Source organism: Neovison vison, chromosome 10 (assembly GCF_020171115.1).
Source record: "Neovison vison isolate M4711 chromosome 10, ASM_NN_V1, whole genome shotgun sequence".
Lineage (NCBI taxonomy): Eukaryota > Metazoa > Chordata > Mammalia > Carnivora > Mustelidae > Neogale > Neogale vison.
In genome coordinates this window covers 3126718-3266443 of record NC_058100.1, presented here as the reverse complement: position 1 = coordinate 3266443, position 139726 = coordinate 3126718, and the positions used below count along the sequence as shown (strand labels likewise).

The following is a 139726-nucleotide window of genomic DNA, read 5'->3' as shown; positions in this document are numbered from 1 at the left end:
CCGTTTGCCAAATATGCTGGTAAAGAAATTACTGTGTGGAATAAGGTCTTTGATTCTACGATTCTTCAGTTTCATAACAAAGTCTAATACTGTGCACTCTCCTGTTATGGTCTGTGGCTCCAGGAACCAACCTAAGCATATTAACCACCAATGAAATAGAACACAGTTCACAGGTTCACCAAAAGATGGAGGGAACATGTTGTAACAGCTGCCTTCTCGCAGCCTAGGGCTCTGACTTCCAGGAGAGGAACTGGGTCTACAACTCCATGACGCACACTTCACAAACCAAATGCCTTTGAAGAGTAAACCTTTTGTAACAAACACATAGCTGCACTTGCCAGGGGTTCTGTCTAAAGGGATCTCGCGGATCTTGGATCTCAGGGATCTCTCAGTCTTCTTGTCCCCCGCCCTGCCCCCGTCTTTCCCCTCCCCTCCTTCCTGACCACCCTGTATCCCCGTTTCCTCCTCTGTCCTACCTCCTCCTCCCTCTTCACCCTGCTCTGTCTCCGGCTCATCCCAGATGGCCGTATGCCTGCCAAGCTCTGCCCAGCGAAAGTGGAAGTTATTTAAACAAAATGGGGTTGACACTGTGGCTGCTCTGGCAGAGACTGGGCCTGACCCTTTGGGGTGGTTTCTGTTCCACCTACAGCCTCGACCCATCATGGGGGATGACAGGTCAACCAAAGTTCAAACCAGTGAGGGAAAGGAGCTTAAGGAAGTGAGCCTGCCTTCTGTGGTGTAAGCCGTTCACCCCTAGGGTCTGCCGAACGGGTACTTGTCCAGGACCCCACGAACCTCTGGATGCTCATTTTTCTATTTTGGTTCTCACAACAGCCTGGTAAGGTTGTTACCCAGATTCACAGATGAGAAAACCAACTCATGGGGAAGCATGGGGACCCGCCCGAGGTTAACGGTTCTAAGTGTAAACTTCACACCAGATCACAAAGTCTTCCGCATATAAAGTAACATGAGATACCACGTGAATAATTTTAAAAGTACTGGTCGCGTGCTGAAACGTCCATATTTGGGGTGTACTGGGCTGAATATACTACAATAAATCGTATCTGTTGTTTTGTTTTGTTTTGTTTTGTTTTGTTTTGTTTACCTTTTCTGACATGACTACCAGGCACTTTTCATTTACATATGTTGCTTCCGTTCTATTTTTACCAGACATGGCTCTTGTAGGCCCATTCTAACTCAGGCACGCGCGGTGAGTCCTGCTGTGGCCAGCCATGCTCACCCACCAGGCCTGACTCACCGAGTCTCCCTGGTTTCCGTGTGTGCTGCTGCCCATCCCGTGTCTGATGCACAGGAACGGCCCAGCCCTATGCCACGCCGCGCCGGGTCCAGAAAACCACACCAGGGCCACAGTGCTGCGGGCAGGCACCGACGTTCCACGTGCCCGGGCTCCCCCGGAGTCCGCGTGGCCCCGCAGTTCAGCAGCCTCGCGCTGTTCACCGTTCCACCTGCTGTTCTCTAAGAATCCAGGGACAGAAAAAAATACTCACAAAAGATGCTACTAATTTGCTGACTCTACAGACACTTTGGTCCTCTGCCATAGCTTTAACTTATTTGCTTATAATTAAAAATACATTAAAGATAGTTGGGTATTTGAACTTTTTATACATGTGCAGATAAAGCTACCAGAAGAGAAATCTCCACAATGTTCCCGGGGCTTTCTCTGAATAAGGATGTAAATAGGGGACTTTTGTTTCAGTTTTATGAGTTTCTGAAATGCGTACAATATACAAATGTTGCTTTCATAATCAACGGGAGGGAGGAAAACTTCAATTTATAATCAAATGGCCAAGCCTGATAAAGCACAGGAAGCGAAGTCTCTTTCCTGAGCCTATAAAGAGAAAGGACGAGTTTTCTGTGAGTTTTGCTAACCCCAAGAACATAAACAAGATGCTGGCTGATTCTCTAGAAGCTTCTGCAGAGGTCCATCTGCAGAGACCTCCTGGTGGCAAGAGGAGGAGGTGACCCAGAAGCGTTGAGCAAGAAGCAACAGATGATGAATAAACAGAGGAGGGTTTCCCGGTTAGGTCGGCCTCCAGCAGGACCAGATGAGGTCGCAGAGCCCAGAACACGTGTTCCTTCTCTTGAAGTACCAGCCACTCCATCCCAGACACATACATGACCAGACCACAGACATGGGACATTTGAGGAAAAGCAGCAGTATCCCCCAAAGACACCTGAGGACCAACATGGTCTCCTACTCTGCCCCGAATGTGCCTCCCTTGCCTGGAGATCTCTCCTTGCAGTCAAGCTGCTAGTGCGTGTGTCAGCACCGAGTGTGTCTGAGTCTTCAGGGGCCAGGATGTCAGGCCGAGGGGCAGGAGACAGGAGCACAAGCCATCCCCACTCAGTAGGCACCTCCTCCACGTCCATGTCCCAGAAGCCCTTCCCAACAGCATCCCACTGGGGTAGGATCAAGGGGAGGTACCAATCACTGCCAATCACTCCACTGCCCCGCATTCCCACTCCACTCCTTAGCAGAGAGTGCACAGGAATTGTAAGAAAGACCCTGGTTCTCTCATCTGCTCTGTCACTTGAAGCAGTGAGTTAGGACATGCTGCTGTTTCACTCGTGGTCAACGTGCCTCACATGGGAAGGTCAGCACCACCGACTGAAGAGGTGACCTCACAGAATCCGGGAACGCTCCCTCGGTTCAGGACCAGGTGACATGGGCCTCCGAGGTCCTGGTTACTTCAGCCCTGTCCTAAAATTCCCCACTACCAGTCACCATGATCAGGAAGAGGAGGAAGGCCTAGCTTACGACAGGCACTCTCCTCACCTACAGCCTCTCCAAACACACGCCTGCCTCCCCCCCCTCAACAAGACTTGCTCCTTGCAGTCCTAATCATGCCCTTGCACCTTCTCGGGGTTCTTCTGTGCGTTTCAAATGCACATGTGGCCCAGGAGCCTAGCAGGAACCCTCAGGCTTAAAAGAGGATAAATGAATCCATTGTAGGACCTCTCCCAAACAGAGTTCAAGAAGTAGCGTCTCTCCTTTTAAGTAAACTGTTCTTCCCCTTCCTGCTTCCCCTTCCTCTGCCGTTTCTCTTCCCAGCAGCTCGGGTCTCCAGTCGGGTTGACGAGTCACCTGGGAAGACATGGTGTGCAGCCCCAGGGAAGCCCCAGCACCAGGACAGCAGCGAGCCTGACTCCCGCTGACAGAGAGGGCTAGACTGATTTCAGTATCCAACTAATCCGATCCTTTCATTTTTCAAGTGAAAGCGAAATGCCTCCAGGAAAACTGTTTTGTGAGAAGAATTTAAATCCCAGCTCCTGAATCCCAGAGAAGTCTTTTATTTTCTTAAAGATGTTGCCCATTATTATGAGAGAGAGCTAGAAAGAGTCCAAGCAGGGGAAGGCGCAGAGGGAGAAGTAGGCTCCTCACTGAGCAGGGAGCCCGGTGTAGGGCTCGATCCTAGGACCTGGGACCTGACTCGAGCTGAAGGCAGGTGCCCCACCAGAGCAGTCTTTTCGACAACAGTGTGAGAAGGGTAGAGAAACACTGACAACAGAGGCGGTGGCAGAGAACACAGTTTTGCAAGGAATCAGGCAGGTGGATGAGGGACAGTCTCTGGGATGCCTACATCTCTGGGGAGACACATCACAGTCAATATAGCCAGGACAGAAAATGAGTAGAGGGCACAACAAAGGGTCCTTCCAGAACCCCGAATGGGGACTCTGAACTCCAGCTTTGGGAAGTGTGGGAAGCCGTAAGACTTCCCAGTATTAAATATGGTCACGTGAGAACACGGCCCCCAAACTGGAGATAGGGGCCTCCTCTCAAACCTCGCTTCTTCGCAAGGCCATGACTCAGTGCTGATCGTTGCCAGGAAAGCTGCTTGCATTTCAATGCAACCAACAAGAAACAATTCTATCAGGGAAATTCTACCAGGGAAATTCTATCTTCAAGTCATACTGACTCAAGAGCTACAGAGTCCTAACATTTACTTTAAAAGAAGGAAACTAAGACTGGAAGAAAAACACGCAGGCACTTTTCACAGATCCTGCTGCTACACTACGGAAGACCGACGGGGAAAAGGAAGCAAAAAGGCTTCCCAGGACTTAGCAGAGGTGGGCTTCACGCTCCCTCAGCTCTTCCCTCAACAAGCGTTTATTGAGCACCGACGACACCAGGAGTGTAGACTGGAGGCTCAGGAAAGGCTTCCGCGGGTAAAGAAGACACGCAAGTGGATGTGAAGGTGAAAGGCATCGTGGATAGATGCCCTTTCTTGTCGGCTACTGTCTCATCTGCGTTCATTTGTGGCTGAGACAAAGGGCAAAGGAACGGTTCAGAGGTGGTGGGAAGAAACCGGCGGTCAAGGCCAGTGGAGGCCGTGACACCATAAGCACCCACGTGAGACACTGAGCCACAAGGACACGGGAGGGACAGCTTAACCCTGAGAGTGACAGAGTGACGGGGCCACGCCACAGAGGCTGGGGGAAAACAGCGGAGAGGCGACGTGGGGAGCAGATGCCGTCAGAGGCATGGCTGTGGCTGACCAGCTTCCTCAGCTCAAACAGGACTGCCTCCCAGAGCCCGCTGCTTTCCCTGGTAGACCAGCAGGGGTCTGCAGAGCGTGTGCAGTTATTCCCGCTCGACCGCAGAATCAAGTACTTTCTCTCTTCAGTATCTTCTTTGAGGATTCTGCAGGAAGCAGGGCGCATGGGTGGTTCCGTCCTTAAGCACAGTCTTGGATCAGCTCAGGTCGTGATCTCTCAGGGCGGTGGGATCGCGCCCTGCATGGGGCTCAGCGGGGAAATGCTTGAGATTCTTTCCCTGCCCCTCCCCCTACTCAGGCACTCGCACTCTCTCCTCTAAAATAAATAAAAATATTTTAAAAAGTAAAACCAAGCGTTTTTCTGAAAGTGAGGCTGAAGTAAGACTTTAGTATGAGATAGGATTAACTCATTCTCTGAAGCAGACCTAACTGGACTTCAAATGACCCCTTTTGAACTTCTGAAACCTCTTGTTTCCATGGTTTCATTTGAGACAAAAGTCATGACTGAGTTACAGTACAAACTGCGAATCAAAATAAATCCACCCTTAAGGCAGCAATGTCAGAAATGACACTCAAATTTGGTTGTCCAAATGCAAGTACAAATATTTCAAAGTTTCATCTTCTCTCGTCCGATTCTGCTCCACGTGGCTGACGCTTAACCCCACTGCCGCCAACTGACCCTAAGGAGACACACACTGGGCACATTTAACAGTCAATGGCAGCACTGAGGGGGCGGGCGGGGGGGGGGGGGAGACTCACACTATTCCCACGTCCATCCTCTCTCTGACACAGACCCCCTCACCCGTCACTCCCTCGCATCAGCCTGTTAGGACCTGCATGAATACAAGGGCAGAGAAGGTACATTCCCAGAGAAAATAAAACCGATGGCACTGAACATGGTGCCAGAAACCAAGGGTACAAAGATGAGTAAAATTACTCAGGAGACAAGCTCTGAGTCAGGTGACATACAGCCTCCAAGTGGCTGAGCTGGAATTGAACCCTGAGCCTGATGGACTGAGGCCTGTGCCCTGAAATGCCATGAAGACAGCCCTTCATGTGACCACCCTCAAAGGACCCACGATCTAACAGGTTAGAGAGGTGTGAAAGTACAGCAGTGGTGGACACAGGAGGAAACTTGTCCCTCGTGGGCAGGAGAAGAGAGCTGTCACAGAGCTTCTTGGAAGACGTTGGCTTCCAGCTTCATTGTGGACCAGCCCCTTTGCAGGCAAGGCAAACACTAGGAACATACTCTTCACGATGCTTGTTTCCTACTTGGGAAGCAGGCAATAAACAAGGAACCTGTGTGTGTGCTTGTGTATTTGTTTTCAAGTACAAACAATACTAGAGGGAAATTGGGGAAGATCTGGGGATAGCGTGATAAGGGCGCCCTTTTAGGTAAGGCTGTTGGAGAGCGCCTCTCTGATGAGATGAGTATCTAAGTAAAGACCCAACAGTCACCCAGAAAAAAAATAAAAAAGAGTGTTCCAGGGCGGGTAGCCAGAGCGGAGGGGCCACACGAGGAGAGCAGGAGGGAGATGTGAGCGTGAAGTGGGGACCAAATCAAGTAGGGGCTTGGAGAGCAATCACTTTAACATCATTTTGGGTGAAGTTTCACTTCTCTTTCGGGAGCAAGGAAGGCAAATACCGCCCACAGGCATGCGAAGCATTCCTAAAGTGAAGAATTCCAGTTGTAAGAGTGTTTACTCTGGGAACCCACCACCCGGCCCCCACTACACGGCCTCCAGGAAGACCATTTAGAGTAGGATGGAAACAAGACTGATCAACAGCAGAAAGAAAGAAAGACAGGAAGGAAGGACGGACGGACGGAAGGAAGGAAGAAAGAAAGAAAGAAAAAAGAAATCTTCCGAAAGGGCCGTTCTTCCGGTCCAGCTGAGTCGATCCACTGAGGCAGGCTTTAAAAAGCAGAAACGCTGAGGCTCATCTTCGTCCTCACGCAGGGTCGGCCGTACTGGTCACCGCACGCGGACGGGTCCCCCCGCGTCCCCGAGCTCCGAGCCTCCCCGCACCGCGCGGACAGCAGCTCCGCGGGCGGCCCGGGACGCCGGAGCACCGGGCGCTGCAGCGACTCCGCGACCGGCCGGGGAGGATCGCGGGCGCCTCTCGCACAGGAGCGAGGCCCGACGTGGCGCACCGCGTGTCCCTGCGAGCGCGGCCGCCCGGCAGCACCTTCGGCGTGCGAGGGCCGAGCCGGCGCGGGCCGGAGCGCGGAGGACAGGCCGGTGCGCGGAGGAAGCGCGCGGAGCCAAGGGCGGTGCGAAGAGAACGGACCCCGCGGAGCGAGTCGGGGTCACGCAAGGCGCTCGGAGGCCGGGGGGGGGGGCGTCCCGCTCCCCCGTGCCGCCCGCCGCCAGCCCGCCCGCTCCGGCCCGCGCTCCGGCCCCGCGCACAGCCCGCGCCACCGGCCGCGGAGGAGCAGGAGAGGCGCCTCCTCCCGCGCCCTCGCCGCGGCCCCCGACGTCCCCCGGCCTCGCCCGGCGGGTCCTCCCGCGTCTCCCGTCGCCCCCGGTCTGTCCTCCAGGTCTGCCCGGTCACGGAGAGACGCGCTCTGCCCGCGAGCGAGGACGCGGAGGACCCGGGACCGGGCGCGAGGACGACGGCCAAGAGGAGAGCCCGAGGCCGGGCGCAGCCAGCCGGGGGGCACCGAGGTCTGCAGGGACACGCGCTTCTGCAGGCGGAAGCCCGGAGCGGGACGAAGCGCAGGCCCCCGCAGGCAAACAGGAAACGCCGCGCCACCGGAACACAATCGGCGGCACGACGCCGCAGCCAGGCCGCGCCGCCCCCCAGGCTCTCCCGTGCGGAGAGCTCCGCCGCGCCGCTGCAGAGACCCACCTCCGAAACCCCGCAGCCCTCCCTTGAACTACAACACCCAACATGCCCCACGCAGAGGAAGAGCGACCCAACCTCTTCCGCCCCCGTCAGCCAATGGGCTTCTTCAACCTCCTTGCCCCAGAAACACCACCGGAAGGGAGGGCTCTTTCTGTCACGTGACCCGTTCAGCTTCTCCCTCGGGGATTCCAAAAGTGCGGTACTGGACAAGAAACGAAAGGCCTAGGTCCTAGGTCCAAGTATGGGATCTTTGGTAGCTTGGGTTTCACTAACGAAACGCGGGTTACTTGAGCGAAGGACCCGTACCACGCCCCTCATTTGACATCCGTCCGCTCTTCATCCGGGGCGGAGCTTGGAACAGTAGCACACGTGCACTTCCCCACCTCTTGGGGCGGGCCTTGGATTGCAGCACATGCGCACTGGCTCACATACGCCATTCTCCTCCTGGCGGGGCGGGTGGTGCTAGGACCTGTTGCACATGCGCACTTTCTATCTTCCCTGTGGAGGGCCCCGGACGTGAGGCACATGCGCACTTTCTACCTTCCCTGTGGCTGGCCTAGATACTGAAGCACATGCGCACTTTCCCTATACTCCGTGGCGGGCCTCGGACCTGACGCACATGCGCACTTTCCCGTCTTCCCCGGGCGGGCCGCGGACCTGTGGCACATGCGCAGTTCCGTGTCTTCCCTTGGCCGCACGTCCATAAAGGCCGCACCGCTCTGATTTTTTCCAGAGCCAGTCTAAAGATCGTGTTTGGGGAAATGCAGTCCTCCTCCCCCCAACCCCCCACCTTCATGCTTCACTTCAGGATGCAGCAATGAGATGTTCTTTATTTATTTATTTCTTAAGCCCTAAAGCAGGGTTTGCAATCTGCCCTATGTAGCAGACCGGCCCTGGGGTTGCTGGTCACCTACAGCCGCCCTGGGCCGGTGGTCAGTGCTGTGCACCCAGGCGGGCCGCCCGGAGCCGCCGGGCCCCTGTGCCCAGTGCCGGAGAAGCCCGAAGAGCAGGCAGGTGCAGCGCCGGCCCCGGGAGCAGCAACCGCAGGCGGGGCAGCTGGGAGGGAGAAGACAGGCTGCTCGGGCCGTCCCTCCGCTGCACGTCCTGATGATTCTCTGCTACGTCCCTTCCCTTCTGGCCACTCTTCCATCCCTGCTGCTGCTCACAGATCATCGTGGTCTCTTGCTTAAGTGATTTCCCTGGGTCTGGCCCCCACCCCAGCCCGGTGGGAATCCCTCTAAAATGCAAATATGATCATTAAAACATGCCATGGCTCCCCCTTACCGCAGAATAATGGCCCGCCGCCTCCTACAGCAGAGCTCTCCCACTCTGTGTTCCAATCATCTTCAAACATTGGCAGTCCCTTTAACGCACCAGGCTCTCTCTTCCCCAAGGGCTTCTTTCCTATAGAAGCAATTTAATGAGCATCCCGAGCTCTGTGGAGCGCCGTCCTGAGGGGGTTTCTTCCAGAGCCTTCCACCACACTCTGGCTCAGACAGATTCTATAGCTTTCTGCTCCCTTGGCTATCAGAAGTCCAGTCGAGTGAATCCGCTTTAAAACTCCAATCTCATCCCACCCCGAGCTCCAGCCAGGCTTCCTGTAGGGCTTGGTTTGGAGAACTGGTGCATTGGGTCCTTCAGTAGAACTCTCACTAATTTAAACATCTTGTTGCGTTGGGAGCTGGAGGACTCATTAGGGAGGAAGGACAAGGGGTTCCTTTACCTGACTGGGCACGTAATTACAATCATCTGTTGGTTCTCTGCCTCTCAGGGTAAGGCTGACTGGTCATGGACACCTTCCATTGGAAAGATGCCCAAATGCCAGCTCTTATGGGCACATGGGTGAGTTTTCTGGAAGCTCTCTCCATTGCGTCATCCCAGATGGGGAATCCGCTGCAGCTTAACTGCTTCCGCAAGCCCTCAGGCTCTCCTTTGGTGGTGAACAAGGCTCCCCGGGCTACTGGTTTTCTTGGGAGGAGAACCAGCCAGACGGCGCAGGCCCTGCTGATTTCCATACTGTTGACGTGACTTTCAGGAAACTCCTAGATCCTTCTGCACCAGAGGATCTTATTCCCACTTTGTGACTGCAGTGGAAGGGAAGCCCCAGCGTCTCCTGTCCTCCACCACAGCCTCTGGATATGACATCCTTCCTTCCTTTGTCCAACGAGCCACTGTTAACTGACCTGGAAGGAGTGAGGGAGCTGTGATGCGGGTCTGGCTGGGGCCCTTCACGCCGGCAAGGACAGGATGATGGGTGGACAGCTTCCTGGAGCACATATGCCTATGCTGAGACACCAGGTAGAGTTCTCGGGAGCCACAGCCTCCTTCCTATGTCCTCCCCCTCTCTACACTCCCACGATAGAGCAGAAAGGACAGGTTTGTCCCACAGGCTAACAGAAAAGTGCTGCTTGGCTTTTGGAGCCTTAGGATAAAGTTGAATATTGTTCCCAGGAGGCAGTTCCAGACGAAAGACCCTCCCATATCTCTGACCCTGAATTGTCTGTTCTCTCCTTTACAACGGGGACGGCAGTTTTGTCTGAAGAGCCAAGTTTCTGGGTTAACTAAAACTTGAGCTTACCCAGAGCATCACATTCTGCTGTTCACTCAACAAACGTATATGAGCATTATTTACATGCTAGTTTTCAGGGAAACTACGGCAAAGACAGTTCCTGCTCTCAAGTCACTGAGCACCAAGTACTCTGATGGGGCTATGCATGTACGGCTTGCAGGTGCAGGTCCGGGTCCCAGGGAAAATAACTGTAGCCTTAAAGCAGGAGCTGAGTCCACAGAGAAGCAGAGGGGAGAGATGCAGAGCGGCAGGCGGAAGTGCAGAGGCCAGGCGGTGGCAGAAGCAGATCGCCTTGCTGCTGGAGGCCTCCTGGGAACGGGGCAAGTATTGCTTTGTTTGATTCTTACAGCTCTTTGGGATCAGCACTGTGATGAACCCCATTTTACGGAGGCAGGGAAGTCAAGAAAACACTTGAACACGATCTCAGTTTGCACAGTAAGTGCTGAAGCCAGGCCTCAAACCAGGAGTGTGAGTGCCAGCAGCAGCCATTCGCCCCTTGGCCACCTGGCTCTAGAGGCTGGTGAAAATGCTCTTTGGAGAAAGAGGACGAGATGAGTGGGGAAGGGGGACAGGAGACTTATCGAGGCAGGTAGGCTCAGCAGGACGTGAATGCAGTTTATACACCATGTGGGGCACTTGGACTTTATCTCAAGGTAACAGGAATGCAAATGACAGGTTTTGAAGAAGAAAGTGGTCTGCCTTGTATGGCTAATACTCTGCTAACTCGAGGAGGGGGATGATCCTGGAATAAGGCTGCTGGAGAGGGCATGAGGGCCAACCGGCCAGCCGTGCAGGAGGAGCCAGGACCGGGAGATGAACGCTTCAACGGAGGTGGAAGCAGGGGGGTCAGGAGGAGGGGTGGGTGTGGAGGGCCCTTCAGAAGTGGGGTTGAGGGGGTATCGAAACTGAGTGAGGACAGGAGTCAGGGAGGACGCGCAGGCCGGCTAGACTGCTGGGCTTCTTACTTTGGAGTGAGGACAGGGGAGAGGCAGACGGGAAAGGGAAGACCTAGGATGGGGTGGAGGGGACGGCTTGTGGTGCTCATGGTGCCCTGCAGGGGTGAGCAGGACAGGACCATGCAGTTGAACCTAGAGCCTGGGGTAGGGGGTGCCATCTGGACGCAGGCACAGGACCACAGACATGCAGGCTGACACCAAAACCAGGAGAATGGATGGGACAAGCAGAGGAGACTCCAGAAGGCAAAGCCTGGAGCTGGGCCGGAGGGACCATGCCGCATGCAAAAGGGCAGTGGATGAGGGGGGGGAGGGGCACTGAGGGAGGAGCAGAGTGCAGGGGTGCTGCTTCCAGAGCTGCCGGGCACAGAGCAGCTCAGCAAAGGGGCTGGGCAGTCCCGACGCGCCCAGATAAATGGGGAGAGGCTCGTACACTTGGGAGGACGAGACGGTTGTTGGCTGTGGAGAACACGGGCTGGGGGGTGGGCTTGGGCACTGGATCAGAGTGGGTTTAGGAGCAGGGGTGCAGGGAAACAGACGAAGATGGCTCTTATCACTCAGCTGGCTCTGAAGGAAAGGAGGGACAACACAGCATCCGGGGAGGGTTTTCTGGTGGTCGTTTTGGTTTTTATAAGGTAAGAGAGACTTGGCTTGGCGTATTTGTTTCCCGTGACTACGACACACTGCCACAAACCTGGTGACTTAAAACTAAACGGATTTCTTCTCTTATGGCTCTGGAGATCATAGGTCTTAAACCAGGCTGGCAGGACCGCATCCTTTGGAGAGGCTGTAGGCAAGAATCTGTTTATTTGTCTTTTCTAGCTTCCAGACGCAGCCTGGACTCTCCGGCCCATGGCCCCTTCCTCTGTCTCCAAAGCCAGCAACGCTGCACCTTCCACTCCTTCCACTCTCTCCCTTCCTCCCTCCCTCTCCCTCTCTCTGTCTCTCTGCTTTTGTTATCTCTCTAACTCTTAAAAGGACTCCTGTGATTACATCCAGTCCACTCAGATAATCTGGGACAATTCTCTCGTTTCAAAACCTTCAACTCAATCGTATCTGTAAAGTCCTTTCACTGTAGAAAGTAACACAGCCACATGTTCTGGGGATCTGGATGGGACATAAAGTTGGGTAACCGTCACACAGCCGACTACATGCAGTATCTGCCTGGTGCAGAGTAGGTGCCCAGCAATATTATCACGAATGGTAATATGAATATTCCTGTGCTGTGCTGAGGAAGAGCCATCGGAGACATGACGAATGAGCGTGAGAGACTCAGAGGCAGAAAGCAAGAGCCCTCGGGCCAGAAGGGTGTGCCCACACTGGAGGAGGACCGTGGATGGCATCGTCATGGCTTCAGCCTGGCATGATGGTCGTGTGAACATGCCAGCTTCCCCAGATCTCCCCTCTGATTTATTACTGTTTCCCCCAGCCCCAGCCCAGAGCTCCTGGCTCGGCCTCTTCTGCAAGTCCGCATTCGATACATGTTTGGGATGAATAAATGAATTGGTGGAAGGACAAATGTGCACACTTAGCGGGCCGGGGGGCCAGGGGGGCTGTGGGTTTAGGGGATGAGGACAGAGCAGCTTCTAGCCATGACGGCTTCCTGCGGGAAGGCCCGTGTCCCCTGGGTCAAGGGCCGAGAGCTGGAGGAGCAGGAAGGGACTGCTGCAGGTGGACACAAGAGGTGGCACTTGGGAGTCAAGTGAGTGCCGGCCGGACTGAGGGAGCCGGGGGCGAGCAGAGGCCATCAGCAGCCCTGCGGGCGAACGTGCACGGATACCAGGTACGTTAAGGACCATCCGGGCTTCCGAGAGATGTAAGAACAGAACCACAGTACAAAGAGCATTGGAGTAAGAAGAGCCCCAGGTTGGATTTTTTGTTTCTCTCAAATTAAATGTCTGGTTCTGAGCTGATTCCTGCGTGACTCGGAGCAAAGACTCACGCACTTGAGCCTCAGGTGCCCGAGAGGACTGAGCAGGTGCAGCCCTTCGCCCCGCAGCCGGGTAAGGAGAGACAGAGGCGCTAAGGGGTTGCTGCTGCTGTCTCTGAGTTACCGCTTTAGATAAAACGATGTCGAAACACTAAGGATGTGTCTTCATGGAGGCTCCGTGAACGTTCTTTGCTCTCTTCCCTTTCAGAAGTTTAAAGTGCTCTACACATACACAACAACAACAGTGACAAAAACCTGAAGGCTCTCGGTCAGCAGGGCTTGGGACAGGCCGGAAGCTGGGAGGTGAGAAGGCTCAGGGGTCGTCAGGCTTTGCCGGAGAAGAACGTGTAGGGGTGTGTGTGTGTGTGTGTGCGCGCGCGCACGCATGGATTGTGGGAACTGCCTACCGCGATCAAGGAGGCAGTAACGTCTCCCGATCTGCCCTCTGCAGTGGGAGACCCAGGAGAGCTGCTGCTGTCATTCAGTCCAAGTCCACAGGCCTGAGAACCGGCGTCATGAATGCCCAAGGGCAGGAGATGATGGACGCCCCGGCTCCTGCAGACACCACAGAGATGGAGGCAGGTGGAAGGAGTCTCCTCTGTAGCAGATAACGCTCCATGTGCAGCCACAATGGGCTTCCTCACGGGAAGACTGGGATCAACTGACTCATCACCCCATCCTGTTGGTCGGTGGAGAACCACGGGCCTCTCCTTCATGGGCTGAGCTTCCATAAAAGTCACGGGAAGGAGCAGACCCGGTGGGTGCTCTCTCACCGGGGAGAGGGAGTGAAAGCCGGATGCCTAGAGCCTACGAGTATTGGGAACAGGGTTTCTGCTCCGAGACAGAAGACCCCAGGAGTGCGGAAAAAGTGTCCCTCAGTACCGTGTCTGAGGTCTTGTTCTCTCCTCGGGCATCCCGGGCCATCCAGAGATGCTGACCCAGCCAATGGGAAGCCCATGTGCTGCGCGTCAGCGGCGTTTCCCCTGGGGATGCTGGGGGCCTTCACCACAACTCGGGGACTGAAGGGCCATTTGGTCTGCACATCTCTGATGGTCGGTTCAGGGAGTGGCGAGTGGCTTGGCCATTTCCTGCAGGCCGGCTCCCAGCCAGGGAGGTGAGGGAAACCAGCAGGCCCAGCGCTCCACCGAAGCCTCTCAGGACCCGTCTAACAGGAGGTCCGGGCAGCCGCTTAAACCACCGCCCTGAATGAAGCCACGGACTGGGAAATGAGAGAAGAGTATGAGAAGTAACAGACGGCGCAGCCCAGTCTGGCTGAGGAGCGGAGATGAGCCCAGAGCCTCTGAAATGAGGCAGAAAAGACAGACGAGAGTGCCCACGGGCAGGGCCTTCTTTTGCGGGGCACGAAGATACCCTCGTATTGGACCGCGATGACATTTGGACAGTCCTGTGAATGTACATAAAAACATAGAGCTGTGCACTACGTGGGTGACTTGTAGTGAGTCACACCTCATTGAGGATGTCTAAAAAAAAAACAACACAACAGAGATGGTGTGCTTTAGTGGGTGGACTAGCAGAGGAGAGGCAGGGTCCCAGGCCTTCCCTTGTTGGCCCAGTGGGTGTGCGCCCTTGGTCACTCCCCTTTCTCATGCCTCGGTTAGCTCCTCCGGTAGGGGAAGGACGTGGACAGATGGTCTGCAAGGTTCCTGTATCCGTTTCCAGAGGCTGCTGTAGTAAGCGACCACGAGTGTAGTGACTGAAAACAACAGAACTTTATTTTGTCCCGGTCCTGGAGGTCAGATGCCTGAAATCAGGGGCTGTGGTCCCTCCAGACACTCGGTGGCGGGGGCGGGGGGGGAATCCCTTCCTGGCCTTTCCACACTCAGTGGCTGTGGTTGTTCCTTGGCCTGTGGCTGCCTCTTTCACTCTGTCTTCCCATCCCCTTCTCGTCTGTGTGTCTGTCTCTCCCACAACTCCTTCCTCCTCTTTCTTACAGGAGTGCATGTGGTGCTTGGGACCCACTACTATAACCTGGGCAGAGTGCCTCCTCTCGAGATGCTCAGCACCGTCACGTCCTCTGTGCATAAGGTAACATCCGCACGTTCCAGGGAGCTGGCACAGATCTCCCGGGGCTGGGGATCCATTCACAGCACTTTGAAAGTTCACAGTGACTGGGCAGAACCAACCTGCCCTGCGTTGTCCCTCTTCCCTTCCCTCCCATTCACCCTAGCTCTTATTTAAAAGAACCTTTTAACTGTAACATTGTAACATTTGTATACAGTTCCACGGCTTGGAAGGTTATTAGGCATTTATAAGCTTGTTTCAGTCCCATGGAAACCTATAATTTTGCCTTATCACTATCATCGCATCCCTGAAGAGTAGATGGAGGCTCAGAGACATGACCTGACTGAGGTCACAAGCCTTGGAGAGCGAGGCCTGGGCTCCACCCTGCTCCTCAAGCCACGACTCGTGTGGCTCCCACTGCCCTCACCTGTCTGAATCCTGATGGGGCGTCAAGGTGTTCTGAGGCCCGGAGGGAGGAGATGCGTCAGGAGTGCGTTCAGTTCTTCCAGTTCCTCCCGTGAAGCACAAACCCTGGATGTTTTATATGAAAACAACACAAGAAGTTTCTGGAAGGTGGGAAGGAGAAGGCAGACTGACTGGGACCTTGGAACCCGAGGATGGACGTGGCAGTGAGTTCCCTGAGTTTGCTTTTTGACTCCTACGTGCTAGATTGGGTGTTGGAGGAACGACCCAGAAATGCCCATGGGCACAAACAAAATAAAGTTTTGGAAAAAGCCTGCTTGTCTTTCTGTAGCCAAAAAACTAGGGGGAAGGCAACCCAACAAGACATAAAACTTTTAGACAATAGTTGCCAATAGTTACTCTAGCCAAACACCATGGAAAACCTTATGGCCCCACCCCCACCTCTAAGCAAAACCCAAGGGGAATCCCAGGGTCCCACCCTTGCCCAGCTGGAATGAAATACCCTTCCCCATGCTCCACCCCAGGCTAGGGTAGTATCAGAGAAGACAGAGTGGGGATCCAGGACTTCCATTCCTACCCAGAGACAATGAGCTCCCCATCCAGAGATAGCAAAGTGGCCTTCCCTGTCTTTGCCAAAGTGTCAGAGGAGGCCACCTTGGGGGTCTGAGATACCGTATCCACCCAGCAGGGAGGCTTTACCTCTCTAACTCTGGGTTCATAAAGGAGGCTAAGCAGAGAACCCAGACCTTCACCACTGCCCGGCCTAGTTAGGTGACCCCTCCCCACAACGGGCATGATGTCAGAGGAATCCTGCTAAAATAGAAGATTTAAATAAGATCCAGAGTCCCATAACACCTAAATGTCCAGCACACAATCAGAATCATCCATCACACCAACAACCAGGAAAATCTCAAATTTAAAATAAAAAAAAAAAAAGATGCTAACACCAAGATGGGCAGATGTTCGAATTACCTGACAAGGATATTAAAGAATCATAAAAATGCTTCAACAAGCAATTATGAATACACTTGAAACAAATAAAAAGTAGAAAATCTCAGTGAGGAAATTGATGATATAGAGGAGAACCAAAAGGAAATTTTAGAACTGCAAAATAGAATTACCAAAGTAAAACACTGGGGACAGAGGAAAAGAATCTGTGAACTCAAAGACGTAATAAGCTGAACAACAGTAAGTGGGGTCAACGCAACAGACCTTCCTTCTCCTCTTGTGTTCTGTAAATCATGTCTGTTGAAGCAAAGAGCATAACATGGCTGGAGGTAAACTTCAACATATATAGAGGAAATATTTAATAAAATTGTACTGCAAGAGGAGAAGGGTGGAAGGAGCTTGATGAAGGTAGGTTTTCTGCAGCTGTCTCCAACTGCTAGGATATGGACACCATTAGTCTTTCTAGTGACAGAGTAATTCTGTGTCATGATTTCAGTGGTGGCTACAGGAACCTGTGTGTACGATAAAGGACCATAGAACTACCCTCATGTTTGTTCCAATGTCTGTTCACTGGTTTTGATTTTGTGCTATAGGTACACATGATTAGCCATTGGGATACATGGGTTTTCTGTTATCTCTGCAACTTCCCAAATGCCCCCAATTATTTCAGAACGAATAGGTCATGATAAAAAGGGGTTGAAAAGGCATCTTCACAAGCAATTGGGGAGCCCTTTCCAATCTAGAGGTCAGACATGAAGGGAAGTGGGGCTCAGAGGATGGAGGTCTCTGGACTAGAACCTTCAGTCCAGACCCTAACCTCACCCTCAAGTGACATCACAAAGCCTCAGACGCCCCACCCCGCACTTGGAAGTCTTACCAATCAAGGCATCATCTGAGCACTGTATTTGTACTGGAAGCAGTTGTTCAACATCGCTGAGCAAACTTCCTTGCCCACTCAGTTGACATCCAAGGAAAATGGTGCCACGTGAGCAACAGGGTTGAATAGATGTACGACCGTAGCTCCACACCCAGTTCGAGGACATAACAGAGAGCCGCCTGGTTCTCTTGGTGTGTAGCCACTGGGGCAGTCTGCACAGACCACATAGCCCAGCTGTCTTCAAAAAGCCTATGTCTTCCTCACAACTCCCAACCTTCCTATGGGACAAGGGCACGCTCACCACCACCATATCTGATCCTGCTTACCTGGTAAAGGTTCTCTTCTTCTTTGCACTCCTGATGACGCTCGTCACTCTGCTCATCCTGGTCTGGAAAGTAACCAAGGACAAAGGCAACACATTCAGAGGGCCAGACCCAAGAAAGGAGGAAACTCTGCTGGCATGAACATGGACAGCCCCTGGTGAGGACTCCATTGAGGTTAAGACCTGGAGACTCAGGAGGCAGGGCCGTCCGGGAGCCTTCTCAGAGCCAGAGACTGAGGAAGAAGAGCTGCTCTGCCCCCCCCAGGTCCCTCCGCCCCATGCCGGAGCTCCCCCCTGCCTTCCTCCCTCCTCCTCCACTTCAGCTATAATTCATGCTCATCTTGCTGTTCTCTGGCTGGTCCCCGAGGCCGGGGTTGCACGTCTTCTCTCTGTGGATCTTCTCGACTGAAATTATAAATGGCTGTTGATTTCTGCATTAACAGAGGAAAGAAACCAACACGTGGAGGATGAAAAATTGATTACAAAGCCCAAGTTTTCGTTTCTGAATCGGGCATGTGTTGACTCTGGGATGTAGAAATCACTGGGAGCTCACAGCATCTCCGACACAAAACGATGCTATACCAGCAGTTCAGTTCCAAAAGATCCTTGACATAGGACAGCTCACCTACCCCCAAGTTCTAGGTAAAATGCTCCCTCCTTTTCACCTAATTCTGCAAATAAAAAAAGTATTGCCTCTCAAAAAGTGATCTGAAGCATCAAATACTTTTCTCTCCTATCTCCCATCCTCCAATTTTGTGAGTCGGCAAACTTTAAAAATATCATATTCTAAAATAATGATTTCATTTCAAAATATCTTTTCTGAGGTTGGAATGAATTAACTCCCTTTTCAAGTCAAATCCAGATTAAAGAGGCGGTATTTTGAGAACCCGTAGTCTCACTCAGGCTTGGGTTACCCTAACGAGCATTTGACGGTTTGCTGGGAAGGAGTTAGTAAATTTTTGGAGAAACACATCTACGTCCAACCCCACTGTTAACCCTTCCTCCTAGAAGCACCCCGTCATGTGTCCCCTTGTCTCCCTCCACAGGCGCTTGACCCCAGGCAGTTGCAAGCCAAGAGCTCCTTCCTCAAAAGCTTTGCATTTTGCTTATGGGACTGTGTTAGTTGGGACCGTGTTCAGTCTCCTTGGAATCTGGGCTGTGTATTCTGCATCTCAACCATGGGTACCCATAGACTCCCACTGCAGCCGCAGAGGTTGAGGAGTTTGGTCATTCGGTGCTGAGGAGAGGCCAGCATTGCTGCGAGACCCACGGGGAGCCCCTCCTGCTCAGGGAGGGTTCCCACCTGCCTCCTCCAGTGGCTGATGGGGGTGTGGCGTTTGTCTCGTGGTTGATCAGCTCCAGCGGAGACCCATCACAGCTGGCCAGCAATGGGACTGAAAGCTTCATGGCCAAGGAAGATGTGCCCCTCTCTCCTCGGCAGCATGGGCCCCTTTCTCCAAGGCCAGCTGGCCTGCCTCTCCATCTGGCGACACACCCCTTCTCCATCCGACACGTCAGCTTGGGAGGGAGAGGACGGGGTGGGGTGTTGCCCCGAGTGTGCATGTTTTCCACACGTTGCTCGCGGAGAAGGAGCTCAGAGTCGGCAGCACGGTCGTCAGCACCCCAACACCAGCAGATCTTCCTCTCCTATCCTGCAGGCGCCTGAGTTCATCCATCGGATGTTTACTGAGCTCTTGCCACCAATCAGGCTCGGTCCTGGGTGCCGGGGCTACAAGAGGACGGGGCCCTGTCTTCTCTCTTCTGGACCCTGTACAGCACAGTGAGAGATGGATGCCCATGAAGGGGTCACGTAGATTAAGTGTAAACTGAGAGAGTGCTCTGGAAAAGAATTGGGTGTTAGGGGGCAGGTACAGAGGCAGAGCTGGAGAAGGCGGGCAGGGAGAGCGCGGGCAGGCTGAGGCTGCGGGACAGGCGGACGGTCCACAGGGCACAGGTACAGGCAGGCAGCCCTGCATCCCAGAGGGAGACCAGCATGGGTAAAGACCCACAACGGGAGGGGTTTGTTGTGTCCGTGAGACGGGAAGGCAGAGAGACAGCAAGCTCGAGAATCCTGAAGGAGAGTGCGTCAGAGGTGGGAGTGGAATTCACAAAACCCCGGAGGGCAGGGCTCTGAGCCCTCTGAGGTTCCTTTGGTCAAAACCCATGTGTGTGTGTGTGACAGGCCACTTCCTGGGGCCCTAAGTCACCCTCCTCCCCACTCTTCATGTTCCCCAAATCTGTTTTACTGACCAACCAGCTGGGCTGCATTGCAAGCTTACGGCCACCCGATGGCAGCAAAGGGCCAGCAAACCCAGTCCGCGGGTCACACTGGGCCCAGGGACCCTCCCTCCCCCGCTCAGAGCAGCATAGACCCTAAGGGACTGCGACCATGTTCTCCACCACAGTGGGAATCTCTTTCCCTCAAGATCTCCTGGCTGGAGATTTCATCCTTTTTTAAAACATGCTGTATAACAAGGATCAGTTATATGCTGGCTCTTAGCATACGGTGTATCTGTTCTGCCTAAGTACGCAGAGGACAGGACTCTGCCCCGCATACAGACCAGAGGCCGAGGCGCTGAGCTCAGAGAGGCTGCTCCTGCCCAAAGTCTCACAGCAGGGCCGGATTACCGCCCCCTCGGTGCACTCATCCGGGAGTAAGACACCGGGCCTGGAGGCAGCCCTTCTTTCCCTATCAGACGCTCCTGCTCTGAAATGTCACCAGCATGACAATGTGTGGTCCCTCGTGATGGGGGCAACTGTGTCTTCCTCGGCCTCTTCCACCTGCAGAGAGGTCTGTCTGCTGCCCCAGGCCCTGTGCCTGCAGGGACCAAACCTATAGATACCACAAACCCCATAGAGCGTTCAGAGGGTCATGGGGACCGGAGGGAGGCAGCCATCAACGGGTCTAGGATGCTGCTTCCTCCTCTAAGGAGCTGCCAATGCCCATGTGGTTGAGGACCGCCCTCGGGACAGTAACCATCTGGGCTGATTTCTGAGAAAGGCCAAGGATGGGTGCTAATGGGTTGCTCTAGGCATTCTGAAGCCTGAGGGACCCCTGTGGGCTGCATCAATCAGGGAGGGCTTCCTGAAGCAGGTGACATGTTAGGGTACCAGACAGGACTTAGAAGCAGAAGGAAGCACGTGACATGCATGACAAGGGACAAGTAGGAGCTGCATGATACATGTAGGGACTCTGGGCAGTCAGGTCGAGAGAGAGCACCAGTGGTGTTAAAGGTCTTGAATGCCAGACGAGGGTTTCCACGCTGGACCCCGAGGAGCCAGGGAAGATGGTCCACAAGGGGACGACAGCGCAGCTGCGGTGCAGTGACAGGAGCAGGAAGGGGTTGGGGAGAGGGTCCTCGAAATGCCCACTGGACACTGGACACTGACTCTTCCGCTCCCGGGTCTCCCCTCTTCCATGACGTCACGAGTCCCGCTCCTTCCACCTGAAATGCCCTTCTGGAGAGGCTCTGCTCAGCGGTGTGTGAGCTGGGAGGGGGGGATTCCCAGCTTCACAGGGTCTGGGACCTCCGATCGCAGCCTGGTCCCCAGCCCCCCCACCCTCCTGCCCTGGGGGCGGGAGGCTGAGTCCACGGTTGAACCTGGTGACAGCATGGGTGGGGGTGGGCCTCTTTCCTAGAAAAAGTATAGAACCCCGAGCTCTCTTCCCAAGAGAAGGAGGGTCGCCGTTCCAGCCTCGTGGCCGGCCCAGGAGCTGCCCCAAGCTGGGTGAGGGAGGCTCAGAGCCAGAGGGCTCTGCGCTGTGGAAAAGTCCACCCTCATCTTACAGAGGAGCCCCTGATGTCCCGAGGGGTGAGTGGGGGGCCGGGATGTGGGGCGGGGGCCACTGCGGCAAGCCCGGGTGCCTCCCAGCTCCACCACCTCAAACAGGCTGGGCAGCCACATGCACATTAGTTAAGCGAGTGACTCTCAGAGTTCCATCCGGGGTGCCTGGGGGTGGGGGTCCCCCAAGACCCTTTCAGGACATCCACAAGGTTGAAAATGACTTCCATACAAACATTACGATGTTATTTGGCTCTTTGTATTTTTATATTTTTGTTTTGTTAAGGAAGCACTACACCTGACACAAGGCTAGAACTCCAGACCCTGAGATGGAGAGTCCCGGGCTCGTCCAGCGGAGCCAGCCCGGTGCCCCTGGGTCTCCTTTCTTACTCCCCTTCTTACTCCCCTTCTTTCCTGGGCGCAGTGGTTTGTCCAACGCACCAAGTGTTACAGAGATTTACAAAAGCGATACTGTTCTTCTCTCAAAACGTTTTTCATGTTAACATATAATAAGTTTAGTAATGTTATTTTTAAATGAATTAAGTGGTTTTTGAAGTTTGTTGTTACTTGGTAATACGGCAGATGTGGGTACATACAACCCAGGAAATGAAATCTCCTCCCGGGGGTTTCATAATTTTTCAGTGTCCAGGGATAACGACCGCGAAGTCTAAGAACCACAGATTTAAACTCTGCCTCTGTTTCCTTATCTGCAAAATGAACATTGCACTTACCTCGTGGGATGGCGTGACCCCTCAGGTCAAGTGTAGAGTGTCTGCTCCGGGCGAGGACAGGTGTTGGGTTGCTTGAGCCAGCACTGGCCCAGCATCCCCTCAGGGCTGCCGGAGGCTGGCTGAGGTCTGGGGATGTAGCGTTGGGGGCTGGGAAGGTGGTGAGCGGCTGGAAGCCGAGGCCACAGGCACAACATCCTGTCTGTGCCTGGGGCGGAACCCTCAGGCAAGGTCACCGTGCACTGAATGACAATCCTACCAGACCGCCTGCTGGGACCCATGAGACCCAGACGGTGGGCCACCTGTCAGTCACGCGCTCACCACCTGAGGGCAGCATCCCCTCGAGGAGGACCGCGGAGGGGGCCCAGGACACGGAACCAGCTCTTGGGGCTTCTCTGGAACAAGAAGTCACTTCAGTTTCCCCCAAAGCCTGCTTTAGGAGCTGTGACATTTCCCAACCTAAGGAAGTAAAGGCGGCCGACTCAGCAGCAGGATGATAAACCAAGGATAAGGAAAACACCGCCAAGGAGTTCCAGTGACCAGTTTTGCTTCAAGTAAGAAGGACTTCGATGTTGTCTTACCTCCCCAGGCCCTTTGCATCACTGCACCCTTCGTGAGCCTGTCTTCATTGAGACGGAAGTGAGTCCCAGGAAGAGTCAGAAGGGTTCCTGCGCCCAAGCGATCACTAATGTTCTTAGTTTCCTTATCTGTGCCCGTTTCAGAGGATTCCGAGACTTTAAGTAGGGAGATACGAAGGATATTTGTAAAGTCCAAGGTGCTGTGGGCCCTTTAAGAATTAAACATCTTTGTGAGGAAACGCCAATTAGGTCAACCCCTTCATACCGGAGAGGGAGCTTCTCCAGGGTCTGCAGAAGACGGCGCCTGCTGGCTTGGGTCTGAGAGGTGAGCCACGGAGGAGGGGCAGGTTCCGTGGACTCTGCGGGTCTCGTGGACTGAGAGCTCCGTCCAAGACGGCTGCCGAGGACAGCCACACACACGTGACCCGGGAAAACCTGTATTTTCCTGTTAAAAAGAACGAACAGCTGTACCCCACCTTAGTGCTTACAGATGACCCTTGAGAACAGAAGGGAAGGAGCTCATTCTTGGTGCAGGAAAGAGGCTAGACGCAGGGAAGGAGCGCTCCAGGCCCCACAGCAAGTCAGGGGTGCAGGCAGACGCTGGGGCCCCTCTGTGGGGTCCCGAAGATGGGGGTGAGGGAGCCCCTCCACCTCAGCTCCCGTTAGCCAGCCTGTGCATGGAAAGCCAACGGCTTCTGGCTCCCACTTCCACCCCCCTTGTAAGAGCAGTGGCTTTTCCACATCCCGCTTGACAGGAAGCCACCCTCTCTCTCCAACTTGAAGGAGCCGCCCCCACGCCTCTGAGCCCAGTGCCCGCTGGCCATCAAGCCCAAGCCCTCGCGAGCAGAGCCGTGTGCACCCATGAGCCACGTGGAGCCACACAGAACCGTGCAGGTAAAGCAGACACGCGCACGTGCAGGACAGAGGGGGCCGTGTTCTCCGCAAAGGAGGAGGGCGGAGGGCGGGGTGGGGTCCCAACAAGGTGGAGATCGCCTGGGAGCAGGGCCAGGGGCACCAGGAGCCGGAGCCCTGCTTCTGTTGCCCTTTCCTTCCGGTGCTCAGGCGGCTTGTTCAATCACCATGGTTCTTGGCTGCCATGCTCAGAGGGACGCCCGTATGTTCCAGAAGGCCCTCGTGGGCAGACCCTCTGTGTCTCCATCTCTCCCTAAATTGCTCTTCATAATGCACACAGATGTGGTTTTCAGCCAATTGCATCTCCTCTTAACCCGAGATGCCTGGGTAGGTTTTGGGGGCGGTGGTCTGGGGACTTGGGTGATGGGACGTATTTCACCAGCTCTGAACGCATCCAGGATTTCTCCACCGCAAGCCCCGTACTGCCAACAATACCTGGGGTTCTGTCACTAGTAGACACCCAGGTGCATTCATATTCTACCTGCGGCTGCAGTCTCCGGAAACGTCCTTCACCTCCTCCCGTCTCGCAAATTACAGCAGTTATGAGATCTGCTGCTAGATCTGGTCATTGAATGCGTCGTTGAAGAGGGTGGTTGATTACTGTGTCGTGCATTTGTTTGTTTTGATTCTCCCAGTAGTGGCTTGTCAGTAGAATTGGGTTCCTTTGCAAGCCCACATATCTCCGTTCACACATTTGGCAACACTGTGATGCGGGAGGCAAGGGCAGGCGGCCTCGAGACGGGCCGCTTTGGCGGACGGACTGTTCTGCGCTGCAGCTGTGACCCTGTGGGGTCAAGAGAAAGTTTCACCCCTCCCTGAACTACACAGAAGAATCTGAACTGGGGGTCTTTCCCAGAATAAGGGTTATTAGCAGAGATGAATTTTATCCGAGTGACCCTTCTGCACGGTAGGGCAAACCTCTAATTTCCGTGCGTCTGCTCTTCTCCGCATTACCCTGTGAACTACCCTCCTTCCCTCAGAGGTCCCAGACCCCTGCCGCCTTCTCCTTAGTCTGGGATGACATAGATACCTCATTTTGCACCATGGTTTTTGGAATTTCCGTGTCTGTGTGGATTCCTCATATACCTGCTATTAAATTTGATTTTCTCCCGTTAATCTGCCCCATGTCAGTTGGATTCTGAGTCTGGCTAGAAGGTCCTTGAAGGGGATGGGACAGTCTTGCTTCCCAACAGTGTGAAGGAATCTGTAGACTTCAGTGGACTGCCAAAAGGCTCTGGCTCTAAGCCCCATGTGCACAGAGGGGCGCGGCGGGGAGGCCGAAGGGGGAGGCGCCTCTCTTCTTGAGCTCCTACATGTCCCAAGACTTGCTTTCTCATTACACCCCCATGAGGATTTGGAGAGGAGCAGACCATGCACACTTTAAAGAAGGAGGCACCAAAGCTCACCCAGGAAGTGTCCACCCCCTGCCCCTCCAGGGCTTCTCGGCCTCCCCACAGAGCCCGGTCTCAGGACGTGCAGAGCTGGGCTCTGGCGGGACACAACCAGCTGTGCCCTCCTCTCCACGGTGAGCGGAAACGCCGATTCCATGGGCTGTCTCATGCACACATGTGCAGGGCCTCCCAGCGTCCTAGACCTGCTGGCTGGATCCTGGAAAGTGGCCCTCCTCGCTGTGGCAGACATGCACCCCACACCCAGCCTCTGGGGCTACGTTGCCATCCATGCAGGGAGGCGAGTCCTAACGCCTCCCCCCACCAGCAACCAGGAGCTCAGGCTGGAAGGAGGCAGTAGAGGTCCGGCGGGGACGTCTGGCGGATGCAGGCAGGTGGGCCGTCCAGTGTGGCCTGGCTGAGCGCCTGGGGCGGAGGGCGAGAGCGCAGCCCCGTGTCTGTGTGCGGGATTCATTTTCCTGCGTGGTGGGGGGTGGCCGAGGCCTCCCCGCCGTACCTGACAGATAATTACGCCAAGATAAATGTCTGCCTTACCCTCTCCCGCTGTGTGTGCTGGGAGGGGTGCAGGCAGAGAGCTCAGGAGGGGAGGCCTGGCTGGTGGCCCCTTCCTCACCTACAAGCCTGGGGGTGGGGGAGGATACAAAGGGGTCCTGACTGAGCACAGCCAAGCTCCTGGACCCGGGAGCAGCCCTCCTACAGGGTGACAGACAGGGACAGCCTCTCCCACGCAGGCCCCAACCTGGTGGCTCTGTGGGAGGCCAGAAGCCAGCCCCCACACCCAGGCTGTGGGGGCCAGACTCGAGGTTCTATGCTGCACCCCTGAGCCTGGAGGAGCCCAGTGGTGCTTGGCCCGGCTCCGGGAGCTGGTGGGAATCCCAGTCCCTCCTGGGGCTTCTCCCAGGCTCTACCCCATGCCCCCGCCTCGTACCTCTTTGCCTCTTTCCTTCTCTTTCCGATTAAAACCTTTTCTATTGCGTGACAGGATTTTTTTAATGTTCCCAGGAGAAATATGGGAGGCAGTATATATAGGCTATGAACCTCCTACACTGTTTTTTTAAATTAAAATGGTAGTGGTTTTCCCTGTAATCTTGAATTTATAATTATTTTATGTTGACCAGCATGGAAGCTAATAACAATAAATCAAACCAATAAACATATTAAGCTAGTTTCTTTTTTCTTTCTTTTTTTTTTTTTTTTAAGAGAGAAACCGACTGTTCCGGCTGAGGGATGGTCCAGCCTCAGTTTTACATCCTCCTGGAGCTGGAGGAGAGCTTGATGGGAAAGGACCACAGTATGGTGGGAAAGGACCACACTCCCCAGAGGGTCTTCCCGGAGCCGGACGTGCTGCTACCTCCGGGGACTTGTCTGTGGGGCGTCCACAGGGCCCCTGGCGTGTCTGGCCCCAGACATGACCTGGTCTGGCCCATATCCTCAGAGAGCCTGACAGGAAGGTGCTGCGGCCCCACCAAGGCAGAGGGCATCCCCGCCTCCACCAAGGGGCCCGGGGAGCTGTGGTGAGGGGCTTCTGGGGTCCACAGCTCTGTCCTGGGCCGAGCCCTTCCTGGCCCCTCTCACAGCTGCTGTGTGGTGCACCTCAGCCTCCAGCGGGTTCTTCCCTCAGCGTCCTCTGACCCAGGGAGAGGAGCGGCTCCCCTCAGAGCCACCGTGGAAACACCTGCGGGGGGTGGTGTCCGCTCCCCTCCCCGGGCTGGTCTCACAGGGGCACCAAGCAGGTCCCCTCCTGCACTCAGGCCACTGGCCTCTGCTTTTTAGAGCCATCTCCCTGGGCTCTGTCATTCTCCAACCTGCCCTCCCCTTCCGCCCTCCTTCCCCCATGGCTGGCTTCTGCTCACCCTCCTCTCTGCCTCTGTCTTTGGCTTGCTCCTTTGTTCTCTTTCCTGAGATCTGGAGCTGAGGAAAGGTTCCTCCTCCTTGTCAGGCCCATTCATCCTCCTGCTGCCTCCCGCCTGGCTGGCTCTGTGGGTATCACTCACCTCCCCCGGGTTTCCTGCCTTCCCTTGGCTCCTACCTCTTTTTCGGAGCAGTGGCTGGGCCCTGGCAGGTGCACCTAAGACCCCCTGGGCCTCAGCACCAACCCCGGTGCCCATCCTCGTACCATGGCCCCTGCGTGTCCCCACCGTGATACAGACCTCTTGGGGCACACATGCTCCACAAAGACTGCAGGGGCTCCAGCCTGTCCATGAGGAGCCCCCTTCCCGTCCCAAGAAGAAGTGGGGCTGTCTTGACCATGGGCTCATCCATTCTTGGGAGGAGGTGGCCCTATGTCATCGGGAATTTCCGCAAACCTCAGGAGACAGGGCTCTCCAATGTCAGAGGCTCAGAGGAGATGCAGGCAGGTCCAGGTCCCCACAACACACTGCCAGCTCATATCCTTGGGGGCCCCAGGCCACGGTCCCAGGTCAGGTCCTGGCCCAGGCACTTCTCTGGCTCTCCTTGCCCCCCCTACTGGGCCCTTTTGGCTCCTCTCTTGCATCCCTTACTCCCCAAGGACATTGCCTGAGGATTTCAGGGTCCCCGACCCTTCACCACCCCACCCTCACACTCCTGCCGGCAGCTGCATTTGTCCCCAGCCCCCGTCTGCCCGCTGCTGTTGAGCACAGGACCCGAATCTCTCCCACCGCCTCCCGCTCTCCCTGGCCACTCCTCGCTCCGTTCTGCTACTCACCGGCCACCTTGGATGGGGAGCCTTCCCGGATCCATGGGCACAGAGGACACGCCCCTGCCGGGGGCATTTTGGGATCGTGCCTACCCACACACGGTAACGCGTGTAGGACCTCTGAGTCCACCCAGGGGAACCCCGTTACTTGACAGCAGGGAGAAGGAAGGCTCCAGCGGGGAGGACAGGCAACCCGAGCCCACAGCTGACTTCCCGGAACAGAAGCAGCCTCAGCCCACACTGCTACCCTCACACTGGGCTGGGCTGTGCGGACAGACACCTGGACGCAAGTGCCACAGCCGTTGGCACAGGGCAGGGCAGGGGGGACCCCTGGGGATGCATGTGCATGGGGACCGCGGGGACAGACGCCTGCCTATCAGTTTCCCCCTGAATGTGTGCAGAAACTCCCCCGCCCAGCCACAGTCCTCACCCCAAGGCGCTCACCCCAGGAGACCCCCGCCCGGCAGGGTCTGGACTTCACCAGGGATGCGCCTCTGGTGAACGAGAGGGCTCTGGCAAGCCCTCCGCAGCGGCAGGTACCCACCTGGAAATGAGGGCAGGATCCCGGGGGTGTCTTCCCACGGGCATCGGGATGAAGGTTAAGGTCAGCGAAGAAACGGATCACGAGGGAGAAGGAGGGACAGAGATGGCCTAGGGTGGGAAGGAGTGAGCCAAAGTCCCCAGAGGCTGAGCCCCTGCAGTGAGGGGATGGTTGCTGCCCTCCCTCCAGCCCTCCCACCCCACCCCGTCCCAGCACTAAAAGGAGCGTGGTGGGAGAAGGAACCACTAGGCTCAGGAACGAGGGGCAGGGGGACAGAGCACGGTGGGGGAAAGGAAGCCGCAGGAGAGGAAGAATAAAGGCCACAGAGGCCCCGGCCCCCTCCGTGCAGCCCCAGCCCTCACGCCCGCCCTGCCTGACGCCACACTCCAGCACAAGCCATTACAGAGAACAAACTACCTTCTTGTCTCCGAGATGGGTCCCCGGGGCGGGAGGCAAATTGCCTGCCTCGTGCATAATAAACCAGGCGTGGAGAGGAGGCCGCAGCCCTGTGCCTGGAGCCCCTGCCGGAGCCTGGGTGCCCACGGGGGCGGGGGCGGGGGCGGGGGCGGGAGCACCTCTGCCAGCCCGGGACACCGGGCGGCCCGTCCCCGTCCCCACACCCAGGCCCCCCCACTAGAAGCTGGGTGACTGCAGCTTATTCCAGGAACACCACAGCAAGCACTGGGAACCTGCCTGGAAAGCCTTCCTTCCCCAGGAGAAAGTGGGCAGAGCCTTTCTCATCCTTCACGTCCCTGCTCAGAGGTTACCTTGTCCTCGCTTTGAACCCTCAACAGTTTACGGCTTTCTCTCCCTGCTAAAGCAGCTCTGTGTTCAGAGTCCCAGGGTCTAGAGCCCACCCCGCAGGTCCGAGGGTTTGCAGACAGGTACGTCTCTGCTCTTGGATGGCACCTCCCCGAAGGACAGAAACCGTCGCGTACGGGTCTCCACACCTCCAGAGACGTGGCAGAGAGTCCCGGGCTGAAGGGCTGAGTGTTGAAACCATGAAACCGGATGCCTGGGTCGCTAGTCCGTCACACGTCCTTCCCCTCCACTTCCCACCTCTCCTGCTCTCCTGGGGCCGAGGGGCTACCTGGGGGGAGGGGCTACGCTCAGGTGCTCTCCCTTGGGAGGGAGGCTGGCCACCCTCAGATGCTGTGCAGGAAGGGGACCTTGACGGGGGAAAGGAGGGTGTACCGAGCCCAATGCCTGCCCGCAATGGGCTTCCAGTCTCCTGACAGAGAGAGAAAGAGAAAGAGAGACAGCAGCCAGCACGCCAAGTGCACAGAAAGAGAAAAGCAGGGAGCCCCAAGCTTTTCTCGCGCTAAGGCAGTGGCCACGAGAGTGCCTGGGACCCTGAGCACAGGGAAGGATCAGCTGCGCAGAGCCCGTAATTAGACGGAGCAGGTGGGGACAAGCTCTTCGGGGAGGAGGCCAAGCCCAGGACGGGACTTTCACGACGAGGAGGAGTCAGCGAGGGAAAGATAAAGGGAGAGGGACACTGTTTTGAGGAGGAACCACCTGTTCCAAGGAGGCAAGAAATGGTGCGTGCCTCGTCCCCAGGAACCGAGAGCAGACTCACAGGTGACATCCTTAAACCCCGGAAAGGGACTCGGGAAGCCGTGGGACTGGACAGAGCGGGGTCAGGTCAGGGAGGCCCTTCACCCAGTTGCTAAAGGGCTTAATTTTGTCCCGACCTTGACGGGGAGCTGTGGAATGACTTCAGGGACGAACGTATCGCATCAGATCTGCATTTTGGAAGGATTATTCCCACAGAATGGTCAAGTACAGTTTAGACGGGGTCAGGCCGGAGACAGGAAGATTGCGTCGGAGGCTGTCACGCTGATACAGGCAGGAGTGGAGAAAGCCAAAAACCCGTGCAGAGTCATGGAAGGGAGAGGAGAAGCCGGCTGGAGCGTGCACGGGGAGGGCAGAGTCAGCAGGTCCGGGTGGCGGATCCGGGAGGGTGAGGAAGGGCAGGGAGCCCGACACGGGGCTCGATCCCAGGACCCTGAGATCACGACCTGAGCCGAAGGCAGACGCTTCACCGACTGAGCCCCCCAGGAGCCCCGATATTCATTTCTCACAGATGAAAGAGGTGAAGGTGTCCTTGGGGCACGTCAGCACTGCCGGCAGACCTCAGGTCCCGGACTCAGACCCTGCAAGCAGCCCCGGGCCTGAGCTCAAGCACGAGACTTTTCTCCTCCATCCTCCAGAACGCCAGTGTTTCCACACACGCCTTCAGGTGCTTCCACCTGCAAGATTTCAAATCTGGGAGGCACCTGTGCCCCGGGGCCAGGGTCCATGTCCTCCCGTGAGAACAGGGCCGTACCTGAGCAATGAGGTCTCAGCCTCTTTCTCTAGCCTGCGGAAAGGCCGCCCTCTCAAAGGGGCATCTGGGATGCCAGCTACTTCTCATGGCATGGAGCCAGGACCAAAGGGACAGGCATCAAAAAAATGGTTTTAATAACTGAAGAGACTGCTAATAGCCTTTAGGTTATTAGAAGGGGAGCTGGAGCCCCAGGGGCTCTGAGGCCAGAGCTTCCGGGGCTCGTGTGCGAGGCTCGTGCCTGGGCGTCCTCCGGGTGTTGCGTGAAGGACGGGTGTCCCCCTAAAGCTGTGGCTCCAGGGGCCCATTCCTCTGAACGCTGCGCGCAATCACACGTATGAGATGCCTGGCATTTTCCTCAATATACAGTAACTTCTTCCCTCCTGAAGCATCCCCAGACTCTCGGAGGTGTCTCTGAAGGAAGGGGTCCAGCATTTCACTCGGAGACAGGACATCCCTGAGAGCAAGGAGGTCAGTCATGGGAAGGGACAAAGCCTGGCAAGAGGTAGGCGGGCGGCCAAGGTGGGGCCCCGGGGACTCGAGGAGTGTGGACTGTATCCTGCACATCGTGAAGCCGTGAGGTCCGAAGCAAGGGAGTGACGGGGGGTCATTTACACTTCGAGAGGCTTCCTTCGGTTGTGTGATTTTGGTGGGAGTCCAGATTTCTGGCCTTGGTGGTAGAATGAAGATCGGGGGCCTTTTCAGGCCGTAACAACTCTTCAGAGAATGGGTGCTGCGGAGGACAGTTTCTGGGGCACAAAGTAGGGAAGCAGGGAAACCGCTTAGCCACTGCAGGGGTTGGGCCGCCCTGAGGGGCCTCTGGGCGAGGAAGGGGGTGGAGGCGGTGGTGGGATTTGGGACACATCCTCATTTAATGCTGTGCTAGCTCTCCCTTCAGCGAAGGAAGGAGGTCGTTAGCCCCCTTTCAGGGATAAGAACACGGAGTTTCAGGGCGCCTGGGTGGCTCTGTTGGTGAAGTATCTGCCTTTGTCTCAGGTCGTGATCCCAGGGTCCTGGGATGGAGCCCCACATCTGGGCTCTCTGCTCGGCAGGGAGCCTGCTTCCTCCTCTCTCTCTGCCTCTTCTTCCCTGCTCGCTCTTTCTTCCTCTCAAATAAATAAATAAAATCTTGGAAGGCAGGAAAGAAGGAAGGAAGGGAGGCAGGAAGGAAAAGAAAACGGAGACTCAGGAAGTTCGGTAACTTGTCCAAGATTGCATGACTAGGCGGCGGAGGTTGCTCTAGAATCCTTGATTCCTGAAGCTCAGAGCAGGGAGCACAGACGGGATCCCGGCAGCCGGGTCTGGGACCGTGTGATGCCAGCACCCTACTAAAACGTTCCAAGGAGACCCACAGCCCAGAGCACTCCAGGTCTCTGGACAGCCCGGAGAACCCAGGCTGCGGTGCTGGGCTCGGCTGCGGCAGCCCTCTTACTGCGTGTCCCAGGGGTTTCTGTCTGAGAATCTGGAACGTCCTCCTGCTGCAGTGGGCAGCGGCTCTCAGGGCGCTGCGGAGGGGAAGCGGCCCCCTTCCCTCCTGGGGAAGAGCCGGAAGACAGCATATTCACTGCAAGTGAGCAAGTGAAGGAACCAGAGAACCTTGGCGGGGCTGGGGGGGCCCTCCTTGATTAGTGGGGTGCAACGGGAAACACTGCCTTCCTGCAATTGTTCAGAGCGCACTCTGCGGGCAGGGCGTGGGAGAGGAGGGGAGACGGGGAACCCTGTGGCAAGAGAGAGGTTTGCAGAATCCAAAATATTGAACTCCGGGAAGAGACATGACGTCATGGCAACAGCTACGGCTCCGTATCAAACGGCCGGTGGTGAAGGGGGCTGGGCCCCCAGACAGCGGCGCCCTGAAGGCTGGACTGTGGCCACCGTGTAAACTGCAAGGAGGCGCGTCCGCACAGAAAGAAGGACCGTCTTCCAATTGATCCTGCCAAAATAACAGAAAAGCCTGTTTTTATAGTGGTGATAATAAATTAGCAATATTGCACATTTACATCTATTAGGCTGAACCGTATAAAATGCTGATGTTCAACCATTCCTGACCTAGAAAAACAGTCGTTTCTTATGGCTTGACTTACTACATCTTCCCATCTCGGAATAATTCCCCAAGTCCTGTTTCATGGCCTGCGAGTCCGCCAAGATCTGTCCCGGCCGCCTTTCCAATAGGATTTGCTGCCATTCTCAGGACAGCCACAGCAGGCTCCTGGCTGGGTCTTGAACCCCCAAATCTCCTTTCTGTTCCAGGGCCTTTGCAAATGCTGTTCCCTCTGCCCAGCCTATTCTTTCCCCAAGCTTACTCTTCCTCTTCTCTCATTGGCCACGTCCCTCCTCCCAGCGTCCCTGCCACCTACTCGAGGACCTTTCTCTGCCTCCCCTCCACCTGCCGCTGTCCATCCCTGTCCTGTGAGGGCAGGCACCCTGTTGCCCCACAGCACCCCCAGGGTCTGGAGTAATACCAGACACGTGGTAAATGTTCAATAAATGTTTTCGGCATGAATGATGGAATGACTTCTTAACCAATGAGGAAACCGAGGCCTGGAAGGGTCAAATGATCTTTCCCAAAGGCTCAGAGCCCGTGTCTGGAGAAGCCAGAGGGAAGTCTCAGCGTTCGGGTCCCCAAGTCCAGACTCTGTAAAAAGTCAACCCGTTTTCCAGGCTCAATGGTCTTGATGCAGAGCCTTTCTCTGAGACCAAGTAGGGGCTCCTGCTTCAGGTCCCTAGTGGGACCAGGTGCCCCAGAGGTACCCTCGACTCCTGAGTGTGTGACCCATGGGACACATGCTTCAGAGAAGGCTCTGAGAAGGACAAAGTGTTGACCATCTCCCGGAGTCGCGCGGCTGGGGTCCCGGACCACGATGCTGCCTGAAAAGAAGAAGTCCCAACCGGTGTCTCTTTTGGGAAGCTGGAGCATTTATCTGAGCCTCCAAATACGAAATATTCCTCACTTTGCAAATGAATGCAGGATGTGTTTACATAGCGACCACCAGGAGAGCAGTATTATGTGGAGAGGAACAAAAAGACAAAGCTGCCCGTTCAATTCTGGGAGCTGATGGCTCTGCTCTCCCCGGGAGGCTGCCTCTGTGCAGCTAATTACAGTGAGTAAGGAAATGGAAAAGTGAGGAAGTGATCCTTTCCTCCCCCAGGTTCCGGCTTTGCAAAGAGCTGGTCTTTTGGTTTCAGAACCCGGGGGGCTGGCCGGATGGGCTCTGCCAGGCACGTTCCCTGCCATCAGGACACTGCGAGAGACGTCAGTATCCAACACGCGTGGGGAGGAGGGCTGAGGGACGTTGGCGGCAGCAAGGTGTGTGGCCGGATGTTCCTGAGCGGGGGTGGGGTGGGGGTGGGACCCCGCTGTGTCAGGACCAAGGCAATCGAGGTGCAGAGGGTGTTGTGCATCTCGCCACACTTGACTGCTCACAACATTTTGCAAAGAAAAGGAGTTCAGAAAGTGTGCTGGCCTGCAGGGGGACGGGGACAGCACTGCTGGGGGGCAACTGGTGACCGCTCACGATGTCCCTAAGGAAAGGGGCACAGACAGCTCCTGGGGCAGCTGCCCACTGCTCCCCTCTCTCTAGGCTAACAAAAGCTACTGTTTGCTTAATAGTCAGGTGCTAGGAACGCTGCTAGGCACTCTGTGGTGGATGGGAGCCGTTGTCTGTTCGTGTCACAGAGCAGAAGAGCGGGATGTAGGGACCTGAGGTCAGGCAGGAGGAAGCAGAGAAGGTCTGCATTAATCAGGATGGGCCATGTCGTGTCCTACTAACAAGCAGCTCCACACTTTCCTGATCTTAACACAACAAAGACACATTTCCCCTGCAAACTCCACGTTCATCATGGCCTCGGGGAGTCACCCAGGGACCCAGGCGGAGAGGGACCCACCATCAAGAAGCCGCACCATCTGGAATAAATGAGCTCTTGTTGCCAGACAGGCAGAGGAAGAGCCGGAGGGTCTCACACTAGCAATTAAGTGCTTTGGTCTGGAAGTGACATGTCACTTCTGTTTGTAGCGCACTGGCCCGAATGAGTCGGGCTGGCCTCGTCCAGCAGTCGGGAGCTCAGGGAGACTCAATGTCCGTAGCTGTTGTCAACGTCCAGCCTTGGACAGGACGTGAGCGCCCCTGCGTGGAGTCCCCACACTGTCCTGCTTCATGAGACACTGCGTCCTCGAGGTGCTGTCCCCACTCAGTGCCTGTGTGCACAGGGCTGCTGGCTTTCCCCTCCTGCTCCCCATCCACGTCCCTCCAGCCCACACGGAGCCACAGAATGCCAGGCCCTCTGTCGGCCGCTGAGGGTACTGAAATAGAGCATACATGGTCCCTGTGTTCGAGCAGCTTTACTTTAAGAGGACAGTGCGAACGTGTCCCACACATAACCCTGCCATCGGAGCAGACAGCTGGGAGTGAGTCAGCCCCATACAGCCCACCTGTCCCAGGACCTCCCAGACGGAGCGAAAGGGAATCAGTAATGAGTCCGGCAAGGCTTCTAGGAGGAGAGGGCCTTTGGGCTGGGTCCCCAAGATGAGTACGATCTGGAAGTGAGGAGGGTAAAGGACAGGCTGGCGCATTCCAGGCAGACAAGGAGACCAGGGGCCTCAGCGCAGAGGCGGGGGGAGCAGGGTACGTCCCCAGGGCAGCACTCCATCTAATGGCAAGAACACTGGGGGAGTCACAGGGAGAGCTGAGCGAGCCCGTCCTCTGGGAAGATGTCTTGTCGTAGATCCGTGGGGACCCTGAACTTGACACACGGGTGAGGAAGGGCAGACAGGAGGCTGTTTGTGCCTCGGGCCAGAGCTCGCCAAGGCAGAGGACTTCACAAGGAGGGGGCAGCTTTCCAAACTCGGCAGAGCTTGGCGATTACCACTTGTGCTCAAGCTGGAGGTGACTTCAGGGAGTGGCTGGGGTCCCCCGTCACAGGCAGAGGCCTCGCACGTGAGACAAGCTCCCGTGGCCTTTCTTGTGTCAGGAGCAGAGTGGAGCCCTCTACAGCTCACAGGCTTGTCCCCAGGACCCTGCTGGGCCCGTGCTGGGCTCCGAGGATGCACAGAGGCGGCGGGTGTGCGGACCCAGCCCACAGCAAGCAGCCCCCACGCAGGGCTCCAGCCTCTCTGGGCGGGGCCTCTGCCTGGGACCTCCCACCGTCTCGGAAACGGTAGCATTACCTCTCAAGTATTTTCAGCTCCCCCATCCCTACCTCTGTCTCTGGCTGTGTCCTGTGTCCCTTGCACACAGAATGGCTCCCGTGGACCAGCTTCCGTTTGCTCGGTGGTCACATAGGTGATGCAAACAAGAAAACCTTGTATCTCTCTGATGATTTATAGCTTTCAAAAAACAGGATCTGAAAACAGCCATTTCCCCCACCCCCCACCCCCGGTGATCCTCAAACGCTCCTGGGACATGACCAAAGAGAAATCCTTGCGGAGGCCACTACCCTCCAGGACTCCCAGGTTCTCAGCGGGATGGCCCATGCGGGCCTCCGCGGCACGGGCTCCCTTCTCCTCCCTCAGAGCCAGAAGGCCACGGGCTTGGGAAATCTGCTGTTGACCCAAACCTCTACCTCTTAATAAATGGAACCCATCTGGCTCCCACCCTCTCCCAGTTCCTTCGGGATCTGGACCCCGGGTTCAGTCGCCCCCTGACCTGCCCCCTCATCAGTTTTGGCCCCAGAGTTCCGGGTGCGTGTTCCCGTGGCGGGCCTCCTGCTGTTTGTCTGTCCTCTCCCAGGTGCCGGCTTCTGTCCCTCAGGGCCCCGGAAAGCCACAGATATAAGTAACTGCCCGAAGGACCACATAGATCCTCTCTTCAATGTCTGCCCAAAAGTCCAATTTTCTTCCCCAAATGTGACCATTTCACCCCAAATCAGGCAATCTTTTAAGCAAGAACTACTCATGCCTTCAATAACACAAAACATGGTACTTTTTAAAACATTTATATTTATATATATAAAAAAATTAAATATATATAATATATAGTGTGTTTGAGACTAAAAATATAGTACATAATATTTAAAAAAAAGGAAAATGAAAACAGGCAGAATAGGAAAAGGCGTGAGGACACACAGACACACATTGCTAAAAACCTACAACGGTTGTTCTAACAAAAATAATATTTTTTTCTCTTAATTGTCATCATGGACCCATTTATTATTGGGGTTTGGGAGCAGAAAACTCAACCGCAGCTCAGAGTGGAGGCTGTGACCCCAAGGGTGGTCGGGGCAGAGAGCGTGACCACCGGGCCGGGAGCTGGGGGTGTTCCCGGGGCAGCATCTGGTCTCCAGAAACAGGTAGAAGGCCCCGCGGCCTGCCAACCCTCGAAAAGGCCCGTGGCTGTGGCCCGAGAACAGCCAGGGGCAGGACAGGAGGCCGGCAGGAGCGGGACAATTCTACGATTATTATTATTATTATTATTCCTGTTATTATTTGTAAGGGCAGCTCGTACCAGAGCCGCCCATATGGCCTGTGACTTCTGCGCAGCCTTCTCCAGGGACGGGGCCTGGAGCTCCCTCACAGTGACGCAAGGAAACGGGAACCTCCCCTAGCGCCCCCGTTCCGGACTCTCCCCGGGCCGCCTGGAGGCAGGAGGAGGCCAGGCGGATGGAGGCTGGCCTCCAGGAGAGGCAGATACTGGGGGGCAGGGAAGGCAGGGACAAAGGAGGGGGGTATTTAAATACTAGTTTCCTAGCCTCTTCACAAAAACAGATGCCTTTCCAAATCACATCCCTCGGGCTGTGGGGTGTCTGCTGACCACCTCTTCACTGGTCCTGCCAGAGTCAGGGACTTCTCGAACACCTTCCGGGGACTCCCTAACATGAGGCACAGGGCAGCAACCCGCCAGGGATGCCCAGCACTGGAGTGGTAGGGAAGCCTGGGTTTCCGAGGTCGTGGCGGCCCAGGAGAGCAGCCATGTGGACGGAAGGGTCCACCCAGCCAAGTGAGGCCGCGACTGAGCCGTTTCAGTCCAAGTGGGGTCTTGACTTTGATGTGTTTTTCTTCCGACCTGAATGGCCCAACACGGCTGCCTGCACGGGTCAGGTGGGCTGAGGGACCATTCGGTTCCATTCTACGGAGCCCAGAGCCTGTGGTGCCCCACAGAGCGTGGGAGGAAAAGGGGCTCCGGGGCAGGGCCCTCCCTCAGAGCGATGGGCTTGCAGGTGGGGGGTCAAGCTGACCCTGTCCACCCCGGGCATGGCGTTCTGGGGAGCACCGCCGTCCCTGGTGACCCCACAAGGACTCTGGGGCTGGGCTTCGAGGGATCCAGGAATCAGGACGCAGTCTGCGCCCCCAGGAGCTCACCCACAATCACCAGAGTCAACTGCTCTCCCCTCTCCCCTCTCCCAGCGGCCTCACAGAAGGGTCAGCCTTGCTCACGCTCACTACCTGGCTCGAGACACCCTGGCCGGCAGGTTCGCCTCCTCAGCGAGAGGACAGGGCGGAAGGTGGCTGCCCCGACTCCCCACCCCCCCCAACCCCAGCTCGACCCGGAACCTGGGCAACCTGGAGGACTCCCCACGCCCCGCCCGGGCCACAGACGCCTTTGCCAACCCCGCAGAATTCTGAGAGGGCTTCCGCCGAGAGCGACTACTCCCAATGGTCAGAGGACAAGCCCACAGCAATCTCACGGAGGCCGAGGGTGAGCTCCGTCGCCGTTCCGCATCCAGCAGACCCTGCGGGAAACCCGCTTGCTACACCTGCGACCAGAGGCCCACAGCGCAAGCTTTCCTCAAGAGAGACCCTTCCACCGCTCCTCCCTGTCCCTGCTCACGTTCCGCTCCCAGCTCCTCCCTAGGGCTGGCTGGGCCGCCGCCTCACCAAATGAATATAGCAAGAGCAGAATCATCCTAGGGCTGTGCAGCCCTCCCCCCGTTTGAAGACCAGAACATCGGGGGTGGCAAACATGAAGAGGTTAGGCCCAGGTTAGTCAGCCAATGGCAGCTTCGGGATGTGGCCCCTGATCTCCTGACCCCCTCGTGCCTCACTCTTCCCACTAAGATGAGTGTATCAAAGGCGCTCGGGGTCACCGAGATGACCACACCACGCACTCGGGCACCTTGCTGGAGGGGCCCCGCCTCCAACGGCAAAGCTCTCCTGTGTTCAAGGGCGCCTTCCCCTCCCTGGAAAAACAATTCCGTCCGGCCGGACAGGCAGGCTCCAGTTCTGGGGCTGATCAGACGAGCGGTGTGCAAATTGCAGAGGGTAGAGAGGGCCTGGGGCGCTGGTGTCTCTCTGTGCCTTGCCCTGGGCACGCTCCATAGCCAGGAACGGCCAGTTATGGCGTCCAAGAGCAGAGAGCAGAAAAGTAAGCTCTGTTCACAGGCTTCTGAAAACTAACCGTCCCCGTAGCGTCAGCGGAGCTGGCTAGTGACCTCGGGCCCTCCTCTTCATCATCTCAACAGAATGGGCCCCGCACGAAAACAAAGCCAAACAAAAGGAAACAGAATGTGGCCAAACCCCAAATACAAATGAATATTTTTTTGAATACTCTTGTTTAAAAAGCCATTGCCATCTTTAGACTTTAACTGTTCGATTACCCGTGGCTTCTGTTTCTGCGAAGAGAATCAAAATATGCGTGAATTCATCTGCATGGGAACCTGCATCCTTACCAGACCTTCTCCCGGGACTCACATAAAGGACTCGGTACGGAGGGGTCTGCTCCCAGGGGTAGGGGTAGAATGCAGCTGGAACCTGGATGATGTCCCCCCACCCCCAAGAGACACCCAGGATTTGCCCCTGATGCCGCAGAAGGGGATGTAGAGGCAGCCTGCCTGGCTGCAACGGAGCTGCCTGCTTCCTGGGCATCCGCTGGACCTTACCAGCAAAGACGGGGAGGAATGTCACCCCACAGAGCCATCCGCAGGGGTGGTGATGGCCCGTGGCTGATGAGCATGTAACTCATTAAAGCAAACACGACTAATGAGTGGTGACCAGGAGAGAGGGCAAAGCGCGTTCCGGGGATCGCCCCAGAGACCCCGCCTGCCGGGAGAAGGGGGCGGGGGCACAGTTCTCTTTGGTCAGAGGTGGCGGCTGAGAATGGCCATGTGGAATGTGTGTGTGGGGACAGCATGGGCAGGAGTGCCTGCAGTGTCCTCCCGGGCCACCTTCCTTCCTCTCCAGGCCCCTCACCCGCCGTCCCGAAAGTCTGCAACACCTAGCGGCGTGTGTCTGGGGCTCGCGATACCAGTCCCCCGGGGCCCCCTCCCACAGAGCCGGTCAACCAAAGCTGGACACTCAAGGCACTGAAAGTGGAAGGAATCTGATTGGTCCAAGAAAAAAAAGACACTTAACAAACCAAAACCTGTCTGCAGAGACTATCTCCCATGCCCCCGGAAGGGGGCCTCCCCGACCCACTGGGGGGCAGGACAAGCAGTCTGAGAGCGAGGCACCCTCCCTAAGCCTGTCAGAGCCCGTGGGGGACAGGTCTTACCACCTGAATGTTTAAAAATGGATTCAAAGTGCTTGGAAATTCAGAGTAATGGATGGTGCTAGGAATCTGGTGAACAGGTGTCCCCTTCCCTTCCCATTGGGACTTTGGGTGGGGGATCCCCTACAGCTTTTGTTTTTTCCTCCCCAAGTGAGGTTTTCATTGTTTTTTGCTGTCTTTGAAAAATAGCCTGAGGCATCCCACCCTCTCACCACCACGCCCCAGAGGGGCTCAAGAGTGAAAGCCAGGATGCGGACCGGCTGGGTAAGGAAGGGGCTCCCCTAGACGGGGTTCTGGAAACTGCTTTGTAGCGCACAGCCTTCCTGCTGGTGTGTCAGGGCAGGGTTCCCCCACCTTCTTTTCTCCATGGGGACCCTGATCTAACCTGCTGGCCCTGCACAGAGGACAGAGAAGCTGGGTCCTCTGCCCACAGGTGTCCACAATGAGCAGCCAGGACAGCTGGCCCTCTGATCCCAGCTGAATGAGGGCTGGATCTGAACTCAGTGCCAGGGCTGCTCCGTGGACAGCTAAAATCAATCCGAGGTCCCTTCTGCAGTCCCGGAAGGAGTAGGAACGCAGAGGATGGAGGGGGGGCCGGGCAAAGGCGTCTCCGCATATCTGCGCCTGAGCCCCCCCATCCCCCCACTGCGTGTCCCCCTAGGCCAACGCCTGTCCATCGTCACACACCCCTGCCCACTTAGGGGAGACCAGAGGGGTGGGGCAGAATGGGAATGCTAAAAAGTGTCCCCTCCGCTCTCCACAACCTTCGCTTCCCTGTCCGCGTGCTGGGGCCAGGAGAGAGCCCAGGTCAGAAGAGACACGTCCTCCCGAAGAAGAGGGAAGGGCAGGCCCAGGAGGCTGGGGCATGCACAGAGCACCATCCTCGGGACGGGGTGTTTCCGGGAGACCTGCTCCCCACCTGCCGCGCCGGCGGAGGAGGACGAAGGCTGGGCCGGGCCGGGAGCGACGCGCAACGCCCCTGAATATCAGGGAACGGCTGTGACAGCCTCGTCCTCTGCCCCGCAGAGGCGCCCGGCCGGCCCCGGGCCTACACGTGAGTCTGCATGCGCTGCTGGAACCGCTGCCCGTAGTCCGAGTGCTGCGAGGTGTAGGAGAAGCGGGTGGCCGTGGCGTACTTGCCGATCGGGTCGTACGCCTCGAACGGGGTCCGCTCCAGGCCCGACGGCGGCGCCTGCGGGTAGCCCAGGCGGTAGGTGGGGTAGCCCGCCGCCGCGGGGAAGGGGTGCGGGTTGAACTTGTCGTAGTTCTCGTAGGACAGCGTGCTGGCCGAGTCGGCGCCGGCCGGGGCGGCGGGCCCGGGGGCGGCGGGCTCGGGGCCGAAGTCGGACGCGGGGGCGCGGCTGTAGGAGCTGAGCTGCGCGTAGCCGCTCGAGTGCGAGAGGCGGGAGGCCGGGCGCCCGTCGAAGCGCGCGGGCCCGGGGGCGCGGTAGTCGGCGTAGAGCACGGCCCGCGACGCCGGCCGGTCCTCGTGGGCGCGCACGTTGTAGTAGCCGTTGGTGGGGTCCTGGGGACGAGGGGCGAGGGGCGCGGTGGGGGCGCGGCCGGCTGCACCTGCCGGGCCCGCGGGGAGCCCGCGCCCCTCCTCCCCAGCCCGCCCGCGCCCACCCCGCGCGCACCTTCATCTCGTACTCCTCCCGCGTGTCCAGGGCCTCGCAGCGCAGGTCCTGCTTCAGGTCCACGTCGTCCTTGAAAGACTGCGGAGCCGCAGGGTGGGCGTCAGGGCCCGGCGGTTCTCATCCCACGCCGGCCCCGCCCCAAGCCCAGGGCCGCCGGAGGGGTCTGGGGCCCCGGGTACACTCGGGTTCTGAGTGTGCGCCCAGCCCGGGAGAGGCTCTGGGGCGCGGGGCATTGGAAGAGGTCGGAGATACGACCTGGCAGCGGTTTTATGGCTGACACACAGTGTGACCTTGGGTGTGTCACAGCCCCTCCCTGGGACGGTCTCCTCCTCCCCCTCTGAGCTACGTGGCAGTTGGATCAGAAAACTAGGGGTTTCCAAGTCTGACTGTACGGGAAGGACCGGGCCAAGCCCCGGCCTATGGAAGGTCCCATTTGCCTGTCCTTTGCGGCACGGAAATTAGCCTGGAGAGGACGTGTGCGTGCCCGCGTGTGCGTTTGTGCACGAGCATGTGTGCATGGCAGGATCAGAGCCCGTCATCAGAGGGAAGACAGACGGTCTTAGTAGAGCGGGGGCGGGCCAGGAGGAGGGGGAGCCTCACCGAGTAGATGGCCTTCATGACCCGAGTCGCTGTGGACACGCTGGCGGTGTCCTCCTCCCGGTCTGAATGCATCGTGAGTGGCTCCCGGTTCACAGTCTCCACCTTGATGTCCAGCTTCCTAAGGGTCACGTCCTTGCGGCCTGCACAGGGAAGAGCAAGTGGATGCACTGTGCTAGCCTCTGCTGGCCAGCCCTGAGGGCTGGGGGCACCGGGGGGCTTGTCTGCTCAGGCAGGGGAGGGGGGAGCTGCATGCGGGTGGGAGGCCCGGACTCACTGCCTTTGCGGCGTCGGTAGAGGAAGAACACCAAAGCGATGAAGAAGAAGGTGAGCAGCGCGCCCGCGCCGATGGTGGCCCCGGCGATGATGCCCACGGGCAGCACCTCTTCAGAGAGAAGGGAAGGCTGGGGTGAGGCCGGCGGCTCACGCAGACCCGAACGCCAGCACCAGGGTCCCGCCGGCACCCATGGATGGGAACGGCATTTGCCTCAAGTTAGGGGGAGTTGGAGAGGAAGCTCTGTATTGGGTCTGGGGTTAGGCCTGAGCTTCAGCTTAATCCAAGTTGGGAGCATGGCCATGTCCCCTCCCTGCAGCTGTGACACAGCATGACTCTGGCCCTGGGTGTCCGTCCACCCCTCTGCAGCCCACCTGCCTGCGAGGCTTGGCCTTGGCTTCCTGGGCTGGGATGGTCTGAGCTCAGCCGTCTCCACAAACTCAGACCCGCCACCCGTGTCCCCCCGCATCTCTCCACCACGCCACCTCCTCACCCTGGCCAGGGCGGCCCCGGCACCTGCCCTCCCAGGGCTCCAACAGTTCTCCTTGGCTGCCCTGCTCCCCTGAGCTAAGCAGGACCCAGGGAACCTCCTCCAGCGAACTCTCCCTCCCTGGCAGTCCTGGATGGATCAGATCTGCGGGACGTCCTTACCCTCCGTGCTGAGTCCTGCCGTACTCCCTCCACTTCGTTCTTCCCCACCACCCCTTCGCTGGCACTCTCAGCTAAGACCCACCGGACGGGAGCCCCCACTTGTCTCTCCCTCCTCAGAGCATCCAGCAAAGTCAAAGGCAATGCCTCCTTCCACACGCACTGTCTTCCGGGAGGAAGCGCGTGCCTCCTAGCAGAGGAAGGATTCTCGAAGAGGCGGGAACCACTCGCTGCGGGGCGCCCGCCACGTGCCTCCTCTCTGCACCCTCATGCCAACCCAGGGAGGTCACCCGTCCACGAAGCATCTGATTTTTCCCCAGCTGAAGTCCTTCGCTTCCCCACTCTGTTCTGACCCAACAGCCCCTCAAGGGCTGGCACGGCGTCTTGTGCACAGCCGTCCCTGCGGACCCGAGCGTGCAGCAGACCCAGAGGGGCCGCTAGTGCACTTTGGGAAAAGGGGGTGGGTATCCCCAGCGGAGCACAAGCGCAGGCTCTGGAGGGCAGGCCCCCGAGAGGGTCATCTCCCCATGAGGACTGCCGGGGAGAGAGGAGGGAGCAGAGTCCCCAGCGGCCGGCACCCAGCCACAGTCACCTCGCTCCTCTAGCTGGATGATGGCCGTGCCGGGCCCGAAGCTGTTCCAGGCCGTGCAGTTGTAGTGCGTCTGAAAGTCTGCTTCCATGACGTTGTTGATGGTGAGCGTGGACAGCACGCCGCTGCCCGAGTTGGTCCTCTCCACCGTGTAGCGCTCCAGGGTGCCCGCCTCCAGGAAGTTCTCCTTCCAGGCCCAGGCCTGGGTGGAGAGAGTGGGGAGGGGGGAGGCAGGGGGGCGTAAGGAAGGGCTGGTGGCAGAAACACCTGGCCGACCCTCCAGGCATTCCTGTCCCATGCGTCCCGTGTGTCCCTCAGCCCAGCCCAGTACTCACCCTGCAACAAACCCAAGTCACCCTCTTGCCTCAAACCTTGGCATGGGATCTCCAGTCTAAGGGAAACAGCGGCTCCCAGCGTGATGGAGATAGGAACGTGCCAATATGCTGAGGGACATTCTTTAAAATGCAGATTCTTGGAGCTTAAGTCTTAAATGTGCATCTCCAGGGGAGAGCTCCAAGATTCTCTATTTTTATAAGAATCCCACCAGTGTAGACATGGTTGGGCTGGTGAACCAGCGTTTGGTGGCCCCTGATGTCCCGGATAGGGAGTCAACACTGGGCCCTGAGCCTGGCTGTCCCTTGAGCCCCTGTGTGGCCTCCCTCCCCCTCTCTGGGCCTCCAGGTCCTCATCTGTGAAAGCAGAGGACCAGGTTGGAGTTGGACGCCCAAGGTTTGTCCCGCTCATGACTCAGACTTTAGCCCCACCTTTAGCCAACCCACAGGCAGCCCCACCTGAACCCACCTGGAGGGTTCTGGAGACCCATCCCCAGACTCTTAAAACAGGGACGATCCTTCACAGAAAAGGGGTATCCCCATCCTTCTGCATCCCTGACCCCCCAGTCGGGACACCCCTTTCATGTCCCCTCCCTGAGTGGAGCCCGAGGGAGGGGGAGTGGCTGAGCACTGGCTCCTTCCCAGGGATCAATCCTCCTAGCTCTGCACGGAAAGCCCCCCGGGAGCCGAGCCGCCCGCTGCCCAGGCGGCCGTGGTAATGAAGTGTCCCTGGGCAGCCCTGGAGTTAGCCAAATGGTCATTAAATGTGATGAGGGGTTTGACGGTTAATGGTCACAGGAGGAATTAATGGCGCATGGTGTGGGGAAGAGGAGAAAGGAGGGGGCAGGGGGAGCGCGTCGGAGGAGGAAGACAGAAGGGGGCAGAGGGCCAGGGAGCCCAGGGGCAGGGTGGAGGCCAGGGAGGGGGAGCAGGGAGGCTGGGAGAGGGAAGGAGATGAGGCAGACAGAGCAACCCCGGCCTCTCGCACCTGTCGCGACGGCCGCCCCACAGCCACCCGGCCAGGCGGGGACACCGACCCCATTTTGTGGGTGACAAAACGGAGGTTTGAAACACTAAGTAATTGGCTCAGGGCCATGTGACAGGTGAGGGAGGAGGGGCTGTCCTGTGAGCAGGGATGGGGGCAGAGGGACGCAGCCCCCGGGGCACTGGCCGGGACGCAGGCGGCACTCACGATGCGGTCCGGGGGTGGCGTGCTCCCGATGAAACACTCCACCTTGCCCCCGTCGCCCCTGACAGCATACTGCACCGCTTCGCTGGAGATAATGGGGGGCCCTGTGAGCAAGAAGACGCAGTCAGGGCTGGCGGGACGCGGCAGCACCTGCCCGCCCAGGCCCAGCCCCGCAGGCTGCTCACCGTTCACATAGAGGGGCACCTCCCTCTCGGCCACGCCGATCCGAGGCACGATGGCCCGGCAGGTGTACGTGCCCGCATCGGCCTGGGTCACTGACTTCAGCAGCAACTGGTTGCTGTTACTCAGGACCTGGGCAGAGAGAGCAGCCTCGGGTGGGGAGCCAGGAGGCCTGGGCCCCTGGGTCCAAGCGGGGCCCCGCATCGGAGGCATTGGGAAGAAAGCAGGAAGGGCCACAAGTGAATTCCCGGAAGGGCAAAGGCTGCATCCCCTGACTCTAAAAAGGGTTTCACTGGGGCCCTCGATCTCCACTAGAGTGGGCTGTGAAGGGCAGAGGCCAGCGAGGGCAGCCGGAGCTGCGGTGACTTCAGAGAACGCAGCCTCTCGGTCTGTTCTAGAACGTTCCCTGCCAAGCAAGACAGGGAGTCTCATCCTAACATCCCTCTTCCTGTATTGCAGCCCAAACTATCTAATGCAGGGGTCTACAGAGCTGCAGAAGCCCCTCCCTCCACACACACCTACGTCCCCATGCCCCTCCCACAGGCACTGAGTCGCCCGCTGTTCCACGGCAAGAAGAGGGTTTGATCCCAAGCACTGGCCTCCTGCTTCAAATCCCAAGACCCTAGACACACCGCGGCTCCGACCGGAAAAGCCACGGTGCACCTGCCCCGCCCCACCCCCGCTCTCCCACCTGGGACCGACTCCTTCCTCCCGGCGCTCGAGACGGGCCGCAAGCGTCTTACCATGTTTGAGTCCTTTTTGGTCCAGGTGAGGGTGAGGGGGGGGTTCCCCACCCAGACGCAGGTGAGGGTCACGTCAGAGCCAATGTCTGTGGTCGTGGGCTTGGGGTCAACTACGATCCGGGGGGCAACTGCGTGGAGAAGAGCCCTGGCTAGGGCCTCGGTCTCGTCGGGGCTCAGCGCCGGCCGCCCTGCCCTTCCTTCCGCCGCCCGGCCACCTTCCCAGCCTGTCGCCTGTCCTGAGCTTCACGGAGCCCCCGCCCCTACCCCTGACCCTTCAGGGGTCCCTGCCCGGGCAGCACTCACAGTGGACGTTGACTAAGGTGCTGACGTTGGTGCTCCCCACTTTGTTGTGCACTTCACAGGACACGGGCTCCGTGAAGAAGGAATAGTCGACGTTCGTCTCATAGCGACTCTCGTGCGCGTCTTCAATCAAGAAGCCGCCCTTGGCCCACCTGGGGTGGAGGCGGCGCGGCGGGGATCAGGCCCTGGACAACTCTCACCCCCGGCCGGGGGCGCAATGCCCCCGGCAGCCCCCACGCCAGGCCCAGGCTGACCCCAGCCCCCACCCCTTGCACCTGTAGCCCAGAATCTCAGGGTTCGCTGTGGCCTGGCAGGTGAAGACGACGCGCTCCCCCTCCTGTACCGTCTGCGGCTCAATAGACAGGGTCACTGTGGGAGGGTCTGCAAGGCAGGGGACACGAAGGGTCTTTTCTGTCCCTCAAGTGTCTTTCTCTTCCTAACCCACACACCCAGCCCTCTCCCTGTGCAGAGATCTGGGAATTGGAGTGAAGAGAGAACCAGGGCCAGTAAGAAGGCGTCTTCCTCACCTTTACCCCAGGGAGCCTCCAGGGGGCCGGGCTAGGGGACTGGCTAGGGGGCCGGGACCCAGGCTGCCGCCTAAGGGACACTTAGGGGATGTAAAGTGCACATTGGCTGCGAGGAGTCAGGGCAGCCTAGCAGGGCCCACTGAAAGGGGTGCAGGTGGGGCATCTCCGGCCCCTGCCCATTCCCTCCCTTTCCTGGGTGGAGGGGCTGTACCCCCCCCACACACACACAGCAGTAGGCTCCATGCTGGCTGCTTTGACACTGTCCTGTCCAAGTGCTCTCCCAGCCCCAACAGACGGCAACGGGTCCCCAGTCCCTTCTCTGAGCCCCGGGGGATTAGATGTATTTCAGAATTTGGAGTTTTCCCCATTTTAGAAAGGTGCTGGTGTGCACAGGCCATTTGCTACGTAAGACCCCCAGCGGGGTCTGGGCAGCACCTCATAGTGAGATACGGGTTAGGTAAGAGACTGTGGAGAACCTTAGTCCATGGTTTGCCAGCAAACTGGGTTTAGTTTGGAATTTCAGAGAAGACCCTGAAGGCCCGCGTCTTCTCTTCCTCACGTACACAGAGTTGGGAGCTGAGGCTCAGAGAGGTGAAGTCACAGCCCAAGTCTCACGCTGGGTCCGACCCAAGAGCTGCCTGACTCCCAGCCCGCGCCTCCCCCAAGCCCCCGGCCCCTGCAGGATCGGCATTCGGGGCTTCTCCGAGGTCGCCCCACGCTCCCTCCCTCAGCCCGGTCCTCCCCCCGGCGCCGCGGCAGGACCCCCGCTCACGGTGCACGTCAAGCTCGATGGACGTCTCCTTGCCGGTGGGGGTGGCCTCGTTCACGCTGCGGCAGGTGAAGACGCGCCCGATGTCCAGGTCTGTGGGGTTGATGAGCAGCTGGCTGACGGTGGTCTCCCTCTTCCCGTCCTTCAGCAGCTCCTGGGGTGGGACAGTGGGAGAGCGGGTCAGGCTACACCCCCCTCACCGCGACCAGGAGGACCCCGCAGAGACGGGCTTGCGCTGGAGGGGCAAGGGGACTTTAAGCGGAGCTGCAGCCCTCCCCACCCCTGCCCCAGCCCCAGCCTCTCAAAATACATAGACGCTAATAAAATAAATAGACTTTATTTTTTAGAGACGTTTTAAGCGTACGGAAAAACGGAACAGAAAATGCAGTGAGCTCCCATCTGCCCTCCAGGACCCACAGTCCCCGCTCGTGAGCACGACACACAAGGGCCGAGCACACGACTGACAGGCCCGTGTCGGGCCACGGCTGCTAAGTGCCGCACCGTTTCTGCCAGAGCCCACGCTGCATGGCCTGCCTTCCCCGTGGTTCGGAGCCTCATTCCGGGGACTCAGGGCGGCACAAGTCCCTCCTCTTCTGCACTGTCTCTGCGACCCTCCCGCCCCCAAGACCCTCCAGCTCGGTCTGTCCTGCTCTGGGCACAGCAGCTTCCCCAGGGGGGCTGTGCGTGAGCTGGGTGCTGGGGTTCTCCTGCCAGACTGCGGGCCCCTGGAGAGCGGGAAGGCCCACGGGCTGTCTCCCCGGCTCCGCGAGGGCCGACCTGAGGCCCCCGCACGTGGTCACCAGAACCTGTGAGCTGTTTGGTGCAAGGCAAACCACATCGCAGCTCTCCGGCAGCAGCACGCAGGCCTCCGCTGGGCAGAGCAGGGCTGGCGCCGTGCAGGGCGCAGGCTCCCCCCTCCCCCCGCTGCTCGCCCAGGATCTGCGTCTTTAGAAAACCGGAGAAGGGACGTGAACGACAAACGGCTGTTAACAAATCAGCTCCTTTCGTTGCCAGAACATTTCAAAATATGTAGCCCTAACGGAGAAAAATTACAGATGTCTTGTGCTAAAAGGTTAAGCACCACTGAAGCCGGAGTGTCCTGAGTCAAATAGGGAAACCAAGGCCAGAGAGCAGGGAGCTGTCCAAGGTCACCCAGCCTGTCAAGGGCAGGGCTAACCCGGTTCTGCCTGGCGTTGCTCTCCGAGGCACACAGGTGAGCGGGTCTCCCACGGGCCCAGCAAAGGGCTGGGCACACCTGTGTGTTTGCCCGCAGCTGGCAGAAGCACCTCACACTGGAGAGGTGGATGTTCACTCCAGCCAGCGCCGCCCAGAACGTCCCCTGGGGACTCTGCCACAGCCTGCTCACTCAGTCGTGCCAACCAGAGGCTGAAGGAAGAAGGCCGAGGGGCTCAGTAGGGTGCAGCCTGAGCCACCTGCAGACCCCAGCTCCGCTGCACACCAGCCCTGTGACCCCGGGCAAGGCATCAGCCTCTCTGACCATCGGTGTCCCTCTTTGGTGAGTTGGACAGAACACCAGCCTTATGAAACTCCCTTGAGGATCCAGAGGGACTGTCCATTAGGAGCTCAGCATACACTGTGCCCAGCACACAGTAGGTGTTTAATCAGTGTATCTGGCATTAGCATTATTCTTCATCTCTGCTAGCCACTGAATGCACCAGCGCACCATGAACTTAGGTGCCCCTCCTTTCCTCTGGATCCCAGCTACACAATGAGGGTTTTACCAGATGACGTACAAGCTCCCCCGTCACATCTGTGCCCCCCGATTCTGGGTCAGGCCCACCTGGGATGGGGCTGAGGGGTCTGGGGGAGCAGCAGGGTCTCACCGTGCTGGCCACAGCGCCCTCTTGCTGTGTCCCATCCCGGAACCAGATGATGGTGGCGGCCGGCTTGGCGTTGAAGGCTCGGCATGTGAGATTGTGGGGGGTGCCAGCTTGCAGCAGAATCACAGGGCCGCCATCGATCCTGGTGTCCTCTGGGGGGACTGCGGGGTGATTAGAGCCATCAGTCAGGGTGCGACTAAGTCCCTGACCCTGCCGGCGTCCCTCCCGCTGCACGTCTGCTCCGTGGACGGCCGCTGCTGCTTGAACTTGCAATCTGTACACCTGTTGCCACCAGCGCAGCCTCCAACCCCAGCAGGTTCCTTCCCAGCCCGTCTGGTGGATGAGGGGTACTCATCCGCAAACTGGGGAAGAGCTAGGCTCTCCAGGACCGGGGTGCAGCTCACACTCCGGGGGCCGCACGGGGGCGGGGGCTCACCCTGGGCCAGCCGGGTGAGCAGGTCTATCACAGCCACCTCCCGCACGGGCTCCCTGCCTCCAGTCCCCCGGCAGACACATCCATCACTGCTGGCAGGTTATTTTCTCCCGCGCAGCTAAGACGGTGCCCCCTCCTTGCCCAGACACTTCGGAGGGCTATGAAGTGCCGTGGGTGTGCTCACTAGCGTCTCAGCCTGCCGCTCCGGGTTCCCCCAGGCAGCCCCGCACTTTCTCGCGTCCTCACCTCTGCTGTCCCTCCCGCAGCCTGCTGCACGGGCCCTCCCGCCACAGCCGGCCCAGCGGTGGCACCAGGCAGGGGCTCTGAGCTCCTAACTGACCTCATACTTAGGATGACTGTTCGGGCCCCGTTCACAACCAAAGCTCTTATCCCCTGCTCCCTGGTTTTCTACCAACTCCAGGCCTAGAGGCGGCCACCGTCCGCTCCTGCTAACTGCTTGAGGGATTGAATGGGTCGGATTTCTGATGCCAAGAAATAGGCCTCTTCTTGTCCTATCCCCACAGGCTCCAAAAAGCTCAGACGGTGAGATGACACGTTCCCTGAAGGCAGGGCTGCTTCTTTCTCTGAAAGCCCGAGGTTTAGCCGAACTCGGCTGACAGCAGGTCCACGGGGAGCGCAGCTGTATGAGTAAATAAGGGACTAAAGCGGCAAAGGCAGGATTTCGGGATTTCGGTGACCATCCTTCTGGTGCCCCCACTGTCGTCAGGCCAGCAGTGGGAAAGGGCTTGGTTTGCCTTCTGCTGGGAAGACCCAGGGAGGGCTCGGTGAGGAAACCGTTGAGAGCAGGTGCTGGAGGCCCACAGAGCCTCACGGGGGGCAGGGCTGCCCCGGGTGTAGGAAAGGCCGGTCCTGTGCTGAGTTTCTGCTAGAAAGGAACCACCTGCACCGTCTCTTTTCCGCTCGCAGAGGAGCAGCGTTTCCGAGCAGGCTGCCCTGATGCTACACCCCTGTGTACGGCTGGTCACCTGTCGTGGGATCTTGGGTGAGGCCCTCGGGGGAGAGTCCCTCTTCAGCAGGGATGCAGCACTGCCTAACCCGGGGGCCCTCGTGAAGGTCAGCAGGGGTGCTGGGTACGGACTGCGGTGTGCAGGCCTGGGTGACCGTGTGCTGCGTTCCTGCTGCTGCTCGGACGAGAGCCAGCAGTGCCCCCGGCTCCGGGCCAACAGATGAGCCGAGTCCCTGTCGCCTCCTCTTTGCTTAGGGCTCTGCCCTGTTCCCCTGTGCACATGTGGAAGTGGGGTGCGAAGGACAGATGCGGATATAGAGCCCCCACTCGGGGTCTCCTGGTCTGCGTGGGCCCCTCCGAGGTCAAACCTGCGGTCTCACCCAGGAAGGACATCCTGGATGGGCAGAGATCCTGTCCATCTGCGGGGTCAGTACGCCCTGGGTCAGACGGAAAGCGTCGCCTCCCTTCGGCTCTCCCCTCCCTGGAACGCTGGCCCTTTCCCCTCCTTCGAGCAAGACATTCCATCTGTCGCTGACCCGTCTTTCTCTCCGTTTCTGGGGCAAAGGAGAATTGTCTGCTCTGCTGTCAGAGGGCGTGCATCCATGTGGCTGCTTGTTTACAAACACATTTTCATAATTTGTGGCAAATCTGTAGGTAGGTCTGTGGCCTCAGTTTCCTCGTTTGTAAAGTTTTAAAAATAACATAGACTCCTCTTCCCCAGCGGCATCGTCAACTGGAGATCCCAGACGTGCAGCCGGTGAGCTGTGATGCGATCCAGTGTTTCCGCCGCTCGTGGGAAGCCGACCAAAGTGCCCAGTTCCACGTGTATGTGACCGCGTCTGACACTCTCCACAAAGCATACTTCATTAATCCTTTCGTGGTAAATACCATGGACCCCAAATGCCAGATGAGGTCCCTGAGGCTCGGAGAGGTTACGGAGTGTGCCCTGAGGCAGGAGAGGGAGTTAAGCGGCACAGCTGGTGGGGGCCGGCCCACCGACCCTGGGACCCTGGAGCCCTGCCGCGATCCCCACGGGGCAGGGGGTGGGAGGGGAATGTGGGCGCCGTGTCTGCAGGGGAGTGGGAGGCCGCTGCTCAGCCCTGCTGCAGGGAGAAGGAAAGGCTGGGTGGAGCGGGGCGCGCAGACAAGGGCTGTGGCCGCAGATGGGGAGGGTCTGCCGGGCACTGGGGGGAGGGTCTGCCGGGCACTGGACGCAGCCACTGTCCACTCCGCTCAGTCTCCAGGACTGGTACCCTGAGCACCGACGTACAGAACCGGGTGAGCAGGGAGCGTGCGAGACGAGGCCTGTCTTCTTAGCCTGCACACGGCTGCCGGTGGCAGGGGTCTGAGAGAGCGGAGCGAGCACGAACCTCTCACTCTTCTTCTTCTTGGGGACTGTGCCTGCCCCCCAGGCCCCCCAACCCCCCCAGATAGCCTGGGAAGTTCCACACACTGCACACAGACCATGCCCTCCAAACGAGCCACCCAGCGTCCCCACCGCAGGCTCTCCCTCTGTGGCTTGCAAGCTCTTCAACAAGGCGCTCTTCCATCCGTAGTCTGGGCTCCTCATTCATATTCCTCTTCCAGGAAGCCTTTCTTTTTTTTTTTTTTTCCAATTTATTTATTTTCAGAAAAACAGTATTCATTATTTTTTCACCACACCCAGTGCTCCATGCAAGCCATGCCCTCTATAATACCCACCACCTGGTACCCCAACCTCCCACCCCCCCACCACTTCAAACCCCTCAGATTGTTTTTCAGAGTCCATAGTCTCTCATGGTTCACCTCCCCTTCCAATTTCCCCAAAAGCACATACCCTCCCCAATGTCCATAACCCCACCCGCTTCTCCCAACCCCCCTCCCCCCAGCAACCCACAGTTTGTTTCGTGAGATTAAGAGTCACTTATGGTTTGTCTCCTTCCCTATCCCATCTTGTTTCATGGATTCTTCTCCTACCCACTTAAGCCCCCATGTTGCATCACCACTTCCTCATATCAGGGAGATCATATGATAGTTGTCTTTCTCCGCTTGACTTATTTCACTAAGCATGATACGCTCTAGTTCCATCCATGTTGTCGCAAATGGCAAGATTTCGTTTCTTTTGATGGCTGCATAGTATTCCATTGTGTATATATACCACATCTTCTTGATCCATTCATCTGTTGATGGACATCTAGGTTCTTTCCATAGTTTGGCTATTGTGGACATTGCTGCTATAAACATTCGGGTGCACGTGCCCCTTTGGATCACTACGTTTGTATCTTTAGGGTAAATACCCAGTAGTGCAATTGCTGGGTCATAGGGCAGTTCTATTTTCAACATTTTGAGGAACCTCCATGCTGTTTTCCAGAGTGGTTGCACCAGCTTGCATTCCCACCAACAGTGTAGGAGGGTTCCCCTTTCTCCGCATCCTCGCCAGCATCTGTCATTTCCTGACTTGTTGATTTTAGCCATTCTGACTGGTGTGAGGTGATATCTCATTGTGGTTTTGATTTGTATTTCCCTGATGCCGAGTGATACGGAGCACTTTTTCATATGTCTGTTGGCCATCTGGATGTCTTCTTTGCAGAAATGTCTGTTCATGTCCTCTGCCCATTTCTTGATTGGATTATTTGTTCTTTGGGTGTTGAGTTTGTTAAGTTCTTTATAGATTTTGTACACTAGTCCTTTATCTGATATGTCGTTTGCAAATATCTTCTCCCATTCTGTCAGTTGTCTTTTGATTTTGTTAACTGTTTCCTTTGCTGTGCAAAAGCTTTTGATCTTGATGAAATCCCAACAGTTCATTTTTGCCTTTGCTTCCCTTGCTTTTGGCGATGTTCCTAGGAAGATGTTGCTGCGGCTGAGGTCAAAGAGGTTGCTGCCTCCAGGAAGCCTTTCTTGAACAAAACAAGCCACTGGATGCCATTATAAGCCCCATTCCTGCCATACCTAGGGGCTTAGCTGGCTTTTTCTCATCTTTGCTGCTCTGTCTCTGGGGGTCTGGCGCAGGAGAGGGGAGTGGGGACCAGGGGCTCCTTGTTGGGATGGGAGTCCCCTGGGTGAGAAGGAGGACCTCCAGGATCCACAACAGAGGCAGTTAGGGAGGGAAAAGAAGACAGACGGGCTGCCGAGAATCTCGTGGTTCCCTTGGATGGCCTGGGCTGGCGCAGGCTCACACACACCCAGGAGGGATGGGAGGTGCTGTCGCGGTGCCCCATGCCCATCCCCGCCGGCCACCCGCCTCTCTCCCTGACCTCAGGCTTGCACCTTGCTCACGAGCGAGGAAGTGCGAGCCCCCTCCCCCCAGGCTAGAGTCCTTGCTGCCTGGACACCTCCCTGCCCAAGCCCCAGTGGTTCACAGCTACCTGGGCAGAGCGGCTAAGAGAAGGCTGATGTCACCATGCTGCCTTACGGATGAGCAAACTGAGACCCAGGGTTCGTGACCCCTCAGGGTCCCAGTGCCAGAATGGGCCAGGGCTCCTGACCTCCAGCTCCCAGTTCAGCCCTTCCAGACACATGGACGACTTCCTGCGCCCTCCTGACCCCCACTCTCCCGCCAGGTAAAACCTTCCTGTGTCCGAGCTTGTGGTCTCAGTCCGCTCTCCCCCAGCCCTTCCAGGGGCTTCTCCCACGTTGCCGGTTTCAGGCAATGAGATGGAAAAGAGGGAGCCCAACAGAGCACATGAAGGCAGCAGAAGGGAACGGGCCAGCATGGAGGACAAAAGGGAAGAGGGAGGTCCCGGGCAGAGGAAGCCCAGCAGAGGCAGAGGGAGAGCAGCAGGCTGGAGGGAGCCAGAGGGGGTGTCCCAGCCTGCCTCCTGCAGGGGCCAGTCCCCGCGTTATGCAAATGGCTTGGGGGTTCTCACAGAGGGACCTCTGCTCTGCTCCAGCAGGACCCAGTTCTCAACCCTCCAGCCCATTCCTTCTGGTCTTGCTCCCCGGCTCCCAGAAGGGCCTCCAGGGGACTCTCAGTGGCCAGGGAGGAAGAGTGGTGAAGGGGAGTATGGGCTGAGTGAGGACGAAAGGGAACCCTGGGGCAGCTGCTGGGGCCGGAGGCAGCCGTGGGGAGGGCGGGAGAAGCTCTTCACCGACAAGCCTGGGCCAGGAGCAGGTGCATCTCCACCCCAACTCTTCTGCCCTGGGGGAGCCCTATGTCCAACTGATAGAGCCCAACCCACTGGGCACTGAGGATGCCAGGCCTCACGCGCCCTCGGTCCCACCGTGGGGGCCCACAGCCCGCTTTACCCTCTTCTGCTGGACCTGGCTTTGCACAAAGTTTAGAGAAGGATGCGGGAGGGCAGTGGGGACAGACAAGAGGCCAGGAAGAAGGGAGGGGACACGGGGATAGGAGGGAAAGAGCGGGAGGAGGGCAGAGCTTTACTGAGCACGGTGAGCTTGGCCCGCCGCGAGCGCAGGGCGGCCTCTGTGGCCTGGCACTCGTAGGAGGCGTCGTCAGACAGCTCGGCGTCCGTGATCTCCAGGTTGTACTGCCCGGCATCCGCGGAGCCCACGACCCGGTACCGTGGCCAGGCTGCAGGGACACAAAGGGCGAATGAGGTGAGCCCTGCCCCAGCCTGGGACCCGGCCTGCCAGGGGCCCCTCTCTCCCCACGGCTGCACCCCTCCCGCCACCCTGGCCTGGGACCCCGTCCACAGAGCCCCAGGTGTCACAGTCCCATGTCACAGCCTCCTGCAGACAGGCTGGGGGCCCTGGAGCAGGAGCGATGGGGGACACAGAAGGGGCAGATGATAGAATTTCTGGAGCTGTTTCCAGACCAGCGTCCCTTGTAATAACAGGAAAGGAGCAGGAAAAAAGTTGAGAGAAGGGGAGAGGGGGAGGGCATGTGGGCACTGGAAATATAGGGCATCGCAGCACAGACGGGGCTCCCTGGGGCCGGGGGGCAGGGGAGCCGAGGCAGGCCAAGGCCTTGCCCGCACTGGCCATGCCGGGGATGGACGCAGCAGGGTCTTCCCCTGAAGGAGGCCGGACCCACACAGGCCCTGGAGGAGCCACGGCTGCTGCGGCAGGTGGGCCTGGGAGCCGCTGGCCCCCTCCGGCTCTGCCCTCCCCTGCAGGCTCGCATGCCCTCCCCGTCCCTCCCCCGGGCTCCCACCGGCTCGCTCCCATTATCTCCTTCTGTCCAGGGCTTATCGATCCTTCTCACTCCATATCCATTGATCTCTCGCCCAGGTTCTCTTTCTTTCTATCGTCGATAGAGCCACTAGCCCATCTCCCTCCTCTGCACGGACAGACTTCCCTCACCTGTGCTAATGTGCAGACCCCTCAGCAAATAATCTCAACTCCTAGACAACAAAAAGAATAAGAATGTGCAGCCCTTCCTGGCTTCCGGCATGATGCCGCTTCCCGGCGGTCTCTCATTTGGCTCAGAACTCACGAATGCCGCACCGGATCCTGAGTTCTACGGCTGTTTTCCACGGTGGTAAACCGAGACCCAGAGAAGTGCCCCGACTTTCCTAAGGTCGCCCAGCTCACCAGCAGCAGAGGCGGCCCCAGAGCCCAGGGGACGTCCTCCTCTGCCGCGGCCAGGAGGCCTTCCCCAAACTGCCCTTCCTTGCTCTGGAATAAAGGAGGTCAGTGGTTCGTTCTGTCTCCCTGAATCGCCTCGCAGCTTGGGCACAGGCTGCCCAGCACCCGATAAAGGCTTCTCACACAAACACGGACATCGGCGCCCAGGCTGACGCTACCATGGGGTTTTTGGCCTCAGAGCAGACGTGACCTGGGCAGGGGCAGGAGGGAGTCGGGAGCAAAGCCAGCCTGGCAGGAGAGACAGAGGGTCCCTGCGCTCTCTCCGCAGGACACTCTGCGGTCTCCTGCCCCTCCGGCCTCGCGTCTTTCTGCCTGGAGCACCTCTCCCGGCGTCTGTCTGTCTGTCTTGAGCTCTCTTACGGAAAGGTCTCTCGTTTCCCCTCAATCTCTCAGGTTCCTGTTGCCTTCCTTGAGCCAGTCGGCAGCCGGAGGAAACGCAGAGCTTCAGGGTTGGGAGAGCAGGGGAGGCAGAGCTTAGGAGGGGAGGGCAAAGCTGGCCTCACAGAGATGGGGGAGGAGAGGCTGGAGCTCGGAGAGGTAAGGGCCACGGCCCCAGAGGCCTATGCTGGGGAAGGGTACAAAGACAGGATGTCCGAGTGCCGGGCTGGTGGGCCACCCACTCACCTTTGAGGCCCTGGCCCATGCCCAGTGCCAGCCCGTCCTTGGTCCATTGCACGATGCCGGAGTAGTTGAGCAGCACACAGGGGAGCACGGCCCGCTGTCCTGCCACCACCGTCTGGTCAGCCGGCTCCTGGCTGAAGCGGGTCTGGGTCCCTGGCAAAGCCAAGCCGGCACAGAGTAAGGACGTGCGGGAGGGAAGGGCTCCACAAGGGGCCACCCTCCCTGGGCCCCATCCCTGCCCTCCTGTCCCTGCCCCACTCCAGCCCAGCCCCTTCCCGCCACGATGCCCTATGCTGGCCCCGGATTCCTCCTCCTCACCCCCACCCTGCCCCCGAGGGACGGGTTTCAGGGAGGAGGCGCTCAGCAGCGCAGTGTTACGGAGGGCTTGAGATGAGGCTAGTCCCCTCCTTCCGTGCCACAGACAGGACACTGAGGACTGGGGGTGGGGACAGGTGAGGGGGAGTGAGGGGCAGAGTGCGGAGTCGAACCTGAGCCTCGGCCCTCCGGGTCCTGGTCTTGCCCCGCCACCTGCCGCCTCACCCCCAGCCCTGTTCCCAGGTGCTGCACCCAGGAGCAGAGCCGCTGGCCCTGCACCACCTCTGCAATCCCAGAGTGGGGCTAGGGCACAGTACCCCTGCCCGCACGTGTCCTGTGAGCCATCGCGGGCAGCACATGTGTGCTTCGGGGACGGCGCACCCAGTGGACACACGAGGGCAGACTCTCCAGGCGGGCATCACACAAGGGTGAACACCGGCGTCCTGGGGTCAGAGCGTCCACAGCAAACCTCTGAGCCCACTTCTTGGCACTCCCACCCCGCCCCGCGCATCTGCCCCTTGCCCCCGAGCTCCAGGGCACGTGTGCATACACGCGGACACACGGACCGCACTGTGCCGCCCGCGCGGTGGGAGCCAGGCGCGCGTGTGACTTTGTTCCTCCCACCCCCCCCACCCCCTCCGCGGCTGTGGAGCCACACATGGCTGCCCGGCTGGCAGCCCGGCCCGGAGCGTTTGATTAGAGAGCTGCAGAGTAATTGCCTTTAATTGTGGGGCCTAAATGGAGCAGGGAATTGGATTGTGGCAGCTCCTCCCCCCTGGGCTCCCACCCCCTGCGAGCCAGAGCTGGTCTGCTGCTGGGGCAGGCTGTGGGAAGAGGGGAGATGGCAAAGGGAGAGGTCTGGGGCTTCCGAGCTTCGTCCCCAATCTGTCACACGGCTGCGACCAAAATCAGCTTTGTCCCAGCTCAGGGGACTCTGCTCTCATGTTTCCCTCCCCAGCTCCCGAGGCTCTGCGGAGACCACAATCCCCAAATCCAACCCTTTCCACAATTTCTCTGAACCTCCATCACTCCAGTGTGTAGGCGGAGGGAACTTGCCATGTGCCATCTGAGACCTCCCTCTAAGTCACCAGCCACAGGACCCAGGTCTTATCCCCTCCCTTCTGTTTCCTAGTCCAGCTCCATACCCCCCCATCTTTCCAAATTGGCCCCACATTCCCTTCTTCCAGGAAGCCCTCCTGGATTGATCCCTTAGCTCCTTGGACAAACAGCTTTTCCCATCTCCCAGCCCTGCTGTCACAGCTCTATCCATGCATTTCCTATCCTAGGCTCTAAGAGCCTGTGCTCATGTTTTCACTGCGAGGTAGAACGCAGCAGGCAGGCGAGCGTGTTGGTCCTCTCCATCTACCAGAAGAGGAACCTGTCCTCTAAAGCCAAGGCCCACATCTCCTCCCTCTGAATCCCCCTGGAATCCCCTGACATCCACATTGTCTGCTGCGCACAAAGGGGACCGAGAGAGGGGGCAGGGCCAGGAATGATGGCCAGCGTATGATTTAATACAACGAGGCAGCCTCTCTACTCTCCGCGAAGCGCACAAATCCAGTTCCTTGGGTCTGCAGGGGCCGGGAAGTTAGCAAGAGGGTCCCTCCCCACACTCCATGGGCTGCTGACTCTGGCCGACAAGACAAACTTCCGTGGCTCCTGAAGAAGCCAAGGATAAGGCTCGCCCACATCCCCAGGGATTCCGGGGCAGGTGTTGAGATCCTGGGGGAGGGGCGGGTCAGGTGAGCAGGCAGCATTATTAATTCAGGCATTGCCCTCATTATTATTCAAATTTATTCATATCCTTGCGCATTCGCTAGTGCAGCTCCATGCTGCAAGGTCCCCGCACGTTTCTCCTTCCCACGGCCCCAGAACCCAAGTCAAGGGCTTGGGAGTGGGCTGGCTGGCTGTCCCCGGCTCAGAGATGAGACTCTGTTCACGGCTTTGCTGCACAGGCCCGGACACCCTGGTCTCCTGCTGACCTCTCCAGCAAACACTGAGGAGCTGCTCTTTGTCCACAGGGCACAAGCAGGCAGGATGGAGGGGGTGCCCTTGTGGTCAGAGTCAGAGACCAGGGACAGGGAGCGGCCTGAGGGGGGAGCGTTATGGCTGGGGCGTGTCACTCCCCCACCCCCCAACACCCCCGGGCCTTGTTCACCTGCACTGCCAGGAGTGTGGACAAGGACTGCAGGGGGCCTTTTAGGAGCTCAGGTGTAGGAGACAGACTGCAGTTTGCATAATGCCTCTGCCTTTTCCTGACCATGACCTTGGCCAAGTCCCTCTCTGAGCCCTACCTCCAGGGATCCCTGAAGGTTAATGCGATGAGGGGTAGGACAGGCCTGGGACAAACCCTTGCCTGTGGCCACTGACTGGTAGCCATGCCCCGTATCTATCCCGGGCGGCTACATAGTTAGGCACCCCTGGAAACCCCTGCAAGGACATGAGAGAGAAGACAATTTAGTCGGGAGACAGGGGTGGAAGCAAGGACTCTGAAGTATCCAGAGAGGAGGGCACACCGAGAGGTCTCGGGGACTGTCCTCAGTGGCAAAGACCCTGGATCCTGACCCTGCAAAACTCACAAGCGAGTTTGCCCCCAAACAGCCCCCACAGTCAAGACGGTGCCAAGACAGGCCCCGCTCTGCGGGTTGGCTCTGGGGAGGGGAAGGCCCCACGCTGCCCTCTCCTCTGTACACCCCAGGCTCCTGTCACCCTTCCAAGGCCTTGCACAGCCGGTTCCAGGGTCGGGGAGGGTGATCTGCTGCCCCCATTCCCTTGGGATTCAAAGAGTTCCTTCCTCTGGGAAGTTTTCCTTGACTTCCCACGTGCCCTGAGAGCCCCTTTTATTCACTTCTTACCTCTGCGATCATATGTTCCCCACGGCACTGCCCATCCCTGCCATGAGCCCAGGGGACTCCAAGTCCAGGTGGGGTTCCTCAGAGCTCTGGCTCCTCACCCCGCACGGGCCCGGCTGCAGGCCCACGGGTGTTCTGAAGCAGTGAGCGACCCTGCTAGGTGCCCCACACCCCCACTGCCCCCCAGTGAGGGACAGGAGGCAGAGGGCTAGTCAGGCTCCCAGGCTGCAGCGGAGGCACGGGCAGGGCAGGGACATAGAGGGACAGGCTGGGCTTCTCCCTGCAGGGAGACGGGTACAGCGCTGGGGGCAGGGGTGCGCAGACAGTCCTGAGAGGCTCCCTGGTGGAGGAGTGCGGAGCAGAGCTGGGACGGGAGGGGGAGACACTGGACAGGGCACCACAGCAAGGGCAGACGTGTCCTGGTGGCATGACGACAAAGAAGGAGGTAGGGAGTGATGTCCCCGAATGTCACAGAGGCACCAAGAGCCCATCCCGGTGGCCTAGCAAGGACACACACACACACACACACACACACACATGCCCCCAAGGCCCTGGGGCCTCGGGCCTCCACCATCTGTGCCTGAGCAGAGCCCGCACTGCAGGTGGGGGCCAGACGGCAGTCCCGCCCAGGGCCGGCACCCGGCTCGCAGAAAATAAAGCTGGCAGCAAACAGAAACACAGGAGCATGGCTCAAGGCAGCAGCGGGGGACTCGGGCGGCCTGAGTGCAGGCAGCCCACGACCACAGTCCTGCCTTGCCCACGCTGCTCGCCCCGACGGGCAGCCCTGGCCTGCCCCCCCCCCCGCACGAATCTGCGGGTGGGCTCTGGAATGAGTTCCCATGGGCTGTGATGCGTGGCCGCCCTGTCTTCACAGGCGTGGGGAAGCCTTAGCAGCCATCACGAAGACAGGTGGGGAAGGACACGTGGCCACAGGCACCGAGCCACACAGGCCCACGGGAGGCTGGTGGGGCAAAGCCAGACACCCACACAGAGGCTGGGGAGAGCCAGGGACAGTCCTGAGACTGGGGAGAAGCACCAGTGAAGGCAGATCTTGGTGAGGAGGAGGCTGGGAGAGGACAAAGCAGGCCCAAGGCAGTGATCCAGGGGGAAAGGCAGCAGGTAAGACCCGGTGACAAGAAGACCCTGAATGTCACAGGCCAAGGCAGAGCAGCAGGAAGGCTCAGGTCCTTAAAATGGAGGGAGAGAGATGGAGAGCAGGGGCATGGGAGCCAGCCTGGCCACTGGACCAGGCACCCCTACATTCGGTGCACTTCTCTCCTTTAGACATGCACAGTGAGGCTGGGGTCTCAGACTCCTGGTGTTCCTCTCCCCCAGGGGCCCAAGGGACAGGAAGCTCCCAGGAGGCTCAGCCAACAGGGTGGGGAGGGCAAGGGGAGCACAGAGGGGCCCTGGGGAGAAATGAGGAGTGTGCTGGGATGGGAGCATCATGGGGGGTGGGGGGCTCTGTGCTTTTCACACAAGCTGAGGAGGGGTCAAAGCTGCAGAAACCCCCATTCCCACCTTCCCCACACCCCTTCCCCCATCACTGCCAGCCCCACCCTGCCTGGCCCCGACCCCAACTCAAAGCTCCTGGGCCAGACTGGTCACAGCTCCCTCCCCCATTCTTCCCGCATTGTTTGGGCTTCTGGTTAGAGCCCTTCTCCCAGCCTGCCTTGGATTAAAAGTTACTCATGTGTGCGAGTCTGTCTCTCCCACTCTGCTGGGAGCCCCTGCAGAACAGAGACGCTTTGATTTACCTTTCTTGTCCCCTCAATCCGAGCAGCGCCCCTTAGTAATGATAACTCCCAATTATGCGACGCCCGCTACTTGCCAGCACCAGGCAGGTGCGGTACAGACCTCACTCCCAGCATCTCAGTCCCTGCTCGGGGTGGCTGCTATGTCCATTCCGCACAAACGGGAAACGAGGCCCCGGGTGCTTAAGACAGCGATGTTATTTAGCGGCGGAGATGGGAACGGACTCGGGGCTTCTCGGCAGCAGGGTCACTAAGCCACGCCCCGGGAGCGTCCAAGAAGCCTTCCCTGGAGGCACCGGGCTCAGGCCCCTGCCCACTACTTCGGGTCCCCACTCAGAGACCCCCCACTTCCAACTTCATCCTGCTGGCCTCTGGGGGGTGGCCAGGACCCCGAGGCCACGAGGGAGCTGATCCGCAGGCTGCCACCGACCGCAGGAGGAGCTTGACCCGAGCGTCCTGACGTGGAGGGACAGTGGCTCCCAAGGCCGAGACAACGCCAGTGGCATCTGGAGAGGTCTCAGTGATAGTAGAAACCGCGAGCGCTAAGAGCCAGTGTCCACCTTCGGGAGTTGCTTGCTAAGAGCCAGTGTCCACCTTCGGGAGTTATAACAAACACCCCTGCTGACCCAGCCAGTCCCTGGGCCCAGTGCCACCCGGTGCACGCCACAGCCTGTGAGGCACTGCCGCTAGCCTCCCCAGTAAGGATCTGAGGCTCAGAGAATAGCAAGTTCCCTCCAGCCACACAGCTGGTGAGTCGCGTGGCCAGTAAGCAAAGCAAGGGGCCAGGACACCTGGCCCTCGGGAGGCCACCACGCCAGCCCGGCTCCTGCTGCCTTCCCGGCTCTCACCACCCCCAGGACCTCCTGGCCCAGACCGGCCACTGTGCGGACTGGACCCCTGGTGCCTTGGCAGCCCCCATCGATGCCGCCCCCTCTCCCCGGAGAACCTGTCCTTCTCCCCTCTTCAGCCCACATCTCCCTGGGGACACGGCCTTCCATCTCTGCTCCCAAGAGTGAGGCCAGGAGAGGCTGCCTGCCCCCAGGGTCCTCTCCCGGTCCTGCTGGGCCTGGTGAGGACAGAGGTCTAGCTGCACTTCTGATTCTGACCGAGAAGTGATCTCCAGCTCTGTCCTAGAGGATGGAGATGCTCACAGATTCTCAGACACACCCCACACACGTCTTGTGGGCACGCACGCACCGAAACGCGTGAGCACCCACGTCCCCGGGTGCACGCACGTGTGCATAGCCGCTCTTGCACAACCGCATTTGAGTTCATGCTTCGGCGCTCACGTCCTGGCACCCCGTGCCCTGGTGGTCACATTCCCAGAGCCCTGCCCGCCAGGCCAGCCAGGAACAAGAGAGGGACCGGGACCGAGGGCGGGAGGAAGCTGAGGAAGCCAGGCTGCAGGAGAGGGGTTGGTGGAGGCCAGGCCTCGTCTCCCCGGATTTATCAAACGCGCAGTAATGAGCCCCCCGGGCGGAGCGGTCCCCAAGCTCTGCACTCCAGATTGCTGCTGGTTCAAAGGAAAGCCTTTGATTCGCACCGACAGCTTTCAGATGGAACTAAATCTCTCCACACTCCACCCCTCCTCCTGCCACACGGCCCCCCTGCCCGCTCTCACATCTTCGCCGCCCCTTCATCCCCCCTCCCCAGACTTTCTCCCCCAGCCCAACCATTCCCTTCCTGATCTATGAAAAATACAACAGCCAGGGAGAGCCCCTCCCGTTGGCTTCTCTCATCTCACCGAGAAAAGAGGATTGCGATTCTCCAGGCTGGGCCAGCAGAGGGGAAAAGAGAGGAGAAAGGGAGATTTGCACTTTTGATAGAAGAGGAGAGAAGACAGGAGAAGGGAGGGAGAGAGGGAGGGCAGGAGGGGCGCCGGCTGGGGTGGGCAGTGCAAGGGCACGGGGAGAAAGGCCAGAAAGACCGAAGGCCAGGCAGCACACAGGGACACACAGATGCAGACAGGTGAGGCCTCGGGACCCTGGGACCAGGAGGTCCCCGCTGGTGCTGACGGGCGTGGGGGCTGGGCTCTGCTGGCCTGGGGCATTCGGAGTCCAGCCCAGAATCAGACAGTGTCGAAATGTGGTGTGGCTTTCGAGAAGCTCTGACAGGCGAGGAACCAGGGGTCAGGAAGCCCCCCGCGGGGAACTCAGGTGTGAGTAGACACCAGGTACTACGGAGATCAGATGAAGCCCCAGGCAAGTTTGCGAACCTTCTGCCTATCACCACCCCGCCCTGCCAGGAGTCATTTCACCACGTGAAGCTAAAACGTCGCCCTGGGCAGCAGGAGCCCCTGCCCTGACGACAGACCCACCAACTTTCCCCACCTTCCCACCTGGACGCCAAGCCATAGGCAGAAATGGTTTGTCTTCCCACCCCCCGCCTGCCTGGCCGAGCCAGCCGGACGCCCAGCTCCAAGGCTGGGGTATGGTGGGGACGGCCGAAGGGGAATCTTTCCAGGGACCAGATGGGATTTTACAAGTGGCCACAATCTGGCCCGGTTTCCTTGCATCTGAGCAGACCGCAGAGGCTGGCTGTGGAGACGGGCCCTGAGGCCTGGCTGGTACTCCCAGAGACGGGGAGCCTGAGTTTATTGGCCTGGGCCACTGGCTTAGTCACGGAGAAGCAGGAACAGAAATCTGAAAGAGACAGGGGAACCAGCCCGGCACCACCTGCCAGGGAGGGACAGCCATGCTCTGGGCCGGAAGTCAAGAGATGTGGGCTTATCTGGTCCTGCCTCTGCCCCCATCTGGCTGTGTGACTGTGGGGAGGTCACGTCGCGTCTCTGGTCTCGGTTTCCTTAAACTGGGAAGCGAGGTTGCTGAGCACTGGGCTCCTCAGGGCCTTCTGGTTCTGACGTTCGAGGATTCTACGGCATCGTGGGTCCTCCTGGGGCCTCAGCCAGACCTCACCCACCCTCACTTCCCCCCAGCAGGTGTGGAGGGAGGTCTGTGGGTTTGTGACACCAGGACAGTGGCTCAGAAGACCCAGATGGTGACCCAGCAGAGGGAAGGAAGGACGTTCTTTGCTTCCCTCGCCAGGCGTTCCCTGTCAGCGTTCCTGACCTCCCCTCCGCGGGGTTCACAGTGGGGGAAGGGAGGGTGAAGGGCGGGCAGGCGTCCTGGTCTCGGAAGCGACCTGCCAGCCCAGGCCCACTCCCAAGGACTTGGAGCTCCCGGACTAACAAAGACTGGCAGGTGCAGCTGGAAATACGCCCCTCCCCCACTCCCATTTGGACCTCCAGCCCCCTCTGTCCTGCCAGCCGGGTGACACCTGGGCCAGACCTGATCTGACAACTCTATGCAAATGTGCCCTGGCAGGGGCCCCTGAGAATGTTTTACGGGAAAGACAAGGGCACGGAGAGCCCAAGTGGGGTTGGCTGGAGCAGGTATGACAGCGGGAGCAGGAAGGGGGGCGGCGGGGAGGGTGGACGGTTCTGCTGAAAAACCGAATTTCAATCTGGCTTCAGTGGGAAAGGGAAGGGCAGTGCGGGAGCGGAGGCAGGTGGCTGGCGAGGACTTAGCTCTGATAAGGGGAAGGCACACAGACAGAGAGGGGAGGAGAAGGACATCAGGCCCGGACAGTCACAGAGCCAGAGGCCGAGGAGACGGAGCCAAGCACCAGGAACTGGGGGCAGGGCAGCAAAGCAAGTGGGCCCTCTGCCCCTGCCCCGACCTCGTCTTGCACCTGCTGCTGCCCATCCCCACCCCCAGCAGTCCCCAGGCCCATGCGGTGGGAGAAAAGGAGCGGAGACACAGACCGTGACAGAGGACAGGAGCGGAGGAGAGCCACAGACAGAAAGCGGAGAGCAAGGCAGGTGACGTGGCAGTTGGAGGCAGGAAGCGGGGGAAGGACTGTTTCAAGGGGCGGGAAGGAAGGAGCTCAGATGCCGCCGGGGCACAACAGAGAAGGGAACGAGACTGGAAAAGGAAATGAGAAAATCACATCCAAAAGAGAGTCTGGAGGTCAGAGTAGGACAGGGCCTTGATCACCAATGCCTTGATCTCCAATGCCACACCTTTCTTTGAAGAAACTGAGGGTCAGCTAAGACAGGTGCTCGGGTGGACCCTTTCCAAGTCCCCGGTGGCTCGTGAGCCAGCCTCCCAGCTACCGAGGCCCGTCTGCCGCCCAGACCCTGCTCGTCCCGCGTGGGCGGATGGCCGAGCAGGAGGGGGCGCCCAGCCCTTCCCTGGAAACCCTCCTTCACTAAGCCAAGGGAGGGGAAGGGGCAGCGAGAGGCAAGTTACAGGAAAGAAGGCAGGAAGACGGCTAGAGCCGGGGGTGAGGGAGCAGGAGAAACGGTCCTGAGACATCTGGGAGAAGCAGGTGGCCAGCCGGTCGGCGAGGGGAGGGTCTGAGCCCATCCTCTGGCCTTGTCTGGAGGCCTTAAGCAATCAGGTCAAGGGAAAGGAGGGAAATCCTTGAGAAAAGGAAGGGATTTCTGAAGGGATTAGCCAAGGAGGTGGAGGGCGAGAGAATGAGGTGTCTCCGGGGTGGCTGAGGGCCAGGCCTGGTCTCTCCCCACAGGGCAGATGGTCCCAGTGACTGAAGCACCGTCTCCCTCCTCAGGCCTCCTCGGGCACCTTCTCTGGGGGAGGGCTGGTGCACCAGGCCTCACCCCCCATGCTCCAGGCCTCATCTCCCACCACGCTGCCTGTCCTGGGGTCCAGCCGCATTCCCTGCCCGGGGCCCTCTGGCATGCGGCCACAGGGCCTCCCCACAGACAAGAACAATCTCTACTTCTCTGCTGACTGGAACGTTCTGTTGCCCTCTTATGAACGTGGCTCCTTCGGAGTACAGTCTGCGAGCAGCCAGAGTGGGGCCCCCAGAGCCCCCGGCAGGCTCACATCCCAGGAGGACACACAGGCTGCTCCCCAGACCCCCTCCAGAGACGTCTCCTGGGCTTTCAGGAAAGGTGTCCAGAATAAACAGCATGCACTCAGAAGCCCAGAAGACAGGGCCGGGCAGGGGCAAGGGCGGGCATTTCCCCATCACCCGGACGTGGAGAGCAGGAGGGACACTCACTCTTCTGTCACCAGGGAGGGGCTCTTTGGTCAGGACACCTGTCCAGTTCTAAGTGGAACGAGCTTTATTGACCCCTGCCCCCCTCACACCCCCTCCCCTCAAAACTAAAAAAGAAAGAGCCCAGCGGATCCCGGTGTTAGACTTTATCTCCGGCCAGAGCTGGGAACTCTTCCTCACAGATGACCTCGCACAGCCTCCAGCAGCCCCCGAGGGACTGTCTGGCTCCAGGAGCCAGGCGGAAGGCACGGGGTATGGACGGACACCCCCAACCCGGCCCCAGCTCCCCACCAGCGTCTCTGAGAAAGGCTGCCTCGGCAGACACAGGGGTCTCCCAGGGCTCCCCCGCCCCAGGCCTTCGTTACCAGCCCCCACGCCCAAGTTGAGGGACTGTGGCTCCCAAGAGAGGTTTGTATCCGCAGAGCTTGGCGCCGGCACACGGCCGTGTGCTCCCCCGTCTGGAGGTGTTCGGACAAGGGAGGGAGATCGCCTGTCAGCCACGTTCCGGAGGTGCTCTGGGTCGTGTGTAAGGTCTCTTTCCAGTCCTGGTGCTTTAGGATTCTAGTCACACGCTCACACATCCCCTCTTCGACGCACACCTATCAAATGATCAATTTGTAACGGTTCGATCAAAGTAGACTGAAATGATTTGCAGTACCGAAGTTTAGAGGAAGAAATTCTGCACAAAGCACGGGGACAGGGATAAGAACAGGTCCCTGAAAGGGTCTAGGAAGGAAAACTTCTGTCCCAGGGCAATTAATCGTGAAAATCAACAAGTCAGCGGCGGGTGCCGGACACGCCATCGTGTTGATTTAGACCCATAGCCTAGTCTGCGGCAATACTGTATTTTATTCTGGTTCCTTTTCGACAAGACTAGGTTGTCAACTCTCAGATATAATCTTACATGCACATCCCTCCCAAAGAGACAAGTACAAAACGGCTTCGCACAGAGTAGGTGCTCCATAAATGCTTGTTGTTTGATTATCTTAACCAACAATTAGTGGATAAAGCAACTAAGCCCAAAGTCAATGCAATTCAATTCAATATTTACCCATTCATTCCAAAAATGTGTCCTTAGTGCCTACTACAGAGCGAGCCCTGTCCTGGGCTCTGGGCTGGTCCTGCCCCCCGCGCACAGGCCAGGAGACGCATCCAGCCATCCAGGCAATGCAGCCTGTTGAGTGCCGGAATAGAGGAGAGGCAGGAGGGAAGCACTGTAGAGCAGTGCAAACACTGCCTTTTCCACGTGTCTGACGTCCACACCCGCCTTCCCTTGGGAGGAGACCCACACCGCGTTGGCCTTCGTGAGCTCTGGCCTCCTCCACTCATACAGGTTGGACATCGGATGCCTCGCTTGGCACACAGTGGCTATCCAATAAATGCACACTTACTGCCTACAAGTGCATTGAGCCCTGACGACGAGAAGGGTTTCAACAGCCAGGGAGCCGGGGGAGGGCACTCCAGACAAAGGGAGCAGCGGGAGCCAAGACAGGGAGACCTAAAAGACCAGTGAGCAGTTGGAAGTGGCTGGAATTCAGGCACCGAAAGAAATCAGAACTAAGGTCGTATCGCTTTAAAAATTAAACAGTGTCTCCTTCTGGGCATGTCTCTCTCCTCCAGAAACTTCACTGTAGAGAGTGACTGGACATAGATGGAAGAGAGGTCTAGACAGAAGGACAGAAGCGGGCACGGTGGCAACGGGTCCGAGGGCTGCAGGGTATCAGCCCTGTCAGGTGGGTCAGGGGGAGTGAGGCAGCTGTCTGGGGGGTGTGGGCGGGCGTGTGCACGTGTGCATGTGTGCTGGGGGGGGCACGTGGGTCCTTGCGTGTGTCCACGTGTCCCGTGAGCTCGCGTCTGTGTGTCTTACACCAGTGTTGATATGCAGCCACCATGACTAGGACATTCTAGGCTTTTCCAATTAATCTCCATTAAAAAGATTTCCCGCAAAGTTGCTTCTGGAGCCCCAAGCTGGGGTCACCTGGATCAATCCTGCGTAAAGCAAAGCAGCTCCAACCGGCGGCTGAATCGATCTAACGTGGTTCATCCCCCACGTGCAAGGGGCACGGAATGTTAATTTGCTGCAGGAACGGAGGGAGTCCAGAGGCTCAGGCTCTGTAATTAACGGCTGGGGGCGCGGGCTCCCAATATGGCGGCCGTCGGTGGGCGGCAAACTCTGGGGTCTGTCTGCTCCCGATGGCTCCTGTCCTTCCTGCGTCAGTCTGCTTCTCAGCTGGGACACAAATGGCCACAGACAGCAGAGGCGGAGACCCAAGCCAGTCCTCTAAGCCCGCCGGAAGTTCACAGGACATTGGTGGGGATCGCAGTGGTGGTGGCCAACTGGGAGGCCACGACAGGGTCCGTCTGGCTGTGCACACTGACGGCAGAAGCCAGAGCAGCTCTGAAGGAGGCGAGTGCTTAACAGAAAGGGGGAAGCAACCCGTGTACATATAAGTCATCCTACCATCGCCTAGTACCGTTCACGTCCCCTCCTCCAGGCAGTCCTCCCGGAGGGGTTGTAAAGGAAGTGTGGCCTTCCCCATCCCACCCCAGCCAAACCAGCTGCTCTGGTCTGGGTCCTCCTCATCTTCCTACATAAGCCCTTCTCAACTCCTTGCTCACTTGTCTCTTCGGTCCGTGTTCTGTGTCTGCCTCAGGACCGCCCCGACTCCGGGGAAGAAGCCAAGAGCATGTCCCGACAGAGCTACTCATAAAGCTTCACCGAGGACCACGGAAAGGAGGTTGGTGGGGTCTGCGGCGTGAGGTAAGGGTAAGGCGTGCAGGCGTAGGGGTGTTGGAGAAAGCAGCCTGCCTCCTCCTTCCCACCCTCTCGGCTCCTGATTTCCTCTTTCCTTTTTGATCTCCCTGTGTTGCCCCCCTCCGGGGCAATGTGGGGTGGGGGGTTCTTTCCTTCCTCCACCTCCACGGTCCCTGCTCCCTGCAGTAACAGGATGATCCCTCACTCTGCTGCCCAGCCCTCGCTGGGGAGAAGTTCCCTTTGATTGCTTGTGACACCAATCTCACAACAAATTTAGCACCTCGTTTCCCGGATGAGCCAATATCTCCCCTCGATTATCTCCCAGTGAGGGGACCGGGCGCCGTGCGTGCCGACCAGCAGCTTAGGCCTCCCCTGGATATCAGAGCCAGTCAAGGTCACCGTCCCCCCCAGGATGGATGGGGGGGGTGGGAGGAGGTTCTCCCGAGAGGAGGGCTCCGAGAGTGACGGAAAGGTGGTGGGGGGGAGGAGGGCAGGAGGACAGTCGGGGAACAGAGAGGCCACCGGAAAGCCGGCCTCAGTGGGTCTGTGTGCAGGTTCTGTGACGTGGAAGGTGGTCGTGGGAGCAGAGTCTGGCTTGTGTTTCTGCAATTCTAGACGTTTCTTCCCAAGGCTCCCCTGAGATCTTGGCATGAGGCTAATGAGGGGGGGGATGACCTGGGATGGGGAGGCGTCCCTGCCCCGCCACGGACGGAATCAGTGAGGGGGAGGTGTGTCCCTACTCTGTGCCCCACGCCAGCGGTCCCTGACCCCTCGTCCGCCGCGGAAACAACTTTTCCTAACACAACTACTGGCTCCTGGCTGGGCAGCTGGAAGGGCAGGTGTCCCCCGAGGCATATGCCCCACAGGACTGATGAGGGGTGGTGAAAAGGAATTTCTCAAGGAAAAGGGAGGGAGGGAGCAGAGGCTCTCTGAACTCAGGTAGCGAGGAGGAGGAGAGGCAGAGTTGTGACCCGACCCCGGAAAATGGAACAAGGAGGAAGGGAGGGAGCGACGCAGACATGTTGCTCGGAACCCTGACAGCTCCACGGAAGACAGAGAGATTCCGAGCACAGAAGACGGGACCGAGCCCGGGGCAGGTGGGCAGGTGGGGCAGAGGAAGGGGTGGGGCTCCTGGCTCACCCGTAGTGACCGGGACAGGGGGACAGAGAAAGCGGGGTAGGGGTCAGAGGCTCCAGAACCGAGCTGGGGGAGAGCAGGGAGCGGGAGTCAGGAATGCAGGGAAGGCGGGAGGAGGAGCTGCGGGCCAGGAGCTGGGGCGGACACTGGGAGGGTCAGCAGATGTTCGCTGTCATTAAACGGATTCCAGTCCGTCTGGGGGGCCTCGGGAGCCGGGGTGAGCTACGGCGGGGAGAGGCCAGGAGCAGAGCCCAGGAGGAAGGAAAAGGCTCCCACCGGGCGGGCTGTGTTTGTTTCCACACCAGCCCCACACATGACCGCAGCACACCTCAACACTCACACTAGTCCCAACCAGAATCTAGTCCCAGCGGCCACCCAACCCCAAGCTCCAGCTAGAACCCCAGCTTCTAGAAGGCCGACGGCTCAGGCTCCCTCAGTGCCTGCCCAGCAGAAGTGAAGTCGTCAGCAGGGGTTTATTGATTCCATGAGGGCACAAGCCAAATGCAACAGTAGCCCTTAATGGTCACCCGCTCAGGCCTGACCCCCTGCGACCCCCGTGCCACACTGAGCAGGGGTCAGCCCCAAGCCCCGGCTCCAGCCCGCGCCCACCTCAATCCCGAGGGCCGCCGACCCTCGTGCAGCTTCATGAACCGTCTGACCTCAGTTTGCTTCTGCCACACACCTCTGGTCAGGGGACGATGCATTTGGGCAAACGATAAGGTCAGCTCAACCGGGGGCTGAGACACGGTGGGAACGTGGGCACCTGAATCCTCAGGCTAGTTATGGATGCTTATGCTTGTCTGAAAGCCGGCTGCCCAGAGCTCTCTGCCCTCGGAAGACGGGCTGAACAAGGCTTAGACACAGGACGAGAGGACCCAGATGCCAAGACCCCGGATGCCAAGTCCCCAGGAAGAGTGAGTTTGACCTTGAGAAGTGACTCCACAGACAGGAGTCCATGGATCATGAATGGACTGCGGTCAGGACGCAGTCTGAACGGCTTCCCACGTGTTGCTGACCCTGCGTGTCTGGCCCAGACACAGGGCCTAGTGGCCCTTCCTGGGGTGCCCAGTGGAGGCCCTGCAGTGGGGAGGGTGCCCTGGAGGTTCTGAGTGGCCCAGAGACCCCGCCATTGGCCCCCTGACTCAGGAGCGGGGCCTCCCCAGGCCCTGCCCCTCCATGCTCCTCCCGGGACCCCAGGGCCGAGGCTGGGACAGCAGCTGAGTGTTCTGTTCTGTTCTTGTAGCAGCCAAATCTGGTTACTGGCAGGAGTGACGGATGAGCCGGCCCTGGAGCCCCGGCTCAGGCAGCAGGAGGATGGAGGTGCCCTGTCACTCCTTCTGCACGGGCTGAAGCGTCGGGGCCCAGACATCATCTGCAGCGGGCACGCCTCAGAAGTGTCTCCAGAAGTGAGACGGCACTCCAACCAGGTCTTGAGAGAACCTGCGCACCCACACACCCACAGCAGCCCCCGGAGTCCTGCCGGAGTGGGGTCAGGAACCCAGCAGCACGAGTCCCCGGGCCTGGGTGGGACCCCCCCCCCCCGGCCAGCTGCCACTTCTGCGGGGGACGCCCTTGGGGGTGTGTGGAAGAGGCGGCCTCCGCCTGGCTGGGGGCCTCCGGGCATTTCTCAGTGACAGCCATGGGCCTCGCAAGCCTGGGGCAGGGCAGGGAGGGAGGAGGGAGAGAGACGGCGCGGAATAATAATGAAGGATTTTTAATAACTCGTCAGCTACGGTGTCAGCTGAACAGCCGCGCAGGGCAACCCACTGGGAAAACTTTGTGAGGAATCGTCTTCCCAGCCACTGAGAAGGCAGAGGAGTCAGGACGGCGGAGGGCGGACAAGCGTCCGCGGGCTCCCCGGCCCCGGCCCTCACGGTGCTTCCCCTCGGGGCCAGACCCACAGGCCACAGCCGCGCCCAGGGCAGGAGTCGTGGCGGAGGAGTCACAGAGCACAGGCAAGCCCTCCGCCCCCAGAAACACAGCCCCCACTCGCTCGAAGGCAATGATGTGCTTACCAAAGGGCTTCTTCTCTTTCCCTAATAACTCACCAGGGGGTTGTTGGAAGCAGGAGTGTTGTCAATGAGTAAAGCCCCTGCTGACCACCTTTCCAATGGCCTCGTTTGCAGACAAGGACACCAAGGTCCAAAGTGTGGCAAACACAGTGCTGGCAGAGCGGGGCCTCTGGAACCTAGAAATCCAGATCTCAAAACGAACACAGTTTTATGGAAAGAGAATTCCCGCGACCTTTCCTGGGGCCGATGCTGCAGAGAGGGCAGTACCCAACTCTCCAGCAGGCCAGAGCCGGGAACGGCGGCAGAACGTGGGCGACTCGTCATAACAGGACACGTCCTGTCTTTCCCTCTGATCATTCTTGGCAGGCTTCCTGGAAGCGGTGACTGTGGATGTAGGCTGGGAGATGGAGAGATTTTCCAAGCCTTTGGAGCAATCGCTGGGAAAGAGCTCAGGGGCAAGGACAGAGGGGTATATTCTAGGTCTATGCGAAGCCCTGGGAAGCAGTGAAGAGATGAGGGTCCTTTCCTGTGAAAGCCACAGAGGCTGGGGTGGAGGGGCTGGAAGCTCCGGTTCTTGGGAGGTCAGGGACCTTGCAGGCCCAGGGGCTCCGAGCAGACCACCAAAGACAAGGCAGGGCGAACCCTCCAGGTCCAGAGACGTGAGCTGGCTGGGCTCCCCCAGAAGCCCTGGCAGCCTGCCCACACCCTGCACATCGACGTGGAGGGAGGGTGTGGCCGGGATGCAGGCCCCTACCCCAGCCAAAACCCAGAGCCCCCCACGTCAGTGGCAGCTGTGCCGACACCAGGCGCGTGGCGAGGTCTTGTGAGCGACAGCAGGAGTGCTGGGGGCTTTCCGGGAGAAGAACAACACAGGAGAGGTGCGGAGGGGGGGATGGGAGCTGGGCGGCAGGGGAGGCACCTCCAGGCCCTGGTGGGAGGCCAAGTCTGAAGGCTTCCTTCCTGGTTCAGAAAGAGAAACTGAGGTATCGGGGAGCAGACCCGTGCTCCTGAGAAGTCCTGCAGCGAAGCCGGCAGCCAGCCCCCCGGCCCCGCCAGCCGCTCGGCAAGATGTAAAGTGCCATCCAAACGCGATGCATTATTAACACTTCAGAAATCATATTTCACAGCCGCCCGCTGGAGCTGGGAAGGGACTCTTTGCTCCTGCTCCCAGGCCGGGAGTTATTGTTAGAGCCGCGTGTGACAGCAGCGACACGTGACCGGGGCTGAGAGGGTGGAGGCCGGGGGCACTCGGGGCGCCCGCACTCCCCTGCCCCCCGGGGCTGGCCCGACCAGGCAGGCAAGCGGACCCTCCCTTTCCCACCTTCTGGGAGACCCTGGCAGAGGCTGAGCCCCCCACCCGGCCCCTTAGCTCCAGGCCACCAGTCCTGCCCCATCCTGCTTGGTGAGGAGGAATTCAAGGGTGGAGGAGGCTCCAGCCTGACGGAGGAGGCAAGTCCCCAGGATGGACACAAGGGCAGGAGATCCAGAAGGTCATGATGGCGGGGGCTTCCCAGGAAAGGAGGGTCCAGGTCCGCTTGGGGAGGAGCAGACTGTGTGGTCCAGGGTGGGTAGGGGCTGAGAGGCCTACCAGTGGTCCGGGCACACGAGGGAATGCTGTGGACTGGCAGGGACTGGCTCTGCCCAGCTGGGCTGGGAGGGGTGCGCCTCGGGGCAAAGGGAAGAGGAAGCAGGCCAGGGAGCTGGGCCCTGCCCCCACTGCAGGACGCCAGCCACGGTACCAGGAGGAAGGAGGGTTGGAAGGGACGGCTCTGTCCGCCAAGGACAGGGCCGACTCTTGGGTAAGAAACAAGAAGGGCCCAGGGGTGGATGTGGGAGAGGGAGGCTGCCTGTCCTGGCCAGGCCCTCCCGCGACCCATCCCGCTCCCGCCTGCAGGCGCTGGGCTCCCGTCCGGGCGCTGCGGGGCCAATGTGGGCAGCTTGTAATTAGGCAGAGGGAACAGACGAACCAATTTTCAATTAAAACCTTATCTACAGGGTGCATAGATAGAAAGGCGGGTGGGTTTGATTCTTTTCTAGGCCAGCCTTCAATATTTGCCGTGCCTGGAAGGAGACGCGGGGAGGGCGCCCAGCAGCCCTGGCGACATATAAATTCTGCTCATAATTACATGACTTTCAACACCACGAGATGCCAATAAAGTATTTGCAAGGCCCACAAATGAACAGCGGGCTGGCGTTCCCGAGCCGGTGTTTGGGCAGCCCGCGCACAGGGAGGGGTGGCCACGTCTGGGTGGGGAGGGGGCTTCTGCAGGGCGGCGGGGGGGGGTACTTCTGCAGGGGGAGGGGGGAGCGCTGAGGCTGTGGATTGGCCTCCCCGTCCTCCTCCGTTTCTCAGCAGACACCAGCCTCAGGGCCCCGGGCTCCCTGCCCCGTCTCTTGAAACCCCAGCTCTGTTAGGCCCGCCAAAACACAGGATGTGAGCTCTGCTCTTCCAGAAGGAGGTGGGGAAGCCTCCCTCCCCTTCCCGAGTCCGGGTCCTCTCCTGCTCCCACCTTCCCGACTGTGGACTGGGCAACCCCTTCCCACCTGCTGGCCCAGTGGCAAGTACCAGCCCCACCTTCCAGTGCCGTCTTCTCAGGGAAAACCCAGGGCAGTGGGCAGCAGGAGCGGGGGGGTGGGGGGGGGCAGCAGGAGAGCCCCTCTGACCCGTGCACAGACACCCTCTGCTAAGGGGAGGCCCCCGTGCGCCCCATCACATCCACCCCCACCCACAGTGTGGGCGGCGAGCCGGTCAGGAACCTGGTCCTCCCCCCGTCTCCACCTGGGCTGGAAACCAGAACGGGGTTCGACTCCAGCTCTGCCCCTTCCTCCCTCCCGGCGCCCCCAGCCTCATCCGCGAAGTGCACGGCCCGGACGGGACACCGGTTTGGCACCATCCCCTCCCGAGATGGTGTGGCCTTCCAAGGACCCATAGGGGGCCCTGAGAGCCATTCGCAGAAAATGCCATTGCCACGGGCCCGCCACTCTGCGCTCAGCATGCTTCCGCGATACTAAAAAACTCAGTAATAGCAATAATGGTGCCTCCACCAACATCCACAGGCAACTGGTTGGCAAGAAATCTCGTAACTTATGCGGGAGGATTCCCGTTGTGCTGAGGCCCCCAGGATCTGACCCATTCTCACCACGAACAACTTTCTGCCTCTGGTTCCAGCCAAGCCAGAGAGAACCTTGAACACTAAACAATTCAGTTCAATTCTGTTCCACATGAAGCAGCAACAAGTCTTGGGGACCTACTGTGTGCCAGAGTTTCTACTAAGTACCGCGGAGATAAGGGGATTAATAAGGCACAGCCGAGCTCCTGGGGCATCTATAATAAATAGCTTTAGTTAGAGATAAGGCTCGGGCCAGGCATCGGCTTTGGTGTTCAGGAGAGACACGATTAATTCTGATGGTGGGAAGAGGGGAGAGGGACTCTGGGCAGAGACTATGTAAGGGGCACAACAAAGCCCCCCCAGCAGATACGGAGGTGAAGCGATTCCGGGCAGAAAGAACACTGGGGACAGAGGCAGGGCAGTGTGTGGCCTGTGTGGGGAAGAGTCTGGGATGGCTGGAGCTCGGGGGACTTGTGCAAGGGTAGGTTGTCAGGATTAAAGTGATAATCCCCTACATTGTACTTGCAAACAACATGTGCACGGCAATTACAAGGTACCACATTTTTATGGCTTATGGGACCTAAGACGGGGCAGGTGGACTGGGGTCAGGTTGCGGCAGGTCCTGCATTCACCCCTCTGTACCTCCCACACCTTTACCCTACCAGGCCTCAGCCACCGTGCCGGCGGCTGGGGGTCCGCAGTGGGATCCCACCGCTTCCTGCTCCCCAGAGAACTTACATGGGAGCACGACTGTCACGGGTGAAGCCTCGCGGGGCTACAGGCACGGTGATCAAGTATGGAAGGGACATCGTGGGTGCACAGAGAGAAAAAGAGTCCATTTCACCTGGGGCAAGGTGAGGGAAGGCCTCACAGAGAGGCCAGAGCAGTGGGACTGGGGTTTGCAGAGTGGGAGGCGTCCCAGGGGACAGGAGCCTCACCGCGGGGCTGGCCTTGTTTCCCCCGGGAAGACCATCAACGAGAGCAAGGGCTCCGAGGCAGGATGTCTGGGGGACGGCGGCATCGGCACGTGGTTCTGAGAGACAGAAGACACAAGCAGGTTGGGCCGGGTCCGTGCTGCCCTACCCAGTCACGGGACGGGCTCGATCCTGTTGCAGCCGGAGGGGATGATGGAGCAGGAGGCGGACGGCCTGCCAGCAGCCAGGGGCCAGCACCGTGGGGAGCTGCAGCTCCTGGAGAGAAATCGTAGGGATGCCGGATGGAGAGTACGAACTGCCCGGAGGACGTGGGATCCGTGGGGATGGTCTTCAGTCGGGGTCACTGGGCGGTGGGAAAAGTCCAGATTCCTAGAGAGGGGCGGTGGTGGGGCAGCCTGGCAATCATCCAAGGTCATCCCGAGGAGCATCTCATCCCCTGGGGCACCGGCCACTGAAGGGGGGATCTGTTACCCGTATCGGGGGAAGAGTAAGCAAGACGGGAGCCTGACTTAGGCTGTGGCCCTCAGAGGGGAGGGCACTGCTCCCATGCCGGTGGCCTTGGGGCCCCGGGGTGGCTGTTGGCCGCGTTCAGGTGCGGGCATGAAGCGAGCCGTCCGGCGGGTGCTTCAGAGCACGCCGCAGCCATCACTCGCGGACGACGGCGCCACACCGGTAGGCCGTTTGTTGCGTGACCCTTAATCAGGACGGCTTATCCTCCGTGACTGCGGGTGACAGGAGCTGGGGACCGGCGCCAGGGGCCGGGCTGGGTGTGTCCCCTGCTTCGGGAGGGCCGCCCTTCCAGGCGGAGGGAACAGCATGAGCACAGGCTCAGCGAGTAAGCGCGAGCGGACGGCCCGTGGGCCCCTTGCCCCAACCCAGCCGGGCTTCCTGCTGTCACGTTGTCAGGAATCAAGAGAAGGGAGAAGCTTGGAAAAGAGAAGACGGCGAGAGCAGGGGTGGGCGAGCTGGACAGCCGCCGTCCGACCGCTTCCCCACGCCCTGGAAAGTTACGGCTGGAGAAGACCACAGATGACGTCACCCAACCCTCTTGTTTCACAGACAGGGAGCCTGAGGCCCAGAGAGGTGAGGCAGATCCTCCGAAGCCACAGAGCCGGACACCAGGAGCATAGCTCAGGGGCCGACGCCATCCCGCCGGCCGCCACGAGAGTCCTGTGAGCACTGGACGCCTGGACTCTTGCGAGTGGCCTGGTCTCTCACGGTTAAGTGACTCCTGCTGTCGTCAGTCACACTGTCCTGCTTCTGGTGGCCTCCGAGCCCTTTCTCTGATGCCTCCGGGCCCTGCAGAACCCGGGACTGAGGGCCTTGGGATTCACCCTCTACTCTCGCCAGGAGGCCGCACACGGGGCTGAGCCGCTGCCCGGGGATCCGAGCCCCTGGGAGCCAGGAACTCCCGGACGCCTGTTCTGGACGCTGTCTCCAGCTACACGGCACACCTCTGCACTCCCCCCAACACAGCCCTCCCTCCCCCCGACCCCTCCTGTGGACAACGGCCAAGGGCCTCCATCCAGAGCCTGCAGAGAGTGCTCCCCAGCACGTGCACCAGCTCAGTCCGTGGTCACAGGCAGACCGTGGCTGCTGTGGCCCGGGCACCTTCCCCCTGGTGTCCTGGTCCTTCTGCCCACTGGCCCTGCCACGTCTCCACCCACGGTCCAGGCGGCACTCACCACAGACCCCTCCTTGCTTACCTCGTGCCAGAGACCCCTCTGAAGCAGCTCGGTCATCACGGCCATCCCTGCCCCCAACACCCCCTTCCCCGGCTGAAACCCCACCTTGGCTCCCCTGGCCTATGGCAACAAGCCCTGATCAGTTCCCTGCCTCCAGCTCGCACCCCTGAAATGCATTCGCCACACAGTGGCCTGAATGATCTTGCTAAGACACAAATCTCCTATCACCACCACCACCAATGGCTCCCCAGTGACTTCAAAGGAAGCTCAAATTAGCTGAGGTACTGGCTGGCCTCACCGCCGCTCTGGCATGGTCCTCCAGAAACTCTGGCCTCAGCCCTCCACCTTGCCCTCTCCAGCTCCCCCTCCTCCTCCTGGGCCAAGGCCCCCGCCTGAGCTCCCAGCCCTGTGACTACAAGCCCTGAGGACGGCGGCTGTAATCCGTCCTTACACCTGGACGGATCTCCAGCTCACAGGAGACTCAAGCTGTGGACCGGAACTGAACCCCAAAGTTAACTTGTTCTTTGTTTTCCACCTCCCCTGGCAAATATATTTTTATTCATTCTGTCTCCTCCTTTGCTAACCAAGTCTTCCTCTCCAGCGTACCCCAAATGCCCCCTCTTCCAGGAAGCTTTTCCGGTGTTGGGGCCACACCCCGTAGCATCTCGGCCTTCCCGGACACTTCTCTCCCAAGAGGGAGCCCCGCTCCCCAGCTGGTCTGCTCGTTGCTTCTCAAGGCAGCCAGTGCCCTGGGTCGATGTCCTGCGATTTCCTACCCCTGCCCTTCCCCCCCAGCTGGGGGGCGAGGACTGTGCCTCCAGCCAGGGGCGCCACCCCACATGCATATTTGCTGTGACAGGTGCGTGGCCACGTTGCTAAGGGCCCGCACTGAACTGCTGACTTGTGCGTTTTATGTTATTTTTGTCTGCAAGCAAAGGTGAGTGTTCCCTTTCCGTTCGTAGGCGTTTCTCTGCACTCTCTGTGTCCCAATTTGGACGACAGCCCCGAGATCCCTCCCCGCTTTGAAGCTCGGCGAGTCTGCCTCTGGGCCTCTGTGCGTTCACTGGGGGCAGCAGCTCCATCTATTTCTTCCCTCAAGGCTCAGCACACCAGAGGCTCGGAGAAGCCACGCCGAACGGGAGCCTTTCCTAGTCTGTTCCCCTCCCCGTTCCCTCTCGGGACAGGCAGGAGTCCGGGGGCTAACCCGGCTGACTCGTGCAGCCCGGGGCCATGTGCTCTCCGTCTCTGAACCTCAGTGTGCTCATCTGTAAAACGGGGATGACGTCAGTGTTTCCTCACAGAGCGTGAGCCTCCGCACGTCTTCGTTGTCATTCTGATGGTTCCTCGTCGCCGTCCTTCCACTTTCCTATTCAGTGTGCGCGTCTCACACTTTCTGATCCGGGGTCCCCACAGGTGTCGTGAGCACCAGGGAGCCCGCGGACCGGGGGGGCTGGCGCCGGAAGCCCGAGGACGCGCGGTGCTAAGGCTCCCTCAGGCTCCGAGCGCTCCTGGCAGTAACGACCCCCAAGCAGGGTCGAGGGAAAGACCCGGTCAGGCCGTGGGGAGCCACACTGGGGAGGGGCCACGGGTGACAGATCATTCCACCGCAGACCCAAACCCCGGCCCCAGAGCACGTGGGTGTGTGGGTGAGAGCGGGTTCTAACCGGCGTGGCCGAGCATGGGGCAGCCCTGGGGGCGGGCGTGCGCTGGCGACTGTGAGCGTGGTCAGGGCCCCGGGCCCGCCTCTGCCCCGGTAGGTGACCTCGAGCCAGGCCTCCTGCTCTGGGCCTCAGTCAGCCCACTGTACAACAGAGCGATCGTGAGGTCGTGCGGCTGAGGACAAAGGGCCCCCACCTCTGCCCTGGGTTTTATCACGGGGGTGTCTACCTGGCTCAGCCACCCAGAAAACAGCCTGATCTCCCCAGGCGACCCCGGCCCTGTCGCCCTCCCGCTGCCCACGGCCGGCACACGGCGGGCACACGGCGGGCACGCGGCGGGCACTCAGCCGGCACACGGTGGGCACATGGTGGGCATGCAGCGGGCACTCAGCTGGCACACAGCGGAGCTCTCTTCAGTGAGTCCCCAAGCAGGTGCTGGCCCCTCTCACTCTCACCCCCGTCTGCACGGCTGCCTCCTCTCTGCGGCTTCGAACCACCGGCCCCGGGTCCCCTCTCTGGAGTCATATGGAATGAATCTGCTTCTCCCGACAGAGCTCCCGGCCCGTGGGCAGAGCTGGGGCGCGGCCTGCAGGCTCCTCTTCTCAGGACCACACCACCCAGGGACTCTCCACAGGCGCCGAGGCCCCGCGGCCACCTCTCCGTAGGCCCAGCCCCTGCCCCGTCTCTCCGCTCTGGTCACAGCAAACCCTTGGACAACAGCTGCCTCTGGGGTCCCCTCCCACTCTCCCAGAGAGTCGCGCCCGGCTTCCCTGCTCGGTGTCACCCAGGACCTCCGGGGGCCACATCCAACATCGACCCTCGCCTCCGTCCCCACCTCGCTCCATGGGTCAGCACCGTTGGCTACAGTGGACGGCTGCTCCCTGGGCTCGCGGTTCGGGCGGTCTCCCGGTCCTCCTCCCCCCGCCTCATCCCAGCCCCCGCTGGCTGCCCACCCTTGTCCTGCTCCTGCCGTCTCCCCGCAGCGAGGTCGCGGGGTTCCCACACAGCTCCCCCGGCCGGCTCAAACCTCTCCCTCAAGCTCTGCCAGAGCCGCCAATCGGCTTCGCTGCCAGCTGCCCCTGGGTGTCCGATGGGCATCTCACACTTCTCTCCAAAATGGAACTCGTGATCTTTGTCCCCTAAACCTGGTCCTCTCAGCAACCTCTAGTCCTAACACCGCGGCCCGAGTGACCCTGTTGAAACAGAAATGATATCACCCTTGTCCGCTCAGAACCTATCCCGCACTGCCCGTCTAGTTCAGCGAAAACACAGTCCTCCTGATTCCTTCAAGGTTCTTGCCCCACAGTAACTTGTCCGGTCCTCTTCCTGGGCTCCCGGGACAGAGGCTGTAAACCCTGGTGACTTCCCCAATGAGAACAGTGTCTCTGGGCTGCTGGACCACAGCTGGGTTCGTGCTAAGAAAGTGACTTTGGACGGGGGCTGGTCCTACAGGTAGACGAGCCAGGGGGCTGGGGGGCTGCGGCTCAGGGCCACAGGTACCAGCCCAACCTGCTGGCCTCAGGGCAAGAGGAGGGCTTGGGGGGTTCCACCACAGGCCAGCGAGCCACTCACAAAACTCCAATAAACACTGGATGCTGAGGGGGGCTCCTGGTTGGTGGCCTCCTCCATGTGCCCGGAGGGAGACGGCCTGACTCCCCAGGGAGCGGATGTGGGGCTCCTCTGCTTGGTTCCGACTTGTCTCCTTCCCAGTGAGGTTCTGTGAGCTGCTCAGGGAACCCGAGGGTAGCCGTGGTCAGAAGTGCGGTGCCTGGGGTCTCGCACACGCACTGGGGCCATGCTCTCCGCCTGCGGACTGTGTGCCAACTCAGGACCCCAGAGCAGGGCGCGTGGGCCCTCGTGATTACACGCACACGCGCCATGTGCACACGCACACACACGCCTGCTCCTACCACTGTTCCCCGCTCACTCCATTACATCCGCACTCGATTTTCCTCAAACGCAGCAGAAGCCCTCGGATGTCAGGACCTTTGCATATGCTGTTCTTTCGGCCTGGAACACCTCCGCTGTCTGCACCCACTCCCTCCTCTCCTGATTCAGACCAGGCTCTACCGCCTTCTGGGGGGGTTCTTCTGGGACCACCCCACTTCAGATCAGGCCACGCCCCCTGACGTTCCAAGGTCCCTTTCTCTGGATTTATTATTCCTCCGACACATACCAATCTCCAGCCTATCTTATGCCTTACTTCCTAATTTACTCCTGGTCTCCTTCCCTGATACGAGCCTTCCAAGATCCACAAGGGTAGAAAGAGCCGCACACAAACCCATCCCACCCTGCTGGTTGCCGTAAGCTCGGCACGGAGAGAGGTCCTGGCACTTCAAAAACATGGAACACGTAAGAACGAGTGTTGTGATTTCTAGAAGCTTCACCGCCGCCCTTGTCTAGGGAAGCCCACTTGGTCCACTTCCCATGACAGCGGGTGTCTCCCGAGGATGGATGCTGCCGGGCACGGCCTTCCAGGACAGTGCAGCGGGCCGCCCCACCCACGGAGGGTCCCCATGGGGCATGGGAGGCACCCAGTGGGCTTCACCCCCCGCCACGCTACCTTGGGTCCCATCCGTTGCGCCCACTCATGTGCTCCCAGCAGGGGGCCCGGTGCCTCTGCCAGGACGACGTCCCGTTCACACCGGCCCACGGCGTGAGTGTCAGATGTGGACTGTCCTACTGAGCCCTCCGCACGCTCCCTCACAAGGCCTATCACCAGCCTCGCTTCACGGACGGCAAGGTGGCGGGTGAGAGAGAAACCACGTCGTTCGCCTCACGGCAGAAGGCCCGCCGTCCACTGCGCTGTGGCGGGCAGGCAGAGCGGAAGTCAAGGTCTTCCAGCGTCAAAGAGCAGGCCCCCGGCCTCGGAGCCGCGCTGCCCCCACGGCAACCAGGCGTGCCCCAGCGCCAGCCCTCTGCGCCCCGTCTCTTCCTCCACGCGATGCACCTGCCAAGACCGGACCGGGACAGGCCAGCCGGTGCTCAGCCACCCTGCAGGCTGTGTAAGTGGCCGCTGGTAGGAAAGCGGCAGAGAGCTGCCCGAGCCTGCTGTCCTCCACACCGGGGCTCCATTCGCCTGAAGCTACTGAGGACGGCTCCCTCCCGCCCCGGGGAGGCGTCCACGGTGCTGACACAGAATCGCCGCCAGCCAACAGGCACGGGCCGCCAGGGGCTCCCACGCCCGCGGGCGCTCCACGGCTGGTCCTGGTGGGAGCTCGGGGAAGCAGGCCAGGAGGCCCCCCCATGGGTCCTGAGGCTCACAGCCCCCTTCCCAGCCTCCTCCGTGTGTGGAGGAGGAGGCACTCATTCTACTCTGTTCCCTCCTCTCCCCAGGAGGACAGAAGCCTCCTCCGTGGCCCCTGGAACTTCACTGTGTTGAGGTGCCCGGGCTCCAGGAAGGTGGTGGAGGAAAGTGGCGGCAGCCGGAGAGAAATGGCGGGAGCCCTGTCCGACTTCCCAAAGTTGCCCCCTCGGGTCCCCTGAACTGTCAGTGTTCCCAGACACGGAGGCCTTTATCCCCTGAAAGGGAGCAGCCAGGCAGAAAGACAAAGGCCATATCTGATCCTGGCTGGGGCGAGGCCGCAGGGTGGGGGTAGGGAGTGCAGAGGGGCCCAGCCCAGGCTGGAGGGAAACAGGAGCACGTCGGGGTTGCCTGGATCCCTGTGTCATCCTCCCCAGTGAGAGGACAGGCACCGGCTGGCATCCTGCGTGTGCCTCGTGCTTGTTTGTAAGGGGCCAACCATGCACTCTCTCCCGCCGAGGCTCTGCAGGGCCACTCAGCACGGAGTTCCAGCCTCCCCACTGCCCCCTGCCCAAGCTGGGCGCGTGGACGAATGCCAGTCCCTGACAGGACATGCACGCCAAGGAGCCCACGCACAGCCCATCGGGAAGCGTGAGCGCACAGACCTGACCCCCGGTGGAGGTGTGGGTCTGACGAGGCTGTGTGCACGGGTCAAGCCAGGGCAGGGCCTGGCACTCTGGGAGCACCGACCTGTAAATACCGGCTGGTATGGACCCGGGCAGACTGCAGATCGCAGAGGGGAGAGCCAGAACCTGTCCCACCTGGCAGCAGTGTTCCCCAGCCAGATCCTCGGCCGGACCATCATGCCTGGCCCTGGCAAGCCCAGCACCTTCCTGAGGGGTGGCCCTCAGAGGAACCGGATCCCCTCCTTCCCTCAGTCTTTACCCCAAATGGACTGTCAGTTCCAAATCCGAGATACTTCCCGGAGCTCCCTGGCTCTAACCTGTCTTCTCGCTCCGGGACAGTTTCAACACCAGGACCACCGACTGTGCTGCTGTATTGTCACTGAGCGATGGCCCTCTGTGCGGACGCAGGACAGCCCTGTCCACAGCCTTTCGCCCACTGTCCTCCTTGGGCTCCCTCGGGCCGTGCGTCTCTCCAGGGCATGGACCGCCCCCGCCGTGTTCTCCCTCAGGGACCCTCCTTGACTCACCCTGGCAGACGGTCTGGCACAGAGGAGCTCTCCATAAACGTTTGTTGAATGACTGGCGGCCGGTCGTTCCGTTCCTCCCCCTGCAGTCCACCCCCCCCCACCTACTTCCTGGCTTCCGTGCTGCTCCCCAAGTTATTACCCCAAAACACAAAATCGATTCCATCACTTACTGCTTAAAAACCTCGATCATGGGGTCGCCTGGGTGGCTCAGCCGCTGAGTGTCTGGCTTCGGCTCACATGGTGATCCCAGGTTGTGGGATGGGGTCCCGTTTTGGGCTCCCTGCTCAGCAGGGAGTCTGCTTCTCTGTCTTCCTCTCCCCCTGCTCCTTCCCCTGCTCTCTGTCTCTCTCTCTCTCCCAAATAAATAAAATATTTTTTAAAAAATCCATTATGTCCTTGCTGTTTACAGTAAACTTCAAAATCTTCAGCTGGAGCCCCAAGGCCCTTCATGACCAGGTTCCCGCCCCTCCCCGCTTGCCTCCTACCACCCACCCCCAGCACGGGGGAGCCTTCGTCCATCCCCTGAACAGGCCGGGCCTTCTGCTTAGGAGGACTGGGCTAAGGGAATGTCTGCTGGAAAGGCCGCGTGCTGGAGTGACCATCCGTCCGTCCCGACCTGGTCCGCGCCCACCGCCTCCGCCGTGAAGCCCTCCAGACAGAGAGCCGCTCCTGTTAGGTTCTCCCAGACGAGGGGAGGACGGACTCCTGTTGATCGGGTGCTGACAACGCAGTCTCTAGTTTAATTCCTCCTCACTACAGAGTTAGAAGACAGACATTTCCATTCCACTAACCAGGGGTCAAGGTGGTCCCAAAACTAGTAAGAGCGGGAGTCAGGATTTGAACCGCGTCTGTGTGACCCCAAAGTCCCTGGCCCTCTGCCTCACTGCGTCTTCCTCTCTCAGGGGGCCTCCCTGCTGTGCCTTGCAGCTTGCACACGTCTGTCCCTTGGGCTCACAGGAGGTCCAGCTCCTGATGAAGACAGTTCGTGGAACAAACACGAGGGGGCGGACAGCCGCGCTGGGGTGACATCACTCCCGCAGGAGCCGTGGTACGGAGCGGTCCGGAGGGCACCCTCCTGGGACACCCGGCTTCACGCTCCGGGCGGGAGGGCCCCTGGTGCCCCGGCTGTCTTCTCTCCTCGGAGCTCTCGCTCCACACGCAGGAAAACGGCCCTCGAGGAGACGGCATGGTTGCCAAAAAACAAAGCACCAAACACATCAAAACAAACCAAAAAACATAACAACAACGCCCACAGGTGACAAACGCGGCTCCCTACGAAGAACGAGACAGACACCTCCCTTGCCTCCCGGGACCCCCCTCTGAGACCAGCCGTCCCCCACAGGTGGCAACAGTGGGCCACTCGGAGAGAAGGGCCTGGAAATAGAAAACCCGTCCTCGGACAGACAGGGTTCACATCACAGGCCCGTCAGGAGGCTCAAGGGGCGGGGAGTCAAGGGGGAAATGCTCAGGCCCAGCCCATCCCGAGCCCCGTGTTCAAGGGCAATCCACACGGTTGGAGGAAGACCCGCCCCATGAGCCGGTGTGGGGCGCGGGCCAGCGGCGTGAGTGTGTGCTCGTCCTGGCCCGGGCCACCCCAGCCGCCCGGCCTCCTCCTGCCCCTCCCCCCCAGCCCTCACGGCCCTCCTCCGGTCGGCATCTCCCAATGCCACTAATTGTTTCCTCCACTGGCCAGCTGGTGGGAATGAGGGGTGCCCAGCAATGTTACTGTTGGCGAGTTGATACAGAAAAATAAAACAGGGCAGAGCTGCAGGGCCAGGAAAGGGAAGCCTATTTCCAAATGATTTTCCCTCCTAACGCTGGGCAGCCGGGGAGGCCCCTTCTTCACGGACAATCCTATTGCAAGACACAGATGCCGTCAGCAACGTCCAGGCATTCGTGACGCAAGGCCGGGCAGGCTGGGCTGGGGGAGAGGAGCAGCAGAGCCTCAGTCCGGGAGGGGACAGTGAAGTCCCAGTCCAATAGTCCCTGGTCCAGCAGGCCCAGCACATGGCCCTCCGGGCCCTTCCTTTCAAGATTTTATTTATTTGGACCGTCCTTGGCTGCAGCTTTGCTGCCTCATGAAGCCAGGCCCTCTGGCCCTCAAGAAGCTTTACAGACCCTGGAGCTCTGCCCTTCTGCCCCGTCCACACCCGTTCACCCCCGTCAGACCCTCTGGAGCCGTCGGGACTTCCTGAGGACCTACTGCGTACCACTGTTCTCATTCCGAAGTCAGAGCAGCCAACGCCACCGCACCCCAGGGGGACTTCTGCCTAGTGGGCCCGTCCCGTTTCCTCCACGGGCCATGGACGTGCCCTCCTCCCCTGACTCTGGGTGCCATGTATGTTCAGCCTTCACTCTGCAGGACCTCTGAGGGCTGAGGACGGATTCTCCCACTGCACAGCAGGACACATGCCTCCAACGAGGGAGAGGAAGCTGTAGGAGGACTGGAAGACACGGCTTATTTCCAGCATCGCAGCCCTTACTCCTGCTTGGCCTCTATATTGTCCTCCGCCGGCTGCTAGCCCTGCCAGCGAGCTCCGCCACCCAGGGCAGGGCGGCCTCCTCCCTCTCCCCACCACGATCAGCAGGGCCTAGAACAGTGCCTGGCACGGGGCACCGAAGCGGACATGTTGCCGAGTTCACGGCCATGTGGATGGAGGCACAAGACTCAGCTTACACACGGCCTCTGCAGAGACCGTCCTTGGGCACCATCACCTGCCCAGGAAGAGAGGGATGCCCCCCACCGGCCAGGCAGATGGGCAGATGGGCGGCAGCCTGAAGAGAGCCTCCCGGGCGTTTGCGGGCGTGGAGCCAGGCCACGACTTCACCAGAGCGTCTGAGCAGCTGTCACGCTGACCCCGCCTGGTGTGTAGCTGACACGGAGCCCGGACAGTTTCCTGGTGAGGAAACGGGATGAGCGGCAGCCGGGTGTGCCACGGGCCCTGCTGGCAGGATCTGCCCTGGCCCCGGGGGACAGATGTGGGGGGGACAGGAGCAGGCCCTTGCTCTGGAGACCGTGTTTCTAGGGCACTCGGGAAAACAAGCCAAAGCTACCTGGGAACCAGGAAGAGGCCAGGAGCCCAGGTTCAGGGCATAGGGGTCCTGCGAGCTTAGTCAGAGACTGCTTCCTGGAAGAGGGGGCTGCAAACAGGGGCTGGATGGCCAACGCGCATGACTAAACACTTGAGCGTCCTGGGCACTCTGCTAACCGCTCGTAGACACCGGAGCCGTTAATGCTCACAACCCCAGAGAAGGGGATATGCCCTTCGATAAGTGGAGAAGCAGAGCTCAGAAGGGATGTAACATGGCTAAGGTCCTACAACACAGGGATTTGATGGAACCCAGGTGTTGAGGACCCCAAATGTGAACTTGTTGCTGCTATGGTGTCAGCAGGCCCCCAGGCCCCCAGACTTCAGCAGGTCCCCTGGCCTCTGGGACCTTGGCCTCGGCGGGCATCAAGGCCATGGCGGGACGTTGGCCTCAGTGGGTCCCCTGGCCTCAGTGGCCCCCGGATGACATGCGTCTTCTGGGTCTTCTGTCATAGGAAAGCCAGCTCCCAGGGCAGAGCTGAGACGGAACGCAGCCCCAGCCCCACAGGAGTGCGCAGCTCGGAGAGGTTCACTGCAGACCTGCCGGGGCTCGGAGAGGCGCCCGCCCAGCCTGCTGGCCCTCAGAGCCCTCCCCCCAGCATCCCCTTCCTGCCTGACCGCGCTCACAGGTCTGTTCCCACAGCCCCTCGGTGGCCGGCCGGCTCCCCGGCTTCAAGCCGAGGCCGGGATATACGAAGCCATCCCCCAGCCCGGCCGCCTCACTGGGCGTGGAGGACGTCAGCCCCCACGGCGGACCTAGGTGGCACCAGGTTCGGCCCCTGCCTGGGCTGCACGGCCCCGGGGAGACCCAGCCCCAGCGCCGCTCTGGGAACGCACCTGCAGCAAGGCCTGGGCCTCCTCCAACACTCTTGTTCTCTGTGCCCTTCGCTGGGGCTGGTGTCCCCCAGAATCCGCCTGAAGCCCGTAACGCCTGCGCCCCAGAATGGGACTGCACCCGGGGCCTTTAGGGAAGTGATTCAGATTAATGAGGCCGTGGGGGAGGGCACGGACCGATCTGATGGGGCCCATGGGAAGAGCGGGTGTCACAGGGCACCCACAGAGGAAAGACCCCGCGGCGACCCGGGGAGGGGGCAGCCCTCTGCAGCCGGTGGACACTCCAGCCCTGCGACCCCTTGACCTGCGACCTCCCGAGCCCTGAGGAGGTGACTTTGTTTTCCAAGCCACCAGGTCTGTGGTGCTGTGTAATGGCGGCCACGGGGGACGGGCACAGCCCAGCACAGGTCCTGCGTCCCGGGCGTGATGCGTGTGCCGTCCTACGCAGGGTGGCTCCCCGGGCCCCCTCGGCCGTCCCCCGGCACTCCAACGCCGCCCGTGGAGGCACAGGCCATGGCTTGCGCTCACCTAATGCTCATCCCAATGAGCCCAACAGAAAGTTCGTCTGGACCAGGGATTCATTCATCCATGAATGGACCAACGCACCTTCCGAACCCCCCATTCCAGCTCCGCGCTCCAGGGGGCGCCGTCTGCCCTGCCGTCCTGGCCACCGACACCTCAGTGTCCCCACAGCTTCCCTCCCGTGAGAAAACCAGCGGACCAGAGCACCTGTGGCCATCCCAGGACCCCTTGGCTTTGACTGCTGGCCTTCGGGAAGGCTCCGTCTGCACCCGGGTCTCTGCGGGAGACATCAATCCACCCCTGAAACCCATGGCTCCATGGGGGCTCCGTAGGGCTCGGTGGGGCTCCAGACCTCTGGGCTTTGGGTGGCAAAGTCCTCCCCAGAGGCAAAGGCATGTTCCTCCCAAATCCCTGTCCCGGTTGCCCCCGGAGTACAGACCCCGGCTCTGGCTCCGTGCGGGGGACGCGTCAGTGTGCTGCCGGAGGCCCCGTGTCCAGGACTTCGGGGTCAGACAGGTGCGGGTTTGAACCCACCTCCACCATCAGCTCTCTGGGCCTTTAGACCTCCTCCGGAAAATAGGATTAGTAATTTTCATTTAACAGGGCTCTGCGAGAATTCTGTAAAACGGGTCAGCAGTGAGGAGATTAGCTAGGCTGAGTGTCTGGCGCAGGGCAGGACTCATGACACGTTCATTCCCTGCCTCGGGGCCCCTCCCTCTCCTGGAGCTGCCCTCCTAGCGTGAAGGGCCTCCTGTCCCCCTCCCGATGCCAGTGCCCCTCCTCCGCGGGCCCCACCACGTGTACCCGTGAGCCCAGCACACAGCATCTGGACCCCCTTCTCTGTGACACTCCCTGCCCGGGACCCCATCCCCGGGGCACCGCTCGAAACAGCTTTCCTTCCAAAAGAAAAAAGAAACCGACGGACGGTGAGTAACTGATCCCTTACAAGAGGCCCGGAGGGCAGCAGACCAGCGACGAGCCAGGAGGCAGGGAGCACGGGTCCCACCAGGTCTGCGGCACACCCTGGAGGCCAAGATGGGCTCCCACCCTGAGAGGTGGAAGGAAAGGGTGCAAGGAACACAAAAAGGTGGTGTGCGCGCACAGACGCACACACGCACGGGCACGCGCACACACACACGCACAAGCACACACAGCAGAGAGAACCTCGGTGCTCCCTTCCCCAGCGTGCCTCGGTTCCTTCCGTCTGCACATAGCGGGATGAGAAACAGATGCATGACCTGTGACCTGCAGGAGCCGCTGAGCGGCCCCACGTGACCCGAGGGTCCGTCCATACGAGCCGCCTCCCTGTGGCTCCTCCTCCCCTCCCACCCTCGTGGGGGACTAACGGCATCAGCAAGAACCAGTCCCCCCGACATCTGACAAACGGCTTCATCATTCACAAATCATCGTCATATTTGCCTCAAGGTTAGGACTGTGACCCCTCTGCGCCGGGAGGCTGAAGCTCAGGGAGCTTCCGTGCAGGTGTGCGGCGGGACCGGCAGGATCGGCTGCCTGGGAGGCACGTACTGAGATGGAGATTGGCAGAGAGGAAGCTATGGGAAACGGAGGCACCCAAGACCAGAGAGGGGAAGGATGAGGTTCTGTCTTCTGAGCGTTGGCTCCACGGTGCCCCGGGGACCCTGCCAAGGGCCGGACAGGAGAGTGTGGGCTGGCCCTGTGGCAGCTTCCAGACGGGGCTCCAACACCTTCCTGGTGGGGACGAGCTGAGCGAGGGCAGAAGACGCTGTGCGGCAGTGACTCGCTCCACAGGCCCTACCTACAGACCCCCGAGGTGTCGTGGGTGAGGGCAGGTGGCGGCTCTCGGAACCTGGGCTTGGTTCCTGCACAGCGAGCCACAGGGGCAGGGCAGGGGTCCTCCCAGAAGGGGACAGGGAGGCCCCGCCCCTGGCAGGGGATGGTTGGTAGAGACACGGGCTCCTCGTGGAGGGGTGCTTGGTGGGGGAACTGTCTGGGGCTCGAGAAAGGGACAGCCAGAGATCCAGTCCCCTCGCACAGGCTGGGAGGCTTTGAACAGACGTCCACCTCCATAATGCACCCCTGCATCCGGTTCCTCGGGAAATCTTCTAGCGCCTGACGCCTGCCAGCCTCAGAGGCCACAGGGTGCAGCCCACCTCCCAGGCAGCCGATCCCAACAGGTCCAACCGTACACCCACTCAGGCACGCTAACCCTGTGCTGGGCCGCGGGGGCTGGGGAGTCGGTCCTGCTTTCGGGGGTCCCGCAGACCTGCCCCAGCCTCCACCCACCCTCAGCCCACCGCCAGCTGCACGAGCACGGCCACTCGGGTCTCCCCAGCCCCCCGGCCTCAGGTCCCGCCACGGCCGAGGCCCTCACAGCTACTCTGCCGTCTCGTTCTCATCGCCCGTGCTCAACAGACTGCGGGCCGCGCTGTCCTCTCCCATCTCAAGCCGGAGGCCTCAGCTGGGACTCTGCCTGCCTGACCCCCCGCCCTGCCCCTGGAGGGTGACCCGCACCAGGACCTCGCAGCCCGGCCACACAGTGCTTCCCGGGGTCGCCCAGCCATCGGGATGGACGCAGCAGGTACACTGAGTACCCGGTGCACACCCACCAGATGCTCAGGTGTAATATACTCTGTCTTCTGGTCAGAGATGGGGGCGCTCACCCACGGTGACAGGCGGTGAGTGGACAGGGGAGGGCGAGTGGGAACTGAAGTCTCCCGACCGGGGTGGCCTCTCCACTTGCACTCTGTCCCAGCCTAAGGCTCAAACAACAGGGCAGCAGCAGACTCCAGATCTGTGTGTGTGCATGTGTGTGCTTGTGTGTGTGCGGCTGTGTGCACGTACGTGTGTGTGCACAGGCGTGAATGCACACGTGTGTGAGTGTGCACGCGTGTGTGCACGAGCCACGTGGTGCAGAGAGGGATAGAGAGAAAGGAGTGGGAAGGCAGAGGAGGCAGAAGGACAGAGGTGTGTGCCATCACAGAACCGGTGCGGGGCGGAAGGGAACCTTCCTGCTTATTTTTCCATATTAGGGAAGACATCCTACTGCCGGCTTCCCATTACCGCCTTCATTCCCTGCTCGTTCAGGGACCCGAAGCGCAGAGCTGGCTTGTTGATTGGTTTGAGTTTAATTCATTTGTGTAATATCCCTGTTCAGAACGATGTCTAATTAACACTTTTGTTGGGGGGAATAAAACCTCCCATAATCATTAATGAGCGGGGGAGGGGAGGGGCCGCTTTCCCAGGCAGCCTCCCGCCGACGGCACAGGCGGCTTGCTGGCTGCGTCTCCCAGTTCTTCTAATGAGACATGTCCTCACAACGGAGCCGCCGCTCACTCTGGACCGGGACGAGCGGACGGAGCTGGGGCTTGACAGCGGGACGCGTGGTGCTGTGTGAGTCGGTCCTCACACCTAGCCCCGGGGCCTCGGTTCTGGGTGTCGCATCCGAGAGGGTCACGAGGCCCCACAGCCTCCACCCGCGGGGCGGGCGCTCTCCCGGCCGTGGGGGGAGACGCCAAGTACGAACCTACTTTCTGGTTTCTTCACTTCCTCCAGGCTTTGCAGGGAGTAGTCAGATCTTGGATTGGTTTGTAACTTAACAGTTTGCAAAATGACTTTATGAACATTAATTCACGACTGTGTGGGGACAGAGTGTGAACCCCATGTAATGGACAAGGAAGCCCAGAGGAATGGAGGGACTTGTCCAAGGTCCCGAAGCTGAGACATGGTCTCCAGTAGAGACACCCAGGTGTTCTGATTCCAGAAGCCTGGGCTTCTCGGGGAGCAGGCCATGGCTCTCCAGAGAGGCCCCTCGGGATTAAAGCCCCATCGAGGACATAGAGAAGGCCCTGAGATAGTTTAGGTGTCTCGTGGTAGAGAAGCCACTGGAAATCCTGTGTGTGGGTCTGGACGACCTGGTGTGGTGGGGGGGATCAGTAGCCCTTGTGAGATTTGCGAGAGATTACGGCCCCCACATCACAGGACACAGCAACGCAGGGTCCTCCTCTGACCACGCCGTGCAGCAGAGAGTGGGGACTGCAAGGCGGGCTTCCACCAGGACGACCTCAGGCCGCCGCTCAAAGTCTCTGGGCTTCAGCATCCATTCCAGAGAAGCAGGGATGCTGGGCACGGTCCCACCCCCCACGAGCACTTCCGGGAGGCCCAAGATGCAGCTGGGGGACAAAACCGGGAGGGAGGCTTCACCATTTACCCTTCTGCATTTTTTAAATTTTGTGCCATGCATACTACATACTAAAAATATAAAATTAAAAATATAACAAAAACACATGACATCATCAGGTTACGGAGTACTTTGTGCACAGTCTCGCTGGGTGTCTGCACGGCCCAGCGAGGCAGAGAGAACCCTCCCCACGGCACACAAGCGTGCAGGGCTCCACGGGCTCAGGGCCGTGGCCCGGTGTCACCACTGAGACTCAATGTGAGGTCGAGGATGAAAACCCTTTTCTCCCCGAAGTCAGAGCTGCTGTTTGGTGCCCTCGCCCCGACCTTACAGGTGCTCATAAAAGCTCCGCGTTAGGACAGAAACTGGGCGGGTGTGGGGGGACAGCGAGTCCCCCCACCTCGTCACCTGAATATAGGACCCCCTCGCCGCCTGCCTCGGCACCCACCCCGCGGGCGCTGGGCACTCGCATGGACACACACACGGGCTTCGTGACAGCAAGACGGGCAGGAATCAGGACGGCTGCTGGAAACACACCCGCGTGGTCGGGCGCCGGGGAGCTCCGCCGAGCGGGCCAGGCCCCGGCTGCTCCTCCAGCCCCAAACGGCTCCTCCTCGCTTCACACGGTCTTGTCAACACTCCCGCCGCCCGGCTCATGTTAGGATCCTACGTTAGACCCCCGTCCAGTCGGCACCCCCAGAGGGCAGGGACAGCCAGGCGGACCTCGCACACCACACCCGCACAGAGCCAGACACGATCCGGTGCTCAACAAAGGTTTCCGCAGATGACCGCAAAGATACAGGCCCATTATCCCACCTTGAAGCGCAGCGAGCCCTCCAGGTAATGTTTACCAGGCAGTGCCGCGCAGGGGAAGGCACGCTACTGCCGTGCCGGGGAAGCGGGGACGTGCATCGGCTCTCCCCGGCTGGAGCCAGCTCCAGAGCAGGACAGCCCTCTCTCAGGGCCAGTGTGGCCACCTGGACGACGGGGACAACAGCCACCTCACAGGACTGCAGTGAAACCCACAGAAGGGACCGAGATGTGCCCAGGGAATGGAGAAGAGCTGTAAATCCGCTGTTCCAGAGAAAGGGGGAGGAAGAGATAAACACGACAACAGAGCCAACCCCTCAGAGGCCCAAGTATCGGGGGTGCAGCTGGGAGGTCACGGGGTGCAGTGGGCAGGTCACAGGGAGCAATGGGGAGGTCACAGGGGTTCAGTGGGGAGGTCACGGGGGTGCAATGGGGAGGTCATGGAGGTGCAGTAGGCAGGTCATGGGGGTGCCGTGGGGAGGTCACATGGGCAGGTCATGGGGGTAAAGGGGGGAGGTCACAGGGGCAAAGTGGGGAGGTCACAGTGCTGGTCTCTGGATTATCATTCCTTCCCTGAGATGCCCCTGCCCTATGAACTCCTGCTAGCTCTCCCCGGCGGTGAAGCCCCCGGGGCACCCTGGTCAAGGTCATCTGTCCACGCTCAGAGCTTCCTGCCTCTGCCACGCCACAGCAGCTCAGCATCTCCAGCCTTGCTCTGGAATGACACAAACACCAGAACCTACCATGTGCCCACTGCTTTTGCTGGACCCACACCTCCCCGTGACCTGTGCCCAGGGACATCATCCCCACCTCCAGAGAGGCCCTGGAGCAAGGTTGTCGCAGTAGGACCTCCAGGCCCGGCTACCGGACTCCAGCCCAGCAGCTCTGTCCAGGCTGAGCTGGGAGACTCCGGACAAGCAACTCAACCTCTCTGGGCCTCGGCTTTCTCTTCTGTCGGACGGGAGAGATACACACCTCCCACCACAATGCCAGTGGGAAGGCCAGTGACGTGCCACACGTAAAGGCATGAAGGTCACTTAGGACAGGGCCTGGCGCACAGCTGAAGCTCGGAACTCGCCCGGGACCTCCCTCATAAGCTGGGGTCAGAACCGAGTAGGTGTGACTTCCGTCCACCTCCCCAGGGTCTCCCTTCCTCGGATGTCTCTCCACACCGTGTCCCCATCCGTGGCAGTCCGGGCTGCGTTATCAAGTGCTCGCAGGACACCGGTGCTCTCCTGTCCACCCCTATCCTCCGGGGCTCCGAGAGGCTGCGGGATCATGTGGACCAGTTAGTCCGGGGCCTGCGTGTACTAAACTCAACCACCAAGTCACCCTGCAGGATGGGAACAGGGAGCTGCTGGGCCTGCCCCGGATGTGCCTCCTGTGACTGTGAGATGAGGAGGCGAAGCGTCACAAGCAGTCAGTGACCTGGGCATGGGGAAAGGCCCCAGGGAGGTGCTGCAGACAGGGCCAGGGGGCCAAGCGGAGTAGGTGCGCCCATCCAGGTCCCACGCCACAGGTCTGGCCGTGTGCCCGCCCAGTGCACAGGAGGCCTGCCAGCCTGGGCCGGTCCCCATTTGCTATCCTGCCAGCTCAGCACTTCCCCGCCCCTGCTGTCTCCACCCTCCCACCCACCCCTCCCCTCCACTGTGTTCTGCTGGCTGAGGGCATTTCTTCAGACCTCCTGACCTCCTTCTGCCCAGGAGGATGGAGGCATAATGAGCGGCTCCTAGGGAGGTGGGGGAGAGGGCAGCAGAACTCCCGGGGTCCCTGCTGCCTCTGCGGTCTCCTCCTGTCCCTTTGCCCCATCTCACCTTATTCCCCGTTTGCTCTTCTGGCTCCGGGCCACGCCTCCCTCCTCATCATGCCATAGTCCAGTCCCTGCCCTTCCCTTCCTTGCCCGCACCCCCAAGATCAGCTTCCTTTTTTTTTAAGATTTTATTTATTTATTTGACAGACAGATCACAAGTAGGCAGAGAGGCAGGCAGAGAGAGAGGGGGAAGCAGGCTCCCCGCTGAGCAGAGAGCCCGATGCGGGGCTCGGTCCCAGGACCCTGGGATCATGACCCGAGCCGAAGGCAGAGGCTTTAACCCACGGAGCCACCCACAGCTTCCTGAGGTCTCCCCATGCCTCTCCTTGTTTCCTGACCTCCTTCTTTGGGCCCCCTGTCCCCCTTGCTCCTCCCAGCGGCTGTCCCGAGCCCCAGAGCGCTCACCCCTCGTCTTACCTGCTCTGTGTTCTTCCTTCTGCTCTACCTATCCTCCAGCTCCCCGATCTTGGCCGAGCCCCAAATTTCTCTCTCCCCTTCTCCTACCTGTTCCTTTCCCTGGTCCTCCTCCTCCTCCTTCCCCTCCCAACTGGTGCCTCCGCCCAGGAGAAGACCTGTGTGCTCTGAGGGACTTGTGTGCGGTCAGTCCCTTCTGGCTGGGAAGAGAGAACGGGGGAGCTGGGGGCGGCGGGGAGTCTTCCTCTCCTCGCGCCACATGCAGCTCACGACCACAGTGAGTCTCTGCTAGGAAACCCGGGGCCAGGAAGAGCCTGCGGGGTCAAGGCCAGGGACAAGGATGCCTTCCCCACACAGCAGGGGTGGGACCTCGGGGGCAGGCCCTCCGCCAGCCACACCTGGGCTGCCCACCGTGGAGGAAATCCAAGGCAGGGCCTTTGTAAGGTCTGGCTTCCTTAACTTCAGGCAAGCAGCTCCAACCTTTGAGGAATTCTGCCATGCCACCCTCCCCTTCTAAAATGCAGCTGGCGGCCAGCGGCCTTCAGCTCTGAGGTCAGGGTGGATCACCTGCCTGACAGAAAACCCCTGATTCCCTCCGCCAGGTCGGTTTCCAGATCCACGCTACAAATCATGATGCCTTTTGGTGCTGTCTTCTACCACTGGGTCCAGAGGCCTCCCAGACTCATCCTCCAGCTCTACGAGTCCCTACCCTGTGGGCTCATGGCGATCCGTTCAAAACCCTTTGTCTCCGTTTACTCACCCCTGCCCCTATTTCTCCCAGATGATGCTACGCACCGCAGGGATGCCTTTCCCAGCACCAGAACTTCAGGTCTCCCAACACTGACATTGCACTTCCTCCAGGATACCTTCCTGGATTGATTCTATCTTAAAGATGAAGAGAAACTGTTTACGGTTAGTGTGAGGGCACTGAGAGCTAGAGCAGTCCAGGGCAGGGTCCGGTGCGAACGGAGTATGCAGGGCGGCACTGGGAGAAGCTGCTCTCCCCGAACTCCTCCCCCTACACTCTTTCCCTCAAGGCAGAAGGGAAAACTGAAGGTCCAATCTGATGGTGGGGGATTTCCAGAACTATGTCGCTCAGTCTGGATCCTCAAATACCTTTCCCTGTAGTCACCCTCTTCCTATGTCTGACACGGGTGCCGTTCTCCAGTAAAAATTTACTTAACTGTGCACTCCTAGAAGTAGGTACCCCTCCCGCGTCCCCTGCCTCAGCACCAGCAGCGGCTGGCAGCCCATAAAAGGTTACTGAACCAGACCCATGCACCTAACGGCAATGAGACCACTCTGTCGCCTGCCTAAAGCCGCAGGGCCCTTACTTTGGTTAGAAGGCCACGGGGTCTTCGGTAGCGGAGGGCTTCACAGCAGAACTGCCCCCCTCCCCGCTTCAGCACTCCCACCATGCCCCACCACGCACCGCCCCCCTCCCCAGGGCACGACTTGAACTTCTCGCCCTTTCCACTGTGGAGAGGGCAAGGCACAGGCTCCCAGGCTGGGGACTGCCAGCCTCAGTCCGCTGTGTGGCTTTGGGCCAAGCCCGTGGAGAGGACTGAGCAGGAGCCCCACGGGCTCCACGGAGAACTGTGGAAGGCAGCTGAGGACCCCAGGCCCTCCTGGACCAAATCCTCACTCGCACCTGCACAGGGTTCACGCAGGTGAGAGTCCACAGAGGAGAAAGCGAGCTGGACACGTCCGAGGACTTCTGCGAGGCACTGCTGCTGCCCGCACACAGGAGTCCAGATGTGGACAGGCGAGGGACGAGCCCGCTGAGCGGCGCTTGCGTGAACACTGGAGCCTGCTCCCTTCCTCCTGCTGCAGCTGTTGTGAAATTGGCGCCCACGTGGGGGTTAAGTCCCCGGGGCCAGGATTCGGGAGGCTGGCGGAGGATCTGGGGCAAGTCCTGACTTCTGACCGTGGCAGGGGTGGGGCGGGTGGCGGGCTGGGCAGCACCTCTGGAGTAGAGCTCCTAGGGTGCATGAAAAAAATCCCTCGATCCCCAGGGGAGCCCCTCAGGCACCAGGTGCAAATTTAACAGAGAAACTGAGGTCCAGCAATGTGGGTGGTCCTTGGCGGGTCTGGGAGTCAGGAATCAGCCATGTGGCACAGGGCAGGACCCGTGGGACAGACCCTTCCTGCCCCAGAACATGGGGAGTGTTTAGCACAAGTTAGATGAGCGAGAGAAGGCATTGCCGAGACCCCCTTCCCTCTAGATATTGCCATGTCCACGCGCTACGGTCTCATCTGGCTGATGAGGAACCCCCCCCCCAGCCTCCTGCCTGCTCCGTGCCTGTGTCACCTGCAGATGCCCAGAAGTCCGCACGCAGCCCCCAGACTGCATCCTGGGGCCGCTCCTCGTCAAGAACCCACAGCCGCTGCCCGCCGGGAGCCCAGTGCACAGAGCCCCCCGCGGCGCCCTCCCCTCTGCCGCACCCACCCGCACGCCAGGGGAGCTCTCTTTCTCCCCCTCACCACCCACCCACCTTGTCCCCTCCTTCCGAGCCCTGCTGCAGACCCGCACCTCCGGAAGCCGGGCCAAACCGGAGTCATCGGTAACCACACCCCGCTTCATTTCCCGTCCGGCTTCGGGCCTCGGCTGTGCTGCCTTTACCCGCGGCGGCTTAGAGCCATACCCTAGTCAGTACAGGCGTAATTTACCCCTGAAACCCTGCAAGGGAACAGAAGGGACCAGGGACAACCCCTTTCCTAAAGCCCACCACAGCCGCCAGGCCCATAGCCTCAGAGGCCTCCCTCTCCACCCCGCAGGTAAGAGAAGAAAACAGGGTAATCCTACATAGAAACACAAAAAGCCACAGCGAAAACGAGCCTCTACTTTGACCCACCCCTTCCTCGTGCTAGGGGAGACCGAGGCCAGAGAGGCTAAGCGACCTGTTCCAAGCCGCAAGCTCACTGAGCAGTCAGGAAGGACACCCAGGGGAGGGCAGCGCCTTGCGCACCCCGATGCTTCTCCCAGCTGACGGAACGAGCCAAACCCAGGAGGCGCCGGGCCCTCGTGGGGCCGGCCAAATTCTGTCACTGGGGCAGCACCTGCCCAGACGTTCAGGAAGAGACCGGCCCTGGTCTCCCCAAAGAGACCTGTGGCCACAGGAGGGGACACCCAGGTCTGAGGAAGAAGTGAAGAGATTCTGAAATGCGATCCCAAGAAAGTTTAACAGCCCCAGAACGAAACCCAGACGCAGCATTTTGGGGTTTTGGTGGCGACGTTTCCTGGAGGCCAGCCCATCTGGGCCATTTTTAGGGATCTGCAGAGGGCGGACCCCCCGCCCCCGCCGGTGCTCGGTGCACGGCCCGGGCACGCAGTGTCTGAGCAGAAAGAATGCCACGGGCTTCCTCCTCCAGCCCAGGACACCCAACTGCCCTTTAGGGAGGCCCCATCCTCAGTTATGGGGAAAACACGCCGGCCTCGGCCCCCTCTGTCCCTCTGAGGAAAAGCAGTGGTGTAGATAAAGCAGAAGTCATTTCTTCAGGCTTTAGGAAGCATGAAAATGAATTTTTAGCAGCACCTAATTATGTCCTACTGAAGATAATATTAAAACGCTGTCTGCATCCTCTGAGCAGATACTAAGTGATGGTGTGAGAAGTGGCGAGCTCGGAGAGGATCCCGCCTCGGAGCTAAACCTCCTCACCAGGGCGGGCCGAGGGCAGGAACCGCCCTGAGCTCGCTGGGACGGCGGGTTGTACAAGCACTGCGTGTGCGTGTGCGTGTGCGTGTGCGTGTGGTGTATACGTGTGTGCAGGTGAGGACGGGCGTGAGTATGTGACCTGTGCGGGTGAGGACGTGTGAGTATGTGACCTGTGCGGGTGAGGACGGGCGTGAGTATGTGACCTGTGCGGGTGAGGACGTGTGAGTGTGCACACATGCGTGAGTGTGTGTGGTCTGCGCATGTACGTGCGTGTGCAAGTGTGCACACGTGTGTGAGCACTGTGTGTGTGGTGTGTGCACTCTGGTGTGGACTCACTGTGTGGCAGGCCTTGGGCCACGTGCGGTGCCGGGAGCAGAGGGAAGAGAGACCCGGTCCCCCCCCACAGGGATGTCCAGTCCCGCCCGAGAGGTCGCGGTAAACAAGCCACTGTGATCAGGACAGAACGCAGGGGCCCCGTTGAGTTTTAGGCTGTTTCCTTGGGAAGCCGGAAGGAAAGAATCATTTTTGTGGGGGCCGAGAGGGCACAACTGTAAGAGAGACGCGCTGAAATATACTCAAGGCAAATGCAGGTTTCCGAGGAGGAAGGATGGGAAAAGGGGTCACTGGGGACCCCGTATGCTCTGACCTAAGGGAGCATGGAGGTAAGAAAAGGCAGGCTGGTGCAGGGGACAGTGAGGGGACACTGCACCCCCACTGGGTGGGGCCAGGATCTCTGGGGGGAGGTCTGCCCCATGTCCCCCTTAGAACAAAAGGAAACACATGGCAAACCCCAGGACCCCTTCCCACGCACCCTGCGCTCAGCCACGGTTCAGGCTCTTGCTCAGGTCCTTCCACGGGTCATTCCTGGGAGCCTCACACAGCTCCGGGGAAATCTCTGCCCCGGCCCAGGCTGCCCATCTCCGAGCCCAGACTCAGCCCACCGAGGGCCACCTTCTCCAGGACACCCAGACAGGGCCTTTCTTCACAGGGACCGAGAGCCTTGCGGGCTCCCTTTCGGCCTTTCTCCCGTGCTCCTGCTTTCCAGCTGCAGGGAAGGAAGACGGAGAGGAGGCAGCACTCTCTGCCTCTTTCCCTCACTCTGCTCTGCTCTGCGGTTACACTGGGCAATGATCCTACAGGCCTGGAATCCGAGGAATTTCCTGCCCCCTGCTCCCTGGAAGAGCTGAGAGAGACCCAGCAATTAGGCCTGGAGTTTCCACTCCTGCCTCCCTCCACCCGGGGCCTGGGGCGTGTCTGGGGCCCCAGCAGTCCACACTGAAGGCTGCCCCTCAGCCACCCTGCCCTCACCCCCTGGTCGGCCACCCGGAGTCTCTGCCAAAATGCGCCACACCCTTTCCTCTGCCTTCTGGGATCCAGTAATAGTGCTGCACACACAGCAGGTGGCCCCTTCCTCACCAGCATCCGTCTCGGGATAATTCCATCCTTTCTCTCTTTTTTCCTTTTTTTGCTTTCTTTTCCTTTCTTCCAACCCAGGAGCCACTACCACAGGGCACCTCAGCTCTTTCTTCCTCTCTACTCCAGCCTGTTTCCCCCCGCTACCCCCACCCCTGCCCAGTCTTTCTCTCCCTCCCTCTCTTTCTCTTTTCTCCTATGCTTACATGTTCTTCATTATGCACTGACTTGATCTGTGCCCTTGTCCCAGGCCCCGCTCTCTGCAGGCTGAGAGTCTGACCTGCCCCCAGCAGCATGTCTGTTGCTGGGACTTCCAGATCACAGGAAGGGAAGATCTGGGCTCCTATTTTTTGGTGCAAGCCAGAGACACAGGGACCAGAATGGGAAAAGATGCTCCCAAGTCCTTTGAATGAACCCTTATGTAACTTCTTTCTGCAACAGCCAAAACAGCAGAAGCAGATTTCTCTTCCTAATTACATTTTGTTCAGGCGAATATTAAAATCCACTCCTAGTCCCCCATTGCACATGGGTCGAAGGCTGGACACCAGGTGCCAGGACACAGGCAGCCTGGGATTGAAGCACTTGCCACAGATAGTTCTGGCGCTGGCCGGCCTCGTGGGACTCCCGCGCCGGTGAGCGGTGGACTCCCATCCCCTCTTCACTTCCTTCTCAATTCCAGTACTCCTTCTGGTCCAGGCCTCTCGCTCTCCGTTTTCTTCCCCATTCTAGACTCCCCTTCATGAACGCCCATGCCCCCCCTGGGTTTTCATGCTTCCTCAGATCAGTGGATGTTTCTGGATCTTTTCTGCTCAAAGTCACAGGGAAGTTATGACCCAGTTGTTACCTGGTTTCCACACTTCCCATCTCAGTGCACGTAACACACTCCGTTCCCAGGAGGGCACCCCTCCCTCCCCCCATCCCGGCTCTGCAGCAGCAGTGCCTCCACTGCCCACAGGCCTGGCCTAGGCTTCCAGCAGCCACGCTAGATCCTTGGCCTGCCACGGCCCACCCACCGCGCCTCTTGCTCCCACTCTCGGAAAGCAGGGAGGCCTGGCCCGAGGGCGCATCTCTCCCTGGCTCAAGGTGTTGAGGCCTGGCCCTCCTTTGCAATCTTCCTTACTCTGACTCTTGGTAATGCTGACCCAGGACGAAATTAATATTAATACAGGACCTGCTGCACCGCCCCGATCTCAGCGTCCTCCACAAGCCTCAGAAGGAGCGGACTGTGGTGGGAAAGGCCATCAAAGCCATCTCAGCACTTCCAGGGGAATGTGCGCTATCCCTGCTCTCCTCCAACTGTCAAGATATTTGCCTTTTGAGGTTGAGAGTTGCTACTTGCCAGTCCCCTCCCCCCCCACCACATTCCCTTCAAACAAAGCTTTTCTGTCAGGTTTCTGACCCTGATGAAGATTTTTAACTGGAATCCTCCCCCCACCCCAATTCTGAAGGATCCTTTGTCTTTGAGTAAAAGAACTGAGGGATTGGAAAGGCTGCTTTCTCTCTCTTTTTTTTTCCCCTTCTAAGTAATTGGGGAAGAATTTTAAAAAGAAAAAAAAAACCTGAAGGATAAAAGACAGAAAAAAACAATATGGAGCTATTTTCTTTCTCAAAAATTTACTTTAATGGAAAACAAGAGAAAGACCTTGAGGAAAAGAGAGGAGAGGGGCTGGGAGAAAGGCAGAAGCAGGGAGGGGGAAGGGGACATGTGACAGGGCACTCAGGACGACCATCGACCATCGGGGGAGCACCGGGAAACCCATCACTGGGAGCACTCGGCACCCATCACCAGGAGGACGAGGGACACCCGTCATCAGGGGCACTCGGGCGCCCACCGGAGGGGCTGCATATCTACTGAACAGTTTCTCCCACTTAAAGAGAAGAGAAAGAAATGGAAACCCATGCTGAGGCAGCAAAAAGAGCCCTCCTGTCCACACAGGCACAGCACCTAACAGTGCCTCACATTCAGTAAGTGCTCAATAAATGCAGGGTTGAACAAAACAGGCCGCCATGGGTTCCTGGTGCTGATTTTACTCTCCTCCAGGACCCAATGAAAGGCTGGCTGGGACCGAACAGACAAGGGACACGGAGCTCAGGCCTGTCTCACCCGACGCGCTTGCACAGGGCTCACAAACAGAGCTCACATCCTGCGAACCACTTCTCATCCTCCTCTGTGGCCTTCCCTGGGCCCGGTCCCTGCCCTGTCTGGCTAGACACAGCCGATCCCAAGAAAGGCGATCAGCTCTCAATTACCAGCCCATCGGTTTCTCACTTTGGAGATTATCCATGGAAAAATCTTAATCCCAGGCAGGCTGCTCCCCTCTGCCGCCCAGAACGTTTCGGTTGTCAGTCTTGGTGCGAGCCGGGAATTAGACCTCACGTACGCAGCAGTCCGAGTCAGCACTCATGAGCGAGGCAAATCTGATTATTGCCATCATGACCATCACCATCAAGCATTCCGATGTTAAAATAAAATTTTCAAGCGGTGGCTGTGTAGGATCCACGGTAAGCCTTCCCCTCCCTGCATCCGCTAGGAGCGAACGACACCCACAGCTTTAACCCGGGGACTCCAACGGCTCCCCACAGTCCTGGGTCATCTCGACAGCACCTCGAAAGGAAGATCACCAACAGTTTATGTATTTGGCTCACATTATAGAGCTGCTCCCCTACTACTCGCCGGGCACTGTGCGGTGGGTTTTATTTGTCTTAACTCAATTGACTCATTTGTTCCATAAAACATTTGGGGCAACATACATCGCCACTCAGTCAACGATATAAACCATAAATTTTGAGAAGAAAGTCGGCATTGGGTGAGTGGGGGTGAGTGGGCAAGGAGGGAAAGAGAGATCGAGGTCAAGTTCGCATACGGGATGCTCCCCAGGAGCTCCGGAACGCCCACCAGAGACAAACCGGAAGGCTAGCCCTGAGCTTCCGAGCAGCCAGTGCAAAGGGGACACGTTCAAAAACAGTGACGCCAGGGACAGCGGCAGTAAAATGAAAACCAACTGACGGCTTAGGGTAAGTAGCGCCATAGAACTTTCTCCACTGATTCTGAGGAGAGGACACGGGGAGGTGCCGAGCCACATCCCGGGCAACGTCCCCACCACAAAAACACAGGCTTCGAGGGCTGCTTAGCACATGCTAGGTGGGCTGGTGGCTCAGCTCAGTGAAAGTCTTGGAGGGGCCAGGTCTGGTCAGTCTCGGCTGGCTACTCTCGCAGGGCCTGGCTCCGTGTGAGGATAAAATTGACAGTGTCCGGAGGTGTGGACTGCATGTGGGCCGTGACAGCGGCGGGGGGGGGGGAGGTGGTGTCGCGGCACAGAGGAGAAAGGGCTCTTCGGGTTCTCAGTTCAGAGCTGCTTCTCGAGGCGAGGAAGAAAAGAAGGCCACCTCCTCGGAGAGTCACCGTTTCTTGGGAAGCATCAGAACGGAGGGAAGGTGGAACTCGAGCCTTGCCCAGTGGGAGGGGCGCAGGGGGCAAGGCCCAGCCCGTTATTGTGATATCTGGGGCCAGAGTGAGGTAACAGAGCAAAGCTCCCTTAAAAAATACAAAAGTACTTTGGCATTTAAAAGAAATTTCAACAGAGTTCACAGAACCCCCAAATATCAGCTTAGCTCTGGGACGCCCGAAGGCTCAGGAAGATGGCGTCCTGAATGAGGGCCCCTGCGGGCAGCCAGGTAAGGGGCCCCAGCAAAGTCCCCAGCGAGACAGTACCCAGACCCTGGAGGCAGAACCCGGGGACCCGAGCATCTCAGACCTGGAGGGCGGCAGTCAGCTCAGAGGTTAGCCTGCCGATGACCTCTGCACCCTTCACGCTGGAGATCGCCCCAGGGAAGAACGTCCACACCTCAGGTACCCATCGAGGCATTCGGGGTCCAGGAGTCCTTCCACGGATCTGACCAGTCCTTCTTGCTGAGTGCCCTTTCCTCACAGTGCAGGGGACAAAGCCTGCCCAGCCACTGTCCTGGGGCTGCCCTGGTGCGCAGGGCGGTCCCCCAGCAGAGAGAGGGAGGCCGGCGGGAGGGCTGGCGCTCCGGCTGATGCTCCGAGGCCGAGCCCCTGGGCGAGTGAGGAGAACCCGGCTGGGGCTGGAGTCTCGGCCATCCCCTGACAATGGGCAGGAGTCTGGAACCTGCAGCCTGTTACTTAATTATCTCTGAATGGTTTTTGTTCCTGGCTTTAAACATTTACCCCTGTTGGGTTTTCACGGCTTCGCCAGGGCCTCTGTCTCCTTTTCTTTGCGGTTGCCATGGCAACGACTCCAGGCGTACAACTGCTCTCTGATTTTAAATAAAAGTTGAGGTTTCTCTCTCTCTTCCTCCCCCTCCTCCCTCCCCTTTCTCTCTGGGATGGATGAGGTTTCGCTCGCCCCGCCCGCCCCTTCACCTTCCCCTCCGCCTGCGCCCTCCACCCAGCTGCTTCCTTATCGTCCAGTCTTCTCCCATTTCCTCCTTCCACCTGCCTCCTCTCTTAGCTCTCCCCAGACCTTGGGGCTCCAGGCTGCCCCTCATACCAGGCTGTCAGGATGGAAGGGGCAGGCCCCCGAGGGGGCATTGGCAGGCCAAGGCTGGGGGACACGGGCCCATCTGGGGAGTCTCTGTGAGCAGTGGGCTCCTGCTCTCATCACCCCAGTGAGGACCTCCTGGTCTGTGCAGTGGGGGCAAGTGGAGAGAGAGGTGTGTGCTGGGGGCCGGGTGTGGGGCAGTGGGGGCAGGAATCGGGCTGCCGAGTCTGCTCAGGGCAGGGGTCGCCTTCCCTCCGGAGCCCTGGGTCTCACCGCGAACTTGCAGAGTGGGATTAAATCAGCCGTTTCAAACCCGAGAAGTCTCCAAGTTATGGGGCAAGGGGCCGTGGGACGCAAGGGACAGAGACCCTGCCCCAGGCCCTCTGGTACCCACCTAAGCCGCCGAGGCGGAGCCGTGACAGGTCTTGCAGCCATCCTACAGCAGCAGACTCGGTGTTTCCAAGCCAGGAGCTCCCTCCGCTCCCTGCTAGTCGGCTGTTGGGGTGACTCTCCCATCCCCTGCTGCCCCTTCCCCAGCCCCAGTCCTGGAGAGGCAGGATGCCCATGGCTCAGGGGGACACCTAATCGTCTCTCCAAGACAGCGGAGGTCCTGGTCCCCAAGGACTTTGCATTAACTTAAACTCACAACTCCAAGCAAGAGGGGCCGACAGGCTTTATGAGCTCAGGGCTACCATAAGGGAAATGGACTTGTGCGAGGTCACACGGAAAGTCAGGAAGGACAGGACGCTGGAATCTGAATCCTGACTACAGATCCAGAATGTCAGGATTCGATTTAACAATAAGAGCTCACAAACACCGCGGGCTGAACGCGTCCCAGATACCTTGCCAAGCGTCCACACGGGCCAGGAGGCGGTCGGTCCCACCCCCCTCCCCACAAGGCAGATGCACACGTCTAGAGATGCAGTGACCCGACAGGGTTGAGCTGCTGGGAGGCAGCAGGTCCTGGGCTCGGACAGAGCTGTCTGAACCCCAGATGCTGAGGAGCCCGCGGGGGGTCTCGGACATCATCACACCCGCTCCCTGTCTTACAGCCAAATAAACCCCGAACAGCCACAGGACAGGCCCATGGAGAGTGACGCTAGAAACCCAGGACACCCAGCCCCCGGCTGAGATCAGCTCCAACGTCCCCTCGAGCTCTCACTGTTTGCCTTCTCACCGGGGACAGGGGTGGGGACCCATATGGGAAAAATGTCCCAACACTCAAGGGTCAAAATTGGAGGGACAGACGGAGAAACAGCTAGTGGTCAGGAGCCTGGCAAGAGCTGCGTCCCCATGCATGAAGAACTAGAGAACTCGGGCACCTGGCTGGCCAGCCGGTCTGGGGAGTGAGCAACGCTTGACCTCCGGGGTCACGAGTTCAAGCCCTACAATGGGCGTGGAGCTTGCTTAAAATAAAAAGAAAAAATAGAGAAGTCAGAATTGGAGGCCTGGGCTGGGGGTGCTCAGAAAGAAGAAAGTGGCTGAGCACCGGAGAGACCCAGACTAGGAGGAGGGGGCTCAGGGCAAGGCTCAGAGAACGTCCTTCGCCGCCACCTCCTCCTCCTCCCAGGTTCACTTGGGCCCCACATCTCCCGGCCCTTAGGACCCACCCGGTCTCCCGGCCAGGGAAAGGGAAGAACTTGGCACCCTTCCAACACCCCAGGGTCCAGGGGCTTCCCCTGCTGCTGTTCCTGCCGAGCAGCCCCCGTGGAGGAGGGGGCAAGCCAGACCCACGACCCAGGCCTCTCACGGGCAGACCCTGACTCGGCCCAGGCCTCCTGCAGCCAGCACGGAGGGGAGCACGGGGCCGGCACGCGGCGGCGCTCTAGGCCTCCCCAGGCTCTGGAGCCTCTCTCGGGCTCAGCCCGTCTCCTCGAATCAGTTCCCAGAGGAGGAAAACAGGCCCAGAAGCTTCTCCGGGGGCCCTGACCCTCACCACAGAGGAGGCCCAGGCACGACTTATGAAAGAGGTTGGGGTTTGTTATTTGTTATTTTTGTTTTGTTTTTAACAAAACATAATCCAGGGCCTTGGGGAACTTGCAATCCAGTGGAAAACTGAAAGGTCAGTGCTTTAAGTGGAGTCTGTGAAATGAGATAAAGGGGAGGTAAGTCAGGAAGGCCCCGGAGGAGTCGGTGCAGCGAAGCCTGGAATGTGGGGGCGTCAGGTGCGGGCCGGGGGCCGGGACATGGGGAAGGGAGAAGCCCAGGCCGGGGCGGGGGGGGGCTGCAGGCCCTGTGCTCTGGCTCCCAGTCCGGGTCCTGGTTTTCATTTCTCCCTTCCCCCACAGCCCGGCTCTGGTAGGGCTTTGAGATGATTAAAACCAAAAGAATTTTAAATGTCTGGAATTCACTTTTCACCGCTGATGCTATTTGCTTATTTTCCCTCTCTCTCCCTCCCTCCTTATAATTTCTCCTCCTGGGAGAGCTGTTTGCTTCACTCCTTTCCTCTGGCTCGGTTTGCAGGGAGGGTTCCCAGTGCCCACCAAACCAGTCTGTTTTCACTGGGGGGGTGAGGAGGGTTGAGTCGGGCAGAAGGGAGGGAGGAGGGAAGGGCGGAGAGGCCTTGATCTCGCTGGCGAAAGTTCCCAGAAAAAGAAAAGAGAAGAAATAGCTTTCAGGGAAAGAAATCTGTCAAATGTTTATGTTCCCACAAGACTCTGCAAAATCTTTTCATAGACCCAAGCCGAAGTTGAGGGCGAAGCCCGAGCATGTTTCTTCAGGGAGAAACTAACTCTTCCGTGGGCCCAGGAGCCCAGGAGAACCCCAGCCCCGGTCCAGGGGCCCCTCACCCTCCCAGAGCAGCTGGACCATCCCCAGGACAGTGGACACTGTGCATGGGCGTGGGGGGGTCACACCCATTTTCTTGCCCCAAGTCCAAACCGCATCCCACAATGTGGGAAATACGTGCTTCCTGCCCCTCTGCCCAGCTCCACCCTGCCATCCCGGGGTACCCCAGCTCTGCCCCTCTGAACCCAGCACCTCTGCCAACCAGATCGGAGACCCTGGGCCCGCCTCCCTCAAGAAGAAACAGCTCTGACCGTCAACTCCCACAGGTCAGCCAGGACTTGGAAAACCATGAAGCCAGAAAGAATCCTGGAGATCAACTTTCTCATTTTACGATAAGAAAACGGGCCCCGGTCACTAGGTCACAAACAGGGCAAACATCCACAGCTGGACTCGGAAGCCAGTGCTCGTTCCTCTTTGATACAGATGTTCCCATTGTGGTGCCCCGGAAGCCCAAGGCCGGGTCAGAAGTTGGAGCCGCGGGAGACACGCCACGCGTAACCCTGGAGCCCACGGGCTCTGCTGCGGGCCGCGGACTGCCTGAGGCCCGGAGGTCCCCAAGGAGGGGGACACGGTTGATACGTAGACAGAAAACCCGTCCGGGGCCAGAGTGGCCTGGGCTGTCAGGCTTCGCGCACACCCCAGAAGGAGCTGAGGGCAGCTGGTGAAGGCAAGGACCCTCCCCTCTCACCAGCTTCCTAAACGTGGCACGGTGTCTCCTGCAGCTTCCCTGGGCACAGGCTAAGTGCTCTCTGCTGTGGTGATGGCATTCCTAGCCACGGTGACAGAAAGGCCGGCGCTTCCGAGCTCCTGTCCCAGGCCAGCGACGCCATCTCGCTTAGACAGCCTGCGAGTTCTTTAAGGTTGCCACTCCCCAGAGAAGCAGCGGCTCAGACAGTTTACAGACAACCCCAAGGTCTCACACCTAGTTAATCACACACACACACACACACACACACACACAAGGGAGAAGAATCCAATTGATTTCATCCTGAAGACCGAGCACATTGTGCCCAGGTCAGGAACATGGAGAGGGCAAGAGGGATGCCCCCTGCTCCAGCACTGCCCGCGGGACAGCAGGAGGCCCAGCCGGACGCCCTATGTGCTGCAGCCCAGCCCAGCCCCGTGTGCCGCCCTCGCCATCTCCTCGGTGTCTGAGCCCCACGATCCCACCCTCTGGACACGGCTCCCCTCTGCCTCTCGCTGGGGCGGAGCCCAGGGAAAGGCTGAGGCCTGCGGTGATGCCAGGACTGAGGCCGGGCGGCCTCCCTCAGCCCCCACCGTCCCCCTGCAGAGGAAGGGCACCTGGCAGGTGTGAACAGTTTGGGCCTTATGCTCATCCTTGTCTGGTCATTCCCATGGGACGGAGCTAAGACCCCGGTGCCCATCCTATGCTCCCTGAAACATAAACGTGTGGGCCCAGCCCCGGGTCCCGCCTGGCTGGTGGCCCTGGCCTGCTCTTGCCTATCACAGTGACAGGTTCCCAGCCCGCCGGCCCCTCGTCCCAGCACAGGCAGGAGGGACTGCACTTGTGACCACATCCCGCTCCTCACCTCGCTTTCTGCCCAGCAACCTGTCTGTCTGTCTGCTCCCGGGCGGGCCGATGGCCCCAGCCACGCACAGCTCGGGAAGGCAGGCGGCGGGGAGCAGGCAGGCCTTCCCCAGGGAGCACCGCGGCCTCCCCACCCGGCCAGCGCCTCCTCAGGGCCCAGAGCCCGGCTCCCACGGCTCCAGGTGGTGCCCGCGGCTGCCCCAGATCCCATCCCCCCCCCACCGCTGCCCCCCTTCCTCAGCATCTCTCTCCCCTTCCCCCCACCCCTGTGCTGCCGGCTTGGAGCAGGAGGTTATGAAAATGAGCTGCGTGCCCAGGAGACTGTAATTATCTGCTAAGTGTGAAAGCCAGAGTGATTAATTAAGAGATAATAAAAAGGAAAGGAGGGCGAGAGGGGGCCTCGCGGCTTCGCTTTGATGATAGAACCTGAGGTGAGCCCAGCAATTAGGGAATCTTTATCGAGAGTTAGCTATAATCCACAAATTATCAAGCACCAAATGCTTCAGGAGCAGGGCACACGTCACTCCCGCCGAGGGACAGACGTGCAGACAGGGAAGGACCGCGGGAGGAAGGGGCCCGGAGCACGGGCTGGGGGCCGGGAGGAGGCAGGGCCGGCTGCCCCAGGTCGGCCGCGCACAGCGCCCCGTGCCAGGCCGCGGGCAGACCTTCCGGGAGGGCTGGCTTGGAAGAGGGCGGCTACCCCCAGCACCACGTCCTGAGAGCCCGGCTCCTGGCCCCAGGTGGCTCCTCCCAGCGGGAGCACAGGCGCGCCGTCCGTCGTGCAGGGCATGGACCCGCCGTGCCCCCCACCCCTCCCGAGGCGCCGGTGCCTGTGCCGCGGGAGCCCGTCAGCCGCTGGTGCGAGCGCCTCAGCGTTCACAACTGACGAGGCGACTCCGCAGCTCCGAGCCCCGCCAGCCCCGCTGCCACCCAGGGGCCCATCTCCCTGGCTTCCTTCTCACACGGTCCTGTCTCCCTGTCCCTCCCTGCTGCCCTTCCAGGGAGCCTCCCTCACGGTCCCTCCAGCACCCCATCTCTTTCTGTCTCCTCCCGTGCACCTGCACGATGGGGTTCAAACCCCTGCTGATCCGAGATCCGTCCTTCTCTGCCCGCGCGGAGGTCCCTCAGGATCCACACAGGCAAGGCCGGACTGGGGACACCCCGTGTGATGCCGAGAGGAAAGTATTCATGCTCTGAAGCTGGAACGGGTCCTGCCTGGGGGGCCGGCCTCCCTTGGCCATCTCCTCCACCCCTCCCTCCACACCCATGCCCAGCCACCGTTCGGGCCATCCTCAGCCTGGCCCCCGGGGAGGGGGAGGGAGGGGCCCCCAGGCCGCAGGCAGAGCCAGTGGGAAGGACACCAGGGCCCTCCAGCCCCCTGCTGCTCTGAGCTTCTGGGAGGGGCACCCCGGACAGGTCAGGGCACGGGGGCTCTGGCCCTGAATGGGGTCACTGGGAGACCAGGCTTGGTGCTTTGCTGGAAAGCCAATCTGAGCCCTTAAGAGACAACCTGCTCGACTCACGTGGGGCCTTAGAGGCGGTCTCGCCGATGGCCTCCCTGGGCTGGCTTCTCTCTCCCCCAGGAGCTCTGACTCCGAGCGAGAAGATGAACGTCCTGGGGAAGACGTAACTGACCCCCACATGGACAGCCCTGGACGTTGACTCGGCTGCAGCCCCTAATGAGACACCGTCCGCGTGGGAGCAGGAAGGTTCAGGTCAGACACGAAGAGGGACTTCCCACTTGTGGGGCTTCCTTGCCATGAGATAGTGAGCGGAGTGGGTGTCCCTTCTCCTCCCGAAAGGACACTGAGGTCCTGGTGAAGTCAAGTTAGCCCGGCCTGAAGAGCGGCATCTCGAGAGTCCCAAGATGTGCGGGCTCTTTACCCCCTACCCACCCCCCATCTTCATTCCCGGTCCTCACTCCACAAGGGTAGCCCCACCTCCTTCTCCATTTACCCCGAAACCCCCAGATTCACGTGGGTGGTTTGCGGTGTCCCCGTGCCCTCAGTGTGCGGCATCCTCCGGGGGAGAGTGGAGGATGAATGAGAAACGGGGGGAACCCCTGCTCCCCTGCTGGCTGGGGTTCCCTAGAAAGAAGGCCTGAGCGTCACCCAAGGCCTCAATGGAACTGTGAGGGCAGACGTTCCCCCTTCTCCAGCCCGCAGACCCTTCTGCACACAGCCGGAGCCCTGCACACGCATCCTGACATGCGGCCGAGAGCGTGTCAGCTCGCCGTGTTGGCCCAACAACCACCAGGTCTCCTGAGAAACGGACCTGCCCAGAGACGTCCTCACTGCCCCCTAGACCATGCCTCACGGTAGCCCATGACCCATCTTGCTTCCCAAATCACACCATTTGCTCACAACCCAAAATTCAAGCCAAAGCCAACAGGGTCAAGGTCCCCGTTGATCTCTGTCAAACCATCTTCCCCAACCTAGAGCTGGATAACAGCTTTTTTCATAAACAAACAAACAAACAAACAAAACAGAGTGGGAATGACCCACCGGCTCAAGCAGGGACGGGTCCCCACCAATGCCCTGGCTGGTTGCTTTTCTTTTCTTTTCAAGATTTTATTTATTTATTTGACAGAGAGAGATCGCAAGCCGGCAGAGGGGCAGAGAGAGAGGAGGAAGCAGACTCTGTGCCGAGCAGAGAGCCCGAAGCGGGGCTCGATCCCAGGACCCTGAGACCGTGACCTGAGCCGAAGGCAGAGGCTTCACCCACTGAGCCCCCCAGGTGCCCCTGGCTGGTTGCTTTCCAATTCTGCACCTGGCAGCTGCCGTGCTGGTGAAGACCGGGCGGTGAGGCAGGAGGGCTGGGGCCTGGCGAAGCGCAGAACGGGGCCCAGGCGGGTCAGTCTCCACGACGCAGGGAGCATGGGCAGACACTGCCCCTCTCCTGCCCCACAACAAGTACATCGAGAAAGCTTTGGGATCAGGGACCCGCCCAGGCTCCGTTATACAACTGAGCAAGCTGACAAGTGACTTTGGTCACGTGGGTTCTATTCTCTGGGGCCTCTCGCTAGAACGTGGAAGGCCTGTCTCCCCAGGGGAAGGATGCTCTAACACGTGCAAGTGTGGTCCTGGACCCAGCGGCACCAGCGGCAGCCTGGAGTCCAGTGCCAAGGCGGCATCTCATCTGCCCCAGACCTTCTCACTCAGAATCCACACTTTCTCCAGACCCCGGGTGTCTCGGAAGCACGCGGGATCTGAGAAGTGTTGCCACAGCGCACGGAGGTGAAAGCGTCCAGAGAGACAGGGGTTAGGGCGGTCACACTTCCCGCACCCTGGGCTGAGGATGCTTTTCCAGGCCGACAAGAGGTCCGGCTCCACTCCGCAGATGCGGAAACGGAGGTCACGGACCCGAACCAGGGTGTTCTCCGCTAGGCTCCACAGCCGCCTCAGAGCTCCCTCCACACTGTGCCCTGAGACCACAGCCTCAGGAATTACCCGCAACACGGTTCACCTCCCTTGGCAGCGAACCCAGACTCTTGTCTGCATTCGGACGAGGACTTCTTTGCTCCCCCGCACATCCGCCAGACTGGGAACTGCGAGAAGCAGGCACTAGGCCATATTAATACTAACTATGACTTATTGACTATCTACTGTGTTCTGGATTCAGATCCTTGATACACATTCCCCCCCACTTAGGTAGCTACTACTGCCCCCATTTCACGGACCAGAAAACTGAGGCTCCCGCCAGGCGGTTTGGTCCCACAGACCTGCTGGTAAGGAAGCCCCAGGGCCCTCCAGGGGTCACCCAATTCCAGGGTTGTGTTGCAAGGGCCCAGTCTCCGTGACCTGGCCCTGGAGTAAGAGCAAGGCTCCATGCACACACTAAATCCCGTAGGTACAGGCGCTGCGGCCCCCGCGCTCCATTTTCTGCATAAATGGAGAGCGGCAGTGGTGCAGATAATCCTGAAGTCATTTCAACTTGGCTTTGCAATGCATTAGTTGTTTTTTTTTGCAAAGTCAGATTTTCCTTTCTAATTATATTTGGCTCAAACTGACATTAAAATGAGTTTGCATTCCCACTTCACCCACTGCCTGGCGAGAGGCGACCTCCCAGATGTGTGCGGGGTGATAGGCACAGGAGGGCAGGATCCGCGTCGCCCAGAGCAGCTGACAGCAGCAGGGGCAGCAGCCCAGGCCACATGCGTGTGCTGGGAGAGCGGGGGTGGGGGGCACCCCGTCCTAGTGTGGGCAGCTGGCAGATTCCTGGGAGGCTGGGTCGCAGGCACAGAGAGGCAGGCCAATGGCTTGGGGCTTGGGATTAAAACCCAGGAGTCCTGATGAAAGTCCTTCTGGAGAATGAGGGCACCGACGGGGCGAAACCTCAACTTCTCTCAGGGTCTCCACCCGCCAGCCTGTCCACCCCTGGGTTTCTGCTCCTCTGAAAATGCCTTCGTCCCCTCTGAGGTCCCCCTCTCCGCCCCCATCTGCCCATCTCAGCTCCTTTCCTCGTAATAACCTCCCGGTTAAGCGAATCGACTGGGAAGAAGCCGTTCAAAGCTCCTCCTGGCTTGACAATGCTGGGTAATGGAGCGAGCAGGGCCCCAGGCTGTTCCTCGGAGAACCGGGGAAGGAGGGAGGAAAACTCCGCTAAGCTGATTACAAGGACAAAGTTAATTTAGAGATGAGCTCCATTGGGTGGGGGTGGGGAGGAGGCTGCTGGACCAGGGGGTGAGGAGATTTGGGGCAAGTGGGCTTTAGAGAAACAGCCTTTGTTCCTGGAAATCATAATCCTTGGGAGGGACCTCGGCTCACTCCTTCGGATTCCTGGGCTCCTTCCGTCCGGAGCAGGGGGCACAATCGGGGATTGTCCAGAGCCGACCATCTTCACCAGCACAGCACTGCATTCCCAGGGCTCCGGCCGCAGCCCCTGAGCCGCACATCTGTGGACGTCCCCTCCCCCAGCCGGGCTCCCAGCCTCCCAGGCGGCCACTGTTAGACCTCAGCATTTTTCACATTCCTCCCTCACAACCTTGATCCTATAGGACTGTCCATGTTTGTCCAGGGACTGAGAGCGTGTGCCCCAGGGACCGCCACCACACTTCACTTCCCTTCCCATCCCCGGTGCCTAGAAGAGAGCCAGACCCAGCCCAGCCCTTCAAACAAGAACACCTGCTCAGGGGGACACAGGCTCCCACCCCACTGGCAGGAGCCTTCTTCAAAGGTTTCCACTGGAGAGAGGGAGCTTTCGAGCCACACACACACACACACACACACACACACACACGTATCGATGGCCAGCACAGCCCTGAAGTCACCCCACAGGGATTAAGTCCAGACTGGCCCTCAGATGCAATCAGAGGGTCTCCCTAGACTCTGGGAAGCCCCCACCAAGGCTCCCGGGGAACGGGCACAAGGCGCCTAGGATCAGGCCCTGACAGTGCTCGGCTCTGGGATCCCTCCACGGCGTTCGGCCCCCACACACCTTTGTGTTAAACCTGAGGACTCTGTTCATCATCTCAGGGGATCCCCAACCCAGCTCACAGGTCTGAGACTTCCCAGGGAGAACTGGTATCTCTCTTGGGTTTTTTGCTCCGTCAAACCTGACTATCTACTTCACCTTGTTGTTTAACTGAAGGGCTGCAAATCTCCGTGGCCGCCCCTGCCCACAACGAGGGTAAGAGAAGAGCACATTTCGGTGAGGAGTCAAGTAGGGATCAGACTCAAACAACAGGAGGCCCTGGGGCCACACTTCCGACAGGACAGTCGCTGGGCTGGCTTCTCAAGCCCTTCCAGGGCTGGTCCCGGTCTGCTCTGAGTCCCCTTGCCCGTTTCCCCCAACACAATCTCCCCCTGCAGCCAGGCTCTGTGGACCCCTGCGTTCGGCAGCCACACCTTGGCTCCGGAAGTCCCGCGGGTCGGGTAACGCTCTCCTCTTCCTGCCACACGCACGTCCTGTCCATCCTCAGACCCACTTCCTCCCCGAAGCCCTTCCTGGCCTCTTCGGCCCACGCCAAGTCCCCTGGCGGGTCACTCCAGCTCTGCGCTGAACGCCGCACTCCCGGCACGGCAGCGTCCTGCCCGGTGGTACGGGGGATCCTGCCGCGCGCACATCTTAGCTTCTTGGAGGGGACAGACCCCAGTGGCGTGTCACTGCTAAAAACATTTTTGCACAACACCTACCAGGATGTGTTGGATACAGTAATACACATTTGCCGATTTGGAAAAAAAAAGTTAATTCTCCCCATTTTCCATTTTCCCTGAGGAAGGAGGCCTCCTGAAGCTAAGTGACTGACACTTAAATCCTGAGTGAGACTCCGCAGGGCAGGGAGAGGGTTCTGCTGGTCTGCAACAGAGATGTCTGGCCCACAGGAGGCACAGGACACAGGGCCAGAGTGCCCGCTCCTCCCACACGCCTTCCGGGGCGTGCACTCGCTCCTCACAGGGCTTCAGGAGGAGATGGGGGCAGAGAACAGCATCCCACAGCCCGGACCAGAAGGAGCTACGTGCCTCACTTGGCTTGGGGGGAGCGGGGGGAGGGGGGAACCAGCCCTGCAGGCACAGAGCACCTGACGTGGGCTTCTGCTGTCCCTCCTCTGTCTCAAAATCCAGGCTGTGCTGCCTTCGGGGAGAGCCCAGCACTGGGTAGGGGAATTTTCTAGGGAGTGCTAGAGATTTCCACCCCTGGATTTAAGACCCTTCATTCTGAGGAGGGTGGTTGGCTGCAAGGCCCATTTATTTCAATAGGATCCCAATTTTGTTAAATGGGCTCAGGAAGGGCAGAAAGGAATGAGGCATCAGCCCCCAGAGACTACAGAGGTGAATAAAAGTTGCTGGAGAAATTAAACATGGAGGGAGGGACTGGGAGCTTCAGGAGCCGATGGAGGGAGAGAAGCAGGACGGGAGAAGAAACAAAACGTGACGTCCCTGAGGTCCCGGAGCCAGAGCCGCCTTCCTCCTGGGTGTGCCGGGGACCGAATCGGGGTGCGGGATCTGGGAGCCGGGCAGGCAGCTGTAAGGGCTTGGGCTGCAGCACGGAGCGCCCGGGCCGCAGAAGGGGAGCCACCGGGTTCTGACTCCCTTAACCTTGCCGGCAGTGTGTGCGTCTCTCACAGGCGATACACGGGACCAGACGAGCAGCGGTGCCTCTGAAGGCTCAGGACGGCGCCCTGGCCGGACGTGGCCAGCCACCCTGACCCGCGGCAGCACGGCACACCCAAGCTCTGCCGAACGGACGTGCCGGGGGAGACACGGGGTGTGACAATGCGCGTGAGGGCAGGCGAGGTGAGTGCGCGTAGGTGTCGGTGAGGACAGCGTGCACACGTGTGGCAGACGCACACTTGGAGTGCGGGGCCTGCGTCCACACGCTTCTGTGCGGCAGCAGAAGAGGTGAGGGGCTGGCCCAGGGGGCTTTCTTCGGAGAGTCACCTCCAGCCCCCGCCCCAACCGTGTCCCAGCCCTGCCTCTGGCACGGACCGGCTGCTTCCTTGCTGACAAGCTGCTTCTCTTCTTTGGGCCTTGCAACCACGCCACGAGGACAGCAACTCCTGCCTGTCCGGGGCGGCTGTCCATACTAAGTTAGTCACTAATACACACGAAACACCCAGCGGGGCCTCCACACTCATGAACGACCGTGTCCGTCACTTGTAGTGAGCCCATTTTCTTTCCTGCCTTGCCCTGGCCTCATGTTTCAGGACCAAAGACATGGCTGGGTCTTCCCCTCCCCTGCGGACCACCCAGCCCCATGCCCCCAGGCCCTTCCAGACCAGAGCCTCCTCCAACAGACTGCCCCGTAAGACCTGCTGGAGGAACCGGGAGGAAACCACGCAGGGCTGGGAGGTCAGGAAGGGGCGGGGCTCTCTCGGCTGCCGATGCAGGGGGAGGGAGTTCCCCACCCGGGCACCAAAGACCCCCAGAAATTGGAGATTAAGGAATTGGCCCCCAGCCCTTCCGTCCAGCCCTGCCGCTACCCTTCACAGGTCATTTCAGCGCTTACGGCCCGTTGGCTCATCTCCTCAATGGAGAGACGGGCACTACCCTGGCTGTACCGTAGGCGGCCGTCTGCCTCTCTTAGATGAGATGGAACAGGTCGGCAGGCTGAAACTGCAAGGCCCCACACAAATACACAGACAGAGACTCTACGGGGTAGGAAGAAGCGGGGTTGACGCATCACAAACCTGCTTCTGCTCATAGACGGAGCAGGAAGCTCCCACCCGCTCTGAGTAAAACAAGTGGGGCAGGGAGAGGGACGCAGCCCGGGCACCAGGAGCAGCCCGCCCGCCACTGTGGGCAGGACAAGGAGGCCGCTTCTCCCCTCCAAGGCTGCCTCAGCTCCTCGGGAGGCGGGACGCCCGGGCACGCGCCCATCCTGGAGGTGCCTGGCAGAGGGTAGGCTGTGCGGCCGCACGAAGCCAGTTTTAATTTGGGATCTAACACCCCAGGTACGGCCTTGAGCAAGTCAATTAAATTCAGCTTTGGGTTCCTTATCTATAAAATGAGGAGGAAGGATTTACTTCACAAGGCCATTAAAAGGGATAGGGGATGGTATGAAAAGCACATAGTAGGAATGCGGGAAGCACACAGTAGGAATTCAATATAAAGCAATCTGCTGTTTGGGTGTGGAATCCACCTCCCGCGAGCACTCCTCGCCCACGCGTGACCAGGCGGAGCATCTCTAGAACAGGCTGCCCGAGCCCCCAGCCTCTCTGTCTGTCAGGAAGGGCCTGGCTTGGAAGTGACCCACCGCCCCATGCTCAAGTCCTGCCTCTGTCTGCTCTGGCTGCTCCCGAAGTCAGCCTTGCGTGCAATTCCCAAATGTGCGGTTCAGGGGCCTGTAAGTCCGTGTTCGATATTAGACACAAACGCAGGGTTGCAACCGTTCCTATTTGCCAAGCACAGTCTTTTAAAGAAAAGCCACTTCGGAGCATGGAGCACCATCCAAGAAAAACCATCCAATGCTAAAAAAAAATGTAGAAAGACAGAGATGTGGAATAAAGGATTGTTTTGAACATGTGAATGAGGGGTGCCTGGGTAGCTCAGTGGGTTGAGCCTCTGCCTTCGGCTCAGGTCATAATCTCAGGGTCCTCGGATGGAGCCCCGCATCAGGCTCTCTGTTCAGCAGGGAGCCTGTTTCCTCCTCTCTCTCTGCCTGCCTCTCTGCCTACTTGTGATCTCTGTCCGTCAAATAAATAAATAAAATCTTTAAAAAAAAAAATGTGAACGAGTTTACCTTTATGGGATGCTGCTCACTCCCTTTTCTCCCTAGTTCCCATCCCACTCTGGACCAGGAAAGATCTGTCCCAGTCAGGCATCAGTTCCTGGGGGCACGTGGGGTCCCTGGACAGGGCAGGTGGGGGCATGGGGTAAGGGGAGGGTCCGCTTGAGGTCCGCTGGTTTCCACAACTACCAGTGAGATATTTAACCTGTCTAAAACTCAATTCCTCATCCATGAAAGGGGACAATTACAGAGCTGATCTTGGGGCCCGTCGCACAGATTAAACTAGCTAATGCGATAAGAAGTAGTTAGCACTAGGGCTCCATAAATGATCTGTGTTATTTCCAGCCTCAGGAAGGCAGCCACCTCAGGCCAGCATCCCCTCCTCACTGCCCACAAGAGCCCCGCATCCTTCTCCCCGGAATGCCAGCCTCTTCCACTCTGCTTTCCTCCCAGCCCCAGAGCTCCTGAGCTCTCCAGCCCACAGGGGCTGCTCAGTTTCCCTCCTGGGTCTGCCAAGACCCCGTGATCTCCAGGAGAGGTCCCCGAGGAGGTGCTGAAGGCCAGGACGAGACACAGAGCAGCCGGAGGGCGAGGACGGAGCAGCCGCAAGAGGACACAGACCGCGGCCTGCCGCCCTCCCCGGGCAGCCCCAGATCCTGAGAGCAAGCACGGCCGGGCCCCCGTCCCGTGCCGGACACCAGTCCATGCACTCGGCACCCAGCGCATTTCATGGCCATCGCAACCCTGGGAAGTACGATTTCTATCCTCGCTGTCCAGGCAAGCAGAGTGAGGCCCAGAGAAGGCGCCTGCCTCGCTCAAGCTGACATGACACGTCTACCAAGTGACCGAGGGGATGTCACCAGGGATGGACTAGCCTGGGGCCTTTCCCACACTCTAGCGCTTGCATCAAACCAATCAGTTGATCAGAGTCAAGGGCACTCACCGAGCGCGTCGCACTGGTGTCAGAGACTGAGGGGGTGGAGGAGAAACGAAGACCTGGTCCCCCACGGTACTGAGGCCAGAGGAGCTTCCGTCAGAGGTCAGGGCTCTGGCTCTCAAGGCGAAGGGTGAGAGCCAGACAGTGCTGGTTTCCTGGTCCCCACCTCACCGGAGAACCCAAGGCAGAGCCAGACACCCCCAGGCCCGCAGCCTGATAACCAGCCTAAGGTAGGAGCAAAGGCCTCCAGGCCTCCTCCTTGGGATCCGAGATCCTCTGGGGCCTGAGAGTAATGCCCCGAGCAGCGAGCTCGGGCTCCCTTCAGCTCTGAGGGGAAGCTGGAGCCCAGGCAAGGTCAGAGGGCGACCTGCCCTCCTGATCCCTGCCATGTCTCCCAGCCTCTTCCCCAGCCTCCAGGCCTGCTCTAGGCTGGGCGGCAGGGGTTGGGGTGGGGGGCATCTGCAGCCCGTGTGCAAAGGGGAGGAGAGAGCTGGCCCCCCACTACTGGTCCCTCCACACTGCTCTTCTCAGCCACGACGGAGCTGTACTCAGGCAGCCGAGTCCTGGGAATTTAGGAGGTTCTTGACTCTTCCTTGGGCTCCTCACCCCAGCTAAGCCGTGGCAGGGGTCGCTGGGGACCTCTGGGGGCTGGAGGGACAGATTTTCCCCTACCCCCCGGCTCCATCCCCCCGAGGCAGCTCCCGCCCTGAGCCAGCCTGTCATCCCACATTGCTCTGATTAGCTATAATCTTTCTTTTTCAATTTCTCCTCCCAGAGACTGGGGAGAGAGAAAATCTCCCAGAAAATGAATAAATATTTCAATTTTCGGCGCAATCAGTCTGAGGAGCCGGCGCATGATGGAAACGGGGGGAAGGATAATGGTTTTCATTTAGATAAGATACAGAAAATTATTTAGTGAAAAATGAAGATTGATGAAGCCCATTGAAATTCTTTAAAACGCGATTTTTATTTCTCTGCCTGGGCTGAATCTCTCTTTCCCCCTTCCCTCTGCCCCCCTCAACTTGACTGCCTTCTGCCACCTTCTCCCCTTCTCCCCACCAACAGCTCCCCCCCCACCCCGCTGCCACACCCCCTCCCCCTTTTCCTCTCCCACTACCCTAGTCCGACCTGAAACTCTCTTTTTCTAAGGATGGAGGCCAAGGAGAGGTCACCCACCCTGTGAGTCTCCCAGCCTCCCTAGGTCCCTGCTCCTTCTGTCCCTGCCGGCTTCCCAGTCCCTCCCAGGAACCTTGGCAGGGACTTCCTCTTTCCTCCCCTCCCCGTCCATCTTCCCCCCTTCCTTTCCTTTGGCACCCCTCCCCCACCCAAATACTTTGCACACTCCTTCGGGTCTCTGGTCTTGCTCTCAGCCCCTTGGGAGGCCGGGAGGTGGAAGCCTGGCTGACCGACCCTCCCCCTTCCCAAAGGGAGGACAACACACAGCACACTCCTCTCCTTCTGACCGTTTCTGCTCCAGATTCAATCCGCATGTCTCTCCTGTTTGCTAACTGCAGCTTTTGTTCCTTGAAGCTCATTTTGTTCCATACTGCTGACATGCCAGGGCTCCAGGAAAGGGACAGACCTAAGCTTGCCCCCAACACACGCTGATAATGACCCAGCGCCCCCCCTCCCCCCCAACAGCCAGACGAACAAAGTCAGAACTTGCGTCCTCTTCCCAACTTTCTGCCAAGCTGCTGCTTGGCCTGCCAACCCCGGGGCCAGGCCTCCTTCCCCAGCACCGCCTCCCACCCCACTCACACGGGATGCACACCCTTCCCAGATCTTAAGCTTGTGTTAGGGGCTTGGGTGCCTTTCCAGGAAAGAAAGATCAAGACCAGCCCCCCACCAACTCAACCAGGCTTTGCCTTGAGAGCTGGGGAGGGGCCTGGTAAGGAGAGGAGGGGGTCCAACACAACACACCACCCCTAAACACACACACACACACACACACACACACACACTCCCCAGGCCCGGAAGGGAGGGGAATTCAGAACAGGGCAATGTCTGAGGGTGTTCTACCCAAGCAGACTTCCCTCCACCAGATTCCCCTCCACAGAAAAGGAGACCACCTCCTCCATGATGCAGTCTGTCCACCTCCATAGGTGTCTGCCTATATGAACGTCTGCTCAAGTTTCTTTGTTTGCTGGAGGGTTGGTCTCCGTAGAAGGGTTTCACTGTGTGTGTGTGTGTGTGTGTGTGTGTGTCACGTCCTTGTAAATGCCCGCCTGCATCCATGCCCTGTGTCTGGGTGAGTTTTGATGTGTTTGGGTGCATGAACGTGCAAGCCGACGCGGGGGAGGAGTCTGTGTTCCTGGGGGTGTCAGTGCCTTTGTGTGTATGTGTCTGTCTCCGTTTGGGGATGCTTGTGGGTATATCTGTCTCAGGAGGTGAGTCGTCTGTCTCCGTGTCTATGACTGTTTTTTGGTGTTTGTGTGTCAGCTCCATTTTTGGAAGGGGGTGGCTAGCTCGGCAGGATTAACTCTTCCCTCGAGTGAGACCCAGGAGACGAGAATGCACACCCACGGAGCCCGGGGCTGGCTGAAGCCTGGGCCCTCGGTCTCCCCAGCTCCCCACCCCCCAGCCTCAGGAGACACTAACGTCCTCATCTCTCTCAACCGCTCCCTCATCTCCCAGCTTCTCCCCTGCCAGTTCCAAATACGCCCCCCCCCGACATCCACACTTTCCGGCCCCCAAGCGGAATGTGAACCCCCCCTCCAAGTGCCCCCCCTGAATATCCAGCCGGCCCGAAGCTGCCTGTGGAAGTCCACTCCCCAGCCGGCGCCTCCGCGAGCAGCGGTCCCGCCAGAGGCCCCCAGGCCGCCCTCCCCGTTTCCAGAGGGGGCGGCCCAGGCGGGAGGGAGCGCCCCCCGCCCCCAGCAGGGCCCGGGCTGGAGCCGGGATTCCCTCCGCGGGATCTTCGGGACCGGGTCCCCAGCTTTCCGCGCACCTCCCACCCCGAACCCGAAATCCCACCGTCCTCGCAGCCCTCACCACCCTCGCGTCCCCCCTCCCGCAGGACCCGGGCGTGCGGACTCCAGGCCTCGGCGGGCAGCAGCGGGGAGGCTGCCCGAGGCTCCGGGGGGCGCCGTGGGCGCGTTCGGGTCCCGCGACGGCCCGACCCCCGCGCTCGCGGCCGGGGACAACTTGGGCGCATCCGCGGGAAAGTCGGGCCCGCGCCCGGGGTGCGGGCTGCCTGCCCGGAGGGGCGGCGAGGGCAGGCGGCCGGGCTTACCTTGGGAGAAAGTGTCCGAGAGAGTGAGGATCCAGACGAGGAGGCTCAGCATGCTGCCCGCCGCCCGCCGCGCCGGGGCCCCGAGTTGGCGACGGAGCGCGGGGCGCGGGCGGGAGGAGGGAGCGGGGCCGGAGCCCGCCCCCGGCCCTGCACACGCGCGTGCACACGCGCACACACACTCGCACGCGCGCACCCCCGCGCGCACAAACTCACTTCCCTGCCCTGCGCTCTCCTGCGCTCTCGGCCCCCAGCCGCGGCCCCCGCCCTCCCGGCCGCCCCGGCCCCCGCGGTCCCGCCCTCGCCCCGGCCCGGCCCTCTCCCGCCCGGTGCTGCCGCTCGCCCAGCTCGCGCTCTCCGGGGCTCTTCCGCTCTCCGCTCCTCCGGGCCCTCCCCTCCCCTCCCTCCCTCCCCGCCCCTCCTGACGTCTCCTCCCCCAGCCCTCCCTCGGCCCTCGGGCCCCCGGCGCGCACGCACACCCCTCGCCGGACTGAGATGCCCGCGGCGCGGGACCCGGGGGGACCAAGGAGCGGCCACGCGCCCCGCCCGTCACATGCAGCTTGGGGCCCGCGCTGCCGAGGGGGCGGCGGGGCGAGGACCTGCCCCTGGGCCGGGGCATGGCGGGGATGGGGAGGCAGCGGGAGAGCTCCTGTGCGTGTTGGCGGGGGTGGGGGGCGGGGGCTGGGGGGCGCGGTGGGCAGGTGGTGGGTCTTGGAGTCAAAAAGCACAAAATCCCTGTTTTTCTTTTTTCTTTTTTTTCTTGTTAATCCCACACCCAGAATCTAACCCCTAGATTCCCGAAATTGGGAATTCTAGGTGGATGACTGAACGCTGGGGCGGGGATGCGATGCGGGACTCTCCCCACCTACAAAATCCGGAGCTGGGCACTGCCAGAGGCTTCTCCGAGCCGCCTGGAGCCCCTGCCCGGGCCACACAGTGGGGCCAGGCCAGCTGTCGCAGCCCTCAGCCCGCCGGGAAGGGGAGCCCTGGCCTCCTGCCTTTGTTCATCCTGGGTGGTACCGTCCAGGAGGAGAAAGTAGCCAACTCCGCTGCTGGGCAGGGCCAAGGGGAGGGCGGCCACCGGAGGATCTCTAAGCGCGGAGGAGTTTGAGATCCTGTGGGGTTGAGAGGTGCGGGCACTGGGACGGGAGGGAGTTCCCGGCGAGTGCAGCGAGAGCATGGCCGGGGTCTGCCCCTTCCTAAGAGCCCAGCTGGGCCACCGGGCCCCCTCCCCACGCGGACCAGATGCGTCTGCTCACGCTGTCGCTGGGGGTGCCTGGAGTCGCGGGGGATGAGCGGAGGAGAAATCACAGACTTGCACAACTTCGCAGGACTCCGCTGGTCTAGAGAGGTCTCTACCGCCACCCGCTCCTCGGTCTCCGGGGTCCCTAACACTCCCCGCCGAGGATTCTCGCGGTCGGGCGCGCGGCTCTCTGGTGCCCCCTGCCGGCGAGAGGCTGTTCCTCCGCGGAATCTGACACGGGGCGGGGGGGCGGGGGGGGGCGGTGGATGGTCCAGACCCTGCGCGCATCCGGAGGACGCAGGTACGCGGGCGGAGACGCACACGAGCTCCTGTTCAGAAGCATGCGGTGCACAGACCCGGGGGTCCTTCACACGTGCGAACACACGTGTGCACAGGCAAGCGCGCGGCTTAAGAGGAGAGAGCCGGAGGCAGCCGGAGAAGGAGGAATGTAATCACAAACACGTTCGCACAGCCCCACACCAGCCGCACACCAGCCGCACACAGCGCGGACACATAAGGGCTTTTCATTTGCGCGCTCATTAATCATGCATTCCACAGATATTTCTTTAGTGTCTGCTTGTGCTGCACTCACAATTCTAGGCCTTGGAGATACAACAATGAAAAAAAATTTTTAAAGAGGATAAGTCCCTCTTTCCTCCTGTTCCATTCTGGAGGGGAGGAAGAGGAGTTCTTACTGCCTCTCTCTATACAAATGTATATAAAGTATACCACGCTGCGGTAGATGCTGTGAGAGACAAGAGTAATAAGGGAAAAGTGCTCTGCCAAAGCACCATTTGAGCAGGGACCTGAAGGAACTGAGGGATTCAGGTACCTGAAGGGGAAAAAGAGCAGGTAGGTGGCAACAGCCAGTGCAAAGGCCCTGAGGTAGAGATGTTCTTGGTGTATCAGTGAGACTGCCTTTTCTCTTTCTTACTCTGCTTAAAGGTGCATGGAAGAGAGGCCCATGGTGATGGTTATTTAGGATAATGTTAAGAAGAAAAAACCCAGAAGTGAGGGAAGAGAATATTCTAAGCTTAGAGCTTCTTACCCACCTTCCTCCAGCTTCAGTTCAGGTTTGATGGTGATTCTTAGTGTTAGGGGGACTCGGTTATCAGAAGTTATCTCGTTATTACCTCGAAGCCCTAGCAGCAGAGGAACCCAATTTCTCCAGTGCCTCAACAGCTGAAGCAGTCACCCCATCTGTCTCACCAAGTCCCTTAACTTTCTTCCCACTTTTCTTTCATCTCAAGTCCTTACCAGCTCCATTCATACGTAGCAAACACACTTCTCCAGAATCCCCTCCACATGAGCCACTCGACATCCCTGATTCCAGAGCTGAAGACCCCAACTCCAGGCCCCGGTCCTCAACACCAGCTGCAGATCATAATCTCCTGAGAAACTTTTTCAGAACACCGGGGCCTTGGCCTCGCTTCCAAAGACTGCTTGTTCTAGGGCAAAGCCCCAAGCTCTGGTATTTTTAAATATCTCCCCAGGCAATCCTAATGGGCAGCCAGGGCTGAGAACCACTGAACTCCCCAGGCATCGCCCCCCACAAGCCTGAGTGTACCTGCCCCCCCAGCAGTGCAGCTGAGAGCCAGTCCTGCGACACCTCCCCTCCTGCAACGCCCCTAACTTTGCTCCATTCTCCTCTCTCCTGCACGGGCGTTCACAATTCTAATGAAATTAACAGAGCCTGGTAGAGTCTAATCACAGAACTCTCATCAAACTGGAGGCTTCCTGGGGCTGCGTCCCCCGTGTCAGAGGGATGCTCCCAAAGGCAAAGCCTGTGTCTTTTCCGTCAGACCAGACATACTTCCCCAGGACAGAATATCTGCCTCCCCTATCAAACTTGGCGCTGCTTGGAGGCAAGTGCTGTTCATGCCCCCCTCGGTCTGCAACTTCCGGAGGGCAAGTTGGGAAGCCCCTTTCCCATCAGAGGGGCAGCAGAGAGGCTGAGAACCGAGCACATGGAACCTCATCCAGGTTCTGTCCTTTACTTTCTGTGGGACCTCCGCAGCTTATTTACCTGACCTCCCTGTCCTTGGTTCCTTCATCTGAAAACAGGGACAGGAGCACTTGCTGTGTGGGGAGGTGTGACGCTTAAGTGGGTCGCTTCCGTCCAGCTCTTAGTGCTAGGCACAGAGTGAGCAGGAAATGCTAGCTGTGATTATTTTCTCTGTGGGAGCTCCCCGAAGCAGGGACATTCGAACCTTCCTCCTGCCGGCTTGGTCTCCGTCCACAGGCAGAGGGCCTTGCCCAGACAGAAGTATGCGCGCCTGGAGGCGGGGGGAGTAATCCCCGAGGACACTTTCACCCAGAAAAGGGAGAGAAGCAGCCAAAGGTTATATATGGAGTTAAGAGAAATATTAATAATTTTTTGAGCACAAAAGCAGAAAGATCAAGAGGTCAGAGAGTGAGCAGGAAGGCAATTTATGACCATCGGCGGGAGAAGTCACCCTGAGAGACAGAAATGAATTCTTTGTCTCAATGAGGGCTAAGAACAGCAGAACAATTCTATAAATTGTCCTCTTTCCCCCAGAGGGGGCGGAGGACTGTGTTCCTGCTGCTTCCCAGAGACGCGCAAGAGAAAGGCCAAGATTCTGATTTTCAGCTCGGAAGATGGGCCTGCCCGCAGAGGAAACCTGGACTCCCCGCAGCAGAAGTCATCCTGTCTGCACCCTGCGCAGGAAGGGTAGCCCCAAGCGTGAGCGGTGCTGTCCTGCTCCCAGCTCCTCCCTGTTCCTTCCCCCTGTCCTGTCTGCCCTCCCCAGGGGCTGCAAAAACCCTTCCAGATATCAGGCCTGGGGCTTTCCTGCTGCTACATCAGCCCATTTTCTCTGGTTCTCAGTCTCCTTAGACACCCAGCTTTGGGGGACATACAGGAATGAGAGCAGAGCCAGGGGATGGCCTCACCGGCCATGGGGAGAGACTCAGATCTGTACCATGAGGGGAGCCAGCGGGGACAGAAGTGCGGCCTCAGGGGTCCCTTGGAAGAGCTGGACAAGGCAGGCTCTCGATGGGGCTGGGGTGTCAGTGGATGCCTGAGGGAGCCAGGGCTGCCAGTGAAGGGGAAGGACTAGAGGCCAGACCCCTGGAGGGCTGCCTACTGAGAAGCAGCAACCACAGTATTTAGGGGGAGGTTTGGACAGGGCGGGGCGGGGGGGGGGGGGGGAGCTGCTTCCAGGCAGGGCTTAGGAAGGATGAACTTGGTGGAGACAGGCTCCTGAGGTGTGTTTCCTGTATGCCATTCCCTGCCCCATTCCCTACCCCGTTCAGCCTCAGAATCCAGCTGCAACATGCAGAGACAGTTTGCTCTAAATGGACCCGTTATCTCGTCTTTGATGTCATGAGGATTTCATGGTCTGAGTTCACAGGGGTCAGAAGACCCGCGTCTTCAAATGAGCAGCCCAGCTAAAACCAGCTCAGAGAAAGAGAAGAGGGTGGGGGCGTGGCATGGGCGCGAGGAAGGGAGACCAGGGAACAGACTCATTAGGAAAAAAACCAGAAACAATAAAGTAAGCCCATGGCACCAACCTCCGGCCTCAGAACCAGAAGGGCCTCAGACCAGGGGGAGCCCAGCTCTCCTCTGAGATGGTGAGATGCTCCTTCAAGGCCGCAGAGTAAGTTCCAGTGGGGCAGGGACCAGCGCCCAGGCCTCTTGCCTCTTAGGCCAGGGTCCGCCCGTGTATCTGGCTAACTCCCACCTCTGCACCCCAGAACCATCCCAGATGCTTTGTCAGCAGAACCCCTGTGGTCCAGCCAGCTCTGATCTCCTGTGTGTAGTTCTGGTCTCCTGTCGGTACCCGAAAATGGGAAATAAGGGAGCAGAAGTGGGGGATCCCCAGGAGTAAGGGGGGGGTCCTCATCTCCCTTTGGTCCTTGGCTTTGGCTTCCTTGGGTCCTACTCCCAATCCCACAACTGCCAGAACTTCAGCATTCCCCAGGGCTCCTTTGAAGACCTAAAGCCCATCGTCAGATCTGTTTGTACAGGAAGGGCACGCAAGTGGCAGCTAATGTTTGCACGGGAGCCAGGGAGCCGATCGCATCAGCAGCAAGCATTAGGCCCGGAGGCTGCATTAAGGTCACTAATGTAGGTTGAAAGGTAAAGGTGAATCAAGTCCGCAGGAATGGAAAACTTAACCCGTACTACAGGAAGGGCCATGAACTTAAAGCAAGACCCTTACCAATGTCACAGCAGCCCTGGCTGAGGGTTAGGGTCCCGAGGAGCTCATTCACCCATTCGTCCATCTGCTCACCTCACAGACACGTGGTGAAAGCTGACTCTGTGGCCAGGCACGAGGCGAAGCCTTTGGAACACAAAGAGGAGGGAGGCTCACCCTCTTGCTCTCCAGGAGCCAGTACTGAGAGCTGAATTGGGAGGTGCAGAGAGAGAGCAACGCCCGTGTTTTTATGAGGGCAGAACAGAAGAAGCCTGGAGTTTCCTGGAGTTGAGTGTTGAGAATTGGCATCTCCTGTCACCGTCTCAAGTTTTCTTCTCTAGACCTCTGTTTCCTGCCGCATCTGCTTCCCCTGCCCTGGTGGCTGCAGCAGGGAGTTGGGGGCTCTTCCCTGCAGACGCCCACGGAGGCCTTCCCTCGGGCGTACGGTGGGCTCTGCAAAAGCTCCCTGTCTGAGCATGTTCCCTCTGGCTCCCCAGCTTCGTCCGGGCCGGGGACCAGGCCCAGCTGTGCCTGCCAGGCAGGGTCTGGCTGCCGGCTTTGGTGGCATTTCCGAAATGGACAGATGGAGAATGTTGATTTAATGTCCCTCCAGTGCCTCAGTTCCAGCCTCCAAGACACAGCCAGCTCTGAGCCTCTGCCATCACTTCCGCCCCTTTAGACCACGGCAGCCCCTCCCCCTGCAGCTCTTTTCCCTGACCCTCTCGGTCCTCCAGCTCCACCCCTAAGTGCTCCCCACATAAAGCAGGGGTCTAGGCTTTGGGAAGAAACCTGGGGAACGCAAATCCAGAGAAAAAGTCACATTGCCCATGAAAAAGAACAAACAACAAGCCGGCCACTCCTTCTTGGGCCCTCCTTCCTGTGACCAGGGAGGGGGAGTGGGCTGCCAGGGCACTGGGGACGGGGGCGGGGAAGCAGTCGTCAGGAGGTAAAAGGTTGGAGATATGCAGGAGCGGTGGGGCCCAGAGATGCCGGCCGGCCCCGCGGCACCGCGCCGGGAGGCAATAGGGCAGTATTGCCCACGTACACACTTGCTAAGACTGCATGCTCCGTTACGTGTCCTCATCACAAAGGAAAATAGTAAGAAAGAAAGGAGGTTGGAGGAGACTGTTGGAGGGGACGCATCTGTTTCTGGCATAGACTCTGGGGATGGTTTTCTGTGTGCACGCCCATCTCTAACCTCTCCAAGCTGGGCACATGAAATACATACAGCTTCTTGTGGGTCAGCCCCGCCACAGTGTGGTGAGAAGGGCAGCAGCCTCCGTCCCGTTTAAACCCAGGAGCTGCTGGTCTGCACCTGACCGCTCCTCCCTCCTCACCTTCCCCACCTCGGTCCCCAGTTCCTAGAAGGCGGGATCACTACCTGCCACGTGCATGGTCACCCCCACTGTGGCCCGCAGGGTCTGCTCCACCCCCCCCCGCCCCCACGGAGCGGCCCTCTGCAGCCCCCATGCTCTTTCTCAAGCTCAAATCCGACCACTTGACTCCTCTACCTGAGCCTCCCCGATGGTTCCCACGGCCCTTAGGATCAGACCCAGAATTTTCCCTGGGCTCCCGGATGGAGCTGCCTTGCCTCCCAGCCCTTGCTTCTTGCCAACCCTCTCCGTCCTTACCTTCCAGCTCTCTCCGCATCGCAGCTTCCCTGCTTCTCCGGTGCCCGGAACTAGCTACAGGTCTCGGTTGCAGCTTCTCTGCTCTTGCCTTGTCCACAGCGCTGATTTCCACCAGGCCTAACCCCATCTTGTATCTCGTCCCCTAGGCCAAGTCTCCTCCTCCTTCAGACCTCCCACTGCATGTCCCTTCTCCAGGCAAGCCTCTCTAATTCATACAACAGGGGAGGTCACCGTGTTATGGCCCTCCAGCACCCTGATTTCAACCGGTGACGTCGATCACACGTGGGATTAGGGGTTCAGTGTCTGTCCCCTGCTGACTGCGAAGCCGTCCCGTGCGGGCCCAGACGGTGCTGGTAGCGTCCGCGGTGGTGATCGCAGTGCCTCCCGTGGAGGCGGCTCCCAGGACTGAGGAAAAGAGAGAGACGTCCCTTTTCTGAGTTGTGCAAAGCTTCCATTTCCCAGCATCAGGAGCCCCAGGGCCGACCATCGGAGAGGCGAGGAGGTTCGGGCATGGTGAGTTGTAGGAAATCACCCTTCCAGGGTGCTGCAAGAGGAGAGAACTGGCAGGAAAGTTTATCTCCTCTTGTTCAGTGTGAGTGTGCGGTGGGGAGACACATATTACCTCGGATGTGCAAAAAAAAAAAAAGAAAAAAAAAAAAACCCAGAAACGGCCAGCGAAGCTATAAATACAGCCGAGCGTCGGGTGACATCACCTGAGCACAGTGTGGCGATTTATGGCCCAGTCACAGGGCCCTAAAGTGTATTTATAACAGTGTAACTCACTAGTACTTCCCGGGCCCGCCTGCCCTCCCTCATTCTCTGGCTGGACGGTGGCCCCGTTCCTCCTTCTTCTCACGAAACAGCTTGGCAGGGGCCCTGTGCTGGGGGGACGAGCAGGAGAAGCTCTGGAGAATGGAGCTTCGCTCTGAAAAGGAGCGTCCAAAACCCGTCAGTGGTCCCCATTTCCTAGTGAAACACAAACACGTAACCCAGGACCAAAGACGTGCAAAGCCACGCCTCTCTGGCCTCGACTTACCTTGCAGCCGGGGGCAGCGTTATTGATTTCCAGCCTTATTCCTACGCCGCGTGGCCCCTAATTCCAATTCTTCACTTTCCCCAAAGAGCATTTGGTTTCCACCCTGGCGCCCTTGCTCCTGTCTCCCTCCACGGGGCGTAATTTTCTGCCATAAATCTCCAGCCAGAACGTCTCCTCCAAAGCCCAACTCAGAGGCAGCCCTTTCACGGACCTGACCCAGGATGACCTCTCCTGCCCCAGGATGACGTGTCCCTTGCTCCTCTCCTTCCAGTGCCGCTGGCTTCCCACCCTCTGCTCCCTGGGGCCACCTGCTCACTCCTCCAGGCAGGCACATGGGTACGTCTCATCTCCCCTCACACTAGGAGCACCTTCTGCATGTCTGAGACCCTCCCTCGGGTTCTGCTCAGGACATAGCATGGCGAGAAGCTCAGAGAACGTTTCTTCAGTCAAATATCTGTCCCCTTTGTAAGCCTGGTCCCCGCCGAGCATCTACGGTGGGTCCAGTGCTGTGCTAGAAGCCGTCCCAGCATTCTGTTCAATCCTCACAGCGACACGGAGGGCGTCACCTCCCCCACTTCTGGGCACAGGAACTGAGGCAGAGAGAGGTTCGGGGACTTGCCCGAAGGCACACAGAAGGAAAGGTGACCGCAGGATTCACAACCAGCATGGCAGACCCCACTGAGCTTCCTCTGTTCCGGGAGCCCTGGGGCTGTGTGCTCTGCAGCCTGGTTTCTATCGGACACCCCAAAACGGCATTCTTTCCTAAAAGACCCCGCACACCCCCTGCCTCCTCTTCCCTGTCCACAGGTGCTTCCAGACGGGCTCGCTGAGGTGCTGGGTTGTCAAAGGTCGCCACGGTGAAAGCAGCAGCCCCAGATGGAGCCCTCGCCGGCCTCAGAGCCCATGGAGACACGGAGAGGAGCTGTCACCCAGCACCCACCGCCCTTAGGACACTGGCTCTCTTCTCCCTTCTGCTCTCCTCTGCTCCGGATCTTCTCCGGTGACCTCGCCACCACCCCTCAATGGAAGGAGAAGCGGAGTTGACCTGAGAGGCTCCCTGTTTGCACCAAACCACTAAATGCTCACCTCAGGGCAGGTGCGAGCTAGAAATCACCCCAGGTGGGTGAGGTAGGTGTAGGCGATGCCACTCAGCTGGGCTGGGACCTGAGTCACCGTCTCCCAAAGACAGAAGTGCCCCAGGGGGAAGTGGGGCGGGGGGCAGGTCATGGCGGGAGCAGCACGTTGGAGCCAAGCAGAAAGACCGTGCGTCTTCCCAGTGCGGCTGCGGCCGGTCGCCAGCACGGGGCTTGCTGCCCTGGGTGGGATCTAGAACACCGGCCGAGCAAAGTGATTCTGTTGAAAAATCGCTGCGAACACTGTTAACACTTTGTATCTCTTCTATTATTGCTCAGGTTTGAAAATTGACTAAAAATGATGCCAGGATGCTGTCGGCTTTCTCCCCCACTCTACCTTCCCCCGTGGGCCCCTGGCGTCCCCAGAACTGACGGCAGAATCAAGCACATTCCTCCCCACGCCACGTGTGAACTGAAGAAATTTGCCTCCCGTGATCCGGTCTCTCTCCCGAGTCTTCTCACAATCCCGAGAACTCTCCCTTCGCTCTAAACCTCCTCTGGTAAATGGGTTTATACGAAAACATGAAGGACTCTATATCCCCCCCCACGCCCCCCCACCAGCCCCAGGCGTATTTTCAAAAAAAGGTAGGGCTTTACCCAAAGGAGCACTGTAATTATGGGCAGCTTTATGCTTGATAGGAAGCATGCCATGGAAGTCCAATAGACAGAGCTTCTAGAATCCCTAAAATAACCCCTAACCAAGAGTCCACAGCCAGAGGTAGACTTACCATCAAGTTCACCGGGTTCGCTTGCTGAGGGCCCTCTAAGGCTCCGGGCGGCCTCTGCCGGTGTGCTTATGTGGCTCCGCATAGAAGAGGCAAGAGTAAGTACCACAACCACGAGCAATGACGTCTGCTGTCTCTTTCCACTAGGACTTTCCCTCCAGCCCACCTTCCTTCGTGGCGGGGGTGGAAAAGCCACGGGCATTTTGGTGGGGGGTCTGCTAAGTGGAAATTGAATTGAGAGTCCACTTAGGTTGGATTAAAGGCTTATGTGATGTGGCTCCCTGTCCCTTGCCTGTGTGATTAGAGCAGGGATAGCTTTCAAGAGTGCTCCAAGGCCACCACGCTGACTGGCGCAGCATCGGGGCATGTGGACGCGGAGACCCAGGGGGCCGCGGTGGCAAGAGCTTGTCCCCTAGCACGCGGATCTGGAAGCAGTGCCTGAAATGTATGGTATGAGAAGCTGGTCCATGGAAAACACTTCTGCTCAGCAAACGTGTAACGCTGTAAGTGGTGGGTTTGTTTCTCACAGATGCTGTGTGGACATGGAAGTTCTGCCTGGGATGTGTCTGACAATGCCACATGGGAATTACACACCGCTGGAAAATGCTTCCCACCTTCGACGTGAAGAGGTGAAATGTCATGCAAAATGCAGATGATTCTTGAGGAGTCACTATTTAAGTGGAAGAGTTAGATTTCTGATAATCCAATTAACGATGAAGCATAACCTGTATGATTACAGTGGGTAAAGTTTTACATTTCTTGGTGATTGGACAAAGAACGTAACGCTCACAATAGGGCCTCCAGGACGGGGCAATCTGGCTAACAGCCACTGCTGTCCTTCTCAGCCAGTGTTTAAGACCGGTGACAACATGAGAACTCGGACTGTCCTGAAAGCCTACAGCTCAGTTACAAAAACCTGTGTCTAGTTCTCTTTTTTGGATTTGACAACAATCCCAAGATTACATACGGTATTATCTGTACAGCACTTTTAAGGTTAAAAGACATTTTTAGAGACTATCAGTCTTTAAATACATTTTGATCAGCCACACTGGAGGAAAACTGAACTATCCTGCTCTTTTGATAAAAAAAAATTCTTAAATCATTATGAAGAACCAAAGGGTATGCAGCCAAAAAAGGAGAAAAAATACGACATGGTATCTCCGACAGTTACTAAAAATGATTATGTTATTTTTCCAGGTTTTTAATGATATTTTAATTTGCCAACTTTTAAAAAGGCATAACTTGTTATGATTCCTTTTCTCATTTTTAAAGTACAATTTCACTTCTGTATCTACTTTTGCATTTATAATTTTGTATTCCTTTTCTTTTTTTTTTTTTTTTAAGATTTTACTTATTTATTTGACAGAGGGAGAGAGATCACAAGTAGGCAGAGAGGCAGGCAGAGAGAGAGGAGGAAGCAGGCTCCCTGCTGAGCAGAGAGCCCGATGCGGGGCTCGATCCCAGGACCCTGGGATCATACCCGAGCTGAAGGCAGAGGCCCAACCCGCTGAGCCACCCAGGCACCCCTTGTATTTCTTTTCTTTAAGGGGGTTTCTTCCCCAGCCCACCAAACAATGTAGGCTTCAGGTCCCACAAAAATGGATTCACTCTGTCTACAGAATCAGTATTTTATTAAGAAAATGATGAATAATGATGATGATGGTGTTGGTGGTGACGGTGGTGATGGTAGTGATGACAACGGTCATAGTAGTGACGGCGACGGTAGCAATGATGGTGTTGGTGCTGACGGCGATGGTAGCATTTTCCTGGAGTTCGCTCTGTGCCTACTTTGTTCCAAGGCTGTGCTGTAATTTATCTCATGGACCCCTCTAATAGCATCTTGTTTCCTCCATTGTACAGATGAAGGAGAAAAGTCCCCCAGGATGTTAGGAAATCTGCCCACTGTTGCTCCGCTGGGAGGCTGCCAAGTGTGGACACAACCCAGAGACTTGTTTCCTTTCTGTCCTGCTCTAAGTCCTGTCGCCCCCGCCTTCCTGCTCTGGAGGGGAGCGGGGTCCCCAGACTCCCGAGCTCCTCTTACACTCAGAGAAGCTGGACGCCTTGCAGGGGGACACACAGTCGGCAAACAGCAAGGGCAACATTAGGTTTTCCTTTCCCTCCCCCACCCCCAACCAGCTGCCACCAGGCCCCTCACGTGCACAGGTGGGCCACGATTGGCAGATGTGACCTGGGGCTCAGGCTGCGGCCCCCGAACAAGAAGCCTCTGGCAGCACAGCATCACCAGGGGCAGCAGAGGTGACTACGCCTCCCTCCGTTTCATTAACTGGAAAATAAACTGAAGCCACAAAGGCCTGTGGCGGGGAGGGCAACGGCCCAGCTGCCACGGGGCTGGGGTGGGGGGGGGGCAGGAGATGTCTCCTGGGGCCTAGGGACTTCCCAATTCCCATCTGCCAGCCCCTCATTGCCCCCCACCCAACCTGTGTCCCCTTCCCAGGCTGCTCCCCCCTCCTGGCCTACACCCCCTCCTGGGCCTGCTGCCCACCCACCACCCCTTCCAAGGCCGGCTCTCCCCTCCCCGGGTGGAGGGGAGCGGGAGAAACTCCCCTCAGAGGGCCCCACCAGCCCTGTGGACACAATGGGCCGTCAGATGGTGGGGAGGGGCTGAGACGGCCCACGGAACAGAGGGACATTGAGATAACGGCTTGGGGAAGGCTGGCCCAGGGGAAGTGGGAATCCAGGAGAGAGAGGAAAGACTTGCTGCCTTCAGCCTAGGCCATCGTCCCTTCCCCACGGGTTCCTCCGGCCCTCCTCGGTGCCCTCCCTCTTCCTTTTCTGCGAGGATCCCCCAACGCCGGGACTCCCCCCATGCCACCCCTTCCCCACCTTGCCCGCCTCCCTCCTGTGCTCACCCCTTCTTCGCAACGCCGACCTCCTTGTCCCCCAGTAGCCTGTGCTGATTGGCCAGGGCGGCCATAGCCGAGTTCCCTAGACCCGTGGCCCTGGCGTTTCTCACAGTCCCAGAGTCTGTAAGTCCCGGAGCCAAGCGCCAGCAAGATGGGTTTCTTCTGAGGCCACACTCCTCGCTGGCCGATAGCCTTCTCCTCTCAGCCTGTGTCCTGAAGTCCTCTTAGAAACCACCAGTGCTATCGAGTCAGACCCACCCGAATGATGTGACCTTAACTTAATTACGTCTTTAAGGGCCCTATTTCCATACGCAGTCAGACTCTGAGGAACTGGGGTTGGGACTCCCATATATGGATTTGGGGGACCTGGTCCAGCCCATAACACCTTCCACAGGAGACCAGTCTGTCCCGCATCCCGCAGGTAACAGGGCTGCCCTAGACCGGACAGTGTGACCTCTCCCAACTCGGCTGCGCAAGCACATTAACATCCCCCTCGTGTTCCGTGCCCCCATACTCAGGACCTCTCAAGTCGCCGTCACACACACCCCAGTCCCCTAGCAAATGTCACCTGCACAAGGATGTCACCCTCTTGGTCCACTAACCCCTTCTGGCCTCGGGCTTCTTTCTCTGTGGCTGGGGGGCCATCTGTTGCACACTTCTGGCTCAGCACCTTCATCCCCCTGCCCCTCCCTCGCCCCAGCCCTTATGGGGGACGATGGTTTAGCTTCTGCTGTACCTCCCCAGCTTCTGCAAGCCCGCACAAATGCAAGGGTTCGAATTCCTCCTTTCTTATGCAAAAGGAGCACGCGCGGTTTTCCCACTTTTCTCACTTACTTGTGTACCTAGGAGGTGTCCGGCCACAGCAGTCGGGAGGCTCCTCCTCTTGCTTCAGCGGCTGTGTGGTGGGTCACGGCTTGACGACATGACGACATGACGATATGAGGTGCCTACAACAAGGTTTATTTGGCCCCTCCCCCGAGAGGAGCCCGGGGCTGCCCCCACAACTAGGCAAAAGGAGGCGGAGGGCGGGCAGCCAGGACGGACAGCTGGCAGGAGCTGCGGCCTCCGGCCCCAGGAGGGTTTCCACCCGCTGGGAGCTGGGAGCTGGGAGCGGCTCTGCTCCGAGAAGGCTTCCGCCCGGAGGGACCCACAGGAGCCCACGCTAGACATGTGAGGCTGCTGTGCTGGTTCGAGGCCTCTCCCAGGAGGGACGGCCCAAGAGAGGGGCTGTAATTAGCCCCCCGTGATCCGTTCTTCCCGGCTCTGTATTCGTTATCTGTGGCTGGGTGACAGAGTGCCCGACGCAGAGTCCACAGCCCAGGCTCACCTGCTCAAAGCATGCGGGTCAGAAGCCTGGGCAGAAAGGAAGGCAGGACGCCGAAGCTACGGTCGTGGGGGTGGGCGGACAGTCAGCTGCAGTGGGGCTCCGGAGCCCGGGCTGGGGGTCTGTGGGGCTGCGGCGTGCAGGCTGGGGCTCTCCGCTTCGCTCCTTGCCGTGGTGGCTGAGGCCCTCGCTCCCGGAAGCAGCTCTCCAGAACATTCCCAGCAGGGGTGTTGGCTTCGAGGCCACCCTGAGATTCCATGCTCCTTCAGTCTCTCCTTCTTCGAAGGCCCCGGCCCCCCTCCTGGTGCCTTCATCTGAGTGAGGGTCTCACTCAGGACAATCTCCTTTTGATGAACTCAAAACCAGCTGCCTTGGGACCTTAATTACATCTGGAAAATCCTCTTACCGAGTTTGCGTCTGACCTGCCCTCACGACTGCCTAACTGACTCTTACCCAGTTCAGCACCTGCTGAGCCTCTTCTCTGGACCCTGGCCAGGCCCCCTGGTCCCCAGAATAAGTGTGTCAGAGTGCCACTACCTGGCCAGCCCTCTCCCACTGACCCCTGTGGGATCAGGTCCGGCAGGCCGTCTCCCCGCCACGGGCCCTCTAGGCCCCCCATCCCACCTCCTCCTCAGGTTCTGGCAGGGACTCAGGACCCACTGGCATTCTCACTGCTCCCCCACCCCGACCCCACCACCGTATCTCAGTTCCCGTGGCTATGCTGCCCGGAACGCCTTTTCAGTCCTTCCCCCGAGTCTGCCCTCTTCCCCAGGTGCGTTTGCATTTAGCAGGTATATTTTGAGAGACTTCTTCGTGCACTGGGGTGCAGAGAGAGACAGTGCTTTCCGGGACCTCAGAAGTTTGCAGACCAGAGGGAGAGACAGGCAGGCAATTGCAATGCGCATGGGAAGTGTGGCGCCAGAGGCAGAGGTCAGCATAGGGCACAGTGAGACAACGAGGAGGAGCAGGAAACTCGGCCCGGGGGAGAGGGAAGACGTCCTTGAGGAGGTGGTTCTTGACCCCCATCTCATAGGTGGATCAGAGTGAGATGGGGGGGTGGGGGGAGCACTTGCCGTGCGTCACCTGCAGAGGAGAGCAGGTGCACCCCCAGACATGTGAGCGCGGGGAACCTCCAGACATCGGCACCGCCAGAATGCAGGCTGGTCCGAGCAGACCCTCGGCAGGCCACAGCCTGTCCCACCAAGGCCACTGGTGGTGTTTGAAGGCGAGAATCGGGGGAGAGACCTTTACCATAACAAGGACATTGATCCGCAGACTGGCCGTGACGATGAGAGGTCCGACTGCAGATGTGAAAAGTTAGGAGAAGATCCCAATATTTCTAGCTCCAGGTGAGGCCTGTCTCCTCCAGGAAGCCTTCCAGGAGTGCTCACGCTGGCCTTTCCCTTCCCAGAACGGTGATTGTGTCTATGAGCAAGAGATGAAGCAGAAGTAACAGGAATGTAAAAGATGCCACATTCATCCGTACCGACCACAGCCCGTCAAGCAGGCGGGAGGGGTCCTTACGCCATTCTGCAGGTGAGAAGCCCGAGTGTTCACAAGAGGCAGCGACGGCCCTGAGCCCAGCGGTGTGTTATCACGGCCACAGTAAGCGCCTCTCGGCTGGCCTGTGTCCAACGCCTTTCCTGACTCTCCAACCCGTTGAACACGTGTGTATGTGTCGTCTGCTTACTTGCGCATGGTGTGGGCTCAGGGCAGCACTCAGGAAATGTGGGCTCCTGAAGATGTGGTCCTTGAGGGATTCCGTATTGTGCCTTCTCCAATTCCAGTGACTGAAAGGATGGGGCACTCGCTCTGACCTCCTCCCCTCTCCCGGTACCTAGCTTGGCGCAAGGTGAAAAGCAAACATTCGACACCCACGCATGCAACGTACCTGACTGTTGAGGAGCTGGAGAAGACCAGGCTTGTGTGGAGACCCCGGGAGGGAGCGGAGCTGCGATCCAGACCGGGCCCGGGGAGACTGGCTTGTGGGACACGGAGCCACCGACCAGCGGCGCCCCAGCCCAGGCAGACCTGGCAGCCAAGTGGAGTCTAAGTAGCACTTTCCTGCAAAGTGCCCTGCAG

At 59.3% G+C, this 139726-nt stretch overlaps 1 protein-coding gene across 2 annotated transcripts; it reads right to left on the bottom strand.

Moving 5' to 3' along the window:
* Window positions 1–38797: 38797 nt before the first annotated feature.
* Window positions 38798–123823, bottom strand: KIRREL1 (kirre like nephrin family adhesion molecule 1). 2 transcript variants are annotated; one of them, XM_044266648.1, is made up of 15 exons: window positions 123532–123823; window positions 56958–57107; window positions 55168–55317; window positions 49408–49565; window positions 47567–47717; window positions 46543–46648; window positions 46271–46419; window positions 45968–46095; window positions 45230–45404; window positions 45048–45148; window positions 43527–43725; window positions 42290–42397; window positions 42016–42155; window positions 41416–41493; window positions 38798–41303 (listed from the first exon to the last, which is right to left on the bottom strand). In XM_044266648.1, the coding sequence occupies exons 1-15, from the start codon at window positions 123581–123583 to the stop codon at window positions 40827–40829; spliced, it is 2322 nt and encodes a 773-aa protein (XP_044122583.1). In that variant the 5' UTR covers window positions 123584–123823; the 3' UTR covers window positions 38798–40826. The 2 variants fall into 2 exon arrangements, with proteins under 2 accessions (XP_044122583.1, XP_044122584.1); XM_044266649.1 differs by having other exon boundaries at window positions 45230–45356.
* Between the last annotated feature and the right edge of the window lie 15903 nt (window positions 123824–139726).

Excerpts from the sequence above, each read along its gene's own strand:
- KIRREL1 (XM_044266648.1), bottom strand. The coding sequence starts at position 123,583 with ATGCTGAGCCTCCTCGTCTGGATCCTCACTCTCTCGGACACTTTCTCC. Across the intron at positions 45,405-45,967 it reads CCAAAAAGGACTCAAACATG|GGGCCCAGGCCTCCTGGCTC; the intron begins GTAAGACGCTTG and ends GCTTGGACCCAG. Across the intron at positions 42,398-43,526 it reads CATCCAGCTAGAGGAGCGAG|AGGTGCTGCCCGTGGGCATC; the intron begins GTGACTGTGGCT and ends TTCTCTCTGAAG.